Source organism: Mytilus galloprovincialis, chromosome 14, assembly GCF_965363235.1.
Source record: "Mytilus galloprovincialis chromosome 14, xbMytGall1.hap1.1, whole genome shotgun sequence".
Taxonomy (NCBI): Eukaryota; Metazoa; Mollusca; class Bivalvia; order Mytilida; family Mytilidae; genus Mytilus; species Mytilus galloprovincialis.
This window is the reverse complement of record NC_134851.1, coordinates 33,725,380-33,869,558: the sequence shown is the minus strand read 5'-3', so window position 1 is coordinate 33,869,558 and position 144,179 is coordinate 33,725,380. Positions and strand designations below refer to the sequence as shown.

At 31.1% G+C, this 144,179-nt stretch overlaps 2 protein-coding genes and 1 long non-coding RNA gene across 4 annotated transcripts; 2 read left to right on the top strand and 1 right to left on the bottom strand.

Moving 5' to 3' along the window:
• Nucleotides 1-60,048: 60,048 nt before the first annotated feature.
• Nucleotides 60,049-64,905, top strand: LOC143058903 (uncharacterized). 2 transcript variants are annotated; one of them, XM_076232377.1, is made up of 6 exons: nt 60,049-60,094; nt 60,768-60,806; nt 61,321-61,653; nt 61,820-61,858; nt 62,740-63,039; nt 63,874-64,905. In XM_076232377.1, exons 1-6 carry the CDS (start codon nt 60,070-60,072, stop codon nt 64,482-64,484), a joined length of 1,347 nt encoding a protein of 448 aa, XP_076088492.1. In that variant the 5' UTR covers nt 60,049-60,069; the 3' UTR covers nt 64,485-64,905. The 2 variants fall into 2 exon arrangements, with proteins under 2 accessions (XP_076088492.1, XP_076088493.1); XM_076232378.1 differs by lacking the exon at nt 61,820-61,858.
• Nucleotides 64,906-71,908: 7,003 nt separating this feature from the next.
• LOC143058272 (uncharacterized) lies at nt 71,909-73,211 on the bottom strand. The gene is made up of 3 exons (XR_012972977.1): nt 73,028-73,211; nt 72,592-72,670; nt 71,909-72,027 (listed from the first exon to the last, which is right to left on the bottom strand). It is a non-coding gene; the product is annotated as an uncharacterized LOC143058272 (long non-coding RNA).
• Nucleotides 73,212-86,700: 13,489 nt separating this feature from the next.
• LOC143059445 (uncharacterized) lies at nt 86,701-126,179 on the top strand. Its single transcript, XM_076232943.1, has 12 exons — nt 86,701-86,801; nt 87,641-87,753; nt 88,385-88,435; nt 89,617-89,652; nt 92,656-92,997; nt 114,925-115,254; nt 118,339-118,449; nt 119,444-119,465; nt 120,508-120,539; nt 121,640-121,780; nt 123,435-123,502; nt 125,099-126,179. The coding sequence occupies exons 3-12, from the start codon at nt 88,387-88,389 to the stop codon at nt 125,264-125,266; spliced, it is 1,299 nt and encodes a 432-aa protein (XP_076089058.1). The 5' UTR covers nt 86,701-86,801; nt 87,641-87,753; nt 88,385-88,386; the 3' UTR covers nt 125,267-126,179.
• Nucleotides 126,180-144,179: the final 18,000 nt, after the last annotated feature.

The following is a 144,179-nucleotide window of genomic DNA, read 5'->3' as shown; positions in this document are numbered from 1 at the left end:
CATCAAAGCGAACAAAAAAGTTATCTAGTAAAAATTCAAGGGCATATATAATATCAAAGCATGTCCAATTGACAGTGTTTTAGTTTATTGCTACTAAAAAATGACTTAAATGAGTTTGAACATATATATTCACATTCTGACTTTTTAAATGCCATTTAATTAGGTTTGTGAATTTTTTCTTAATGAGAATGTGAGGCAATGTGGTATACAGAGTAGAAAAATCAAAACTTTGAACAGATTCAAAATCACCATTATAAGCATGCATAAGTTTTTGACACTCCTAAAGTAATTAATTCCACTATTTTCGAAGGCCTTATTTGAACAATTTATTATCAGGTTTTTGATTGTACCAAGTGTGCTGGTAAGAAAAATAGACAATTTAGTAGTTGACCAATGGCTTGAAGAAGAAATAAATCTATATTTGTAAAGTGTTTTGTGTAGCTTCGGAAGCTAATACATAGTTGGGGCTTTCATTGTATTTGGCTCTGCTTGTAAAACGGTAGCTAAAAGTTTATGTTTGTTACAGATGTCGTTTTCTGAAAATTGAGTAAGTTGGAATGTTAGTGAGTTGGTGATTTCTTTTTTCAGAACCTCAATGTAAAATTTACGTCAAACAATAATAATATTATTAGCAGCTTTATCGGCCCGGACAAACACACATTCCTTGGCTAGTTCTTTTAGTTTAAGTTTGATACGATAAATAGGTTTATTGTGGTTATTGTTAATAGTAAAATGTTCCTTGAAATGTTGAATACGTGTATCAACTATCTTCATTACTGAATTAAAAAGGAGTCCAAAGATTTTTTGTCAGCTTTTTCTCGTTTTATCCATTGCATACGGTAAGTATGGAGTGAGTCGTGAATGATATTACGACACTCATTCCAATTAATAATTGACGGGGTACGACATTTCGGTCTTTTACTGAGGAATGATTTTAACTCTCGGTCTTGAACGATGTTAAGATCTCCTGTTATAAAACGGGAAATGAATCCATAAATATATTCGGATTTACCACAATTACATGAAGTAGGTGTATTTTCACTGATATTAACATCTTTACACAATTGACTATAATTAAACACAAATTGCCGGGTAGATTTCTTGTAAATATAACAAATAAGAGGTAGCTCAGTATTGTCAAAATATCCAGGAATTTGTTCTTTAACAGAATGGTCGTTAAATATACCGGCAATTTTTACAAAATCAAAACCTTTATTTACATACTTTATTTTAATAAAATGTTTTTTATGATCTTCAGGGCGATCAATTTTGGGAAATGGTTTGGAATAACAATATGCCATAATAATTTGAACAATTTCATACTTAAGACTGCTATATGAAATTGTGTTGCAATCTTCCAAAATTGTATTTTACTTATTAACCGGTAATGAACAGAGTTTTATTAACAGATAATGTCTGCCGGTGTTTTTGGAAATAGAAATTAGGTCCGAAATATTAGTATGATTGGTCCGAAATTTTCTTTGATTGCGATTTGTTCTACGACCGTGAGAAAGGTTTTTACGAACAGTTTTAGAAACTATATTCAAAATGTTAACGAAATCGGTTCTAGATATATTACCAATTCCCATGATATTATCATTTAGACCGAGAGGGTAGCTATAGACTGTCTGTAATTTTTTAATCCAATTTAATTCAATTATTTTCCGTGATCGTACAAACTTTGAATGAGATTCACCAGGCTGCTTATTTACTACTTCCAAAGGTTGAACTGCTAAATATTTAAAAGGATGGTTGTGCTTCTTAATGTGTTGGTAAATGATACTTTTGAATTTATTGGGTCTTTTAAAACGATACAGATGTTCTTGAGTGCGTTTAGACAATTATCGTCTAGTTGCTCCTACGTACTGAATACCACACCCCGGTTTATTTCATGTGAGTAAATAAATAATAATGATTGTTTTTCAAGTTATATCAGTTTCAAAATTTAAAGAAAATGTGCGACAGTTAAACGTGGACCTTATCATATTGTTGGTAGAAAGACGGGGACATGTTAGTCATTTTTTGGCATGACACTTATCGATAGAAGGGTTACCACGATTTTTATTGTTAAAAATGTTAGCAATGGTAGTATTTTTAGATAACCGATTTTGAAGATTGAGACGTGTAGATACCCTTTGATCAAGTTTATTATTTAATATTTTTCCGTTACTAAGCTTCATAAATGTTTCTGTAAGTGAATTATATAATAAAGGAGCAAAGATGCATATATGTATGTTTGCAAAATGTGCACCGTATCGACCACAGTAGAAGAAGAAGACAGTATTCTCTGTTTTATGTTTTGATTTTTATGTAAGTGTTAGAGCAAACTGTTTATTTATAAATGTATTCGTTACATGTAAGTTATACTACAAAATAGATCATTTCCCCATCCGCTTGAATACAAACTGCAAAGTTCGTGTCATACTAATTCAATTCTAATTGACCAAAATATACAAGGAAATATGTAGTTATATACATAATACAATATTATTGTTTCAAAATTTTATTTCCGATTTCCTGTATTGAATTGACGGGACAGAATTTGTAGCTTTTTTTTTAAATAGAAAAAAAGTATAACTATCACGCGGAGAGCTAAAATTGATTTGAAATGTTTTCTCACAATTAACATATGTGTTGCAGCAAGCCTTAGATAGGTTATTGTGTCATTCTCAACGATAGGAAATTACTAAAAATACACTTGCCATTTAAAACGTTTTAAATATTGGTGTTCATTACTAAAACGCCATCCATTTACATTCGTATCATTTGGCCTGTAAAAAAACGCATTAGTCATTATAAATTTTGGATGAAATAAATTTATGAAAAAAACAAATAGTTTTGTTGAACAGTTCGTACTGTTTGGGACCACACTCATTTAATTTTCTGCTAAAAAAGTTACAAAGTCTATAACACATCGTTTTGACTTAGGTCCTATTTTAGATCAACATATTTCGTAATTTCTATATAGGTCATAGAACAATTAATGGATTGAAACGTGATTTCCTATTTCCTCAACAATATTGATAGAAATGCAGTCGTTTGGTTATAATTTAAATTGGTAAGGGGAAAACAAGTTAAAGAAAGACTAGTATTGACAAGTGTCAAAAAGATTTCTTTGTAGGTTTGCAATAGAACATTTTCCATGAAAGAATACTTTCAACCATCAAAAGCAAGTATCTTTTTAATTTCGGTTCGTACTTTAAACAATGTTGACAAGGGTAATTTTTTTTATTTTTTGTTGTTGTTTTTTTCAATTTTAGTATGAAAAAAAAAATGAAAATGAACTTGTTCTTATTGTACATGATATGTGTAAAAGTTGGGAGAAGGGATGGCATGTGAGTGTGTGTCAATATGTGTATGTTGTAGATTTGAAAAAAGAGACAGGAGGACATCTATCAAAGAAGCAGTATATCATGAACTAAATTGCTATTCAAACTCGAATGTGAGTGCTGTATCTATTCGATAGGAGCAGCCAATTGGTCACTTAAGATGCAACTGCGCTGAACTGTGTTAGAAATTAGATATTTGATTCATAAAAACATTATTATTTAGAATTTTAAATTGGGATGACATAGAATAAAAAATATCAATATAAATATTATTATATAGATATCGATAGTCAGTACTTGCTAGTTCTTCTTCTTACGGACACACTCATAGGTAAGATTGTCTTATAATATTTCATTTTTCAATTCGTGTATTAATGTTAAAATGAGATTGAAGCACTATTATCTTTTAACTTATTTCAACTATTTTACATTGAGTTTCATTTTTATCGTTGTCTTATCAATACAAGACCATTTTCCATTCCCTTCGACGTTTTTTACGATACATTAAACATACAAATAATACATAGTAATTTGATGCGATGTGGCTTTCGTTTGATGTTGCACTGGGAGTGGGGTTTTTTATTGACTTTCAGCAAAGATATTTTCAAGTTGTCAAATCACAATAGTACGCATGGGAATTAAATATATTCAAATTAAATCGATTTAATTTTTTTTTTACTAGAAACATACATGTATGATCTTAATGTCTGTGAATAGAGTTTTGTGGTATGCTCGATCGTATATCACAGTACACTAAAAGACTATTTTATTTTTCTCGTCTATACAACTGTTCATATCATGGCACAACACTTCAGTAAGGTTACACAAAACAATGGATCATGTAAGGAAACGATAAACATTGTGTTAACTACATTTAATCGTATTATACCAAAAATATAGGTTTATAAACTTCAGGCAGTTTCTGGTGTCATTTACTCCTTCGGAAAGATTTGAGGATGATTAGTTTCCATAGTTTGGTGTAAAACTACTTATTATAATAAATAGTCGTTAGTATGTTACTATAATACTGGTTTATGTATATCGTGTTATCTAACGAAACCCATACTCAATCAGTAGTTTGATTTGGAAATTATGTAACTGTATTAACCAATTGACGTATCTAATTCACAGTTCTAAAGTTCTTATCGAACAATTAAATCGTTGGTTCTGGTAATCTTAAGCTTTTTTTATTCTTATTATTTTTTTAACTTTTCATTTAATTTTTTTATAGGCTCTACTGCAGATACATCTCAAAGTTACGGCTGTTTAAACATGCCAAAACAAAAGATTATTAATATTTAAGAACATTAAAATATTACATTTGGACGAAGGACAACATTAGCACTTCTTAAATGTTTGTTATTGAACTTAAAACAAATGATGCAATACACTGCTAAAATGCATCTTGATACAACGCATTAAGAAAAGACACGAACATGAAGTTGGGAGTTCTTGATATACTTAGATGATTATAATGTACTTAAACATATAAAACAGCAACAACAAATGTCATTTTCGTATAGATTATGCAAACATATGGTCAACAGAAAAATACAAAAAGAACCTAACAAAAATACATATAAATATGATTATATTGTTAATAGATTTTTATGCAGAATTATACAAGTATCAACATTGAGATTTTGTATCTGTTTATTGATAAAGTCGGTCCCTTGTCGTATTTGGAGTTTTAGTGGTTGTGTAAACATATTGTTATTCTTTGGTTATGTTTTGCATATTTTAAAATATTGTTATAAACCTCAATAAAATTCATAAAAATCGCACAGTTTATGTCTAAATATGCATGCGATTTGATTGTTATTAGAATTCTATTTGTTTTGATGTCACCTTTTGGTAATGGTTCCGTATTATATAAAACCTTATTTTATTCACCATCTAACAGATACACCAGCTTCATACAAATATATGTATTCGATACATTGTTTACCGAGTATTGATAGTAATGAAACGTAACAACATAAGTCAATGTGCGCTTGGAGCTAAATAACAGATTTAAGAGTTGAATACAATATTTTGAATGCGAAGTTTTATGTTAGTTTAATTTAGATTGTATGCGTTGATCAATATTGAGTGCATAACCTTATATTCGAAATACCTGATATATTAGTAGATGAATATGTATATGATCAAAGTTTCATAACGAACACATATGACATGAAGTCATTTTTGCTTTATTAAGAAATACACAAAATACAATCTAAGTCTAGAAAAAGACAAGCATCATTTACAACGATGTACAATGTATTTTGGCATTTTGTTTTAAAATAGATAATATGCCATTGAAAGAAACAACACAGTCAGTGTTGGTAAACCGTGGAGAAAATTTGATTTTGAATTGCACTTGCTATAATGAGTGTTATGGCCAATGGAAAGGCCCAAATACGATAGCATTACTGAATGCTGGTGATTTTATACCATATTCACTGGGACTGGATTTGAATCGTAGACTACATAAATCAAAATATAGCATTGATGGTGGATTCGATATTCACAAATGCAATTTACAGATTAGGAACTTCTTGTCAAATGACGATGGTTTATACATGTGTCAATTTGTGCACTCATCAACCGTTTATATAAATGTTTACAACGTTAGTGCGACAAGTAAGTACAATGCATTACCAAGTTTTACTTTAAAGACGAGTTTTGAAAAGTGATGAGCATCATTTAATTTTTCCAGTTGTAAAAAAATGGGCAAAAGATACCAGAGAAACAGTCATACTTATCAAAAATAAACTGACGACATCATGGCTAAAAAAGAAAAGACAAACAGACAAATAATAGTACACAAGGTACAACATGAAAAACTAAAGACTAAGTAACACGAACCTCATCAAAAACCAGGGGTGATCTCTAGTGCCGTTTCTTATTTGCATTCGCTCGTTTTTGTACATAGTAAAAAATATTCATTATTAATATTCAGGTGAAGCCGTGCAACGATTGTATGAGAACAATACCTGTTCAAACGTTTGCTTAGCACCTTTTAGATAGTTTAAACTACGTAGATCAGTGAACGAATAGATAAAGTGAGCTGATTTAGTGAACACCATAACACATTGCACAACACTACCAATGATTTTGTTTTTGGGCAAGGCATTGTTGTCGGTTTCTGATTCATAGGCATGATTGATTATAACTTGGTTTTCAGGCAGACATATATGTAAAGCTATTCTACTTGAAGTATACAAAATATTATATCAAATGTTTAGTATCAAGAATATTTTTATAACACATTATGGAAAAAAGTAAAATACCAAAAATACCAGACTTTGAGAAAGATGAAAACTGAAAGTCCATAATCAAATGGCTAAAAAAAAAAGTTCCCCGTATGGCCGTGTTTGATACTGCTGAGATTCATCTTAAGATATAAAATTTAAAGTTTAAAAGTACGCAGGAGAAGATCAAATAACTTGTTTAAAGAACCGTAAAATGTTCAATAAATTTATTTTTAGATCAGGGGCATTACTTAAACAAGTAACAATAAAAATTACCTATACAAGTTATGTTGAAAAACGAGGCTATTTTAAATATTACTTATATAAGTAACTTTTGTGAATATTAATTTTATAGGTGTCCAATAATACAGATTTTACTATCTTTAACAAATTTTCACAGTCATCTGGTTATATTTTCAATGAAATATAAAATGGAATCCTTCTGAAACACTAATTAAGTTTCTGACGCACTTAGTTGTAATACCGACGCTTTTGGGTCAAAGATTGGTCTCTTGGGACTATTAAATTATCATGTTCCTCCAAAATCTTAAAGGTAGACTGATATAAATAGATGGATACTTGTGAATTAATTAAGACTTGAAGTTATTTATCATTTGTAACCCAAATCAACTACATATAATCCTAAAAGAAGTATAATTACTGTTTATTTTCAAAAATGTATAAAATAACTTATTCAAGTAATATTGTTTTCATTATTTTAAGATTAACCTTTTATCTCTATACTACTCTCAAATCAAATAAATTCTTTATTTTATGATATAAAATGAGGTAAAAATTCATGAAAACTACATTTAGTCTATGTTTCTATTGAATATTAAAATAACTCTTGACTAATAAGTTATTTTATCATTTTTTAAAACAAAAATTACTTTTATAAGTAACTTAAAATATAACTTTTTTAAGTAACGCCACTGTCTGATTTATATTAAAAATGTAAATAGACTATCTTTTTTAACGTTTTGTAAAATATGATATACGTGTGTGGTCGTAAAAGAGGGACGAAACATACCAGAGGTACGGTCAAACTCAAAAATCGCAATGGCTAAAAATGATAAAGAGAAACAGACAAACAATAGTACACATGACACAACATAGAAAACTAAAGAATAAGCAACACAAACCCAACCAAACACTAGGGATGATCTCATGTGCTCCGGAATGGTAGGAAGATCCTGCTCCACATGTGACACTTGTCGTGCTGCTCATGTTTAACTAATCCGGTAAATAGTCTAATTCGGTAGGTCACATTTATGAAAGGGAAGGGGATTGTAGTTACGACGCAAGGAACATATCCAATATCATCTGTAAAAAGGTTATCCCATAATGGTTAACCAACTCGTGATGGCGTCCGTAAATTTACGAAGGGATGATTTCAACTTCACAATTTAGAACTCTTGATTTAATAGCTTCCTTGTGAGCATCAACCCTCTATCATGATAGGAAAACAAAAGACAAAAAAAGGTAGCTTCAGCTAGCATTGTTTCCCATAGTAACAATCTAATACCTTGTAACGGACTTTCAATAATTTATTCCAATAAACCCTTTGTGCCCCCATTGCCATCGTGTTATATAAAATTTGTCTGCATATCCGAATTAAATAATGTTTACGGGTCAAACAAAAGGGGCTTGTAACGGTACAGTCTGTCCGTCCTTCTGTCCGTCTTTCCGACCGTAACACACTAGAAAAAACTTAAGACTCAATATCGTGTCAGAATTTTGACAAAACTTTGTACATACTTAGTCCTTATGAACATCTGGAATCCTGTTAATTTTCAAGTTCAAAGGTTAAGGTCATAGTTTGACATGCAATTTATTTGATATCCTTGTTAACACTCTCGACTTGTTATAGTTCGACATACATTGACTTAACGTGGCATATACTTAACCCGTACACATATCTGAAACTCAATTAATTTTCAAACTCATAGAATAAAGGTCAATTGACAAACATTGGTTACACCGTATAAGAAATATCTTTTAGACAGAAAACGCTGAGAAAAACAATCAATGTAAAAAAAGCAATAAAGATATGCCTTTTGCATTTTTTAATCAAGTTATCGAAATTACATGTATGTTTATGTAGGGTTGAGATCTCAAAAACATGTTTAACCCCTCCACATGTTTGCGACTGTCCCAAGTCAGGAGCCTCTGACCTTTGTTTGTCTTGTATGATTTTTAGTTTTAGTTTCTTGTGTATAATTCGGAATTTAATATGACGTCCATCATCAGTGAACCTGTATACATATTTGTTTAAGGGCCAACTGAAGGACGCCTCCGGTTGTGGGAGTTTCTCTCTGCATTGAAGACTCATTGGTGGCCTTCGGCTGTTGTCTGCTATATGGTCGGGTTGTTGTCTCTTTGACACATTCCAAATTTCCATTCTCAATTGTATTATTATTAACTTCATTATACCACGTATTTGATTTTTAAGTTCACGTTTAGAAATGAATTTTTGGTCTTTAAAAAATCATTGATTGCTTATGTTTTAAAAACTATAAATACAGTATTCAAATGACCATACATGTATTGACAAATGATACAGTACTTATAAATTTGGAGATGACCCCAACATCATCTTGTATTCATTTTCCATCCAACACGACCGTCAACCAAAGTATCGAATTTTCTAACACGTGTATTGGTAATTTGTTAAAGACAATTAAAATGCGTATTGTTTTGGTTTTTGGTTTTTGATTTTGATTAACAAATTAAACATATTAAATTTAAAAAAACATTATCGAAAAACATTCTTGGGATGAAACTTTCGATTGATATTTTGCAGTATATATAGGGACAGGGTATTTTGCAGAAATGTCTACAGAAAAGCGTGATGAAAAAAGTACACCAAAAATAATAAACAATACTTAATGTTAGTAGATTTTGATCAAAATCCATTACAAAGAGTACGGCAAATTTACAGGGTAATTATTGAAATGTTGGTATAACATTCGTTATGTCACAGCCCGATGATATGGCTTATTTCTAAACAGACCACTAAACTTATTGACCACTTAAGTATGCCCAAACCACTATTTTGTATTGATAAAAATGGATACAGATTCTGCTACTAAAACCAACAGTCCTTTAGAAGTAAACATATTTAGTTTCTTTTCGATAGAAAAAAATAACTTCACAAAAAACGGAATGCTTCTAATCAAATTGAAAAAAAACAAAAGCTCCAACACATCAAACGAATAAATAACGACTGCCATATTGCTGACTTGGTAGGGCATTTCCTTATGTTGAAAATGGTGGATGAACTTGGTTTAATGAAAAGCTCACCCTCTCACTTATATGACAGTTGCATTAAATTCCATTATATCAACAACGTTGTGTGAACAAAACAAACATGGTAAACAAGTAAAAGATGTAACAAAATCGGGGTACAGCAGTCAACATTGTGTTACAATCTTAATCCAAATAATTACATACAAAGAAGTACAAATAAATCATAAAGACAATGCACATCAGCACACAAATAAAGTCATATGTATAAAAAAAAAATCATAAAAAAGCACATCTTCTTATATATATAAAGACAAAGCCTATTGGAAAAATAAAATAAAAGACAAGCATATAAAATCATCATAGAACATAAACACAATGCAGATGTATAAGTACATAGTCAAATCACATGGATATCACCAAAGGAACTAAACAGTAAAAATGGTATTCATAAAGATAGATAAAAGAATACTATGATATATTTATGATACAGATTACTTATTGTTGGTGATAGAATGTTATATACGTTTGAAGAAAAAAAAACAAGATACAACTCTAGCTGTATCTTAGGATTACGATATTTATCTACTCAAACGCGAGAATTGCCGACCGTTTGAAATATTTTAAATTAAACTACCGAGAATGAATATACATCGCCTTATACGAAATTAGGTAGAGGAATTTGTTTCTCTAATGATTATTTAAACAATATGTAGTCAAACGTATTCCTTCTTTTCAAATGATGTGCAAAACATGTGTTCTTACTATGTGATGTCACCGGGCATGGTCGTTATCTCTTATGCCGTCACAATAGGAAATTTGAAGATAAGCACGAATAATTGACGCCAAAACAAATTTAGACAAATAAAGACCTGAAATCAAACGAACCACACGTTGATTAAATAAAATATAATCAACGTGTCGGGAAAGGTATGAGTCGGGTAAGAATTAGACAAAAAATCTTAAGCAGATTGCCTTACAAATCAAATAAGGAAAGGCATTTGACTTTATTGTAACATTTTCGTTCATGAAACAAAATAATTTTCGATTTTTACTCTCTGAGTGAAAGAAATAGTGAAGAAATTAACCCTTAATATTTAATTATTTCAATATTTGTTCTTTAATTCTGATTAATGAAAAGGAATTTTGCAAGGCTCCTACATTTGTAAAAACTGACAATTCAAAATTTCATTTACTCAGTTTAGTTCTTGCTTTGGTTTAAATGATTATATTAAAATAAAGTAGTCAATAACAGACGGCTGTGTTTGTTGTTTTCTATATTTGAATTGTTCATGTTATAATTGAACAGGGAAACTCTATACTCAAAATTTTAAGTAATAGAGACGATATGTCGTTTATTATTTGTAATTTTCTCTTTTTGGAAAGAGATGTTTCTTTGGTCCCTTCTGATGATATGCATATTTCACGACTAGCTTGCAATGTTCAACTCTGTAGTTTTAATGCAGTGCACGTACATGTACTACTGGTAATTCATGATGTCTGGAATTTCATTAATCATTTAGTTTTTCTAATACTTTCACTGTTGGTAAGGAAATGTTAAATTTTTATTATATTTTTTCTAGTTTGAAGTTGTTAATAGAACTTTGGAATTTAGATACAAAGTAAGCTAAGGATTCCTTTAAACTTGTTTAATGATTTTGTTTGTTAGAAATAAAAGCATTAGTAGCTCAATATTTCTCTATATGTACAGTCATTTGATTTCATGATCCTTCATTCTGTCGATACTTTTTTGTTTTACATTTTGGTATTGCGTACGGTAAAGCGTTTCTGACTATGTTTCACACTATATCCGTTAGATGTACGGTCGTTGTTACTTTAGTCAGGATCATACGATGAACTGTAATAGCTCACGTGAAGTTCTTTTGAACATGTGATGATCGCTGTCTCATTAGCTTTATACCACATTTCCATTTTTAAATATTTTATGGCACCTTCATTATTTACAGTCGATATTTCGTCGACTGACAAAACGTTGTATTTTTGTTGATACATTTTATTGTATTAAAATTCTTATACAGTGGTTTCGAAAACTATTTTTGAAACAAGTTTTTTGAAACATTGATCATCAACTCACAAAGATCACACACTCAATTATCGACCAATACTTTAACGATCAACAATGTGAAAGTTATAGCTTTCATGCTCTTGTATAAAAAAAAATGTTGAAAATATTGGTTTATCTGTTCGACATCCGAAACAATACACGCGTAGTCAAGAGAGCATTCAGCTTACGTTAGAATTTTGATTAAATGTAAATGCTTAACCAAGTAAAATGCAAATGGTTGAATCTGGTTCGAGTGAAAACTATCACTTAAGATAACGTTTTGCCACTTACTCGGTTATAATACAAACGTGCGTTTGCCTAACATAGCTCCCACTACTGGACGTCGTGTACGCAAACCAGCCTCTCTAAGCCTATTACAAACAGTTTGGGAGGTTACATTTGGATTATGCCTCCCAGGTGTTTGTCTTGAGGTAATGTTAGCTAGCAAACTCCGGTCCATGAGACGAGTGAATTTTATTTTTGAAATAACGTCGTTTCTCTTTGACGTCTACTATATTTTTAGTCATTAGAAGACCCAGTCTGTGTTTAAAGATTTATCAGTCTTGTTATTGTCAATTTGGAATAACCAAAGTTGTCATACCCACAACTCAATCACACTCATTTTGGCGCACGATACCGGCATCTTTGGATGCTACCGTCAATCATACTTTATTTTCCTGTGTTGACCGGATATGTAACCACCCTCATTAAATTAAAACCCATGGTAGAACGACAAAAAAATGGTTCGCTCAAAATTCAAAAATGCGCAAAAATGACGTTATTTCCCGGTAAAACAAAAATATAAGTGCTGTAAAATACAGAATTATGCCTGTTTACGAACATACAGCTGGTCGCAATACATAATTTGTTTTTGTAATAAAAATTAGTATATTAAATGTTGGGTATCGTTGGTTTTTTTGGGGGGGCTAGTATATATTTATGATTTTATTGTAGTTGAAGAAATAAAGTTTGACTGACTTTTTGTTGTTGTAACTACTTGTATTTATATATTTGCATCCATATACATTCTTAAACTGGTACAAGTGGATTGTCGGATTTATCAAATCGAGATAGTTAAATAACATATTTAATTTGAAATTCCAAACCTTGACGAGTACTTTAAAATTGATGAGTTTACTATAGAGACTGAATACATCCGATAATACACATTCAAGTAATTACTAGTATGTAAAAATCAGTATTTCTAATGATTATCAAATACATTTTCATTTTTGATAAAGGAAAAGACCTTTGAGCACTACAGCATTTCACAAAATTTTAAAATTATATCAACACCTGTTGGCACATTTTGATTCATTCAGCGAGCTGATGAAGGTTATGACCAATAAATCAACCCAATCTTCTTTTGAGATCATCGGCTACCATAAATTGATTAACTTGATCATAAAATTGGTCCGGAAGAGTAAAATTGTCACACGATAACAACAGTTCATATAAATGTAATTCGATCACTTTAAAATTTGAATTAAGAATCTCTTATAAAAGGCAAATGTGCAATAATATAACACAAAAAAATACATTAAATAACATGTTTTTATACTGAAGTATGATATGACGATATGATGTAGATGATGCATAACTACGTAAATGCCAGGTATCAAATCTTTTGCAGGATCGTCTACAGAAAATCAAATTGTTGAAAATACGGTACCAGTAACATTTAAAATTAACGGCAAGTTGTATTAGCATTACTGATTATTTCGACTCTTAGTTTTGTCTTCGTTGATACTTGGGATGATGTCATTGATAATTGAAAACCAAAGTTAAATATTACACACAAATGTCAATCAATTTTGCATGATACTTAACACATCAAGCATTAACAATATATGTTTAGGGCCAAATATGTTCTGATTTAATTTTCTTTTAAAATATGGCTAAACTTGCTTGTGACATGTCTTTTTACTAGTACAATCCATAGTGAATCTTATCAGAGGTTCATACGAACTGCTAAAACATATTATTTTCTCACAATGACTTTGGTAACATTTGGTGAATATATGAATATAAACTTATTGCTTAAAGTAGCTGATTGTCAGACACCAACGACCGTCTTTGACAAGAACGGTCATTGTCAATACAAAAGAAAACATAAACAGTTCACAAATATATCAACATTAAAAGCTCTTTGAACAAGAGATACCGTAAAAGAATAACCCCATTCAGCTAAGTTAAACTAATCCTAGGAGTTGTAACGATTAAAAAGAAATAACAAACACAGTGTGTACTGTTAAACTCATTTGAAACATTTCTAGTTTTATTTGTTTAACACACAATCAATTCTTATACTGATAAAAACAGCTCTTTGTTTTTTTACAAGAGTATTATTTGGATAACCTAAAAGAAAAGGTGTATTCAAATGATAGATACATTTACAAATACGGGCCTAGGAATCTATACATCAGTGACATTTTCTTGCGTCTATGTTATTTGGTCTCAGGCACTTTGCCTCAGGTGGAGTGTTGTGTCATGGGGATGGCAATCATATCAAATCTCCTTATAGCAATATGTACATACAAAACATTGTTAACACATTGATCTGATATCCCGTTTGTAATGTGGTATTTTTGTTGATAGTCATTATAGGAAGCTAACTGGATGTACATGAACAAAACTAAATTAACCAAGCATTTCAGTATTACATAAAGGAAGTGTTGGATGATTGCAAATGAGAACACCATCCAAAAAGTTCAATGGAGTTGGATATTAGTATTTACGACCTTCAACTTTTAGAAAAGACCATACAGAATGCCGGCTATAAAAGGAACCGAGATGAAATATGTGAAGCAACGCAATTTTAAACCAAAATTGTTTTACGAAAAACAAATATTTACATGTCGAACCAACAACAACTATTGAACTACAGACTCCTGAATTGGAAATTTTCTTTATTTTTTTTTTAAATTAATAAGAGACCAAAATTACAACCACCTTTCAAAAAGTTTTTTTTTACCATAATCTACTAACGTTTTATTTCATCTCTTTAAGTTCTTCTTAGTGGAAGTATATTTTTCAGTCAACAAATACGCTTTAAAAACACCATAGTTATAAAGTTTGCAATGTTAACAAGTAAGTATTCTCTAAAACTGATTTGTGAATACTGGCAATTTTTGGACAAACTCATACTGCCAAACATAGTGATTACAAATTAATACCAACCTCAACATAATTCAATAAAAAGGAATTAGCAGAAAACCACTCTCAACAACACCTCTTACAAATAGTTCCTGACGTGGTACCGACATTTTCAGATACTCAGTCTTTACAATTAGTGTTTAAGATAAAAATTCTATTCGTTATTAAACTAATTGAACAAACATGAAATGTTATAAAAATGGACAGGACATTGATTCATTTTCTTTTTATTATAGATAACAGCTGCAACTCTGAAAAATATAATTTTTCTGTCACTAAACTAATCAGTGGTTTGATTGGAGGAGGTCTTATACTAAGCGTATGTTTCAATATTTATTTATTACTGAAACGCAAACGAACTTTGAAAATGGTTCCTGAAATTCAACTTGAGGGTCAATATGATGAAATTGGAATTACTATTGATAACAGTGCGAATATCCAAGTTCCAACAGTTAATGTTCGAGAATCAGTACCCATCATAGTCAGATCAGCTTCAATAAGAACCACCAGTGACAAATCGTCTTTTGAAAAAGGGAGCTCTACCGATAGTTCTGTACAAAGTCTATCGAATTCGCAGCTGAATGAAGACATATATGAACATCCGTATCAGATGATTGACCCTGAACGTTTGGAAGCACATTTGTACAATACAATAAGGTCAAATGCGTACCAAAACACAATCATTTTTCAAATTGAGATACGAGCGGACAATGATGAGCATGCCATTCAAAACGACAATAAAAGAGATCCATGGCTCATAATTTATAAAAGAAACTTTGCTATTGCATAGAACTATAAAATTCAACGCAAATGCTTTGATACAGATCATAATAATTTTTGAAATACCACTTAAAGCATTGATGATAACAAAAAAAGAAAAGGAATTTGCTCGTCAAAATTAGTTTCTCTTCGTATTTGTTACAAACATTAACAAAATTAAAGTATTTTGTTAAATCCCAAAGAATTTATTTAAGGCAATTTGTAAAATGCCTGTACGATCGAGGCATTTTGTGTATTTACCTATGTGTTTAGATATTCAATATACATGTTATAATGCATAGAAAAGTGAAGAGAAATTGAATCAAAATGCTTGAAAGGATTTTAAAGTATGAATTATTAACAAAAAATGAGCAATTGAAAGAATCGATCAGCAGTTTTATCTCTGATTATTGATGAGTTTAAAAGCTAGCATTTATTTTTTCAATGAAAAATAAATTCTACTGAGTAATGAATAAAATCACCAGAATCACCAAACTCGACAATCATTAATTATTGTATATAATGTTAAGATTACGGGATGTTGCACATTTGACCTGGGTTTTTATAATAAATCAGAGGTTTTTTTTCTAAAATGTTGTCCCAACACTAAAACCACATCTAATTAAAACCGGACCATCACACATTCAGCTTTGTCAATGCTTTTTTTTCCTTCATTTGACATTTTGAGAACTATATTTTCTATTACAGTAACAAGTATGTTACGATATTTCTTAACTCGAGCTACATTTTATATATGTAAGGGGGCTTGCGGGTCAAAATCTAATACTTTTGTTTAATATAGGATTTCTCTTTATTTTTATATAAAGGAACTTTATCTTATACTTATTAGAAAATTAAATAAAAAAATGGGGTCACCGTTCATATACGCTCACAATCTGCTTCCGAAAGAAACATACATTTTTGTTAATGTACTTTTTTTCTGTTGAACTAATTGGAGAAATAGCGGTAATATCGAAATAAAAAAAGAATTTAATTACAGTAATCGCTTAAATTTTACAATTATTTAGTTTATGTACAGCTTATTTGAAAACAACAATAAAACATATACAGTCTCCCATGAGTTAAAAAAGATATTTCAATTTTAATACTGAAAAATGGCATTTTTCCACCAAAGGGAGATAATTTGGAGCTTTTTTCAATGATATCTACATTTTAAAAGTCACTTGCGGCCAACACGAATTCATTTTTTGGAATGATTTTTGTACCATATGATAAAGTAACAACTACTAAAGGTCATAAATAAAATGTGTATTGAAAAATTAAAGTTTTTTTTTTCTTCTGAAAATCTTATACCCGCGAGCCTCTTTAAAGCGCGAGGCGTGTGACCTTCTTTTATAAATATAATCTAAAAGTTAAAAAATATCGTAAGACACGAGTTATAATGATGGAATCTGTTTCTCGGGAGATTTTTATCCTTGTTTATACGTTTACGGACAAGGGAAACAGCTTGCAATAACAACTGTGTATGCAAACATCAGAAATCCGCATATACCAATATTTGTTCATGTGAAGGGTCTGATAGTTGTAGAAATGGTTTCACTCAGCGAGCAATATTGGAAGAAGACGACGATGCAAACGATGACTGATATCAGTTTTTCGAAATTTGTCACGCCCTTTTTTTGTTAAAAAAAACCCATACAACCACTCTTTTTAAGGGGTCCATGTGTGCTTTTGTAAGGTAAAGGCACATAAAACCTTTAAAGTTCATATAGCTAGAATATACGCCGAAACTTTAGTCTAACATTGAACTCAATTGATTTAATTGCCTTGTGAAATATTTTTCACTGGCAATACATATACATCAAAGCAAAACCCAAATTGACCACGATTCTTTTTATACATGCCGTAAAATTCAAAAATATATCTCTAGAAGTACATGCGATGTAATATAAAAATGAATTGAAATTATGTTGTTCCGTCTTCTATTTCGTTGCTAGTCTGAATTCCCTTTGAAATGTGCATTTGGCGGTTTCATTATTTTTAAATTAAGTTGAAAATGAAGTGTCACAGTTTATTCCGTTATGAATTTCTTGTTTAGTAACAATTTGTATATTTTTGGGAGAATTTTTATAACCTCTTGTGAAATAAATTGACAATAGTGAAAAACTCAATCACTTACCTTTGACCTAATTTTCTACGACCAGGCAAAAATCAAAAAATAAACATTTCTCTTTTCAAAATGTCATAATTAAGCCTGTTGGTAGGGTGGTTCATTAAATGATACAATTATAAGTTCTTATGAAGTGTATGTATATATTTTCAGAAAACTGATTATATAACGTCTATTTCACTTTAAGGCGAAGTGTACGTAATTGCACGCCCCTAGCGGAATACGGGATTAATAACGTTCGACGTTAGTTACGCAAGTTATCTCCCTTACTCCAAGAAAGGGCACACGAAAGACAAACTTATCCTGCAAAAATTTCAATATGCTCTAAATATCCGCGATTTCGCGGATGTGATCTCGTTATATTTTAAGCAACAGTCATTGTTCATTTTATTTTGTACTGTTTCGTTCAATTTATTCCCATTTTCTTCCGTTTCGTACTTCACAGGTATCACTCTTTTCACCGCTTTGAGTTTTTATTTTTTGGTGAAAATTTAACAATTAAAAAACATTTAAAAAATTTAGATTTTTTGTTTTTCAAATATTTGATAAAAATTCCCAAAAAAACTAAAATTTGAAAACTTTTTAAAGTGTTAGACGGACCAAAATAGCTTTATTGTACGTTGTTTCCTAAAAAAAAAACACACACAAATAATCATAATATTAATCATAATATATTCATAAAGACACGTTTGAAACTTTTGACTTGTCTTGTTCTGACCTATTCAATATTGAGCTACGACAATCAAGATTAACGTTACAACGATCCTCAAAATTTTTATCATTTTAGGTGCGACCATCATGCTCCAATTTTTGGATGACAATTTTATGAGTATTGGAATGATAGTATGTATCAATTTTTATTGCAATAGCAACCCACTGATGATTATTATGTTTGAGACACGCGGTTTTATTCAAATTAACCTTTTACTGCACATAAATCGGAAAGGAAAAGACTTAGGATCAGAGTTGTCTTCCATTTTTGGATAACCGTAACTTAACGTTAAAACCATCCGCTTACCGCTTACCACCAGTGAAGAAAGACAAGTTATTCAGATAGATGACACTGGATTAGGAAGAAACTACAATAATAAATGGCTACAATCCTTTTCAGCACTCTTCCGGTCTTATGATTGTAAAACATTTAAAAATGTTGAGACCTACTGCATCATTTCACACGTTTTTGATAGCTGATCATTTAAAAAAAAAATCCTCTATTAAACAATTAGGTACTATGCAGTTGTATTAACATGATAGTAGCATTTTCTTTTCATGAAGGTAGTTTGTCCCAGCTCCCTAAGTTATTGTGTATGAAACTTGATTTAATCTACAATGTTTTGGATTTTGTTGTTTTTCTTGTAGTCTTTCTTTTTTGTAGGCAGGGAAATGTTAACTCCTAAGTTTCAATGTATCTTAGGTTCCTCTAATCTCATGTATAGTAACGGTGTGTGTTAAACGTGATTTGAAAAGTCAACAGTATTTGGTACACAATTTTATAAGCATATTAGGTCCTATTATTTCGAAATTCAGACATGATTCATTCAACGACCTGTTTACATAGTTTGCATATTTATGTGTTTAAAATTTGACATTTTTATGTAACCATTTGTAATATACTATCATAGTTACAAAACAAAAGCAAGATATATCTCCATGACAACATTAATATATTGATGTAAACTCCGGATATTATATTTGAAATGTTTCCTTCAATCAAACATAACATGGACAAATGTGGTCAAACAGGATATATGTTAAACATTGTTTAATAGATTATTTCCGACTTTTATAATATCAAAAATAAATTCCCCATGGCAACACAATAGCACTTTAAAAATGTTTCATACCGTGTCTGGTTCGGGAAAATATTATTTAATAAACCGGAAATACAACGTACGTAGCACAAAATTTCAAACTACGTACTGAAAGTGTCAAATACCTCGAGATCCAAAAAATAAAAAAAAGTAGTAAATAAAATAAATTCGAATCCAACAGGGTAATTTTCGAATTGCAATTGTTGTTAATTATAAATCAAATTAAAGACATTTCATGACACGGAAAATGAAATTAAACTTTATAGCCCTATTGATTTGTTACCAAAGAAGGATGATTTTCATTGTATCTGTTGAAATATAATCCTGGTACAGTCCTTGGATGGTGTAAACTTCCCACTAACACCATACACCATTACACCATACACCATAACACCATAACACCATACCACCATACACTTTGTACCCTTACACCATACACGTTACACCTTTGCACCACACACCTTACACATTACACCATACACCATTCCCATTCTATCTACACAATCCGAATTTACCCATAATGCAATCAAATTTCAAATATTAAGATTATTATTATTGTTTATGTTTAATCCGAACAATTGAAATAAAAAGAACTTCGTTTTCGACCAATGAAATGTCGTACACCGTTCATTCACACCATTCCCGATCGCACGTTGCACAATCACACCATTCCTCATACACCATTACACCATTCCCCTTACACCATACACCATAGCACCATACACCTTATACCATTACACCATACACGTTATTTTGGAAGTTTACACCATCCAAGGGCTGTACATTTGCATGATTTGATAACTATTGAAATATTCGAATGAGCGAAAGAATGGACAAAAGATGAACAGCATTTAACAATATGAACAAATACCAAACGCAGATTGATAACGTTACCAGGATAACAATTATGCTTCCATATAAACGGTGATGTGGTTAAAGGAGCATGGCAATTATCTTTTTTTTTCATCTTTTGAAATGTTCTAATAAAATGCTGTTATTGGAAAATTGTGTTTTGTATGTGGGTCGATGCCACTGCTGTGAAGTTCCCCGACGGTAGCACCGGCCAAGTAGTCAGAACTTCTATGTTGACTTGACTTATCATTGATTTGAGCATAATTATAAATAAAATGTTTACAAAACTTTGATTTTTTGAAATACGAAGGCTTTTCTACAAGAGTAATAGATACCCTTCGCTGTATTTGGCAAAACTTTCAGAATGTTTGGATCTCGATACTCTAAAACTTCGTAGTTTATTTGGCCTTTTTAATTTTTTCATTGGAGAGTCACTGATGGTGCAAATACAAAATGTATCCCTGCTATCTGTGATGAGTTTATTTGCATTACTAGCTATAGATGATTTGAACACTATATATCCGGTTGGTCCGTTTCTGTTTTTATTGTGATTTTTTTTACATTAAACTCCTTGAATGACAGTTTTTTTTAAATTTTCAATCTGCAAAATCATGGTTGAATTTGCTGTTGTGTTCAATAAGCACTTTGTATTTGTGTTTCTGTTTTTTTTTTATATTGCCAATCTGAAGAATTAGGTCGTTTTACATTTTAACTTGCTATAGTATTACTTTTTGTTACTTCTCTTGTTTTTATTGAAACCATTCAATAACCTGTGGTTGTGTTACCTTTCTCGTCTTTTTATCTTCGATAGCTTATTGTGTCATTTTCAACGATAGGAAATTACTAAAATTACACTTGCTATTTAAAACGTTCTAAATATTGGTGTTCATTACTAAAACACAATCCATTTACATTTGTATCATTTGGCCTGTAAAAAACGCATTAGTCATTATAAATTTTGGATGAAACAAATTTATGAGAAAACAAATAGTTTTGTTGAACAATTCGTACTGTTTGGTACCACACTCATTTAACTTTCTGCTAATAAAAGTTACAAAGTCTGTAACACATCGTTTTGACTTAGTTCCGATTTTTGATCAACATTTTTTGTAATTTCGATATAGGTCATTGAACAATTAATTGTTTGAAACGTGATTTCCTATTTCCTCAACAATTCTGATAGGAATATAGTCGTTTGATTAAAATTTAAATTGGTAACGGGGAAAAAGGTAAAACAAACACTGGTATTGACAAGTGTCAAAAAGGTTTTTCTGTAGGTTCGCAATAGAACATTTTCCATGGAAGAATACTTTCAACCATCAAAAGCAGGTATCTTTTTTTAATTTCTGTTCGTACTTTAAACAATGTTGACAAGGGTATATATATTTTTTTTTTCAATTTTAGTTTGAACAAAAAAATGAAAATGAACTTGTTCTTATTATACACGATATGTGTAATAGTTTGAAAAAGGAATGGCATGTGTGTGTGTGTGTGTGTCAATATGTGTATGTTGTAGATTTGAAAATAGAGACAGGAGGACATCTATCAAAGCAGCAGTAAATCATGAACTAAATGGCTATTCAAACTCGAATATGAGTGCTGTATATATTCGATAGGAACAGCGAATTGGTCAGTTAAGATGCAAATCCATCTGAACTGTGTTAGAAATTAGAAATTTGTTTCCTCTGAGTTCAACTCGAAAATGAATTACAAAAGAAAATGAAAATAAAAAAAATGATAATAAAAACGTAAAATATACAAACAAGTATTAAAGTAAATAAGTAAGTCATATTTGATTGATAAAAACATTATTATTTAGAATTTTAAATTGGAATGACATAGAATAAAAAATATCAATACAAATATTATTATATAGATATGGAAAGTCAGTACTTGCTGGTTCTTCTTCTTACGGACACACTCATAGGTAAGATTGTCTTACAATATTTCATTATTCTATTCAATTATTAATGTTAAAATAAGATTGAAGCACTATTATCTTTTAACTTATTTCAACTATTTCACATTGAGTTTCAATTTTATCGTTGTCTTATCAATACAAGACCATTTTTCATTCCCTTCGACGTTTTTCATGATATATTAAACATACACATAATACATAGTAATTTGATGCGATATGGTTTTCGTTTTATGTTGCACTGGAAGTGTTTTTTATTGACTTTAAGTAAAGTGTTGATATTTTCATGTTGTCAAATCACAATAGTACGCATGGGAATTAAACATATTTCAAATTAAATCGATTTTAAATTTTGTTTACTAGAAACATACACGTATGCTCTAAAGGTCTGTGAACAGAGTTATGTGGTTTACTCGTATATCACAGTACACTGAGAGACTCTTATTTTTCTCTTCGATTCAACTAATCATATCATGGCACAACACTTCAGTAAGAAAACACAAATCAATTGATCATGTAACATTGTTTAAGGATACGATAAACATTGTGTTAACTACATTTAATCATATTATACCAAAAACATAAGTTTATAATTCTTATATGATTTGCATATCTATAAATACTTGAATTGGATTGGTCAATTAGAATTTTTCTCTAAGTTTACACTTCGATAAACCATGTTTCCGAAACTACTTTTGTAATCTATTCATGCGCGATACACAAGCTTGCAGTGATCCCGGGATTTCCAGCAAATTGAGATTAAAAAACAATTGCATAACAGTTGTGACTATTCTAGTGCATATATAACAAAAAAAGGAAAGAAATTTATTGCACTAAAGCTTCGAAAATGTACAAAAATGAAATTTAATAAAATTCCGCGAAATTTCATGAAGGATTTGGCGAATTTACGTCATGGCAAAACACGACGTCATACGAATGGAAATTTTCAAGGGAAAGATTATTTCGTTACGTGTACGCTTCAAATTCGGATAAAATTTAATTAAAATGAAGTTTTTGAGGTAGGTGCTATTTCGTTTAAGATTCCGTTGTATTTATCGGACATTTATCAATGTTTATGGTTTTTAGAAAGTCAAGATGGCGGCGTACTCCTTAGTTACGACTTGCCATTGTGCTTTTGATGGTAAATATATATAGTAGCTATCAACAAAAAAGATGTTTGGCTGAGAATTATAAGGATTAAACACATTTTTTCTAGAGGTTATTGATGTGTAAACCGGGGCTCTTACTCACAAACTCAACATAAAAGTCCTTTTATTCAGTTTGTGAGTTAATCGCCTCGGTTTACACATCAATAACCTCTAGAAAAAATGTGTTTAATCCTATAATAAACTTCGGGCAGTTTCAGATGTTATTTACTTCTTCGAACAGATTTAAGGATGATAAGTTTCTATAGTTCGGTGTAAAACTACTTATTATAAGAATAGTCGTTAGTATGTTACTTTAATACCGGTCTATATATATTGTGATATCTAACAAAACCTATGCTCAATCAGTAGTATGATTTGGAAATTATGTAGTTTTATTAATTAACTGACGTTTCTAATTCACAGTTCGAACAGTTCTTATCGAACCATTTAAATCGTTGATTCTGGTAATCTTATGCTTTTATTTATTCTTAATATGAGGCAGGCATAACCTGTGAATGGGGACGAAGTCTGTATGTATTATTTTCTTAATTCAATCATGTTGATAAAAGAAACCGAAATACCGTACGTAACGTTCCCGATTTTGGTTCTGTTGTTAGGGAATTAGCTGTGACGTTCTTTAAGTTATGACGTCATATTCGATGTAAACAAAAGAAACGCTTTCATCAGGGAACGTAACGGGTTTTTTTCATATCAAACAATTATTAAAATTGAATTTGTATTGAGATCCAATCTTATGTTTTACTAGACTGATAAATATAAAAAAAAAATCAAAGTCTCATGCAAACAAGACAGATTTCTGCGCAACTTTTCGTGTCACTTTTTATAGGCTCTACTACAGATACATCTCAAAGTTACGACTGTTTAAACATGTCAAAAAAATGGATTGGTAATTTATTTAAGAACATTAACAAACTATGTTTGGACGAAGGACACATGATCACTTCTTATATGTTTGGAATTGAACTTAAAACAAATGATGCACTACACTGCTAAAATGCATCTTGATACAACGCATCAAGAAAAGACAGAAAACGAAGTTGGGAGTTCTTGATATACTTAGATGATTATAATGTACTTCAACATATAAAAGAACAACAAAAAATGTCATTTTCGTGTAGATGATGCAAACATAAGGTGAACAGAACAATAGAAAAAAACCTTACAAAAATACATTAAAATATGATTATATTGTTAACAGATTTTTAAGCAGAATCATACAAGTATCAACATTGAGATTTTTTATCTGTTTATGAACACAGTCTGTCCCTTGTCGTATTTGGAGTTTTAGTGGTTGTGTTAACATATTGTTATTCCTTGGTTATGTTTTGTATATTTTAAAATATTGTAATATACCTCAATAAAATTCATAAAAATTGCACAGTTCATGTCTAAATATGCATGCAATTTGATTGTTATTAGAATTCTATTGGTTTTGATGTCACCTTTTGGTAATGGTTTCGTATTTAATAGATATAAAACCTTATTGTATTCACCATCTAACAGATACATCAGCTTCATAAAAATATATGTTTTCGATAAATTGTTTACCGAGTATTGATAGTAGTGAAACGTAACAACATAAGTCATTGTGTGCTTGGAGCTTAATTACACATTTAAGAGTTGAATACAATATTTTGAATGAGAAGTTTTATCTTAGTTTAATTTAAATTGTATGCGTTGATCAATATTGAATGCATAACCTGATATTCGAAATAATTGATATGTTAATAGATGAATATTTATATGATCAAATTTTTATAGCGAACACATATGATATGGAGTCATTTTAGCTTTATTAAAAAATACACAAAATACAACTTAAGTCTAGAAAAAGACAAGCATCTTTTACAACATGTACAATGTATTTTGGCATTTTGTTTTAAAATAGATAATATGCCATTGAAAGAAACATCACAGTCAGTGTTGGTAAACCGTGGAGAAAATTTGATTTTGAATTGCACTTGCTATAATGAGTGTAATGGCCAATGGAGCGGCCCAAATACGATAGCATTACTGAATGCTGGTGATTTCATACCATATACACAGGGACTGGATTTGAATCGTAGACTACATAAATCAAAATATAGCATTGATGGTGGATTCGATATTCACAAATGCAATTTACAGATTAGGAACTTCTTGTCAGATGACGATGGTTTATACATGTGTCGATTTGTGCACTCATCAACCGTTTATATAAATGTTTACAACGTAAGTGCGACAAGTAAGTACAATGCATTACCAAGTTTTATTTTTAAAGACGATTTTTGTAAAGTGATGAGCATCATTTAATTTTTCCAGTTATAAAAAAATGGGCAAAAGATACAAGAGATACAGTCATACTTATCAAAATAAACTGACGACATCATGGCTAAAAAAGAAGAGACAATCAGATAAATAATACTACACAAGGTAAAACATAAAAAAAACTAAACACTAAGCAACACGAACCTCATCAAAAACCAAGGGTGATCTCTAGTGCCGTTTCTCATTTGCATTCGCTCGTTTTTGTACATAGTAAGAAATATTCATTATTAATATTCAGGTGAAGCCGTGCAACGACTGTATGAGAACAACACCTGTTTAAACGTTTGCTTAGCACCTTTTAGATAGTTTAAACTCCGTAGATCAGTGAACGAATAGATAAAGTGAGCTGATTTAGTGAACACTATAAACATTGCACAACACTACCAATGATTTTGTTTTTGTATATCCAAAAGGCAGTGTTGTCGGTTTCTGATTCATAGGCATGATTGATTATAACTTGTTTTTCAGGCAGACATATATGTAAAGCTATTCTGCTTGATATACACAAAATATTATATCAAATACTAGGTAGCAAGAATATTTTTATAACACATTATGGAAAAAAGTAAAATACCAAAAATACCAGACTTTGAGAAAGATGCAAACTGAAAGTCTATAATCAAATGGCTAAAAGAGTCCCCCGTATGGCCGTGTTTGATACTGCTGAGATTCATCTTAAGATATAAAATTTAAAGTTGAAAAGTACGCAGGAGAAGATCAAATAACTTTTTTCAAGAACCGTAAAATATTCAATAAATTTTTAGATCAGGGGCATTACTTAAACAAGTAACAATAAAAATTACCTATACAAGTTATGTTGAAAAACGAGGCTATATTAAATATTACTTATATAAGTAACTTTTGTGAATATTAATTTTATAAGTGTCCAATAATACAGATTTTACTTTCTTTAACAAATTTTCACAGTCATCTGGTTATATTTCCCATGAAATATGAAATCTAATCCTTCTGAAACACTAATTAACTTTCTGACGCACTTGGTTGTCATACCGACGCTTTTGGGTCAAATATTGGTCTCTTGGGACTATTAAATTATCATTTTCCTCCAAAATCTTAAAGGTAGACTGATATAAATAGATGGATACTTGTGAATTAATTAAGACTTGAAGTTATTTATCATTTGTAACCCAAATCAACTACAAATAATCCTTAAAGAAGTATAATTACTGTTTATTTTCAAAAATGTATAAAATAACTTATTCAAGTAATATTGTTTTTATCATTTTAAGATTAACCTGTTATCTATATACTACTCTCAAATCATATAAATTCTTTATTTTATGATATAAAATGATGTAAAAATTCATGAAAACTACATTTAGTCTATGTTGCTATTGAATATTAAAATAACTCTAATAAGTTATTTTATCATTTTTAAAAACAAAAATTACTTTTATAAGTAACTTAAAAATATAACTTTTTTAAGTAACGCCACTGTCTGATTTATATTAAAAATGTAAATAGACTATTTTTTTTTAACGTTTTGTAAAATATGATATACGTGTGTGGTTGTAAAAGAGGGACGAAACATACCAGAGGTACAGTCAAACTAAAAAATCGCAATGGCTAAAAATGAAAAAGAGAAACAGACAAACAATAGTACACATGACACAACATAGAAAACTAAAGAATAAGCAACACAAACCCAACCAAAAACTAGGGGTGATCTCATGTGCTCTGGAAGGGTAAGAAGACCCTGCTCCACATGTGGCACATGTCGTGCTGATCATGTTTAACTAACCCGGTAAATAGTCTAATTCGGTAAGTCACATTTATGAAAGGGAAGGGGATTGTAATTACGACGCAAGGAACTTATCCAATATCATCTGTGAAACGGTAATCCCATAATGGTCAACCAACTCGTGATGGCGTCCATAAAATTTACGAAGGGATGATTTCAACTTCACAATTTAGAACTTTTGATTTAATAGCTTCCTTGTGAGCATCAACCCTCTATCATAAAAATCATGATAGGAAATCAAAAGACAAAAAAGGTAGCTTCAGCTGGCATTGTTTCCCGTAGTAACACTTTAATACCTTGTAACAGACTTTCAATAATTTATTCCAATAAACCCTTTGTGCCCCCATTGCCATCGTGTTAAATAATATTTGTCTGCATATCCGAATTAAATAATGTTTTCGGGTCAAACAAAAGGGGCTTGTAACGGTACAATCTGTCCGTCCTTCTGTCCGTCTTTCCGACCGTAACACACTAGAAAAAACTTAAGACTCAATATCGTGTCAGAATTTTGACAAAACTTTATACATACTTAGTCCTTATGAACATCTGGAATCATGTTAATTTTCAAGTTCAAAGGTCAAGGTCATATTTTGACATGCAATTTATTTGATATCCTTGTTAACACTCTCGACTCGTTATAGTTCGACATATATTAACTCAACTTGGCATATACTTAAACCCGTCAACATATCTGAAACTCAATTAATGTTCAAACTCATAGAATAAAGGTCAATTGACACACATTGGTTACACCGTATAAGAAATATCTTTTAGACAGAAAACGCTGAGAAAAAAATAAGCAATGTAAAAAAGCAATAAAGAAATGCCTTTTGCATTCTGTAATCAAGTGATCGAAATTACATGTATGGTTATGTAGGGTTTAGATCTCAAAAACATGTTTAACCCCTCCATATGTTTGCGCCTGTCCCAAGTCAGGAGCCTCTGACCTTTGTTAGTCTTGTATGATTTTTTAGTTTTAGTTTCTTGTGTATAATTCGGAGTTTAATATGACGTCCATCATCACTGAACCTGTATACATATTTGTTTAAAGGCCAACTGAAGGACGCCTCCGGTTGTGGGAGTTTTTCTCTGCATTGAAGACTCATTGCTGGCCTTCGGCTGTTGTCTGCTCTTTGGTCGGATTGTTGTCTCTTTGACACATTTCAAATTTCCATTCTCAATTTTATTATTATTAACTTCATTATACCACGTATTTGATTTTTAAATTCACATTTAGAAATGAATTTTTGGTCTTTAAAAACTGCTTGATTGATTATGTTTTAAAAACAATAAATAAAGTATTTAAATGACCATACATGTATTGACAAATGATACAGTATTTATAAATTTGGAGATGACCCCAACATCATCTTGTATTTATTTTCCATCCAACACTACCGTCAACCAAAATTTTCTAACACGTCTATTGGTAATTTTTAAAGACAATTAAAATGCGTATTGTTTTGGTTTTTGATTTTGATTAACAAATTAAACATATCAAATTTAAAAAAAATATTATCGAAAAACATTCTTGGGATGAAACTTTTGATTAGTATTTCGCAATATATATAGGGACAGGGTATAATGCAGAAATGTCTACAGAAAAGCGTGTTGAAAAAAGTACACCAAAAATAATAAACAATACTTAATGTTAGTAGATTTTGGTCAAAATCCATTACAAAGAGTACGGCAAATTTACAGGGTAATTATTGAAATGTTGGTATAACATTCGTTATGTCACAGCCCGATGATATGGCTTATTACTAAACAGACCACTAAACTTATTGACCACTTAAGTATGCCCAAAACCACTATTTTTTACTGATAAAAATGGATACAGATTCTGCTACTAAAACCAACAGTCCTTTAGAAGTAAACATATTTAGTTTCTTTTCGAAAAAAAAAATAACTTCACAAAAAACGGAATGCTTCTAATCAAATTGAAAAAACAAACACTCCAACCCATCAAACGAATAAATAACGACTGTCATATTGCTGACTTGGTAAGGCATTTCCTTATGTTGAAAATGGTGGATGAACCTGGTTTGATGAATAGCTCAACCATTCACTTGTATGACAGTCGCATCAAATTCCATTATATTAACAACGTTGTGTGAACAAAACAAACATGGTAAAATAGTAAAAGATGTAAAAAATAGGGGTACAGCAGTCAACATTGTGTTATAATAATCTTAATCCAAATAAATACAAACAAAGAAGTACAAATAAATCATAAAGACAATGCACATCATCACAAATATAACGTCATATGTATAAAAAAAATCATAGAAAGGCACATCTTCTTATATATATATAGACAAAGCTTATTGGAAAAATAAAATAAAAGACAAGCATATAAAATCATCATGGAACATAAACACAGTGACGAGATGTATAAGTACATAGTCAAGTCACATGGATATCACCAAAGAAACTAAACAGTAAAAATGATATTCATAAAGATAGATAAAAGAATACTATAATACTATGATATATTTATGATACAAATTACTCTATGTTGATGATAGAATGTTATATACGTTTGAAGTAAAAGAAAACAAGATACAATTCTAGATATAGATTATACCACTGTATCTTAGGATTATGATATTTATCTATTTAAACGCAAGAATTGCAGCCCGTTTGAAATATTTTAAATTAAACTACCGATAATGGATATACATCGCCTTATACGAAATTAGGTAGAGGAATTTGTTTCTCTAATGATAATTTAAACAATATGCAGTCAAACATATTCCTTCTTTTCAAATGATCTGCAAAACATGTGTTCTTACTATGTGAGGTCACCGGACATGGTCGTTATCTCTTATGCCGTCACAATCGGAAATTTGAAGGAAAGCACGAATAATTGACGCCAAAACAAATTTGGACAAATAAAGACCTGAGATCTAACGAACCACACGTTGATTAAATAAAAAATAACCAACGTGTCGGGAAAGGTATGAGCCGGGTTAGAATTAGACAAAAAATCTTAAGCAAATTGCCTTACAAATTAAATAAGGAAAAGCATTTTGATTTGATTGCAACATTTTCGTTTATGAAACGAAATATTTTTCGATTTTTACTCTCTGAGTGAAAGAAATAGTGAAGAAATTAACCCTTAATATTTAATTATTTAAAATTTTTTTGGAATCTTTCAACTCACTGTTTTTTTTTATTCTGATTAATGAAAAGGAATTTTGCAAGGCTCCTAAAAACTGACAATTCGAAATTTCATTTACTCAGTTCAGTTCTTGCTTTGGTTTAAATGATTATATTAAAATAAAGTAGTCAATTACAGACGGTTGTCGTTTTCTATATTTTAATTGTTCATGTTAACATTGAACCGGGAAACTCTATACGCAAAATTTTCAGTAATAGAGACGATATGTCGTTTCTGATTTGTAATTTACTCTTTTTGGAAAGAGATGTTTCTTTGGTCCCTTCTTATGATATGCATATTTCACGACTAGTTCGCAATGTTCAACTCTGTAGTTTTAATACAATGCACGTACATGTACTACTGGTAAATCGTGATGTCTGGAATTTCGTTATCACACATTAATCATTTTGTTTTTCTAATACCGTTGGTAAGGAAATGTCAAATTCTTATTATTTTTTTTCTAGTTTGTAGTTTTTAATAGAACTTAGGAATTTAGATACGATCAAAGTAGGCTAAGGGATCCTTTAAACTTGTTTTAAAAGGTTTATCGATTTTGTTGTTAGAAATAAAACCATCACTAGCTCAATATTTCTCTATATGTACAGTCATTTGATTTCATGATCCTTCCTTCTGTCGATACATTTTTTTTTACATTTTGGTATTGCGTACGGTCAAGCGTTTCTGACTATGTTTCACACTATATCCGTTAGATGTATGGTGGTTGTTACTTCAGTCATTATCATACGATGAACTGTAATAGCTTACATGCAGTTCTTTTGAACATGTGATGATCGCTGTCTCATAAGCTTTATACCACATTTCCATTTTTAAAAATTTTATGGCACCTTCATTATTTAGTCGATTTTTCGTCGACTGACAAAACGTAATATTTTTGTAGATACATTTTATTGTATTAAAATTCCTAAAACAATAGTTTCGAAAATTATTTTTGAATCAAATTTTTTGAAACATTATTCATCAACTCACAAAGATCACACAATCAAATTATCCACCAATACTTAAACGATCAACAATGTGAAAGTTACAGCTTTCATGCTCTTGTATAAATAAGAAGTACTTCATTATGTTGAAAATATTGGTTAGTCCGTTCGACATCCGAAACAATACATGCGTAGTCAAGAGAGCATTCCGGTTACGTTAGAATTTTGATTAAATGTAAATGCTTAACCAGAGTAAAATGCAAATGGTTAAATCTGGTTCGAGTGAAAACTATCACTAAAGATAACGTTTTGCCACTTACTCGGTTCCAATACAAAGGTGCGTTTACCTAACGTAGGCGTGCAGCCCGATGACGGTGTTTTAGAATGGCTCCCACTTATGGACGTCGTGTATGCAAACCAGCCTCTCTTAGTCATTACAAATAGTTTGGGAGGTTACATTTCGATTATGCCTCCCAGGTGTTTGTCTTGCGGTAATGTTGGCTGGCAAAATCCGATCCATGAGATGAGTGAATTTTATTCGAGGATCTTAAAATAACGTCGTTTCTCTTTGACGGCTACTAGATTTTCAGTCAGTAGAATGCCCAATCTGTCTTTAAAGATCTATCAGTCTTGTTATTGTCAATCAGGAATCACCAAAGTTGTTTGCGATGTCAATATGACACCTACCTGCTTGTATCATACCCACAACTCAATCACACTCATTTTGGCGTATGATACCGACATCTTTGGATTTAACCGTCAATCACACTTTATTTTCCTGTGTTGACCGGATATGCAACCACCCTCATTAAGTTAAATTCCGTGGTAGAACGACATAAATGTGGTTCGCTCAAAATAAAAAAAAACGCAAAAAATGACGTTATTTCCCGGTGAAATAAAAATATAAGTGCTGTAAAATACAGACTCATGACTGTTCACGAACACACAGCTAGTCGCAATTCATAATTTGTTTTTTGTAATAATTTTTTTTATACTAAAATGTTGGGTATCGTTGTGTTTTTTGGCTAGTATATATCTATAATTTTATTGCAGTTGAAGAAATAAAGTTTGACTGACTTTTTTTTATTGTAACTGTTTGTATTTATATATTTGTATCCATATAGATTCTTAAATTGGTACAAGTGGATTGTCGGATTTATCAAATCGAGATAGTTAAATAACATATTTAATTTGAAATTCCTAACCTTGGCGAGTACTTTAAAATTGATGAGTTTACTCAAGAAACTGAATAAATCCGATAATACACAAGTAATTACTAGTATGTAAAAATCAGTATTTCTAATGATTATCAAATATATTTTCATTTTTGATGAACGGAAAGACCTTTGAGCACTACCGCATTTCACACAATTTTAAAATTATATCACATTTTGATTCATTCAGAGAGCTGATGAAGTTTATGACCAGTAAACCAACCCAATCACCTTTTGAGATCATTGGCAACCACAAATTGATTAATTTGATCATAAGATTGGTCCGGAAGGGTTAAATTGTCACAAGATAACAACACTTCATATAAATGTAATTCGATCAGTCTAAAATTTGAATAAAGAATCTCTTATAAAAGGCAAATGTGCAATGATATTACACAAAACATACATTAAATAACATGTTTTTATACTAAAGGATGATATGACGATACGATGTGTATGATGCATAACTACGTACATGCCAGTTATCAAATCTTTTGCAGGATCGTCTACAGAAAATCAAGTTGTTGAAAATACGGTACCAGTAACATTTAAAACTAATGGTAAGTTGTATTAGCATTACTGATTATTTCGACTCTTAGTTTTGTCTTCGTTGATACTTGAGATAATGCCATTGATACTTGAAAACCTAAGTTAAATATTACAGACAAACGCGGATAGGGAATATTAGACATAGGATCGAGAAATAAATTCCATAATTTATAGGGATGCAAGAGTTAAAAATGAAATTCAGATAAAACAAAAACCTTTATTTGCATGCAAGCATCGCGCTTCTGGGTATTTCTTCACTTATTTGTTTTTAAACCAGGTCCAATCCACAATTTTCTACACAGGCAAATGCCTGTACGAAGTCAGAAGTGTGACAGTTGTTATCCATTGGTTTGATATGTTTTAGCTTTTGATTTTGTCATTTGGTTATGGCCTTTCCGTTAAGAATTTTTAGTATTTTTGTGATTTTTTTTATACCTTCGGAAAGTAACATCAAATGCACTGAACCACAGAAATTTATACATAACGGTCTCATTTAAACTGCATCATATGGTGTTTTATTGATGACCTGAAAGAAAAGGTGTATTCAAGTGATAGATATATTCAAAGAACGGGCTTATGAGTCTAAACATCAGTGAAATTTTCTGGCGTCTATGTTATTTGGTCTCAGGTGGAGTTTTGTCTCATGGGGATGGCAATCATACCACATCTCCTTATATTAATATGTACATACAAAACATTGTTAACACATTGATCTGATATCCCGTTTGTAATGTGGTATTGTTGTCGATAGTCAATACATAACTAAATTAATCAAGCAGTTTAGTATTAAATAAAGGATGTGTTATATGATTGAAAATAAGAACACCATCCAACAAGTCACTGGAGTTGGATATTAGTACGTACAGTCCTCAACATTGTGAAAAAAACATACAGAATGCCGGCTGTAAAAGGAACCGAGACGAAATATGTGAAACAACGCAATTTTAAACCAAATTGTTTTACGAAAAACAAATTATTACATCTCGAACCAACAACAACCATTGAACTACAGACTCCTGAATGGGGAATTTTCTTTATTATTTTTTTGAATTAATAAGACACCAAAATTCCAACCACCTTTTAAGAACGTTTTTTTTTACCATAATCTACTAACGTTTTATTTCATCTCCTTAAGTTCGTTTTAGTGGAGGTATTTTTTTAAGTCAATAAATACGCTTAAAATACACTATAGTTATAAAGATTGCAATGCTAACAAGTACGTATTCTCTTAAACTGATTTGTGAATACTGGCAGTTTTCGGTCATACACACAAATCAATGAATGTGTTTGTAGAAAGTAGATGTTTTTTTTGTGTTCTGTTAAATTATTCTATTTAAAATGTTATACGATGATGACTGATGTACCCATATTTTGACTATTTTATTTATTGTGTCTGTTTAGTTCACGCATCATTGTAAATATAACGAAATTTGATGAGACTGTCATTAAAGTGAGAAGGTTAGCGCTATAAAACCAGGTTTAATCCACAATTTTTTTTACATTTTTAAATGCCTGTACCAAGTCAGGAATATGACAGTTCTTGTCACAGTATTTTTGTGATTTTACTCATACTGCCAAACATAGTGATTACAAAACAATACCAACCTCCACATAATTCAATAAGAAGGAATAAACAGAAACCCACTCTCAACAACACTTCTTACAAATAATTGTCTGATTCCTGACGTGGTACCGGCATTTCAGATACTCATTCTGTACAAATTGTGTTTCAGATACACATTCTATTCGTTATTAAACTAATTGAACAAACATGAAATGTTCTAAAAATGGACAGGACATTGATTCGTTTTCTTTCTATTATAGATAACAGCTGCAACTCTGCAAAATATAATTTTTCTGTCACTAAACTAATCAGTGGTTTGATTGGAGGAGGTCTTATACTAAGCGTATGTTTCAATATTTATTTATTACTGAAACGCAAACGAACTTTGAAAATGGTTCCTGAAATTCAACTTGAAGATCAATATGATGAAATTGGAATTACTATTGATAACAGTGCGAATATCCAAGTTCCGACAGTTAATGCACAAGAATCAGTACAACTCGTTATCAGATCAGATTCTATAAGAACCACCAGTGACAAATCGTCTTTTGAACAAGGGAGCTCTCCCGATAGTTCTGAACAAAGTCTATCGAATGTGCAACTGAATGAAGACATTTATGAACATCCGTATCAGATGATTGATCCTGCACGTTTTGAAGCACATCTGTACAAAACGATATGGTCAAATGCGTACCAAAACACAATTATTTTTCAAACTGAGATACGAGCGAACAATGCCACATCTTCTTTTTTATATAATACTGAGCATGCCATTCAAAACGACAATAAAAGAGATCCATGGCTCATAATTTATAAAAAGAAACTTCGCCATTGCATAGACATATGAAATTCTACGCAATGGTTTTGACACAGATCATAATGAATTTTTATACACCCCTTGAAGCATTTATGATAAAAAAAAAAAAAAAGGAATAGGAATTTGCCCGTGAAAACTATCAACTCTGTGTATGTACGACAAACGTTAACAAAATATTTGCTTTTTGTTAAATCCCAAAGAATTGAATTAAGGCAATTTGTAAAATGCATGTAAGATCGAGGCATTTTGTGTATTTACTTATTTCTTTGGACATAGTGCATGAAAAAATTAAGAGACATTGAACTCACATGCTTAAAATGATTTATTAACTCAAATCGCGCAATTGAAAGTATCGATCAGCAGTTTTATCTCCGATAATTGATGAATTTAAAAGTTTCCTTTTTTTCATTGAAAAATAAATTCTAATGATTAATGAATAAAATTAACAGAAGCACCAAACTCGACAATCATTAATTATTACATATAATGTTAAGATTGCGGGATGTTACACATTTGTTCTGTTTTTTTTTTAATAAATCACAGTTTTTTTCTCAAATGTTTTCCTAACACTCAAACCACATCTGATTAAAACTGGACCATCACACATTCAGCTTGGTCAATACTTTTTTTCCTACATTTGAGAGCTATATATTCTATAACTGCAACCAGTGTGTTACGATATTTCTGAACTCGATACAGTTACATTTTAATATTAAAAGCGCGAAGCTTGATTACTTTTTTTATATAAATATAATCTAACAGTTAAGAAATATCGTAAGACACGATTAATAATGATGGAATCAGTTTTTCGAATGATTTTTTATCCGTTCATTTCAAAAATTGCAGACAGTTGTGTTCTGTATATGAGACGTCATTCAACAGGGTCGCCTTTTCGTATATTTGCGCTATAGGGAAAGTCAGAAAAACGAAAGAAAAATGACGTCATAATTCTGTTTTAAACAACCATTTGCCAAGAAAAGTTATTTCAAAATTTAGCAGAAACTTTTTTTTCACACTGATCAGGAAATATGAAAATAGTACAAAATTAGATAATGATTCATTAAGGATTCAGTTATTCATCGGAGATAAATATACAAATTTGTCGTTGCATCACAACTAGACACGAATTTGTAATACGAAACACATGATATATAAATGGAAACTATTTCCCTGTGCAAAATATTTTAATTCGAAGTAATGCTTCTGTCTGTATCTAAAATTCCTTTATTACAAACAACAGTCAAAAATCTTTTTTGTTAAAATGCAAGTAATTGATAATTATCCTTTTACTAATTAATTACCTAAAACTGGTTCGATTTTTCTTGAATTTCGTTTATATATTCCAGTCTTTTTACAAAATAAATAGTAGATCTTTTCAGTCGGTATATATATATATATATTCCTGCCAAGGTTAAACATTTTATCTGGACATTTAGTCATTAAGGTAGCACAATACAAATATTTTTTTACTTCTAATCACTAACCTTTGAAACGCTGTAACTTTCTTATGAAAGCATAGAAACTAACAAAAGAGGTATATATAGATAGATAAAAGATTAGTCTTTTAAATGAATGCAATATTTTTATAATGCAATCATTATGTAATCAATTATTATGTAATTAGTGGCAAAATCTGGGTAAGTTCACTTGAATTAATTTAGCTCTATCATCTCTTTAACTATACAGAAATCTTAATCAACACATCATGGGCTTCAAAAGGGTGTCTCAGATTGTCTCTATGTTATTCCATTCTCTCATAAATCTCTTATTAGTGTAAACATCCTAACCACATGAAAGAAGATAATTTTTAATTAGGTGTAACATTTGTTCTATACATTCTATCTGAAATCTGAGACAACCTTTTGTAGATAATGGCCATATGAACAACATATAATAAAATCAACCCTTTAGGGATACCTATGAAGAAGCAAATTTCATTTGAAAGTGGAAATTTTGTGAAAAATATTTGGACACAGTTAACATTATAATTGGTTACATAATTGTTGCATAATACTAACATCGCATTAATTTCAAAAAGTAATCTGATAGCTATCCAAAACTACCACTTTTATAAATTTTCAAGCATTATTTAGAAAGTTACAGCATTTTAAAACTTGGGAGTTTGAGCTATAAAATCTTTGTATTGTGCTACCTTAACAAAATGCCTTAAACTTAGACAACACCTGCAATATACGTATATACATTCATATATATTATTGTACTGAAACATGCGGATTAGAGAACATGTTATTCTAAATATAAAAAAGAAGATGTGGTATGATTGCCAATGAGACAACTATCCACAAAAGACCAAAATGACACAAACATTAACAACTATAGGTCACCGTACGGCCTTCAACAATGAGCAAAGCCCATACCGCACAGTCAGCTATAAAAGACCCCGATAAGACAATGTAAAACAATTCAAACGAGAAAACTAACGGTCTTATTTATGTAAAAAAATGAACGAAAAACAAATATGTAACACATAAACAAACGACAACCACTGAATGACAGGCTCCTGACTTGGGACAGGCACATACAAAAATAATGTGGCGGGGTTAAACATGTTAGCGGGATCCCAACCCTCCCCCTTACCTGGGACACTGGTATAACAGTACAACATAAGAACGAACTATAAAAATCAGTTGAAAAAGGCTTTATTCATTTGTTTTTGTTTCATTCATATGTTTTGTCTAATTAATGATTTCATATTTACAGGATGTGTCACGGTTTTGTTATACACAGTTTCAATATACATTTGAAAAAAAGTATTGCAAGACCTGAATTTTTTTAACCTTGAAAATCAGCTTCATATTTTGGATAGAATATGATAAAATATTAATAACATTCTTATAAGATAACATTTTCACTAAAACGAATAAAAAATGTTTTTAAAAAGGTGTTTTAATTAACCACAATTTTGATACCAAAATTAAGTAATTTTTGTACAAAAAATTGCATTTCACAACTTTTACTGTAATGAACAAAAGAATGTCAGACATTTCAAAATAAAACTTAAGATGATTATTCACCTCATGGTTGATCGTTACAGGCCAAATAATCAATACTTCGTGTAGCCTCTAATCACACGGATAGTATTCTCTTAACCTCTTTAGGTCATGCCTGCCGCTTATCGACGAATGTGTTACTGATGTAATTGCAACCATTCCTGTTGACAGGCATTGTTGTTTCATGAAGCGTGTGAACTGTGGTGGCCTTTAGCACACTTTGCGCCAAATAATGACCCATGAATGCTTAATATGATTCAAATCCGGACCACGATTAGGACAGGAAAGATAAACCGACATTCATTGAACCAATGATTCTTCCTCCAAGATGCTAATTTCCAACGTTGGTGAGTTCTGCAACATTGGATACGGGTCACTGTATGTCTGTTCGTTAACAAAGGTCTCCAAAATGGTCTTCTCGCACAATAACCAGTAGCTATGGATCGATTTCGAACAGTTCTTGTTGAACGTCTCTTGTATGGCAATAACTTCTTTTTTAAGATTGTGCTGTTTGCAAATGGTTTCTTTTTGGCATACCTTTACTCTTAGGCTTGGTTTTCTCTAGCTGATGTTTTAGAGGGTCTTCCTGATCGCGGTAGGTCTTTAACATCATTTGCTGCCTGATTTTTATTCACAAAACGACTTATTGTGGAATGGTGATGACCAACAATATGTGTAATTTGTAGCAGGACGTCCCTGCTTCTCTCATGCTGATAACCTGTCATCTTGCTCCATTTGAGAGTTGCGGAAACCAATTACATGGTCTCAATCACTAAACTTTACAAACTTAGTTATTTAAAGTGTTGGAAACAATGAGGATACAAAAACACCTGTTTTATGGTTTTCGGGTACAGTTGCTGCATGTGGAGATTAGAACTTATCGAGTCGTTATTTCTTGATTAAACTCAGGTGAGATTTAAATAATGATTAACTAGCTCTATATCAATAAATTATATCACAAAAAATAGATTTCGTTTTTTTATTTGAATTTGAATTTGGTGTTGCAATTCTTTTTTTCATGTGTATATATGTCAAATACATTAACCATTTGCTTCGTAAAATCATGTACAAAGGCAGAAATCGTTTGTCTTTCCCGTTGGTTAAACTACTTTATCGTATAATTTTGACGGTTTTTATGGACTACATGTACAACATGCATTGTAGAATTTACCTTGGAGTTCGTTTTGTTTTTGTTCAATGATAGTTAATAGTAACGCAAACAATTCAGTTGTTAGTGTATAGAATTATGGTCCCTAGAAAATTATCTATATGAAACTGCTGTGGGAATGTGCTTTGTTAATTGCTTAGGGAAAAAAGCAGCTATTTTCAGTTGGAATAAACAATTGAAAGATAATGTTTTTGTCTAGAAATAACGTCATTCACGTACCGTAGTCATAATTTATTTAGGCTTTAAAGTCACATGTTGTAGGCTTCTGTACTTTAATTCAGACTTTTGTTTTGCAGACTGAATATGTTGCTCAGTGTCAATTAGAATTTAGGAAAAAAATCTAACTGTCAATAAAACGAGGAAACATCAAACTCATTGATAATTACGTCACAAGTGACCTTACAGCATCAACATCATTACAACAACTGCTTGCCTGTGAACTATATTGGACACCCGCACTTCTTTTCCGGCAACCAACCTTAAACAAAAAAGAGTTCTACTGATGGTTGACAAATTTTGAATGTTGACATTGAAAAATGTAAAATGAAAATCTAAAAATGGTTTCAGAGGATTTTCACTTCTACAACAATCAATACGCGATATCAGATTAGAACAATTGTTCCCGTAAGCTAGCATATGTATAGTAAAACATACCATATCTTTTTAAATTTGGGCAATTGATTGTAGTTATTGCGGTTATTTCAATTTCATGAATAATGAGGCATTATATTAAAAAAAACAATACGTTTAACAATCATTACTTCGCGCCAGTTTTGTCAATGTCAACTTGTCGAAGACTTATGTGAAACACCTTTTAATAGATATTAGTTATAGTTTTTGGATAGTGTATTTGCATGTCTTGCAACGGTAGTATTCTAGCAAAATTTGTGTTGTAAAGTTGGTTTTAAAGTTTTGGCAGCTAAAGACGCTGCATTCCATGTATATAATGACGACAGTAGTCCAAAGATTGCAAATACTTTAAACAAACGTATAGTGCACGACTTTTAGGACTTTTCATCTGAAATGATTAGTTATTTTGATTTTGATTTGCTTTCCAACTGTTTAATGCCAGCCCCACTGAGTACATTTATGGAGAGGAGTCTGGAGTATCAATTAGGGAACCTGTTTTTTCGATAAAAAAAAAAGTTACTCGAAGCACAAAACTGCAAAACTATTTAACATTACTTACTGTACTAAAATCTTATAATCTGAGCTTTCAACTCAAAATTGTAATCACACCATCTATATTATCGTGTTAATATAAAGAATCTCATCAGCAGAAAAAAAAACAGAATTTTCTCGTTCGGTACAAAGTTTTACAAATGAATAGCATTTTGTCTCATACAAATTCTGTATATGCTCTACCCGACGTAATTATAGATCCTTTGTTATAATGTTGAATAAATAAACCCTAAGATAAACAATCTGAAGGAACATGAACATGAACATTTGATTTTTTTTTACAGAGATGTTTATTTTTATGGATATATTTATTTCCGTATTTTATTACAAAATAAACAAAAGCGAAAGTTACCAAGGAAAAACAAAGGAACAAATACATCACACAAACAAATTGATAAATACACAGTAAAATCAAAGCAAATAAACTGGTTCAATGCTTAGATATTATATTTTGTAATACAATTATTAACTCTGATGGAATTGAGAGATTGGTATAATCCCTTCCAAATGCTGAGTGAGATATGAAATACCTAATTAGAAAAGCTCTGTATAATATTTAAAAAAAGATAAATACAAGAAACAACTTATAAGAAAATAACATTTTTTTCCATAGTATCTTAAAACTCTTGTATATCTTGAGTTTAATGTCAAACATGTACAATATCAATTATTGTATATGCTTCTTGGTATATGTCGTTGCTGTGAAATTATATACATATTGTAATAAGTTGTGATAAGAGATTGTTTTTAATATACTAAGTTTCTTCCGAAATAGGAAAAAAAGTTCTGTTGATGTTAGAACTATAAACATAAGCATAAAGATTGGTGCCATCACATCATCGTGACCTATATTGTCTATATTCTCTTTTCAATTTGTATCATTGACAAAATTATAAGCTTTGTTTAATAATTTATTTGTAGTGTTATCATTGTTTAAAATAATTGATTTCTATTAAAATATCAAATTGAAATATTCTTCCGAAAACAATAATTTGAAATGTAATTGAAATTTCTGACTATTAGAAGTGTTGCAATTATCGTTACCATGACAACGAATCGAAATTTTAAAGAGCAATTTTTGTTTAAGTATTTACGTGTCTGGTTTGTTTGATTATTTGTTCTATCGGGAAGCTCATGAACGGTAATTCTTAACTTTTATTTTATTTTAAACAAGTAATTTAAATTTAGAAAAAAAAATACTAAACGTTAAATAATACTTTCGGAAAACATAGGAACAGTGAGTCCTCCAAAATGACACTGTTAAACATATTAGATGGAAAAATAAAACAACCAACATTGACCAAACGACATTTCTATACGGATGCTTTCCAGTTTGTCGGGAATTATATGATTTGCTTGAATACAAATCTACATTAGTTTAAACATATTTATTTATAGTGGAAGGAGAAACACGTTTTGTAGCTTATATTATTCCGTTTACACTTTGCGGGTGTGAGTTCTACCTTGTAACGGCATTATAATTAGCTTGCTCTTTTTCGAAATCTACAAGAGTGTCTTTTACGTGCAAGAGATATGGCTCTCTCTTGACACGGGTCAGCCATTTATCGTCCCCTTTCGACGGACAATCATCATTTCCTAAAGACCATACTCGTAAATGTTGTCCAGGCCTAGGGAGAGCATAAAATTTTCATCCCAAAAACGGGAATCGAACCAGGAACATTTGTGTTAGTAGTCCGTACAACACCACGGCTCTCTATATGTATAGAAATGAATGACATTTAAATGACGAATATTGATTGATATTGGAATTTCTTTTATTTATTTTTCTAGTCTGTGTTTGCCATAAAGCTGTAATTGTACTTCCCTAAACAAAACGATAGAGAAGTATTACGAAAAAGATTTTTTTTTTATCAAAAACCAAGGCAAATAAAGACAAAACAAATCAAATTAAAATAAAAAGCAACACCAACAGCTTAGCACACTTTTACGTTTAGAATATATTCTAACTTTACTTTCCTTTAATCTGACACTGTTTTAAACTGTCTGAAATGTTTAATATCATTTTGGCGACACACTTATTTGAATTTATTCATGAAAATGAAAGAGACTTTTATTTTATTCAACCACCTCATGATATTTTTATTTATTCTTTCAGATATGAAGCTTTATCTAAGAAGTCACTTTATATTTGGCGCATTCTTATTATATAGTTACGGTAATCTTTCATAATTTATTATTGTACAATACATTGTTCGGACCATTTATAAAAAAAAACAACACTACTTTGATTCAGTATTATTTCTGATTCTAATATGACGTCCTTATTACGCTTTGTAAACAAAGCCGTGTTCTAATGAGCACAAAATATGTTTGACACATGCGCACGAACTTACTGTTTATATTAACGTTATTTCCATCGTTATCCTTTAAAATATATACATTTAAGCAGCTAACATAAACTTTTATTATATTTTTTTATGAAACAACATATATTTACCCTGCTCGTAGTTTTTAAACTTATCAAATTTGAAATGCAATGCACAGTCTCCTCGAGGAGGAAACGGGAACAGACAAACATTTTTACGGCAATATCGTACGCTTCGACCTATTAAAATACTGTATTTGTCCGATTAGGATCGAAATAATTCCTTCATGTCATGCTTTATGCTCATTTTAACATGGGTAGGCATTATATTTGACCACATTATGAGCATAGAGTATGACATGAAGGAATTATTTCTTAAATAATCAACGCGTGATAAACACGAGGAGAAGGGAAGTTCAATATTAATAGACTATGTACTGGAAATGAATACGTCAATACAACAGTTGTGATTTAGGTTGCCGACGGAAAGAGGATCGCTATGTCTGGCTTTATCGACTAAAGTCAAAGCTCGACAAAACCTTCACAGACGACATGGGAAGCATTCTACCGAACAACCTTAATTTAGATGTTTTTGATATTGTGTACATGAACATAATGTTTTGTATCATTTAAATGTGCAGCTCATACTAATTGTAAGGAAATGGTTAAACCGTATATTCGCTAAGCAGTTTCAAATATTTCCATTGTGACATGTTTGTTTTCGTTAAAGTTTTATGACAGGGATAATTGCAAACTTCCTTGGGGTTAATGTGCATACGTATTTTCATTTGTGTTTTCTGTCATATCAAACATGCACACACATTTTTTGCTACTCGTCTTAGTTAGCTTTTATTGGGTTTTGTCCTTTTTAATTTCGAGTTTCAATTCGGTATTGTTTGACGTTCAGCTATGAAGTACGTTTCCAATTTCGTCATTTTTGTATGTTACAGAGTGCAAACGATACATCAATATTGAGACCCCAGTGTATGTTGACCCTGGATCGGATGTAACTTTTATTTGTTATTGTGACGATTCATTCTCAGGCCTGGATATTTCATCATTAGTGGTCACTACAGAGTCTAACCTTATGACATACTCAAATGGATTAAATATGAACCCAAATTTAGACAGGGCAAAATTCATGATCGTTGGTAATTTCGAAAACGATGAATGCCATTTAAAGATTAAACATTTTACGAGACAAGACAGTGGCATAGATCAATGTGAATATCTGTTCATGGATAAAATCTGCTCACATTTATATATTGTTGCCATAACGAGTAATTATGTTTTGGTTAAATTATACTTGCACATAATAGGTAATAGTACAGGCTAAGAATATTTTTTTTCTGATGTGTACAGATATAACATCTTTATTGTTTTTTTAAATATCTTTCCATAGAAAATCTTTAACATCACTTAAAGAGTCGTGTATAATGTTTCTTAGGGTGTCATTTGAAAATACCCAGATGCAATCGAAGATGAAAATAGATAATGAATGAAAAAGAACTGAAATATCAGGTAATGGTACAATACTACAGAAACTATTGAAAGGTTAATATGTATCTCATTTTTCATGTTAAATATATCTGTAGTTATTTCGGAACATACATATCTTTAAATAGTTGTATTCCTAAGTTCATCTTTGATCCTAGCATGAATACAGACGGAAATATGATTAATGTTAACATTGTCTAGTAGAACTCGTTTTATCATTTTGAATTAAAAGTGTTTACCTCTGCAATTCACTACATTGTACGAAGACTTCTAATGCTATAACGCAAAACAAAGAGTAAATTCTTGTTTTTTGAAGGAACTGTATAATTTATTTTCACTTGAAAATATGTCAATCCAAAATATATGGTATAAGACATATGCAATCGTATACAATGTTTGTCTTCTATATGAAATAGTCAAGAGGTACAAAAAAACGATAATGACTGTATGACGGATTAGTTCTATCAGGAGAATAAGTATATATTAAAACTTATGTTCATTCATATTAACAGCAAAGAACCAATAATTTAGTACAAGTGTTGTCTACATGTGACATGTTGAAAGTGAAGGGTATGAATCTGATAAATATATTTCTACATTGTAATGGTCATCCGAAGGGACACGTTTACTACTCAAATCGTAATTTATTGTCTCACGTATGACGCCGTTTGAACATTTTATATTGCAATCAAATTACTCATTTCTAAAACGACGTGTTTTAGTGCATACAAATAACCAAACTAACGGAAACTCTACCGACCAACAGAGAATCCCGCTAAAGCAGGTTAAGTATGGATACAATATCATGTGACAATAAATAATGACTTTCAAATACTAGTAGGGTATAAAGTTAATAAGGAACACTTGGTTGTGTTTAGTTTGCGTTTAAATTTTGCAATGTTGTTTTTCGTTTTCCAGCATGTAACAGTATTCACTGCAAACCAAGTAAAATACAGTAAAATTGTTGATTTTATCAGTGCAAGTGTGCCGTATTTACAATTTAATATATAACAAACATTCGCGATATATTTGTAGATAAGACAGTCATACATATAGTAGTAAAACCAACAAAGTCTAATATGATCGAAGGGAGAAATGGAACTATTGGCTGTGAAGTGAACAGTTATTCACCTGTTTCCTCAACTATGTTGATGAAAAATAACAGAACATTTCAAAGAAAAACAGGCAACACAAATTGTTTTGAATTTCCATCACTCCATCGAAACGATTCCGGCCGTTTTACATGTTTAGTAAAACATAATTTTTGCAATTCAAGCTTGTCAACTGAATTGAAAATATTGTATTAGTTTAAACTTTAAATAGAACAGCTTCCATAGCGAAAAAAATATATAATAAATAAACAGACTACACCGAACTTGTTTTAAAAGTACAACTTGTGCCAGCTCATCTTATTTTGTAAGGCTACGTTTACATTATGTTATAATCAAACAGGTGTGAAAGAAATATAAATAAGTAGGACACATAAAACTTTAAAAACAACTGTAAGGTCCCAATGCTGTCCTTTCTGCAAAAATATTGATTTCAATGTTTTATCAGGCTTTTCAATACTGCCTTTTCAATAATAATCGATATTTTGAATCAGTCAACTGAAACAAAATGATGATCATCTCCTATGTGAAGAGTCATGATTGTTTTTTAAGAGTAAAGATTCGACTGACAAAAAAAATAAGACTTCAAAAGAAACACTAATCAATATCGATATAAACAGTTTCTCATAAGAAACATCTTTTGTTGTCCATTCGTTTGATGTGTTTTATCATTTGAATTTTGCCATTTGAATAAGGACTCTCCGTTTTGAATTTTCCTCGTAGTTCAGTATTTTTGTGATTTTAATTTTTTTTTATTTAATAAAACAATAGAGTATTATGTTTAAGCGTAAACACAGACGATTTTAATAATTTTCAGATCCTCCAAAAGTCAATGTGAACTATACACTTAGACCTGACTATATCGATTTTATCTGTAATGCAGCTGGGGAACCAAGTAATTATACATTTTTGCAATGGGTACATGAATCAGAGCTTCACAAACAGATACGTCTTGTAAATGGAACACGATCTGGGAAACTGTATGTTGAAAGAACGAACCCGCCTGAAAACACTGGATATTACATTTGTCGTGTATCAAACGGCATCCCCGATTTAAAAGGAAAGACGATCCAAGAAGCGAAGATATTTTTCGTTTCTGAAAGTACGTATCATATTATGAAATATGATTGGTTTATATAAAATTGAGAATTGAAATGGAGAATGTGTCAAAGCGACAACAACCCGACTATAGTCTGCATTGATCTGAAAATATAATTTTAAACTTGGGTTACTAGTATTTGTTTTTAATGTGTCCTTATATATATACCATTAATCGAGAAGACCTCATTTTGTGTGTCGCTTCTCTTCCTCCCACAATAAATTGAACCTCATGCCTCTGTGTCCCATATGTACCACGCATAATCGCATTTGTCACCATTCATGACTATTCAGTTTGGGTTATTTTGAGAAAAAAAACGGATATAAATGCGTCCGGTTATTCATTCCGACTTTTATATCAGCCATGACTACCGGTTTTAACATTGGGAACCAATAGTATGATAGATAACAAAAATGAAAAATAAATAAGCCAATCAGAGGGGTTTCCATATCGTGGTTTTTAGATCGTAAGAACCACTACTATTATACCTCGGTTTTAACTTGCACATAATTTTCATAAGTACCCGGACGGGAACAGGACAATTATGTTGGCGTTTATCTACATGTATACTATGATTAAAATACTACTATAATATATATAGAGTCTTTTTATAATATATAGCAGTGATCGCCATGGAGAAGAAATTTAAAATTAATAGTTAATAGAAAATTTGATACACTTTAATATTTATAATATAAATACGTATGTATGTTCATTCCAGAGACATATGTAATATATGTTGTCTGTTCATAGTGTATAGAAACGCAAAAACAATTGAATATAACAGAAAAGAATATGATAACGGACTTTGCAAAAAAGAGAAAGGGCTTAAAAATATTACCCTGTCTCCATGTACCTATATGACTTTTGATATCATTTCTTAAATTCTCCAGACATAAAATCTTTTACAAAAATTCATCATAAAATAGATAACAGACTTTCAACCAAGCTTGGAATATCCGCGATTCGCTTTTACGTCAATCATGACTTCCAGTTTTGAACTTGCACATACATTTCATAAGATTACTCGGGGACAAGACAACAATAATCGCGTTGATAGAGACTCTCTATATATTATAGCAGTGATCGCCTAGAAGAGGAAACCTGAAATTAATAGTTTATAGCAAATACACTCTATTGATAGAATACGTATGTTCATAGTAAACAGTAATGGGAAAATAATGGAATTTAAAAGAAACAAAAAAATAACGGATTATTGAAACAAGGGAGAGGGCTGAAGCTGTTTCCAAGTACCTTTGAATTTTGATACCTTTTCTGAAATTCTCAAGACATGATTCTTTTACTGGAATTCTCAAGACACAAAATATAATACAAAAATTCTCCCTACAACAGTTTACATACATTCAACCTAGCTCTAAACGCGATTTCGCTGTTTTGTTCTAGTTTGGTTAAAATTTCCACTCCAATGTAATGTTTCTAACAAATTTTGAAACATATATCACAGGTATACATAATACATGTAATAATGTTGATTGTTTAGGAGAAGATAGTAATATATCCCGGTCAGTTCTCAGATTCATAATATCAAAAACTGTTGAACATAAGTTGACTGTAACAGAATACCTGTGCTTCACAGATGACGACAGATATCTTTTAATTGTCGTATCCTAACTCCCGTGTTTGTTCCCTCGCATGTGTCCTTTTGAATCAGACCTATAACTATAAGTTATTTTATTATTCCAGAACCCCTTAGATTCCCTTAAATCACCAACGGATTTTGAAATGGTGTTATTTGCTCGGATTTAGTTTTCCGTATCTACAGAAATACTTTGAAATTATCAGTATCTATTTGTTTGTTTGTTTGTTTGTCCTTTTCATTTTTAGCCATGGCGTTGTCAGTTTATTTTCGATTAATGATTTTGACTGTCCCTCTTGTATCTTTCGACCCTCTTTTACAACGGAACACCGAAGAGACAACCAACGATAGGTGATAACTCAAAACGAGAGAGACAATGTGTTATTTCAGGTTAAAACTCCTGTTATGTTTCTATCATCTGACATTTGACACTTGAACCCACATTCATTCCAAATGTCAAAATCAGCAGAATGTATATATCAACATATAAGACTGTGCATTCATATTGATAACCAGTTGAGAAACTTTATACATGTTGTAAGTATCAACAAATTGGTGATGGTGACCGGAAACGTATGCCCTGTGAATTCCTGGGAAGTAGGAAGATGACAATTAGAAAGGTGGTATTTTCATTCACGTTTTGCATATATTTTGGTTTGAAGTCTTCCATCTGTGCTATAAAATAAAGTTCACTTGAATGCATTCAAGGTATATGAGATGTAATAAGCACTCGATGAAATTTAGGTTACTGAATAACAGGACTTTAGCAATATATCTTGAAGTGAAATAAAGGATTTTACAAGATGCTGGTTTATTTTGTCTTTGAAAAGCATGATGTGAAATCTACTCATTTGCAAAAAAAAAAAAATTAAAAAAAAAATAGTTTGCACCTACTCGAATACGTTCTGTCTAGTGTGGCATTTTGGGGGAAACTATCTTCGGATAATTTTCAATATCTACGTATTCTGTCATCAGGTTCTATAAAGGTTAAATTGGTTTTATGTTTCTTCAACTAACATGAACGATAATCATATTAAGATTGAAAACATAACATCATATATCGGATTCACAACAGAAAGTTGAAATATATTACTCTTTTGTTGATACATTCACTAGATAGTAGATAAGACATGTAAGATATGCGTAAACTTTTTAAACAAAATTAACTTAGTTTCGAAATAATTTATAAAAATATCTTTATATGTCTTTTGCAACTATTTTTTTTTTTTTGGCTGTGAATTTAATTTTAGAAACAGTTTATGGTAATGTAGAGTATATATTTGAAATCACAGTTTCCAATCCACTCAAAGTCATATCTAAACCATTAACTTTTTCAAGTTGTATTCAAGTTTTCAAAAAATAAAGGCAAAAATAAACATTACACTTAAAATGATTAATTACAGGACCGCCCGAATTTTTGTTAGACAACATGAAAGTAAAATATGGTGCAATTGGTAATTTCGTAAGCTTTTGGATTCAGATATACAGTAATAATGAGCTGCTTTATAGTACCATTCAAAGATATGATGGACAAAACAATGTTGCATCATACATGGAACAGACAAAAGTTTTAGGATATATTATAGCTCTCGGTGTGAGAGTTATGGTATAAGAACAAAGCTACATTTTTGACATACATATACAAAACACTGATGATTTTACCAATTATACTATCATAGTTTGTAACACAAGAGGTTGCAGTAACATGACATTAGAAGTAAGAACATTTAGTAAGTACCGTTATGTTTTAGAATTTGATTTTGCAATTTGCGATAAGGAATTTTGAATGTGTTGTATATTATATTTGCCATATGATTTTTTTTAATCTTCGTCTGCGCATCTACAGACTATAACATGTATTACTTATGGAAGCTTATCGGCCATTTTTACATACCACCCTAGTTGTTTATTGATCATTTTGTTTTAAGTCAGTAAAAATAAAACAGGATAGGAAGTTATGATTCCAATGGACCATGCCCTAACAGTGACAACTATGAAACTTTAATCACAGAGGAATGCTGGACATCATATCAGACTGAGTAAAATTTAAAGAGATAACATAAAAACAAAATAATACAAAAAATCTAATACTAGTAGACATGGTAAAAAAGACATACACTGAAAAGGCCATTTTTTTATTTGAATAAAAAAATACCAATGTTGCTTGTTATTGCATCGATGTGTTATTTGTTATACTTCAGGCTATTTGCACCTTTGAACTTTAAGCATGGCTCAATAAAGATTATTTCATTTCAGGTAACAGCACCAAGTCACTGAGCTTTACTTTTTCGTACTTTCATATTATTGGTAGTGTACTCGGAGGAAGTCTTTTAATAAGTATAATTTTGCATATTTATTTTTTTCTTAAACGAAGGAAAAATTTGGGAATTGTTGAAGATATACCACTTGATTTCCGATACGATGAAATTGGAAACTTTGAAATACCCAGCACCAATATTCAAGATTTACGAGAAAATGTGCAAGAACCAGCCAATATCATCGACCTGTCAGGCCTTGAGGGGAGGGCCTATCAGATATCATCATTCGAAAAAAATAGTTCGTCAGTCAGTTCATCAGACAGCCTCGTACAAAGTTTATCAATGATAAATGAAGACGGATATGAAAACCCTTATCAAACGATTGACCAAGAAAATATTGAAATACATCCATATAGTATCGTTTGTTCACAACTATATGAAAATACAATAGTTTTCCCAAAGAAAATATTGATTAAACATTCAAACGAACGAGATCCATGGCTTATCATTTACAAGCAATCGTGTAGAAGTATACAAAAACAATTATGATTTCAATGCTTATAGCTCTTGACAAGACCTTCGTGAAATGGTTAGCCACTGTACTTTGAAGGAAAGGCAAAAGTAAACGTAAACAGCTAGTTGAATAAACATCGATGATCATGAAAATGACATCTCATACATGTACAAACCAATATTAGAATGCTTATCTGGGTAATATTGTTTTATTAAAAGTAAAGTTATCAAGTGAAACAACATTCGATATAACTATCATGTACACTGATGTTTAGAACTCATTAGACGTCCATATAATTGAAGACATTTGCGTTTTCAATAACATGACTTCTTTCACCCCAAAGATTTTTCGTTACCTACATCTGAAACACCACCGGTCGGGCACTAGCATCTTAATTATACGTCAATTTTACTACAGCTAAGATTGAAATTTCCTAAGGCAAACTTACATGCATTCATCTTATCGTTGTATTAGTTTTTGGTTATTCCGTTTTAGTAGCAATTTGATGCATATTAAGAAACTTACATTTATAATTAATGTACGTGTAGAGAGTATATCTTGTTAGAATAAATAGTAACGGTACTCATTTTTTATTTTTTTTTTTTTTATTTTAGTTAACGTGTGTTTTGTCGATGTTTGATTTTTGATTTTTGAAATTAGTTTTCGAACATATGTACCATCGTTGTTCAAATTCATTTTAACTTAAAATCACCTATTTCTATTGGCTCTCTAAATCTCCATCAGAAATGATTTCAAAGTTTATTTAATCAAAAGTTGTGCTCAAATGTGAATGTTATATTGGCATTTGGTTAGTATCAAAGAAAACATGTTGAAATGACTGAAATATTTAGGAGTAATTGAAAAGGTAAATACTGATGACTGAAAGCCTAATGTCTTATTTAAGTAATATACATCCGAGTCTCATCAATTCGGGCGACATTATAAAAAAACGGACCATATACAATAAGTCTCACAACATAATGATTTGAAGTTACGAACATTTTAAGCAGATGGCAGAAGAACGTCATTATTGTTACCAACGTTTACTCAGGAATGCATATGTAAAAACAACTAGATGTTAAAATTAAGAATGAAAATGGGGAATGTGCCAAAGAGACAACAACCCGACCATTGAGCAGACAACAGCAGACGGTCACCAACAGGTCTTCAATGCAACGAGAAATACCCGCACCCGATGGCGTCCTTCAGCTGGCCCCTAAACAAATATATACTAGTTCAGTGATAATGAACGCCATACTGAACTCCGAATTGTGCACAAAAAACTAAAAGTTAAAATAATACAAGACTAACAAAGGCCAGAGGCTCCTGACTTTGGACAGGCGCAAATGATTGCCAATGATACAACTATGCTTTAAAGTACATATGAACATGATAAAGTAAATGTACGCAGTAAATATATATATTTAAAAAAAAATCAATTATGAAACGTCTCTTACCCTTTAAAAATAAACTTTTGTTTTTTAATACTTTGTCCTCGAGTGCATCATTAAAGAACTACAATGTATCATTTTGAAATGCACATTCAGTTGAAAAGTTGATACCTCAATGTCATTACTGCAACTTGGTCTTGCATGAAGAATAATAATATTCTGTTATCAATATTTACTTTTCAAGGTTTTTGATATAATAAAACATCTTTATTGCAAAGAAGGTTTTGATTTTTAGAAATTTGTCCTCGATAATCGACGATTTGTTTGTCAAATTACGCCGCAGCTACAATAAAAGTACTGTTAATGTTAATAGTTCCAATATCAACCAATTATTCACTGACCAGTTCATCTTTAATTTATGATGTAAATTTAGTATTTGCATTATAAATGTCTGAATGTGGCTGCTTTTTATGACAACATTGAGTCCTCATTGATGACAATAATAAATATTTTTTTTTGGGCTATTAGCTTTATATAATTCGATTTAAACAGCTTCTGTAGTGAAACAGAGGATTTGAGATATGAAAATCATGTGTAACCTAGTCATACTCTATGTGTGTCTGTCTGTCACATGTATGGTGACTTTTCATGTTTAAGTCAGTGGTTCATTTTGGTTACTGATGATCAAATTGGATTTTTTTCCCAGTTTATTATAAACCTTGCTGTTCGTTTCCCTTTTAAATTGTGTTACATTTCGTCATGTCGTTGCTTCTAATATCTCAAAATAGTTGTGTTGTTCCTAATAGGTTGTCTCTGTAGTGACCGACGTGTGCTTACTCTTCACATCCACAGTATTTGTATAGAAGTGTGCATTGGCATTCAAACATGTACAACATTAGATCTATATTATGCCGGAAATAGAGTAATTGTTTAGAGTACAATATAATGGAATCCTATGTTAATGACATACAGGTTGGAGATTAAAACACCAAGTCATACACAATAATTGCCTGTACGAAGTCTGACAAAACAATAGTTCATTCATTTCATGTGTTTTATTTTGCCATTTGTTCCCGGTATTGAAGAACTTTCCGTTTAAATAAATATTCTTGATATTTGTGGTAACTCAAAATATGATTTGCTAACCATTGACTTTTAAAAAGAGGCGAAAGATACCAGAGAGACATTCAAATTCATAGATAGAAAATAAAATGACAACGCCAGGGCTAAAAGAAAAAAGACAAACGAACAAATAATTGTATACAAAACACTACATAGAAAACTAAAGACTATGCAACACAAACCGTAACCAAAAAATGGGGGGGGGGGGGGTTATCTCATGTGTCCGGAAAGATAAGCAAATCCTGCACCACATGTGGCACCCGTCGTGTTGCACATGTTATTACAAACCCTGTAAATAGTTTAATTTGGTAGGTCACTTTCGTGAAAAGGGAAAGGAATTGTTCTTACGACATAAGGATCATATCCGAAATAATCTGTGAAACGGATATTCAATAACGGTCAATCAACTCGTGATGGCATCCGAAATTTGTTTACGAAGGGGTGATTTTAACTTGCTCCTTTGGAAATCTTGTGTTAATAGCTGCCTTGTGAGCAGCAACCCTTTATCAATGAAATCATGATAAGAAATACAAGCCCGAGAATATCGTATAAGTTCGGATATATGTACTCCGTATGAAGGCGCTACTGTAATATTGCTACATAGAAATGAACAGTTCATGATGTGGAAGCTGAAATTGGCTATTTCGTCCAAAGTTTTATTTGCAATCGATCCTTATTGTCAATTTCTAGATGAAAGTCAAGATATGAGGCAGACTTACCTATATTTGTTGTATGCGTTATCTCTAGTTCGAGGGATTAAATGGTTAAATACATTATAGTCACCATTGTTTTAATTATTTAGTTAAAGAACATCATCTATATAGCGGGAAGTAAAGATAAAGTTATTGCTCGCTTCTTATCTTTCTTGCTTAGAAGTTCCTGTATGACGAACGCCTTATAAAAAACAAAGGAAAAAGTCGGCAAGGAGAGGGGCACAATTGCTTCGAATAGAAATGCCGATAGTTTGATGAAAAACACGTCCTAAAAACGTAACAAATGTGTTGTTAATCAAGAAACCAAGCATCTGGATAATGTCAGTGTCAGAAAATATTTTGTTTGAACGGAGTGATTTTTACCAAAGTGGGATTTATCCCTCCATAAAACAAGATAGTTGTATCTACGTTTGCCATTCTTTTTTATGAAACCAGGTAATACCAACTCTCTCGGGGTTTTTTCAAATTTGATATAATTGTGTAAAGTGTCGAAAAGTCCAATGTTTTTATTCTATTGCAAGATGAAAGAGTCTTAGATTGTATGTTTTCTAAAAGATCTTTTGATGTTTTAGAATCCACATTTGATTAACGCAACCTCTAGCATATGCAGTTTCACAATTACTTTGATGCCCGGCTTTCATTGCTAATAAAATTCGTGATAAAATTGATGTTTCTTAATTAAGAAAGAAGTTTAGTTAATCACTGCTAGACCCAGAAATATAACATTGTTTGACATGACACTTATCACGCTTATATAGTTTAGTATTCAATACAGTGGTGGAAAATCCAGTTCCTAATTTTGTGGTTGATATTTCAAAGGAATATAAAACTTACCTAAGATTCAGGGTTTCCTTTTTATTAGGCGTCTTTCTATTATAAATTATCTGTTTACCATGCTCTGCTGTTTACTTTTATTTGATTTAGAAATGGATAGTGTTTGTGTCAAAAATTTAATTCCTTTCACAGCGCCTTATTAATGTTATACATATTTTCTACGCATCGTCATTTAATTATATAATGTTTTAATAATTTACATTGTTGTCAGTTTATTTCTAAATTTTGATTCGATAATTGTATTTCTTTATATAATTAAAAACAGTATAATTTAAATCTTTGTGTTCTACTTTATCATTTGATCTGAATTCATAAGTAGGCAGTCTATTTTGTGAACATCTTGTGTAACGTTAAGCAGTCTCTTTATCAGGTATAAAACATATCATTTTTGCATTGTTTCTGTATTCTATGACTTTTAATCAAATAATGAACATTTGTTCACTATTTAAATGGCTTGTTACAGATATATCCATATATGTATTTTGATTGTATTTTGCAATAAAATTGAAAAAGACTCATCATGCTTATGACTCTTCTATCTTCCAATGACGTTGTATTATTTTAAAAGGACGACAGTCACTTTTAGTTGAAAGATATTCGTGACGCTGAGTTGCATTCATTTCTGGATTTCTGGAAAATTATTCTTTCTTTTGGTTTCCATGTCCATGTTATTTCTTTAATTTATATCAATTTGGTGTCTACCTAAGCATTTGTAAAGGCACACACAGGCTATTAATTCTAGAGATCAGAGATCATGACAATGATGCAACATGTACAACTACAAAATTTAATTTGAAACAGCAGAACATACATACATGTACTAATAGAGGATACATGTGAAACATTATGCAACATCACTTGTCATGATGGTGAAATATCATTATAATGTTTATGAAGGTAAACAAACAAACACACTTCTTATAAGACGTTCAAGCTCTACAATGTCAACTTAATGTGTAACCATGGGTAGAAAATGAAAAAGCATAACATGTTTTTAATAATTCATATTAACCCATTTCTATTGTAAGCATATACAAAGCCCTTGTTTTGCTGTTCATTTTTAATACTTTCATACTGAATACACATCAACTATAAAGTGCTAACATCTGGTTTAAAACATATAAAACACGGAAGTATTTGATAAGGCCAATGAGTCATGAAACATTATAATTATCGTTTGTTTATGTGTTTTATTTTTAAATAATAAGGATGTGAGCTTTCTCGTTTGAATTGTTTTACAATGCCATTGCTGGGCCTTTAATTAGTAGCTGACTATGCGGCATGGGCTTTGCTCATTGTTGACGGCAGTACGGTGACCTATAGTTATTAATTTCTGTGTCATTTCGGTCTCTTGTGGACAGCTGTCTCATTGGCAATCATACCACATCTTCTTTTTTATATATAGAACATACCTATGATTATCAAGGTGTTTCTCTTCGGTAGGTGTCCTGGGGATATTAGTGGAAGATATTAGCAAGCAAAATCGAGGGAATTGTGCAAATGATGATACAAGCATGAAAATTACCACAAAGCATCATTATTATATACTTTGTAAGAAATAACTGCTGGCCATTAAAAAAAAATTTCAAGATAGCCACGGCCATTTTCTAAAATAGGTGTTTTCTTTAGTTTGAAAATACTGATTTTTCTGGAAAACTTTTCCAATTACCAGGTTTAGTGGCTACCTTCCCTACATCACATATTTATCATTTATTAAATATGTAAATGTCGAGGTTCAAAGTGAACTATCAATATGTAATTGTTTAATCAAACAGTTTAGGTAATGAGATTTACACACACAAAGATGTTGTTTTGGGCTTTATTTGCTGGGACAACATCATATTTGTCATGGAAGTCAACGTTAGATAAGTGTTTTTCAACATTTCGGTCTTCAAAGATTGACGTAGCATGAGTATTGATAGACCCTTTAAGTTTCTTAGCTCTGATTTGTATCAAAAAACTAACAGCCTTAATCCATTCAGACAGAGTATCTACGTCTTCTTTTTCACGTTTAACCCATTGTCTGGCATAATCCTCGACTGAATCCATCGGTATTTTGAAGTTGTGTTTCCAATTGAGAGACTCCTTAGAATTTATCAATATAAGTTATTACATGGTATTGTCGTCGTTTATGGACGCACTTGTTGTGTAGCTTATTGCAGGATATTTTCCTCCTCTTTATCTATAGTTCTATTATAAATGATATGTTTTTTGCACACTCTGTTCATGTGGTTTACTTTTATTTGATTTAAAAATTGTTTTTGAGGCAAAAGTTTCCCTCCTTTCACAGCGACATACTAATGTTATACATATTTGTCATTTAATATATTGTTTTTATAATTTACATTGTTGTCAATTTATTACTAAAATTGGAAAACAGTATAATTTCAATATGTGTGTTCTTATGTATCACTACATATTAATTCATAAGTAGACAGCCAATTTTGATAACATCGGTAAGCATTCTCTTTATCGGGTATTAACTCAGAACCATTTTTGGTATTTTTTCAGTGTTTGAATCAAATAAGGAACATTTGTCCACTATTTGAATGGTTTGTTACAGATATTTCCCGATATGTACATGTATTTTGATTAAAAAATATATATTATCCGATAAAATTGACAAAGATTTATCATGCTGATGATTCGTCTATCTGCCAATAACATTGTATTACAAAATGTCTTATGTTAAACGGTTAATAATATACGACAGTCACTTTTAGTTGAATGACTTTCGTGACGGTGAGTTGCATTCATTTCTGGATTTCAGGAATTAATCGTTATTTTTTTAAGAAAGAGATCAGGAGATGATAATGCAACTTATACAACTGCATAATTCAATTTGAAACAGCAGAACATACATGTATCCTACGAATAGAGGATACGTGAGAAACGTTATGCAACAGCACTTGACATGATGGTAAACGATTAAAATTATGTTTACGAAGGTAAACACAGAATCACGCTTCAGATTCATGTTTAATAAAGAGATATTTTCATTTTTGTAAGAGCATTAAAGCCCTACAATTTCAACATAATGTACAAATACGGCTAAGGCAGTATATGAACATTAGTAGAACATTAAAAAGCAGAAAGTTTTTAATAGATTCATATTAACCCAATTATATTATAAATTTTATAAGCATATACAAAACCCTAATTTTGCTGTCATTTTTTATACTTTCATACTGAATACAAATAATCAAATATAGCATGTAAAGAGTGGTTAAATCTGGCGTAAAACATATGAACACGGAAATAGTTGATAGGGGCAATGTGTCATTAAACAATATAATTGTTTCAATAGCTGATTTCCGATTTCCTTTGCAATAATGATAGAAATAGATTTGTAGCATTTTATTAACATATTTTTTTAAAAAAAAGACTATTTACAAACTTTTAAAGTAAGTAACTGTTATAAATCTTTAAACATATCATTTATTGTACTACTATTTCGTACAAATGTTGCATTTGATATTTCAAATGCGCATCGTTTAAATTTCAGTACACAATATGTGTGGTACACTAACCTTATACATTATCTTTATACATGTTATATAAACAAATATATGTAGTGTTGATAATTTTGACAAATCCTTAAAATAACATGACAAGTTCTAAATAATCTAGGTGAGCAAACAATTCCTGCTAAAGTAAAAAAAAAGATTTAGTGTTACCCTCATATGATTTAAGTACTAATTCTTAATGTTTGTTTCTATAACTTTGAACGACATGTGTACAGCATTTCCATTGGAAGCCTATAAGCCTCACACCCAATTAGGGATTAAAAGACGAATCCACAACTTTGTGGACATACAGGACGATGGAACTAAACTGATTGATAACAATTGAAGTTTATTCGAAAGTATTAAAGAATGGTAAATATTGTGAATTTTAGGCGATTATATAACATACACAATCATTTTCTTAAACAATGTAAGATAGAACCACATATGTTACCTGCCATGATATTTTCTATGTTCATTTTCATTGTCTAATCATACTGAGTTGAAATTCTTGATGATAGTTTAGCTTTGATGTATTGTACATTATATTCTGTTTCTAATGAAAGTTATCATCTATCAATTAAGAATGCTATACAGGAACTACCTTCTTTCTTTTTACAAAACCACACCAATTATGCTATTCTTGCCATAGAATCGTAGACTAGCTACCTTCATTACCATGGAGATCGTATTGGTAGTCACACATTCATGTATAATATATATTTAGGTATGGAAAGCCAGTATATAAAAGTCATGCTTCTTAAAGTGGCAGTTATAGGTGAGATTTTGTAAATACAAATTATTAAGTAAAGCGTTTGTTTGTCATATTAGGTAATACGCTGTATTAATATTTCCTATTAAGTTCATGAAGCGCACAACTATTTCATCATAATCATCATCATTATTTTCATCGTCATCATCATCTACCATATACATACTTTATTAATCCAGACTTTTCATGATATCTGTAATACTAATTTTATGTACAGGTGTGACGGGAGAAAAAAAACGCATCAATTTCTTTTGATTATGTCATGTTTCAAAATGTCATATGGTCCAGGGGCATAGTGAATCATTTAACAGAGATTTCAACACACTGAAAACATATTGTAAACAAACAAAAAAAGAACATCTTGTCTAATGGTTCTTTATGCAATAGATTCATAATACTGAAAAATTGATTCTTCTGTGTTTCATTTAAATATAAGTATTGAAAATATGGTATACAGAAACTTTTTGGAAATCTGAATAGTTGGTTCCAGGTTGCTCATTCTTTATTTTCTATATTGCGTTTTTTGGGACTGTTTTATTTTTCTATTACGTATGCGTTGTAATATATACTTTTTGTATATTTCTCCTCGATTTTGGAAACTAACAATTATGAATTTTAAAAGTGTGTTATGAACATAATTCAAATTCTTTAAATGACATTTTTGCATCTTTTTTCTCAGGATTCACTATGGATACAGATTGTCCAAAATATAATCTGGGTAATGTATTTGGCAGAACACATGTTAAATAATTAAAATCAAAGTCATTTATATGATTGTACCATTAGAAGATAAAAAAGAGAACACAACTTTGTTTAGAAATAGATATGATTAATTGTAATGGTAAAGCAACGTCAAACGTGTTTGATGTCACATCCAATAGTATTACGCCAATGTTCATAACAAATAATTAGCCTTTGTAATAGTCCAGTTGAAGTCCATTGTACCCTGATACTGAACTAACAAATGTCTATGTTATTGTTATTCCATGTTATTCAAGCTACCACTTACACATATGGAAACCGTTTTCATAAAAGCTTTAAAACAATATTATTAGTTGAGGTTGCTAATTACCAGATATAACAATTATACATAGCATACATAAATGATGAAATAATTGGCACGCAAACAAACACACATAATGTGAGTTTTATATAATGATATGAATATATTCCTTGAGTTATAATAGAAAGTGTATTTTATTTGAAATTACAATTTCAATTTGTTAATATAGACAAGCCCTGTATCAAGACTCTACATCCAGTGATTGTTCAGTCTAGTGATAGTTTGATATTAAACTGTACCTGCTTCGACAAAACCAATAGCCAATGGATTGGTCCAAATAAGCACCTACCTACTTTTCTTAGCCCTTACATACCATATTCACATGGAACAGAATTGAACCCACGTTTAAACAAGTCAAAATACATGGTGTTAGGTGGATATGATGTTCACAAGTGCAATCTAAAGATTACCAACGTTTTGCCAGATGACGGTGGTTCATACATGTGTCAGTATATCATCTCGGACACAATTAACATAGATGAATATAACGTAGTTGTAACGGGTAAGGTAAATTAACATAGCATACATTTTCTGACAAATTATCTGCAACGAATTAAACCATTTTTAGGTTTTAACTATCTATAGAAAATGTTAACGATATTGAACAATTATTCTAAAAAATGTGACCTATCGAAATAAATAACTTCAATTACTTAAACTTTTTACAGAATTTACTACAGATACTGATTGTCCGCAATACATTTCAGGTAAAGTACCCTAAATAATAATAAAAATAATTGGTAGGTCAAACAAAATCAATAACGAAGATGTACAGCTTTGATTATAAAAAAAAATGAAAATGTGTGCCAAAAAAGCTTCGGATATCTATGTAGAATATACATAGACAATAGATGTAGACAAATCTTAATTTTTCGTAAAACTCCGCACTTTAAATGACAAAAAATGATTAGGGATTAACGTATGGGATGTATAAATATCTTGCCACTCCGGTTTGTGTTTTGAAAGATGTTTTGCAGTTTTATATCAATTTAATGAGTTGAGGCCTATTCAATGAGGGAAATTTGAGATGATCCTTGAGGGTAGGCAGATTTATGAAAACAAATATGACAGACATGGCCCATATATAACCACTGAACTACGGATATCAGAAATGGGAGTGGCATTTTTGTTTTGAGGGGGTGAGGTGTTCGTGTTGCTCAGTCAGTAGTCTTTTTGTTGTTGTGATGTGTGCACTGTTAATAATATGTTTGTTTTTTTCTTTTTTCGCCATGGCGTAGTCAGTTGATTTCAACTTTTCAGTTTGAACGTGCCTTTTATAATATTTGCTCCTGTCAACTGATAGGTTACATTTAAATGCAGTGATTAGCGATACTCTCATTTATACATACTTTTCAACAAATGTGGATGGCGATCATGCAATATACGTCATCATTGTATCGGAACAGTACCAAATGAAACGATATCTAGCGTATGTACATTCTTTACACTGTCTTAATTCGATAATTTTCTCGTTTTTTTTTTGGTCGGTTGCATTTTGTGATTGACAAAAATTTGTTTCCGATGTATATTTTTGAATTTTTGAATCACTTTTTTTGTTAAGATCCTGTTATTATTTGTCTTTATTCAGATCTTCCGGAGTCTCCTAAGAACTTCTCAGCAGTTTTCAATTCTACCACTATCGTTGTTTATTGGCAGCCGGGATTTGACGGAGGACATCCACAACGGTTTTATATTGAATATAGACCGGAAACAAGATCTGAATGGGAAGTTGTAGGTCCATTATCGCAATCAAACTTCACTATTGACCAAGAATTGAAATACACACTTAACCACGTTCTATTCGCGAAAAAGTATTATATACGGATGTATGCTGACAATGTCGTTGGGCAAAGTAATTACACACATTTATTTTGTGTAGAAATGGAAGGTAGGCATAATAACTTTCTTTGGTGACATGTTTTTCATAAAAAAAAATAAAGTCAATAGTTGATTATTTCATTTAAGAATATTATCAGGAATTCTAATTGTTTCAAGATTTTTCTTTCTTCTTTTTTTTCATGTTGCGATAACCAGTTCTCTATATGTATTCGGTGGTATTATGTTTGTAATGTTTATGTACATAATTCTAGAATTGAAAGTTATTTGAACTTTTAACGCATGTATAACATACGTTGATTTTGTGTTTTGTAATAACAAAGTTGACAACAGGCAATTTATAAAAAGAGAGAAGAGAACATCATATCTTGGACATACATTATTCATTATTTTAGACAAAAATCGTTCAAGGATGTTAAAAACATGTTATCGATGACAATAAGTTATATTGGTCATGAGATTTTTATGCATTCATAAACTTTAAGTTAATAAAGCCACGTGTTGAAAGCTAAGTTATTGCAGATGTCTATTAGCGTAACACAAATACTCGCAATAATTCACAGCGTCGTGCATTGTAATTATCATCTATACAAGGTTTTTTTCTCTGTAATATGTGGTTAATATTTGATCGTTAATCAAGATCATTGTCGACCATATAAAATAATTAAAATGTTCTTCTATTATTTGAGGTCGCTTTACCTAATGGAGCAGATTTACCATTTTCAAATATCTTACAATGTATCACGAGTTTACTATTACAACACTCTTTCTTGCAGAAACGGAATAGGTTATTGTATATATAAATGATTAAGATTTGTACAAATCATGAGCAAAATGTTTATTGTGTTGAGAGGAAATATTTTGAATTCCAATTTTTTCTTTATAGCTATAAACTGCAGCTACAACTCCGAAAAATATCATTATATTGTCTGGCAGATAATCAGTATTTTGTTGGGAGGAATTCTTATACTCAGCATGTGCTTGAATATGCATTGCTTACTGACTCGAAAGACAAATTCAGAAAATCCGCAAGAAAGTCAATACTATGATATTCAACCTATTAATGATATCAACATAAACAGTGCGAGTATCCAAGGCGTGCAAAACTATTTACAAGAAACAGAATCAAGCGTCTACATATTATCTGAGCAAGGTACCGACAGCATTACATCTTCTTTTCAGAAAGCTACCTCTTCTAAAAGCTCGGTACGGAGTCTATCAAATTTACTGTTAAATGAAAACGATTATGAAAATCCTTATCAAACGATTGACCATGAAAATAGTGAAATAAATCCATATCGAATCATAACGTCAGATAGGTATCAAAACACAACAGTTTTTCAAAAAGATATACAAACTAACAACATTGAACATGCCACTCAAAATGACAAAGAAAGAGATCCTTGGGTTATTATTTACAAAAATATTAAAGACATTGACATGAACCATGAGTCGATATATGAAGTCCTCGATACAGAAAATAATGAATTTCCATAGATTCGTAGGCGTGGAGCATAAGAAAAGACAAATAGGAATTGTTTCGTTGATCGTGTGGAACTTAATTGTATTTACAGGAATGATTACACACTATGTTATATATTAATATATGTATATATTACTCTACAGGAGCAAGTTAAACTACAAATATTTAATATTAGTTTTTTGTGTGTCGTACATATAATTTGAAGTTGAAATGATTAATTACCGATCATTTACTTGGAAAAATGAATGAACCAAGACAGGAATAGGACATCTGTTTTTATTTTACATGTTGGTAAATAAAGTTAACCGTTTAATTTTGTCAATTTTACGGACTTCACTGCTTTTTTAATTCACCTTTAAGTTTACATTGTACCATGTTTTCTCGTTGGTATGGTTTATAATAATAAAAACATGTATGTTGAAACACGACATGCAATATCTACTTCTTAAAAGTTGAATTGGCATAAACATATTATGGACTCCTAAAATTCCTTAATCAGAACCTACTGAAGGATGGAATCCATATGAGTGTACTGGGAAAAAGGTTTCTATTATTTAGTTGAAATTGATGATTTTATTCAATGTAAAATATAGGTAGCGTGCCATTTGAATACCTTGTAACACATTTTATCGGGCTCCTAATTTACGTGCAAAAAGGTAAAATTTCAGCATTTTCTCAGGCTCTGAAGGAAAAATTTCAGCATTTTATCAGGCTCTTCAGGAAAAAGTTCTGCATTTTATCAGGCTCTTTAGGAAAAATTTCTGCATTTTATCAGGCTCTTCAGGAAAAATTTCTGCATTTTATCAGGCTCTTCAGGAAAATTTCTGTATTTTATCAGGCTCTTCAGGAAAATTTCTGTATTTTATCAGACACCTTATTGACGTGTTTAAAAATAAAATTTCTGCAAATGTACACTATTTCCTCTTATTGCCTTTTTTCGTTGGTGATTGTTAAAGTGATCTTAGAAAATAAATCTTATCGGTGGACACGAGGAAACTATTTGAATATGAACAATCTAGTCTTGTTCTTAATGCAAGCATGCTGAGTAATCAGTGAATCAGCACCAAACGTGTGTATTCAATTGCTGATTGCAGAGCCATATATTCAATGATCCAGGCAAGTAAGATATAGCTAGATAAAAGCTATGTTTGTCATAATATTTCTTGAAACTTTTTTTCTAGACAGGAAAACTAAATTTGCTCAAAATTTGTATTTTACCGATTCTAAGAAATCAGTTTATGTTTAATAATTTTTTTTTTCGTGTATTTTTTTCTTTTCTTAATTTAGGTTTTGCATTGGGTTGATTAATGAAATGCAGGTTTCCTTAGAATAACGAACGCATTAATCTTCTTTCTTGAGGATAGGATTCTTCTACTGCAAATTTCTTTGTATGAAAACCGATTTTATTTTCAAGTACGCAAGACAACATTGATTGCTTTTTCAGTGACCATTCAATTTCTTATATGCTTAAACTAGTATTCCCGTCAATTTTTTGTAGTTATGTTGTACGCAGATCATGTGAGTTTGAGCTTCGCACGTGTCAGGTACGCTGAACTCAAATCATAATTGACATAAGATGTTCAGTTAACCGACCGAAGATCTGTGGTTTTCTCCAAGCACTACATCTTCATACACTAATAAAAGCTGCAAAAACGAAATAACTAATATTTTGGATATAGCTAGTGCTAGGTTTTGGCGATTATACGAACCAATCAATCCATCAACCACTCCTTTGAATTACAAATGGTTGAATACATAGTACCATAGTCATCAATAAAATTAGGTTTGAAAAAAAACGTTGTACACGGAAATATTAAAAATGTTCAAGAGGATATTAAACAATTATATTGTTTCAATAGTTGATTTCCGATTTCCTTTAACAAATTGATAGAAATAGATTTCAAAATTTTGAAAAAAAAAAGAAGATTTTGAAAAAGGTTGTTTAAATTGAAAGTATTGATACATTTTTTGATTGCTCTTGTATCCAACAAATCGTCTATCATAAAAATAAATACATTCTTACAAGCTTATCAGGTAATCGTTCTAATTTTAATTCATCAAATCAATCACTACATCGTACTCATCCGAATTAGGCCGTGATCAAACCAAACGCTATGTACAGTAAACATGTTTACAATTAGTTTAATGAAATGTACACTGGTTTCACATTAAATTTGTTCACATTTATTCACCTTGTTTAATTACCTGTACATGAGATTTGTTCACACTATATGTCATTTAAATGTTCATCACGTTGAACCGAATGCTAGTTTTTCAGATAACTTTTTCGAGCAGTTGGGGAGGGGGAGGGGTTTTTCCTTGAAAAATATTCTGATCCCCAATTTGATCGACTGCATGTAGACAACACATGATTTAAATACATGTAAACATTGAGTTTAATCAATGGGAACGTAATTGTGTTTAGTTTACGTTTGAGTTACACTAACACAACACCGAGTTTAGGACAATGTGAACACGGCCTGATACATAAGTACGGTATTTGATTGATTTGCATTATGGTTCGAACTACAATATAAGTTAAGGTCTTTTGGACTTGATTAATTGTTTGATTGATTTGATACTTTCAGCACTATTAGGCTATTTCAAGGCAGTTAACTTTTATTTGTGAGGGAAGTTGGAGTGCCCAGAGAGATAAATCGACATTCGGTGAGATTTATGACACCCTAAGAAAATTTTCACTTTACATAGACTACCCATACATGCCGTTTTTCATTTCGATTTCAGTAACCAAATAAAAATAGCATTGTATTTTAGTTCTAATTGGCTTACTGTCGTATGCTACGTTATTAACCTGATATTACCGCTCAACAAATAAGGTTTGGTCTCCTAAAAAGTTAAATATAAAGACCATGCTTGATGAGAAAGACAACCGGATGAGGTTTAAGATGATTTCGAAAAATAATAAATGTAGACATTTTCATCTGGGACTGTTTGGTTTTTAGAAATTACTGAATTACAACATAAACGAAAAAAGAAAAATACTGGTGTTTACTTTTGTTACGGTATGACATGACTGTATATACAGGGCCTGCTTCTGGTAGTAGTAGTTGCAGGTAAGCATGGAAAGGTGATATAACAATGTATGCAATACGTCGAAATATCATTATCATCATCAACAATACTTGTATTTGTCTATTTGGTGTCATTTGATTGTCATTGTTGGTGATAATACATAGTAATTTCCAGTATAAATTGACGAAACAAAAATACTATAAAACATGGCTAATCAATAGTTGCACACATACATATAAGCAGAAAAGCTAGATTAAAAAAGTGTATCCACTGGCTTGTGTACATCGTTAATTAGTTAATACGCAAGTTATTGTACATGTTGGTAGTGTTATTTTGTTCATACAAAACCGAAAAAGGCAAGCTATAAGTTAGAATACCGTTTGTAAAAATATGTACAAACGTTTTTTTTACATGCATCATTTCATTGACTATTAAAAGAGGGACGAAAGATACCAAAGGGACAGTCAAACTCATAAATCTAAAACAAACTGACAACGCCATGGCTAAAAATGAAAGAAGACAAACAGAAAAACAACAGTACACATGACACAACATAGAAACCTAAAGAATAAACAACACGAACCCCACCAAAAACTAGGGGTGATCTCAGGTGCTCCGGAAGGGTAAGCAGATCCTGCTCCACATGTGGCACCCGTCGTGTTGCTTATGTGATTACAAATCCGGTAAATAGTCTAATTCGGTAGGTCACATTCATGAAAGGGAAGGGGATTGTAGTTACGACGTAAGGAACATATCCGATATCATTTGTGAAACGGTTATTCCATAACGGTCAACCAACTCGTGATGGCGTCCGTAAAATTTACGAAGGGATGATTTTAACTTCACCATTTGGAACTCTTGGTTTAATAGCTTCCTTGTGAGCAGTAACCCTCTTTCAAGAAAATCATGATAGGAAATGCAAGCACGGGAATATCGTATCAATTGGGAGATATATACCCCGTATGCAGGTGCTGCTGGAATGTTGCTACTTAGAAATGGAAAGTTCACAATTGGAAAGCTGAAATCATCTCTTTTGTCGTAAATTTTTGTTTTCAACCAACCCTCATTGTCAATTTCTAGATGTAAGTCAAGATATGAAGCCGACTTAACTGTATCTGTAGTATCCTTTATCTCCAATTCGATGGGATAGATGCGTTCCACATATTATATTAAGTGATATGACATTGGCTAAACTAAATAATATGGTTGAGTAAGTCATCAAAACATTTGGATAAATAGAAATTTGGTTCAGACTTCAAAATCGAATAGCATTTGAAACAAGCAAGACTTGTTTGAAATGTAAAGAACATGTGTGTGATCATGAGACAGGGAAATGTCTGAAGGGATGCTATGCTGGCTGGATATGTGACATTTGTTACACAAGCAGGTGAAGTAACGTGTACAAATGTATCTAAAAGAAAACATTTTCTTCGGCCGAAACACATTTTGGAATCACTGAAAATAATATTGAAAGAATTATTTTTATTTGTACTAGCTACATAAATTATTATTGTCCTTAAATACTTATTGTATTGAATAACTTAGAGAGAAAAACAAATGTAGCAAAAATATTAATGACCCAATAAAAAAATATATTTACCCGAGACCAGCTAATGTGATTCAAGCGATTATGATACGGTGGTTTGATACATATACCCATATAATTTTTTAAATATTTTTTTTTATATAAGAAACTATATCTGATGTTTACCCTAGTGAAGAAAGTGGTGTTTAATATATTATTCCCGATCAAATCTGTCAATGATCAGTAACTTTAAAATGTATCAGTGATACATTTGCAACGGACAGGATCACTTGAAGTTGTGATATGATTATCAACTAGACAACTGAGACAAATATCCACGAGAGATCAACATGCATTAATGAGAGAAAGTATGGTATGGCAAAACAACTTTGTTGAAGACAAGTCTCGCTGAAAGTAGTTTAAAATTCAAAATTCCAGTAGTGCCGATCAGCTTATAGTTGAAAATTTCAATATTCGAACTGTCGTGAACAGTCTCCTGGTCAAAACTATAAAACTGGAAAAGTCTTAAAAATAAGAACAAATTTACAAGAAACTCAAGCAACTTTTATAATTCTTTTGTCAAGATTGCAACGCTTGTCAAATCTTCATTGAATGAAACAAAATTTGGACAATGTCTTCAAAATCTTTTATATATAGAACACTGTCACTTTTTTAACATTTGTTTATCTAAAAAAAGATACATTTTGGCAGTCAACTTCGTCTACATGTACAGCACTTGTTGCAATAACACATATGTATCTTCTAAGTCTTGATAGAAATTGTCATCTTCATGATTTTAGAATGTCCTGACGGTAGATTTGACCTTGATTATCTGTATGAACGCCACTATCAGAATCTGGAGCCCTGTGACAAACCAACAGGCAAATGTACTCATTAATATGATGGTTGGATTGGAAAGGCATGTCAACAAAGTAAGTAATAAATATAACTTCTATATGAGGTAAAACATGCATAAAACATTATTTATTTATTTTGTTGGAGATAATAGTTTGATGTTACCGTTTGCGATTCTTATACAAATGTTGACTTGAGAATATTAATGCATACACATTTATATTTCATTGGTGAAAAGGACTAGTATATAAGAAGTTGAAAAAAGTGTTGTTTTTTATAATATGGCTTGTTTGTTTATGGTAGCGTCATTTAGTTATGTATTTATAAATAGGAATTGTAAAACAAAACGTATACAAGGTCTATAGATAAATCTATATTTAGACACTCGTTAGTTATAATTAGTTATTATAACAGTTTTAAAATACTTCATCTGTAAATAAATCCACCAGAAACATTAATTTTACTCTATTATTTATATATAATGACAGAATGTGAAGTTGGTAAATATGGAACTAATTGTAATGAGACTTGTTTGAAATGTAAAGAAAATTTGTGTCATCATGAGACAGGACAATGTCTGCATGGATGTAGTACAGGCTGGGAAGGATACCTTTGTAATACACTTAGGGTCTTAAAAGGTTAATGTTTCACTGTTTTTGCTATATCAAGCAAGAAAATTTTGCACGAAAATCAACAAGGTAGCTGAAACATATATCCATCAGAGAAAAAATTACGGCGGTGTAAGCAAGTATGAATACAGAATAACAACCTCATTAGAAACGAAATTCTCAGAAATAAGTTATCTTTCCAAAATTCAGTTTTGTACATTTTTGTGGTACAGATTTTAAAGCTAAATATCTTATCAATCTTTAAAGTTTATAAACTGTTCAATTAAAGTCAGCAAGTATGATTATTTCTTTAACGGAATACAAAAATTAATTTACATTTGAAATGGAAAGATTCTGCTCACCTGGTTTTAAAATGGTAGTAACTTGTGTTTCCATTTACGATGGAGAGTTGTAATGAAACCACTTTGGGTTTTATAATACTTTTCAAATATACAATTTCTAATAAAACCTAAAAAGGTAGACAATGTTCATCAGAGGTACGTTACCAATATTGAATCTATATAAATTTTTATCAGCAACACATGACACAATTACAAAATTCGAATACATGGTGTTCCTACGGACATTATCAAAATGAAACAACCAGAAACAATCAAGTTAAGTTGTGTCTCACAGAATCATGTACATTCCAATTTTGTCTGAAGGATGTACTTGGGTGATCTAACTAAAGATAAAATTAAATCAAGAATTCAAAATTGAAACTTCCGCTAAAGAGTATCAGTTAAGGTGTAATACCACCATTGATTTTTCCCTATTAGTCTTTGTTAAATTGGCACTTTTAAAAAAATCGTACAGTATTTACCTTTATTTCAACCAAAGAAATACTTTGCATGTGTAAAGTTCAATCCTTTCCAGTGATACAGTGAAAATTTCACACTACATTTCATTGCATATAAGAAAGTAACCACCGCCGAGGGTAGACAACCCAATTTTTACACTGTTATTTACTGGTTACCTGCTTTGGTAACTATGTAACCTTAACGTTCCAAAATATTTTATAAGACCATCAAATAAAAAAAGAATGATGCTTTCTACAACTGTAAAATTCAAGGGAACATTTTTTTAGGCCTACTTTCGTATGCAACCGGATGTGACGTACCATGATTTGGTGGTATTACACCTAAAGAACATCTAAATGTCAAATAAACTTAATGCAATTTTTTCCCCTCCAATTGCAAGTTATTTCAAGCATAACTGTCAAGTTTTGTCTCAGTCAGAACTACAGTTTCAGAGAAAATCACTATAATGTAAGGCCATATCCTACGGCAATTTCAGTCCAATTTCTTCGAAAAATCCTAATTTCAGTGTATCATTATAAAATGCAGTGTTGACTAATATCTGATCATAAACTCATGATATATGCATTCAAACAATTAAATAGAATACAAAAGACAACTTTAAGATGATAAACAATTTTATTGCACCTTTTAGAGTTCATTTGAAGGTCTGTTTTGGTCTGTTTTGGTCCATTTTTCCTCCTTCCTTCCTTTTTCATCAAAACTTGATATCTTTTGTCTAAAAAATAAAACAAATGTGATTATTTTCCCACAAAAATGAAATAAATGTAATGTTAAATCAATAATTAAAGTGTTTTAGCTGAAAGAACTGTCTCTATAAATGTTAACAGTCTACACGGAAGTTTCTATAAGCCCTTATGTGTAACTTGAGTTTTTGGTCTGTTCCCCTAGTGTGAGAAATAACGGTTCACTTTCAGTCAATCATTTATTGCTATTTGTATCAAAGTCTTTTTATTTACTCATAACAGTATATTTTTAATAGATTTACACAAAAAGTCCACTTTCTTGTATTTTACATTAGAAAATGGAGAGAAAGAGTAATAAAAAAATACCTCAAAATGTTTTTAAAAAGGGTTATGTCCCTTGGAATGCTGGTACAAAAAATAATTGGTAAGAATTATAAAGTTTAAGTATGTGAGACTGGATTCTGATGTGTATAAATCCAGGAAAAATAAGTGTTCAGATGAGTTATTGTCTGTGCAAAATGTAGACGGCACAATGGCAAATTGTAAACTTTTGCGGCCAAAACAAAAAAAAAAACATGATGATAGTTGATACATACTTTAATGCTGAAGTGTCATCTGCAGACCAATTCACATATAAGATTTTTCAACAGAATGCTCTTCAGAACATGGTTAACACTGAAATAAAAAAATTCACATGTTGTATAAACAAAACAAAAACTGTAAGGGTAATTTAAAATTTAACACGGTAATCTAAATACAGCTTCGTCTGTCCACCCATTTGACTAAGAAAACACCCGTAAACCCCCATTTCAATGCAATTTTACCTCAAACGTACTTTCTGTGTCTAAATCCATTCCGAATAGTCCATGTTTACAATGTATGAACTGGTTTATTAATAACTTTTAAAAATGAAAGTACAATAGGGTCACGAGTGCACATTTAGTTTCCCTAAATAGGTGTAATACCACCATTGATTTTTCCCTATTAGTCTTTGTTAAATTGGCACTTTTAAAAAAATCGTACAGTATTTACCTTTATTTCAACCAAAGAAATACTTTGCATGTGTAAAGTTCAATCCTTTCCAGTGATACAGTGAAAATTTCACACTACATTTCATTGCATATAAGAAAGTAACCACCGCCGAGGGTAGACAACCCAATTTTTACACTGTTATTTACTGGTTACCTGCTTTGGTAACTATGTAACCTTAACGTTCCAAAACATTTTATAAGACCATCAAATAAAAAAAGAATGATACTTTTAGACACCCAACATACATATTTACGACTCAGAAAAATTTAAGTGCATTGAAATGCAGGGTTAATTTTCTACAACTGTCAATTTCAAGGGAATATTTTTTTAAGCCTACTTTCGTATGCAACTTGATGTGACGTACCATGATTTGGTGGTATTACACCTAAAAGATCAAAATAAGCTAAACATATTGATAGGTAATGGAGCTCTTTTTTGAGATATTTGATTTATGGCAATGTTAAATATAACATTCAAATGACAACGTTACATGACAGGACTACAATACAAATAACTGGGACAGAAAAACACACAAATAATAGCTAACAAAAGGTACTAGGTTTAAAATTTAATATATCAGACGTGCGGTTTGTCCACACAAGACTAACCAGTGACGATCAGAAGAAAACTGTTCGAATGCATAAACAAGTATGTTACAGTGAATTTGTATAATCAGTGATTATGTAGAATCCCTAAAATCACTTGCTTGTTCAGGGATTATATATATTCACTAAAATTTTCAGGGATTATGTATACTCACTAGAAAAGATATCAGGGATTATACAAAAAAAATGAAAAAAAGAAATGGTTTTATTCATAAAGAAAATGAATAAAAGTCAAATAAACTATTCTATAAACATGATAAAACCTTATTAAAACATCATTACAAACGTTTACCACAATTTATTAAAATGATAACCCCGATATTTTAAAATGTAAGGCATAATTTATATAATAAAAAAGTGGACACAATATATTAAAATTATTTGCTTTACATCTGTCTTTATCAACATTTAAAGAAAAAAAATCGAACCAGATGTTTCACCCGCCTAAGAGAAATAAAGTTTTCATTAAAAACATCTGAAGGTACCTTCAAAAAAGGGGAATTAGCAACATCGAACTTGTTTGAGTAAGATACCATGTTTTGTGGACAGGCGATATCCTTTTCATACTTTTTTGTGAACAATTGCCATTATGTTTTTTTTGGGTTTCCTTTTCCTTTTTTATCCTGTGGAATTACTATGAGAATATTACACCAAATGCAAGCTTTCTCTAAAATTGATTCTATATATCAATGTTTAGTTCTGCTGTTTTTCTATACATTTAGATGCATAAGTTCTCTCAGTTTGAATTTCTTGTTCATTTAAACAAAAACTAAAAAATCAAAACCCACAAAACAGATGTTCCATTATCTTCTTCACCATTTGATTTATATGTACCACAAATAACATGCTCCGTGGATTTGAATGTCAATTTGACGCTGGCTTTTAATAAACAAACAATATTATTATCGCTATAAAGGGAATTATAATATTAATTATTTTGAAGTCTTCAACTTATCTCGAAACCTGTACTAGTTTCCTCTTTGCGTTAAAAGCAAAATTGTTTTATCTGGCAAGGAATATGAAAGAAAACAATGCTAATTTGTCTATATAATTCTTTTTATCAGACAAAGGATCCTTAAATAATCCCTGAAATCATATTATGGAATTTGTAAAATAATTTTTGAAATGGTCAGTGATTATGTAAAATCAGGTGCTTTGGAAATGCAAGCAGATCATGCATCACATTTGGTCCTGTGATGGTTTTTTTTTATATACGGTAAATAGTCTAATACGGTAGGTCAAAAATTAGAATGTTTACCGGATTTATGATAGCACGAGTAATACTAGGGGCGCCACTTGTGGACCAGGATCTGCTTATCTTTTCCGAAACCTGAGATCACCATCAGTTGTCTTTTTTTTCTTTTTAGCCATGGCATTGACATTTTATTTTCGATTAATGAGCACGACATGCATTGTACTTTTTAGAAAAAAAAGTAAAGATGTGGTATAAGTGTCAATTAGACAACTCTCTATCCAAGACACAAATTGAGAAAAATAAATATTTATAGGTCAACAATTTAAACAGGAAAATCAATTATACATCTCCTAGTTTATACGATATTCCACAGCTGGTTTTTTTCATTATTTTACATACGCAATCCCGAGTTGACTGACCCTTATCATGCTTATGGAATATCCTTTTCATAGATAATTACGTATATGCTAAAATTGTCGTTATAACAATTCCGTCACATTTTCCCCAGAATATGACCTTTCGTCTTCGGCTTATCAGGGACCTGCAATCACACAAAAATTTTGATAGAGAAAGTATCGCTCAGTCTTTATTTCGCGAAGGTCTGTTTTGTGTACTGTTGTTTTTAGGTGTTTTTTTTTAAGGTGTTGTCAGATTATTGTAAATTTATGAGTTTTAATGTTCTTTTGCCTCTCTTGAACATTAATACTCTACGTGCGTTTTTAACAAAGTCATCTTCTTATTAGCACAAAATGCGTTTAACGTTTGTAAACAAAATGTTTATTCCAATAAAATGTATTTATCTCAACTGCTTATGAACATTTTATTATACATTGTTATTACAATATCATATAAATTATCTTGCTAGCTATTAGTTTTTAAACTTATAAAACATGTAAATGTAATGATCATACATGTTCCACATTGGGTGGAAAGGAAACAGCCAAACATACATAAACGTGTTTCGTCCGCTTCGACATACGTAAATGTTGTATTTGTGATATTAAAATATAAGATGTCATTCTTTTCATGCTGTATCTCATTGCAGCGCATTATATTTGACCATATTGTACATTTTGCTTGGTTTTTTTTCTGAAGCACATCAGTCTTTTAATAAGGGGAACACATGGTGAGGTAGCAGTTATTCTGTTATAATGATTGAAATTTCAAAAGTGTGTGTACGCTGTATTTTAAAAAGGAAATTGACATCACGCTGTAAATTATGCATTTTCAACTGTGACTTTAAAGTAATGATGGTTTCTTTAGGTGTCCATAAATGTACATTTTACTTATGAACACAAAAGAATTAACTAGGTTTTTATACGTTTCTATTCAAAATAAAATTAGAAATTGTCAAAACTGGGTCAGTATCCCTTAAGTGCCTCAAAATGCAGAACACAGAAATAGTACGTTAACAAAAATCTGTATGCAGGGACATCATTACACTATATGATAAATAATGGAAAAGGAATCAACCGTAAAAAGATAACCACATCTGTGAAAATGTTTTAGCTTAGAAACGAGCTAGTATAGACATCCAGGTTTACTATATCCGCAGAAGAAGAAAGAAAAATGCCACCTTCGCCCGAAAATGCTACAATTTCCCTTCTTACTTGAAGTAAATTGGGCAATTTCACCCAAGTTATTTAAAATATATTAAACCAAATTTGGATTAAAAATTTCATGTGCGTCATTAAATATTTTCACTTGATGCAAAGAGTGTCAACAAAACAAAATATCTGCCGTTTATGTATAGTAAATTTCAACCATATAAATTATGTGAACAAATATGGCTTCAAGAGGAAAAGCTGTTACAATTGCTCCTCATTTGAAACGAATTGTGCATATTGAGCCCTTTAAATTTGATTTCTATCTAAATTGATTTAAGAATATCATGTGACTGTGTTATTAGATATCTTAACTGGATAAAAAGCGTATCAACTTTTAAGGAAAATTATGCTGATTGGCTATGTAGAACCTCAATATACTAAATGTATCCCCTTTTATTTCATATTTTACAATTCATACGTATACTCCGGATTTTAACCAATATTAGGGATCTACTCTGCGATTATGGTTAACAATTATTAAATGGGGAATGGAAATGGGGAATGTGTCATAGCGACAACAAACCGACCATAGAGCAGACATGTTGACAACAAATAGTATATGCAATAAAAAAAACATACCGAAAAGACAGATGACAAAAGTTTTATATTCAAAATAGTGTTTGGTAATTTTGTTATCTTCAAACAATAATAGATTCGCAAGAACTTCTTTAATAAGATTTTCCGAAGGAAAATCATAATTACTTGAACACACCCGCAAAATCGCGGGCATATAGAGCTTGATTGAAAGTATAACAGCTGTTGTAGGGAGAGATTTGTAAAAGATTTCATATCTGGAGAATTTCAGAAAAGGTATCAAAATGCATATGTACTTGGAAATATTTTAAGCCCTCTCTCTTGTTTTTAAAATCCGTCATTTTTTCTCTGTTAAATTCCATATACTATGGACATGCTTATACTATCAATAAAGTGTATTTGCTATTAACTATCAATATCCTCTCCTAGGCGATCACTGCTATATTATATGGAGAGTATTTATCAACGCAATAATTATTGTCCTGTCCCCGAGTACACTTATGAAAGAGGGACGAAAGATACCAAAGGGACAGTCAAACTCATAAACCTAAAACAAACTGACAACGCCATGGCTATAAATGAAAAAGACAAACAGAAAAACAATAGTACACATGACACAACATAGAAAACTAAAGAATAAACAACACGAACCCCACCAAAAACTAGGGGTGATCTCAGGTGCTCCGGAAGGGTAAGCAGATCCTGCTCCACATGCGGCACCCGTCGTGTTGCTTATGTGATAACAAATCCGGTAAATAGTCTAATTCGGTAGGTCACATTCAGGAAAGGGAAGGGGATTGTATGAAATGTATGTGCAAGTTTAAAGTCCTGTTTGACTTAAAGCGAAATCGCGGGCATTTTAAGTCATAAAGATACATGGAGACAGGACAATATTTTAAAGCCCTCTCTTTTTTCAAAGTCCGGTATTACTTTGTTTTATGTTATATTACATTATTTTTACGTTTCTGTATACTATGCGCATACGTGTCTATATTATAAATATTTAAGTGTATATAATTTTCTATTGTCTGTTTTGGTTTTTTCTCCATGGCGATCACTGCTATATCATATAAAGTCTTTATTAATTGTACCTATGCAAATTATGTGAAAGTTAAACCCGAGGTACAATAGTAGTGGTTCTTCCGATATAAAACCACGATATCATACGATTGGTTCTCAAAGTTAAAACCGGTAGTCATGTCTGGCATAAAAAGTCGGTTTGGTGACGGAATCAATATTCGAACCCCTTTATTTTCGTTTTTCTCCCTAAATAACCCAAACTGAATAGTCATACGAATGGGTGACAATAGCGACTATACCTGTTACCTATAGAACACAGAAGCATGCTGATTAATTTATTGTGGAATGAAGAGGAAGCGACACACAAAATGAGGTCTTCTCGTGTAATAGTATAAATTATACAGAACCGGAAATTTACTGATTAACTTGATCATGTAACGTTTTGCCTGTGATTTGAACAGATTGTGTGTCAATATTTATAAGACATTCATACTTATTTTGCCATTTCTCTTTCAATTTATATATCGCATAGAAAAGCAAATTATAAAATATGATTGACATGAGAATTTTATGAACATAAATTGGGTTGCACTAGTGAACTAAACTAACCTATATAAAATACCGCCTTAATTGACGTCGAACATGTTAACCTCCTGTAAAATGATCACCAACTATTGTTTAAAAAGCTCTTATCTTACAGCATAATCAAAATCCAGACCTAACGGCCTCTCGTTCTTCGGAGCAGTTCTGTGTCGGTAAATTTGCAAGTGCTTTATTTTACATACTCATGAAAAGCAAATTCAATTTAAAAAAAGCAATACGGCAAAAATAAAAGAAATGTTAAGAAATGTTAAAATTTCATGCGATTCATTTTGATATTAGTTTTGAGTCTTGCATAATATTGGAATCTAACAAACGGAGGTTTAATAGTTATCATAGAATTACATGAATATAAAGCATTCTATTAGAATATGTATCACTTTTTCCATCGTGGCGTCAGATACTTTCTATTGTTACGTTAAAATCTTACGGGAACTGTTGGGATGTCTAGTAACGGCGGACAAAAAGTGACAAGGTTTATTATGAACATCAACTTTATATATATATAGTCAACACTTTCCTGTTATATAGTGCACTACAGTTTTAATTTTTTTTTAAAACATATAAACACGCACATATTTGATAGGATGTTAGCTCATTCAAAAATTCAATTGTTTATATTGTTGATTTCCGATTTCCTTGACATGAGTGACATGAATAAATTTGAAGCTTTTTATTAAAACAGAGAAATAATGAAAAACATGTGAATTAGTATATAAGTGTCCATCCATTATTATTGCTATTGCTATTGGAAGAATGTGTAAAGATGTCTCAGGCAAATAAGTGTTTACAACATTGTAAAGCTCATGAATTGTATAATCGTTTTATTCTATTAAGAACGTTAGTATTTTCATATGTTGCTTATCCGTGTATCTTGCAATTACAAAATAGAGGTAGAAGATCCGAAGAGGACATATAAAAGAAACTAACAGAATAACAGGATTAGCACACAATACAACTCACAAAAAGCAGACAAATCCGTAAAAAAAAAAGAACAACACATCAAACAAATTTACATACAACCTACTTAGAACAGGCACAAAATATGCATATCGAGGCCATATATCTAATAGTAAAATAAATAATAAAAACTACACAGTTTATCTCGAGATGACCATGTGCCAGCTGGAGAGGAACAAGAAACCAGTGCATAATTGGAAAGTAGACCTACACTTTTATAATGCTGCTTTTCTTTACATGTACATCTGATTTGTCTATTAAAGTTTTTATGCATTTAAGAAGGTAGATGAAGGGTAAATTAAAAACGAAGATTAAGGTATTAACTTTGCCTACAAATGCAAGTGTCTGTACAGCACTATCATCTACGAAATGAATTGTGCTGCAGAAACTCCTTCAAAATAAATCTTTAAATGTATAAAAGAGAATTAAAACGAGAGTCATAGAGACAACAACCTAATAAAGAAGCAGTTAGCAGTCCAAAGCTACCAGTAGGTTTTTGATGGAGTGAAATAATCTCGCACCCGGCATCAGGCTTCTGTGTGCATCTAACACAACACCCAAGACTGAAAAAGAATAGAGGTTCATGACCTGGTACAGGCGCATTTCCGCGACAAGGTTATACATGTTTTGTGAGATATCCACCCTTCTACTAAACATATGTCCAATGTTGAATAAATAAACAGTAGAACTCACAGTAAAACAGAAGTCCGCGTCCGATGCTAGAGTAGGGGGTCAAAATACCATAGCTTAGTAAAATTTTAAAAACATCTTTTCAAGCATGTAAAATACATTCCAACTTTTTATTGGAGTTTTATTACCAACAGTTAGATTTGCTATAATTTTATTTTGATAAGAGGTCTATAGCAAGGGGTTCAATATACCACAGGGGCGTCAAAATGCCATGGCTAAGTAAAATTTTCAAACTTCAGACTCCAAACAAACTGATTGAAAGAGTTGTTTTCATCATATGAAAATCAAGCACTCTATTAGAATATGTATCCGTTAGGGGTTAAGTGTCATTTCATCATACATTTTACCTAAAGTACATAACCCGTATCGTGGCAACAATTAGTTTTAGAATACAAGTCAATGTGTTGTTTTCGGATAAAAAAAAACATGAGTGAATAAAGAATAATTACAAAATATTACGGTATCCCAACCCTCCCTTGTTTGATTAAAAATATTGAGGTGAATAACGACAGACATGTGCTTTGTATGGAATATTATACGACTCTACCACCAGCAGAGTTGTAGAAAAAGAGTATATTCACGGTTTTTTTCACAGACACTTTTCATATGATACACGGACACTTTATCATATATATGAGATCAAACGTGCAATCAAGGAGGAATGGAATACATTTCTTTTAACAAAGAAAGCTTCATTTTTATTTTGAATTAATTTTAACACCCTTTTCCATATCTCCCATAACGAAAATCAAAAGCTAGCCTACTTACCTTACTTACCTCTGAAATCTGTTTATTCATTGCTTACTTCCGAGGTTTTATTTTAAAAGTCTAAAATGTGTACGACATTCATATTTTACTTGACATGTTGTTGTTTTTTTTATAAAATGATAAAATTCTTTAATTTCTTTAGAAAAAAAAATCCCGACTGAAGAGAAGTGAATAAAAAGTGTTTTTAAACTATAAGTAAATAACTTTCATTAACTGGTATATGAGCATTTAAGTTTAATTTTGCTACCCCTTAACAATGCAAAATATACTACTTCTTCCTTGAAACATAATACAAGTTGAATACAAAACAAAGGTAACAAAGAAACAGGCCGGTAACAAACGGTGCCGGATAGATTTTCTGTACGATGAGTCAGGTGAAGGCTTATAAAGACAGCTAATACTTACCAAAACAAATTGGATGTGCAATACCGGAGCGTACTCGTCTGCATTTGTCGAATGATGCCCTTGCAGCGATGATAAAACTTAGTAAACGTTTGGAAAATTTGGGATATTGAAATTACTGATGTATAAACTTTTTTGTAATACAGTGATTAATTTTGTAAAAAACAAATTGTTTTTTAAAGACAAGAACCAATCGATCAATTTGAGATAGATAAACCCCAAACTATGATGCAAAGCCAACATCTAAATCTAACACATTCATTAAAAAAGGATATTCAAAATTATCTATTTGATCGTACATTTTTGTATAAAGTTTCCCGTTAGAAATATAGATATCAAGATCATGGAAAGGACGTTTGAATATTCATCGAGACAAGATCTACAATTTTGTCTCATAGCCGAAACCGCCCTTTGGGCAATATTGGGGTTATATCTCTTTAATGAAAATGAATGACTCAGATTTTGTAAATCAAAATAGATTCAAAAAGCAAAAAAGATTCACAAGACAAGGTATGCAAATAAGGGGAAATTGCCGAAATCATCAATCGACTCCTTATTAAATTTCCTAATTAATGGATTGGGTATGTAGCATTCAATGTGTTTGCCTATTATTTTCAATTGACAACTTTAAAAGATAGTAAAACACTTGTCGTGGTAAAAATTAAGGTGGTACCTAACACTACAGGGGGATAACTCTGTAAAGTCATCTAAAAGTTTTAATTACATTGTGTTGTAAAGGGAAAATTAAGCTTCCCAATGATCAAAATCAGTGTTTGTCAAAATGCTATATAACCAGTGTAATTTTTCTGATAAAATAGTTGGTTCAAATTTTTTGAAATTTTTATACTTTTGTCAAATGGTCAAAGTAAACTTTGTCGAGATTTTATGAAAATTAAAATAGCCAGATTTATTTTAGTGAAGGTGTTAGGTACCACCTTAAACAGCAAACCAAGATCCAGAAATCTTGCCGAAATCATTAGTAGACTCTTTGTTGGAGTGATTACCCTTATTTGACGATGTTTTTTTTTTATTTATTTTTTATTTTTAGCAAACTTTTTAAGAGATTGAAAGAAACTTTAAACGAAACAAATATCAGATTTTAAAGATTAACGAAAAAGAGATTGTTTTCATTGTCTTTGTATGTAAATCGTATTACTACGAATGTCTTGTAAAAAAATTGGGTATAAAGGAGCACTCAGGTAATCCCACATACAAAGAAATATCATTTGACAAGGATGAAATTTTAGCAAATAATAAGTCCTTCATGGCTTCAATAAACATTACATTGAACACCAAATCGGAGGACTTACCTTGTTTGTATTGGATACCAAAGCTTCATAAAATTCCGTACAAACAACGGTATATCGCTGGTTCATCTTCATGTTCCAATAAAGAATTTGCCATTATATTGACTAAAATTCTGTCCGCAGTGAAAGAGGGTCTTCAGAAATACTGTAAAACTGTTTACTCGCGTAGTGGTATTAACCATATGTAGATTCTTAAAAATTCTAAAAAACTTCTAGACAATTTTAAATCTCGGTCTTTTTCTGAAATTAGTTCTATCAAAACTTTTGATTTTTCAACCCTGTATACCACCATTCCCCATGTGAAATTGAAAAATAGCCTAAAAGAAATAATCCACAATGCCTTTCAACATACAGATGGTAGCATACACTATAAATTTATTTCTTTGGGATTTCATAAGGCATATTTCGTAAAGTAGTGACAAACAAAAAAGGTAAAACATACTACACAGAAGAACAAGTGGTCAGTATGCTGGAGTGTCTTATCGACAACATATTTGTTGAGTTTGGAGGTAGACTTTTCCAACAAATTGTCGGCATTCCTATGGAAACAAACTGTGCGCCTCTTCTTGTCGACCTCTTCTTATTTTCATATGTTCCTCCAGACACTTGTCAAAAACAAAAGGATCAAAGTTGCCAGATTATTTAATATCACTTTCAGATATATTGGTGAGGTTCTTTCCATAAACAATCCGAACTTTTCTGATTGGGTTCCACTAATATATCCCCCAAAACTAAAAAGAAACAACAGACATGGCTTCCTCCGCCTCATTTTTAGACTTATATCTCGAATTTGATTTACACAGTCATCTCAGTACCAGAACCTATGACAAACGAGACGATTTTAATTTTGAAATTATAAATTTCCCCCACCTAAGTAGCAATATACCAACTTCACCTGCAAATTGAATGTATATTTCCCAACTTATTTGATATTCAAGAGCTTGCAATTCCTACTCAGACTTTGTAAAACGTCATCAGTGTCTGAGTATAGAAAGTTCATGAACCAGGGGTATGTCAAAAAACGTCTCTTCCGTTTTCTAAAAAGGTTCATTGTTGATAAATATTCCGTATCAACTTCACAAATAATACATGATGGTCTTGATGTATATATTCTGCGTACTGATGTTGTTTATCATCTAAACAGCGTGTTCTATTGTTCTTTCATTTGTCTTTGTTCTATTAATAATCTCACTTTTACTGTTGGATTGTTTTATGTGATATCCGTTTAACGTGGCTCGGTACTTGTACATCCCGTCAATGTGTTTATATTGTCTTTTATTTTTTGGTGGTGTGTTTTGTATATGCGACTTTTTGTATTTTTCTTTGGTTCTTATAACGTGACTATGTACATTAGTATGATATTGTGCTATTTTATGTCATTATGAAATATTTCTATTATGAATTACAACATACGTTGAACCACAAACGTCAAAATCATTCAATTGCGTAGTGGAATAAACTATTGGTGGATTCTTATAAATTCTATATAACTTTTGGACTATTTTAAATCTCGGTCTATTTCAGAAATTTATTCTTACATACTTTTTTTTAACCCTGTATGCTAACATTGCCTATGTAAAATTTTAATATTGTTTGTATGTACATTAAACGACAAATATATGTGACTTATAAAACATTTTGACGTCAGACACGCAAATCAATGAATGTGTTTGTAGATAGATGTTTTTGTGTTCTGTTTAATTGTTTCTTTTAAAATTGTTAGACGATGATGACGGCTGTATCCATATGTTGACTATTTATTTGTGTCTGTTTAGTTAACGCATCGTTGTAAATATAACGGAATGTGATGAGACTGTCATCAAAGTGAGAGGGTTAGCTCTATAAAACCAGGTTTAATCCACCATTTCCTACATTTGAAAATGCATTCACCAAGTCAGGAATATGACAGTTCTTGTTTATTCGTTTTTGATGCGTTTTGTTATTTGATTTTACCATGTGATTATGGACTTTCCGAATTGATTTTCCTCTAAGTTGAGTACTTTTGTGATTTTTCTTTTTGCTTAAAGAAATATTTAGCAATACATGTTCAGCGGAACCTCTAGTTTGCATTTGCCTTGAAGCTTGATATTTTTGTTGATGCTTATTTATTGACTCTCCCCTTTTAGAATTAGCCTTTGTATTTGGTATTTTTATTTATAGTTTAATTCTATTCCTTCTTTGGTATTGGAGAAAAACATGAACACATTTTGTATATGACAACACCTGGCCATATTTATGTAACTTCCTGTATAATTCAAATGATGAATAACAATGTATCATATTTATTCATTCAGGATTTAAACAATAAACTTAATATTATATAGACCATTAAACAATTTGATTGTTTTGACGATTGATTTCCTATTTCCTGACATAATTTACAGGGACATATTTCATGTATTTATAATTTTTACATTCCATTAAAAATATTATAAAAACTAACAGGTAATAACATGTCATTTATGTTCTTGGACTTGTATTGAGGTAAGTCTGCATTATAATATATATCCAGGGTTTCCGCAATAATAATTGTGGCGATAAAAATTCGTCATTTGCGAAAGAGTTTGGCGAAAGAAATATATGTAACGATTTATTTTCCTCCATCTTGTTTATTTACTTTTTTCGATTTTCTCGGACTTTACCTGATCAGACAATACTCGGAATTCACCTTGACTTCGTTAAGATTTTGACAGAATATCATAATCAGCTGATTGCATTTCATAGCTATCGACAACAAAGGACTAATTAATAAAGGTGTTGATTGAATTGTTTGACAAAATGATATGGTTAAATGGCTTCCGGTAAATGTCACATAAAGGATTTATTCACTACTTTGCAACGCAGGTGTTGGAAGCAAACTTTTGACGTCTCCTCTCCTTTTAAAGATAGTTTAGAAAAGAAAGCTGTAGTTGTGACGAAAAATATTCAAAAGCAAGAAAGTCTCTGATTTAGGATTAGGGAGACTACTTTTAAAGTCGTTTGAGTGACACACGTGTTTCAAGCATAGTTTTACGTCTCAACTTTTTCATTTGCGATAGTCAAGAAAAGAAAACTGTCGTTATGAAGAAATATATCCAAAAGGTTTGGAACAACCCTTCGAACAACCCTTCGAACAACCCTTCGAATGAGAGTAACCCTTCAATGTAATGACTACACATGAAAAAGGGATCACTTTCATGTGATTTAAGCTTTTGTTTTGTTTTAAAACCGCTTCTTAGTACAAAGGGCACATCAGTATTTTTCTTTTAAAGTAACTTTCCCAACGAACTAGACTGGTATTAAATGATCAAAACATGTCCATGAATTTTGTTATATTCCAGGACTTATATCTTCTTTATTATTAAAGTGTAGTGGCCTCCTCATTTAGAAAAGTTTTTTTAAATACAATGATTTTGTTCCCCCTTTTAAGTTAAAATAAAATCTGTTGTTTTATAGAAAAAGTTTAGTGTTCATTCCTCACAATGTAGACTCTAAAATAAGTTTTAGAGAATAATCATGTCTACAAAATGGGACAAAATCATCTTATTTAAGGGAGAGGGGGGGGGGGTAGAAAAAAAGGTAAATTTAAAACAAAAAATATATTTATGTTAATTGGCGAAAAAAATAATAAAGTGGCGAAAAATATATGGATTTGGCGAAAGAGATGGCGAAAAAAATTATTGACCCAGAGGAAACTCTGTATATATCCTTAAAGTAATTACACGTATAGTTCATTTCTTTTCATACATATTTTTATTTACAGTAATCTCAACTGCAAAGAGTCATAAAGTTAGTTACCAATACATTTTTGTTTAGATAATACAATTTCACGAGTCAGTATAACTGAAACTAACATGCTTCCAAGCTGTGCAAAGTACCAATCAAATTTTGTAAAATGCCTAGAAAAATTAGTCATTTTGTATATAAAAAAAAGTAAAATCACAAAATCATTTTACTAAATGCCTAAATTTAGAAAATGCCTTTAACATATACAAATGCTTTCATTTCAGGTTTAAATGTAGACATCACATTCGAATCATCGTGTTAAGATATATGTAATACTAAGCTCTTTGCACGTTATACAATCCTGTTTACAAATCTTAAAATGTGAGTATATTGTCAGTTGTAAGAATAAATTTATGACTCTATTTATCTAATGTACCCTTATTTCCAGTGGCATTACTGACTGTCCGATCTCCATCTCCATCTCAGTAGCCTTACATATATCTTCTACTGTTTCTGCAGATTTAGAAAAACAGTCAATTAGATCATGTACACAACACAAGCGATCATGCACCTACACACACAAACAATTGTTGTTATCCAGTTATCACTTATTTGAAAATATAATTTGTATACTTAAAGTGAAATGTATGGTATTTCGTCTGGTTCATAAAATGATTTAACTTTGGTGGTCATGGTCATTTCTGTCGTTAAATATAATTGGACAGAGAGGTTTATAGGGATTCTTGGAAGATAAAAGTTCCGGAAGGTCTATAAAATGACGAAAAATGACTCCCAATAATTTTTGTTCGTTTCTCTATGTAATCTTACGGAATGACTTTAACTTGTTCCGTGGCACTTTCTTGAATCTGGCTTCTTTTTTGTTAATCAATAATCGAAGTATTCTGTTCATTGCTGTTTTTTTCTTTTGGTCGCGAAAGCTCAAACATATTGAATGCTTACATTATGTTACCGAAAGTTATACGCAAATTGCATATACTTGTGCAATTTCAAAATAATACGTTTTAGAAATGCATGAAGATCATTTTATGCATCCCTTAATTATAAATAGCATAACTTTTGATTAAAATTATAAAAAGCAAAAGTTATCTTCATCAAATTTTATTTTCCCCCAAACAAGGAAAGACTATATAAGGCATTAAACCAAAAAAAAATCTATTATTGAAACATGATCATTTCCTGTTACCTTCACATTTTTACAGGAAATATTTGTAACCTTTAACATCAAAATCATAAAAGAGAATATGGGAATCAATTTGATTAAAGTTGATCTTTGTATTGTAATAGAATTGTTACAACTCAACGTGTAAGGCAAGTACGTGTTTAAAACTTTATATTATAACATGTTTCTAAAATATTATCACTCCGACGAAATACAGCTACAGAAAACAAATAAACATTACATTTTACACAAAGATCTTAAAAGTGATTAAAATGAGCGTACTCCGATAAAACCAGGTTAAACTCGTGTGCTCTGAAAGGAAACGCAGTCATCGATGCACATGTTATGTCCCCAGTGCTGCTCTTAAATAAAAAATATACAAGTGAAAGACGACGATAAGTCTCATTCAATAAAGTAAAGGAGACAAGTTTTGTAATGTAGAGAACACTTTCTTATCATATATACGTACACGTGCACATTATCGTTGAATCGATGTTTTTAAGTTAAGAGTCTTTCCTGGCTAAGTACTAGTATACAACACTGGTTTTTATCTGTACTTTTACACTGCAATTATAAAATGAGCATATGTTAGTATGTATGAGCAGTTGATATTATGATATTGATATATAGATAGGATATATCAAACGCTTGAATGAAATAAGATTTCAAAAAATTCAGGTAAATGATGTACATTTACATTTGTTATTCCAGAGATTACTTCAAAGTATACATAACCTTAAGAATAAGAAACATAAATATTCATACAGTAAATAATTGTATTTAGGAATGACAAGTCAGATCTTTCAAGCATTGATATTAGCAGTCACACTGACAGGTACGTCTATGCATTTATAGAAGCATATTAAAGATAACATATCGCAATGTGTTGGTCCAGAAATTCTGGAGGAGCATTTGTTCTAGTGAAAGGGTATTGGTTTTCTATCCGTCTTTAATTATTTTGTTAACCAACAGATATTTTTAAAACAAGTTACTTTTTTAAGTTTAAGTAGCGTTCCATCTGATAACTGACCTCAAAGACTGACATGTCAACCACTTAATGTATTTTTTGGAATAGCACTATATTTGCATTACCTTAGCTGTATTTGGCAAAACTTTAGGAATTTTTGGTCTTCAATGCTCTTCAACTTTGTACTCTATTTGGCCTTTTAAACATGTTTTCATTCGAGCGTCACTGATGAGTCTTTTGTAGACGAAACGCGCTTTTGGCGTAAATAAAAAATTTAATCCTGGTATCTATGATGAGTTTATTTGTATGATATTTATGTAGATAAACTGATACGATTTCAATGTGAAATTATGCATATATTTCGATGTATAATCCCATATGCTATACTTCATCTCTAGGATTCTTCGATCATTTATTTCAAAACCAATTATTTTACATTGTATGATTTATTTTCTTTTAATGACACAAATATGAAAGTGTACATCAAACAGTATTTGTTCATTCAAAATATGGTGTGTATTACTGCATAAATTATATCTATATATATGTATAAAAAAGATACATTGTAAATCCAAGCATCGCATATCATTTCATTATGATGAAAAATAACACCAATTGATGTTTCCAATATCAAAGTGTCAAATCGGGTTTTTTAAATGTGAGAACATGAGTAAATACGACTTATAACTAAAATTGATTAACTTAGAAGAGAATTCATCCCCTTGGTCATGTCTGTAACATTTTATTTCATAACAAAAAAAAACATGATTTTGTTATGTGGAAAATGGTGGATAAGATATATACATTTTAACTTATACTGCTTGTCTCATTTTTCACATTCGTAAGTGGTTTATAATTTTACAATATAAATTGTCTATGATAAAAATTAAACTTTTTTCTGCCGGAATAAGCTACAAAAATAACGAGTACCTTTATTTTATATTTTGCTGAATAACTTGATTTTTTTAATATCAACTATAAGGGTGAGAAATATAAAACAAATGCTACTAATTAGTTGTAATTTATTTGATAATATTGTTTTATTACAGACATGCATCAAAATGAAATTTGCCAACAAATGAAAGGTATAGTATAAATATGGCATTAATCATTGAGTATTGAAAGAGGACAAAACGTAAATAAACACTTAACACTACATTCTTGATCACGATTGAAACGAAACACTTTAAGTGTATAAGCATCCGTTTATTTATACTATATATTTTCAAGGCGCTAAGTTTAGGTGGTAATGTAGTATTTTGTCCCTGTGAACTAGGTTACTCTATGTTTATCGACTTAAGTTAAAGTATCTGCATACTGTGATTAGACAAAAATACAGCTTCTTCTTACCATATTCTCCCAAGTTTAAGGATGAGTCAGGTGTAGAAAAATATGATAGTTTTTTGTACAGGTTAACCTGCGAACTTTAATAAATTTTGTATATACTGGATGATTGAAGGTCTAAACTTAAGTGGCTTAATGTTTATAAAGATTGTAGAAAAATTAAACGGTTATCATAGAAATTCAAATTACTTCAGACTATTCAAATGAAAGTACATCTGTTAACTGCTAGGTCTTTGGTCAGTGTTAGGAATAAGTGTGAATTCTATAAATGCTTTCAATATCCATCTGGACCAGATGGTGCCAACAGTTTTTAAATTACGTTATTGTTTATATCAACTAGTAACTTTCCGTCTTTAGTTTATCTCATTGTTTGCAATTATTTCATCTTTTTTACATATTCTTTTAATGTGTGCTTTGTGTTTTATAGAACTTTTTCCGTTCTAGTGCTTTGCAAAAGTAAGATAATATTCTAAATATTTAGGATGTTCGTATCCCAGGCAGAAAAAAATGGCCGTATTGGGCACAACGTTTTAGAACTTTTGGTCCGTAATGCTCTTCAACTTTGTACTTGTTTTGGCTTTCGAATCTTTTTGATTTGAGAGTCACTGATTAGTCATGTGTGGACGAGGCGGACGTCTGGCGTATTTAATTATAAACCTGGTGCCTTTTGATAGCTAGTATTTGTATGTTTCTTTGTCCTATATGTTCTCCTATTCATTGGTATTGTAGTCTTGTCATGTAAAGTTATATTTGACATTGCCATAAAAGCGGGAGGTTTAGCTAGCCACAACCCAGGTTGAACCCATATTTATTCTTCTGAAAATGTCCTGTATCAAGTCAGGGAAATGACCATTGTTATATTATAGTTTGTTTATGTGTGTGTTACATTTTAGTGTAGTGTTTCTGTTGTGTCGTAGTTCTCCTCGTATATTTGATGTGTTTCTGTCAGTTTTAGCTTGTATCACTGATTTGTTTTTCTTCATTTGATTTATGAATTGCGAACAGCGGTATAATACTGTTGCCTTTATTTATAAAACAAAATAACATATAACAGGCTATTATTTCAACTTAGTATCATTTTTATAATGAAATTTTCATGATTTCTTGTGATTGAAATTTATAAGAATTCCATGTTTATTCTGTATTATAATGTTTTGAGCGGTGCATAACACTTTCCATACAAACTATTTTGTAGAGATAGTGTTGTGCGCCGCACAGTACATTCTATTGAAATGTACTACCTTCTTTGAAAGTGTTGTGCGCTGCATAGAATACTAAAATACAGAAAACATGGAGTTTACTTGAAATTTTAAGCACAATAAAATTATGCATATTCTAAATTTAAAAATAATTCCAAGTTAAAATAATAGCCTGCTATATGTGCTTTGCTGACGAAAAATTGATCATGATAGACCTTCGATCAATCATGTTAGTTTCACATCTTTTTTTGTGATTTTATTTCCATTATGATATTCAATGAATATTTCAAAATGTGCAATTAGTTTAATGTTGAAACGTTGATCAAATATCATTCGACATAGGTCCGTTTGCGTTAGTTTCGGAAACAAACTAAATATATAGGAGACCTCCAAGTTCAGTCGTAACGTTGTATCAAGGTAACTGACATTTCAACATTAAAATATTTGCACTTTTTGAACTGTTCATTGAATATCATAAACATGATAAAGGAAATGAAAGACGAAAATTTGATATATAAAGTTAAAATACCGCGATAATAAGTCGATAGTAAATTGTGGATACAATGTATCGGTCAACCATTTTGTGATGAAAGCAGTAAACTTCTCGCTGTAATTTCACTTATTGAGTGAATAACAGCATCCGTATTTATCATGACATTAAATATCCAGTAGAGAAGCTTACGTTGTCTGTGCAAAAACAAGTCGGTATATTCTTTCAAAAAGATTATCAATTAAGGGGCGACCCAACACTATACCCTAAAAAGACTCTCGTTTATTTTTTCTTGTTTTATCTCATTGATACATGAAAAATGTGCTTAGATGCACATCATGTAACGAAAAAGATTTAAAGTGTTGTTAAAAAGACATTGCCACCCAGATGTGGCATGGGTATTAATACGTCAATTTCGGTCGATTTTTGAAGTTCCAGAAATATGTGTATAGGGGTATACATGTTGCTATCTACTGAGTTTTATAGGAATATATATCATGTACTAAAATTTTCAATTGCATAATGAAAGACTTTTTTTCAAACACACAAAAACACATGACATGTATTAACTATTTCTAACCAACAATTTTATACTATGAAGTTTATTATGTTCAAAACTGTAGTTTTTCATAAAAAGTTTCATTATAATTTTATTGTTTTTACATTTTATACTTTATCATATTATATGTAAGACCTGGTCATAAAACACAAACATTTATGGCCCTTCCTACATTTGCCTCTCTACATAAAATATGACCTCCTGGTTTTCTTTTGTAAATTTATTTTAATTTTGTCTCTTTGAAGATTCATTAAAGGAAAATGTGTAATTTTACTTGGATTAAAAGATTAAATGAAAAGCATTAGGTGTACATCTGCTCTTAGAAACAAAGTAAACATTCTGATCAGGATTTGTTAAGTTCTTGTAACGCTGCATTAAAACAGACCATGAGTTAGAGTTATATTTCTTAGATATTGTGTTCCCCCTTGATAAAAAGGACAACAAGTTGTTTAACAATCAATTCTTTGTCTGAGCTTTTATCATTTAATGTTTATAGAAGAAATGAAATGTGAAACTACAGAACAGTTCATTGGTGTAAATCATGGAGAAAACTTGATTTTGAATTGCACTTGCTTTAACGAGACGAATGGTCAATGGATAGGTCCAAATAAGTCACCAACCTTATATACGACTGCGGATAAATTAATACCATACACACAAGGAACGGAATTAAACCCATGTTTGAACAGATCAAAATTTAGAGTTTTTGGTGGATACAATATAAATAAATGCAATTTACAGATTATGAACTTTGCGTCTGATGATGAAGGTCTATATAAGTGTCAATACATAGATGCATTAACAGTTTATGTGCATGCATACAACGTTGTTGTCATTAGTAAGTAGACTCTACTGACTATTTATTTCCTAGAAGACTACAGATGGATTACGGGTTAAAACATCTTGTTATTTATGCGCGTTACCAAACGAAATATATAGAGTTTGATTTAAGCTTGATGACATTGTTTTCTGCTCTGCAAAATGGGATAGGTATATCAAAACATCTCATTCCGCGCATTATACAGATTCAATATTATTCATTTGGAAAAAAAACTTTCTTGACACAAACTCGAATCTAACACCGCAAATACCGGTAATTTTAATTAAAACTGGATGAATTCTTGAGAATAAACATTCAGCTAGAAATATTGAATTTTATACATATGCACATGTATAAATTTTTTAAAATTGACTAACACGAAAAATTTGAAATTGTTTTGATTATCATATTAGATGTAGGTCGATCGAATACTCTGGTGGTGGCGAGTTATTTGAAATTTTGACAGAAAAGAAAATGGATAGTTGTCTCTACATGACGTAGTTGCACTGATTCCCAGAAAATATTGTCTGATACTATAAATAAAGTCAATTTTATCTTATACTGCAACAATGACAAAAAATCAGAAACAATATTCGACGGTTAATTTGTATTTGTTTAAATGACTACCTACATGTATTTGTTCAAGACCAGTGAAAAGGTAATTACCAAAGTGGTTTTTTTTTCTGATAGTCGAAATATATTTAACTTGTAAGAGTTCAATTCTACAAATTATAGTCAAATTGATGGAAACTTTTTTGTACGGTCGTCTTAAAAGAGGTTGAACTCCTAAAAGTAACAATAGTATATTTATGGAACAGACGGAACACTTCAGAATAGTTTCAACCATAGCATATATAATTAACGGTAGAAGAAAACAAGTTTGAGGTTCAACATTTGGTAAAGATCAATTGTAATATAATATCAATTTAAGCAAATTTCTCACTCCTGTATACAAGTTTTACAGACAGACCTTTCTATACAATCATGATTTTTTATATTTCCTAGGATTCCCTGCATATACAAATTGCCCGAAACGCCTAACAGGTAAATAACTGTTTATAAAAAATGTAAAGTAATGACGTTTAATGGCAGTGATATACAGTTATATAAATGGACAAATTAAAATATCACAAAAGAAAAAAATATATGTTTAGATAATTATTACGAATGTATTTCGAGACAGATTTCATTTTTTTAAATACATCAAAATTAAAAGCGAAAGATGTTTAAAAATATGAGACAGCCGTAGATTTTCTTTATACAAATTCACGAATACTGTTTTCCCTTATAACTGCTTCTTTGAAATAACCCCTATCTTAGACAAAATATCATCGATAGCACAAAACACAGCTTTACAAGTCAAATTGTTTACTCATACGCTGTTTTTCGGCCAACCGATTTTCCTAACAGCTGTGAAATTTCAAGTTGTTATTATTCAATATCAGAAATAATAGGGTCGTGGTTCTTAAAAGAACAACCATATTAAAGAACTTACAATACCTTTATCCGATAAAGCGATGATTCATAAATATTTCTACAACTAACAGAACTAATTTCTGGATGCCTTTATACTATTCAGATTTACTTTTACGAGTATTATGCCTTTAGTCTTATTATTTCACAGTACTTTAAGTTAACTCAATGCTCATCACCTAGTCTAATCGGCGTTGAAACTCAATTCTGTTAGACTTTAATATTACAGATTATACTGTTTGGTAAGGTAGGATATTAAGCAAAACTGTTTTTCTTGTAAAACTAAAGAGAAAGAACTCCAAAAACCTATATTTCAGCATTCGATATAATTTGTGTTTTCTCCTTGACTTCATATTGTTTAATTCAATTTTTAGATTTATTTTGCTTTGCATCTTGTTGTTCATGTTATTGTACAATACTTTATCATGTTTATGTTAACTCAATAATCTTTTAACTTAGTTATATTTGTAACAAACAAGCAAGCCTTGTGTGATAAATTAAAAATAGCGATCCAATTAATTTTCCTATACACAGAAAATTATACGGTTTTTTTTCAGATCCTGAATTTGTATCTTCTTCTCCATACGGTTATTGTTGGATAATAATGGGTAGTTTGGTTGGATTATTGGTAATATGCTTTGTCACGTCACATATTTGCTGCTGTTTAAATCGTGCAACGAAATCAAGTCTTGTAATATCCCCAGAAGTACAGTATGACGAAATAGGAACAATAAATTATAATGATGTCGTTTTAGAACCAATATCTTACGTCAATCAACAAACCACATCTAGAGTCTCCGATAGCAACAACAGTCTCTTTCGAGCTAACGTGGAGAGCTCAGAAGAAAGTTCTTTTATACGACAGTCCAATTTAACACTAAATAATGACGATTATGAAAACCCGTATCATACAATCAATCCTGCAAATATTGAAATTCATCAATATAGTAACATTCTGCTAAACAATTATCAAAACACAACTATATTTCCTGTATGCACCGGGACAAAAACTACAAATAATTCTAAAGCAAAAGATTACAATAATTGGCTTGTTATTTATATAAAAGAGAAATGAACTCAGTGTAGAACTGTAGTACGATTTTCTTACAGGTTTTAATCAATTCAGTGTTTAAATAAGTGGTAAAGCTTGAAAATTTATTTTAAATCAAAACAACTTACAAGGGGAGTCTGATGAACACAAATTGGTCAGAAACTAATTGATTCAAGGGTAAACGAGTTCTTATATTCATGCATTGTCGATAAGTGGGCAGGATTATTTTTTTACTTATACATTTTAAATAGTGTATGATGTCAACAGTACATTCAAAGCTGTAAAAACGTTTATGATATCTAACTGTTCTTGTTTTAAATGACGTGTATATATTATTCAAAATGGCTGAACTAGGTGGAGACGTATTCAAACGTAAATTAAAAGAAAAAAAAGTGAAAGAAATGAACATTCAAACATACATAGATACGTTATATTATAGAAGACTGTATCTAACGAGACGATATATGTACATTGACTAGCTATATATGCAAATGCAATAAATAATTCAATTTCGAGAAATGAATGCGACCTGCACCTGGATCACAATTCCGAACGTTTTAGCATAGGAATAACCCGTAGCTCTATGGTCCGCAAATTGGCAATAAAATGTCACAAGGTGACAAAAACGGACAGACTAAAACAAAACAAGGAACAACACATAAAACACATGTACATACAACCTCCTTAGTACAGGCAAAAAATATGCATATCGAGACCATATATCTTATAGTAAAATCATCCATTAAAACTACACAGTTTATCTCTAAGCAAGATGACCATGTGCCAGCTGGAGAGGAACAAGAAACCAGTGCATAATTGGAAAGTAGAGTAGAGAAACCTACACTTTTATAATGCTACTTTTCTTTACATGTATATCTGATTTGCATATTAATGTTTTTTTTTATGCATATAAGAAGACAAATGAAGGGTAAATTAAAAACGAAGATTCAAGTATCAACTTTGAATACAAATACAAGTGTCTTTACAGCACTATCATGTTCAACATGAATAATGCTGCAGGAACTCTTCAAAATAAATCTTAAACTTTAACCGCCTATAAAAGAGAATTAAAACGAGAGTCATAGAGACAACAACCCAATAAAAGAGCAGTCCAAGGCTAGGAGTAGGTTTTTGATGGAGTGATATAGTCTTGCACCCGGTGGCAGGCTGCAGCTGGCACCTAAACAATAATGTATACTAGTTTGCGAAATATTTGCCACACTAAACTCCTAAACATACGTATAAACCAAAATAAAATAAAACACACAAGACTGAAAAAGGTTAGAGGTTAATGACCTGGTACAGGCGCAAATATGCGGTAGGGTTATTCATGTTTTTGTAAGATATCAACCCTTCCACTATTCATTTAGCCAATTAATAAATACACAACAGAACTCGCAGTAAAATTCCGTTTAACAGAAGTTCGCATTCGATGTAAGAGTAGGTAATTGACGAAAATCAGCAGTGATAATGATTAACATTAATTAACAAAGGACTACTAGCAGCTACTGACTTGATACAATGTAGCTCCAGACTACAAATAAACTTATTAAAAGATTTGTTTTTTGTCATAATAAAATCAACCACATACCCTACCGTAAGGGGTTAAGTGTCATCTCATCATACATTTTACATGAAGAACATAACCTGTATCGTGCCAACAACTAGTTTTAGAATACTTGTCAATGTGTATTTTCGAATACAAAACCCCATGAGTGAATCAATACTAATCCCCAAATTTTGCAGTATCTCAATCATCCCTTGTTTGATAAGTTAATTAGCTATTGCAGTGAATAACGACAGACGTGTGGTTTGTATTGCATATTAATTCTACATTCTACGACTTTGCCATCAGAAAAAGAATACATTTACGGGTGTTTCACATACAATTTTTAGATGATACACGGACATTGTTTAGTTGTTACATGGATTTTATGAATAAAATCACTCGTGCATGATCAGTGAGTTCAGAGGCACTTTAAATTTCAATTAAATTTTTAACTTTTTGTTTCACCGACATACTTCCTGTCTTTTTAATTCAAATATTCACATTTGCATAAATAACTATGTTTTTTTTTCCAAACAATTCCAGTATATTACTTTTATCAGTACACCAAGGGATTGAACATTCAACTTCAAAAGGGGGGGGGTTATGTTTTTTTTTTTTCTAAAAAAAATATTCTGATCCCCAGTTATATGAGAAAAAAATATATTTTGGTCAAGCAGATGACAAAATAATGTTCTGATTCCTGTTTTCCGAATACCGTAAAAGTGCTAATTTCGGGAAAAAATATTAGGGTTATAGCGTTGACAAAACTATATAATGTTCTCATTTAAAAAAAAACTCTTATTGAAGCTATTATAAATGATCGTTTCGTATATGTATTCTTTTTTCCAATAGTGAGAGGACTTTTAAAAGAACATTTTTGTTAAATGCTCAAAGTAAAACAATGCTTGTACCGACGTTTATATTTCAGTAAAAGGGACAAGAAATATACATGATATATATATAAAAAAATCAAATCTAATCAAAACATAAAATCCCTATCAATTCAACAATGCTTGAGTGATCGCTTAAATGAATAGTGTCCGTGTAAAACGTGTTCAAATATGCAACAAATTTGAAAAAAAAAATCACAAGCTTAGTAATCAACACTTCTGTGTTGACATGGATATCAATAATGTGGTCAGTTTTTATAAATTTCCTGTTTACAAAACTTTGAATTTGTCGAAAAACTAAGGATTTTCTTATCCCAGGCATAGGTTACCTTAGCTGTATTTGGCACAACTTTTTGGAATTTTGGATCCTCATTGCTCTTCAACTTTGTACTTGTTTGGCATTATAAATATTTTGACATGAGCGTCACTGATGAGTCTTGTATAGATGAAACGCGCGTCTGGCGTACTAAATTATAATCATGGTACCTTTGATAACTATTTACACCACTGGGTCGATACCTCTGCTGGTGGACGTTTCGTCACCGATGGTATCACCAGCCCAGTAGTCAACAATTCGGTGTTGACATGAATATCAATAATGTGGTCATTTTTATAAATTTCCTGCTTACAAAAGTTTGAATTTGTCGGAAAATTAAGGATTTTCTTATCTCAGGCATAGATTACCTTAGCCGTATTTGGCACAACTTTTTGGTATTTTGGATCCTCATTGCTCTTCAACTTTGTACTTGTTTGGCTTAATAAATGTTTTGACATGAGCGTCACTGATGAGTCTTGTGTAGACAAAACGCGCGTCTGACGTACTTAATAATAATCATGGTACTTTGATAACTATTTACACCACTGGGTCGATGTCACTGCTGGTTGACGTTTCGTCCCCGAGTGTATCACAAGCCCAGTAGTCAACATTTCGGTGTTGACATGAATATCAATAATGTGTTCATTTTTATAAAGTTCCTTTTCACAAAACTTTGAATTTGTCGAAAAACTAAGGATTTTCTTATCCCAGGCATAGACTACCTTAGCCGTATTTGGCACAACTTTTTTGGAATTTTGGATCCTCATTGCTCTTCAACTTTGTACTTGTTTGGCTTTATACATATTTTGATATGAGCGTCACTGATGAGTCTTTTGTAGACGAAACGCGCGTCTGGCGTACTAAATTATAATCCTGGTACCTTTGATACATGTAACTATTAACCTATGTCACCATTTTGGAAGGTAAGCTGCAATTGGATCATATTATGACACGTGTTTGTGACACATCCTGATCCAAAATATAAGAGGCTTATAAAACCTATCAGCATTACAATTTTAATTTACAAAAAAAAAATCAAAAATCTATACTTATATATATCTATTAACAAGACAAAATCTATTTGTTCATAACATTTGATTCTTTAAATTATAGAAAATTCGTTAATTTTATACATTTATATTGTTATTGAATTCATATATATTGAATTAAGATACATACATATGATTTTTCGTACATAAATGACAGGGCATCATAAGCCTCTAAAGGCTGGTTTGTATATATATACATGCCAATTGACTACTTATGTTTAAAATTGTAATATTATACATTGTATGTCATGTATATGTACCAAGTTGTACTCTAAAATAAAAAATATATATCTATCTATATTGAAATAATATATATTGAATTCATATAAATGAGATCAAACGTACAATTTTATTATTTTTAAGGTGGAATGGAATACATTTTCTTTCAATAAAAAAAGGTTAATTTTTATTTTGAATTAATTTCAACCCCCTTTTCCGTGTTTCCTAAAATGAAAATAAAAAGTTAGCTTGCTTACATCTTAAATCATTTTCAAACATTCTTACTTGCGAGGTTGCATTTTAAAAAGTCTAAAATATGTACGACATCCAACTTTTTTTATAAAATTATTAAATTCTTTATTTTTTTTTAGAAAAAACTCTCGATTGAAAGGAAGTGAAAAAAAAACTGTGTTTAAACTGTTATCATATAATTTCATTAACTTGTAAATGAGCATTTAAGTCTAATTTTACTACCTCTTATAAATGCAAAATATACTACTTCTTTCTTTAAACATAATAAAAGTTGGATACAAAACAAAGGTAACAAAGAAACAGGCCGGTGACGGGTAGATTTTCTGTACGATGAGTCAGGTGAAGGTTCAAGGCGTCAGGTAATACTTACCAAAACAAATTGGATGTGCAATACCTGAACGTACTCGTCTGCACGTAGATTTACATATTCACGAATGATGCCCTTGCAGCGATGATAAAACTTAGTAAACGTTTGGACAAATTTGGGATATTACAAACCTTGATGTGATATCTTTAGTAATACAGTGATTAATTTTGTAAAAAACAAATTCGTTCTTTAAGATAAGAGCAAATCGATCAAGTTGAGATAGATAAACTCTAAACGATGGTGCAAAGACCACATCAACATCTAACACATTCATTAAAAAAAAGGAATTTCAAAATCATCTATTTTATCGTACATTTTTGTATAAAGTTTCCCGTTAGAAATTTAGATATCAAGATCATGGAAAGGACGTTTAAATATTCATCGCGATAAGATCTACAATTAAGTCTAATAGCCGAAATCGCCCTTTGTATCCTTATTGAGCAGTATTGGGGTTATATCTCTTTAATGAAAATGAGTGACTCTGATTTTGAAAATTAAAATAGATTTAAAAAGCAAAAAAGATTCACAGGTATGCAAATAAGGGAAAATTGCCGAAATCATCAATCGACTTCTTATTAAAGTTCCTGATCTGTAATGGATTGGATATGTAGTATTCAACGTGTTTGCCTATTACTTGGCAATTTTAAAAGATAGCAAAACACTTGTCGTGGTGAAAATTAACCAGCAAAACAAGATCCAGAAATATTGGCGAAATCTTTAGTAGACTATTTGTAGGAGTGATTACCCTTATTTGACGATGTTTTTTTTGTTTTTTTTTAGCAAACACTTTAAAAGATTGAAAGAAACTGTAAACGAAACAAATATAAGATTTTAAAGATTAACAAAAAAAAATATTGTTTTCATGAATAATTTTTTAGAACACAATGTTATAGAGTTCCATTGTTGAGGTAAAGGAGGCACCAATACATTTTCTGCAATTTAAAGACTAGTCAGTATTATTTGTGATGTAGCTCTTTTCCGTCTTTCAAACCAGTAAGTTCGGAACCTTTACATGAGGAAAAGAGGATTTGATTTTGCCAATAAAGGAATTGATGCAATCAATATCTGCAACGGTCTACATCACAAGGAGGTAACATCTAACATTCCTATTTATTTCCAAATCAGTCTGCTCCTATTGTATCCTACATTTACACCAAAACCATTGCACCTAAAATATTTAACTACATGTATTAACAAGCATTGCAGGACCTTGACTTAAAACAACACCTAAAAAACCTCCGACATGTGACTGTTCCACTCGCCTTATAATTACAGCCCCTCTGGTCATGTTATAACTGGGGATCTAAACATAATTCAACATGAAAATCTCCGAAAGGTGATTGCTCATGGTGCTAAGTTTAGAGAACCCCAACACATCAATTGGAACCATAACTTCAAAATAATTATGGATTCCATTGAGAACTACGGTAGAGCATGGGCTAAGCGAGAAGAAGTTGAACTGGACACTTTGTCAGAATGGGTTAAAACTATCAGGTATTTGATAAAACGTCGCATTCATAAGTTGAAAAACTGTGTGAACGATTGACCAAAGTCCGTTTTTAGAGACAAAGAGGCCATAAAATTTCTATCATCTCTTCATGATAAGTATGTTGTTGTTCCTGCGGACAAAGCTTCAAATAATATTGTCTTTGTATGTAAATCGTATTACTACGAATGTCTTGTAAAATAATTGGGTATACAGGAGCACTCAGGTAATCCCACATACAAAGACATATCATTTGACAAGGATGAAATTTTAGCAAATCATAAGTCCTTCATGGCTTCAATAAACCTTACATTGAATACCAAATCGGAGGACTTACCTTGTTTGTATTGGATACCAAAGCTTCATAAAATTCCGTACAAACAACGGTATATCGCTGGCTCATCTTCATGTTCCACTAAAGAATTGTCCATTGGAATGACTAAAATTCTGTCCGCAGTGAAAGAGGGTCTTCAGAAATACTGTAAAAATGCGTAGTGGTATTAACCATATGTGGATCCTTAAAAATTCTAAAGAACTTCTAGACAATTTTAAATCTCGGTCTTTTTCTGAAATTAGTTCTATCAAAACTTTTGATTTTTCAACCCTGTATACCCCCATTCCCCATGTGAAATTGAAAAATAGCCTAAAAGAAATAATCCACAATGCCTTTCAACATATAAATGGTAGCATACGCTATAAATTTAATACTTTGGGATTTAATAAGGCATATTTCGTTAATAGTGACAAACAAAAAAGGAAAAACATGCTACACAGTAGAACAAGTGGTTTGTTGAGTTTGGAGGTAGACTTTTTCAACAAATTGTCGGCATTCCTATGGGAACAAACTGTGCGCCTCTTCTTGCCGACCTCTTTTTATTTTCATATGAATCGGAGTTCCTCCAGATACTTGAGACAAGAGGATCAAAGTAGCCAGATTGTTAAATTTCACTTTCAGGTATATTGGTCATGTTTTTTCCATAAACAATCCGAACTTTTCAGATTTGGTCCCATTAATATATCTCCCAAAACTAAAAAGAAACAACATACATGGCTTCCTCCGCCTCATTTTTAGACTTATATCTCAAATTTGATTTACACAGTCATCTCAGTACCAGAATCTATGACAAACGAGACGATTTTAATTTTGAAATTATAAATTCCCCCCACCTAAGTAGCAATATACCAACTTCACCTGCATATGGGATATATATTTCCCAACTTATTCGATATTCAAGAGCTTGCAGTTCCTACTCAAACTTTGTAAAACGTCATTAGTGTCTGAGTAGAAAGTTGATGAACCAGGGTTATGTCAAAGAACGTCTCGTCCTTTTTCTAAAAAAAAGATTATTGTTGATAAATATTCCGTATCAACTTAACATGTAATACATGATGGTCTTGATGTATAGATTCTGCGTACTGATATTGTTTATCATCTTAACAACGTGTTTTATTGTTCTTTCATTTGTCTTTGTCCTATTATTAATATTACTTTTACTGTTGGATTGTTTTATGTGATATCCGTTTAACGTGGCTCGGTACTTATACATCCCGTCAATGTGTTTGTATTGCCTTTCATTTTTTGGTGGTGTGTTTTGTATATGCGACGTTTTGTATTTTTTTTCTGTTCTTATAACGTGACTCTGTACATTAGTATGATATATTGTTCTTTTTTATGTCATTATAATATTTCTATTATGAATTACAAAATATTTTGAACCACAAACGTCAAAATCATTCAATCGCGTCGTAGAATTAACCATTGGTGGATTCTTATTAATTCTATATAACTTTTGGACTATTTTAAATCTCGGTCCATTTCTGAAATTTATTCTCACATACTTTTTTTTAACCCTGTATGCTAACATTGCCTCTGTGAAATTTTTAAATTGTGTGTATGTACATTGAACAACAAATATATGTGACGTATAAAATTTTCTGACGTCAGACACGCAAATCAATGAATGTGTTTGTAGATAGATGTTGTTGTTTTCTGTTTAATTGTTCCTTTTAAAATTGTTACATGATGATGACTGCTGTACCCATATTTTGACTATTTATTTGTTGTGTCTGTTTAGTTAACGCATCATTGTAAATATAACAGAATTTGATGAGACTGTCATCAAAGTGAGAGGGTTAGCGCTATAAAACCAGGTTAAATCCACCATTTCCTACATTTGAAAATGCATGTATCAAGTATACTATTTGACAGTTCTTGTTTATTCGTTTTTGATGCGTTTTGTTATTTGATTTTACCATGAGATTATGGACTTTCCGAATTGATTTCCTCTAAGTTGAGTACTTTTGTGATTTAACTTTTTGCTTAAAGACATATTTAGTAATACATGTTCCGCGGAACCTCTAGTTTACATTTGCCTTGAAGCTTGATATTTTTGTTGATGCTTATTTATTGACTCTCCTCCTTTTGGAATCAGCCTTTGTATTTGGTATTTTTATTTGTAGTTTAATTCTATTCCTTCTTGGTATTGGAGAAAAACATGAACACGTTTTGTATATGTCAACACCTCGCCATATTTATGTAACGTCCTGTATAATTCAAATAATGAATTACAATGTATCATATATATTCATTTAGGATTTAAACAATAAACTTAATAGTATATAGACCATTAAACAATATGATTGTTTTGACGATTGATTTCCTATTTCCTGACATAATTTACAGGGACACATTTCATGTATTTATAATTTTTACATTCAATTAAAAATATTATAAAAGCTAACATGTAATAAAATTTCATTTATGTTCTTGGACTTGTATTGAGGTAAGCCAGCTTTAGAATATATATCCTGAAAATAATTATGCTTAAACATGTAAGGCAAGCTACAGTTTAAACAAGTATAGTTCGTTTCTTTTCATACATTTTTTTATTTACACTAATCTCAACTGCAAAGAGTCATAAAGTTAGTTACCAATACATTTTTGTTTAGATAATACAATTTCACGAGTCAGTATAACTCAAAGTAACATGCTTCCCAGCTGTGCATAGTATCAATCAAAATTAAATAACATTATATAACAAACATCAAAACAACTAATACAAGAAGACAAAATGTCAACAATAATGACAACGCGAAATTGACTGCCAATCTTCTGTAGCTGATAGAATAAAAAAAAAAAAAATGAAGTGATATCATGAAATGATTTTATGCATGACGATGGCTATTCCTTTAGTTTGATGTACATCTACGAATATGAGGTACATTCCTTATTTGATATGTCAATTTTTAATGCTATGTTCTAAAAACCATACTGAAGATAAGATTGTAAGTCTTAAAAATCCCATCCAATTGTTTAAAGTGATCAGGATTGAGGAAATTCTGCTCGACAATGACACCAAGGTATTTTTGTTAGAGTTTGTGCTACTCAGTTTTGAATAATGTTGCTTTGTTTACTATTGTTTGTCTTTTTGTTTTTTTGTTTTGTTTCTTTCTTTTCATGGAGGTGTCAGCTTTCTTTTCTGATTAAACGTATTTTGGTATCAAGGCAACTTTGTACAAAGTTAATTTCCTTATTGAAATTCTAAATTTGCATTTTTTTTTAAATTTTTGCTGAAATATCCTATGACCTTGGCTATGCTGTGTATATGTTACAGGCATTTTCTAAATAAAGGCATTTTGTAGAATGACTGAATTTTCAGGCAATTTATAAATTGCCTACTCTTGACAGGCATTAAACAGAATGACTAAACATACCCAGTAGTCATTTTATAAGATGGTATTTTTTGCAGTGGATTATTCTGGATAAAGGCAAAGATTTAAGACTGCCGCTTGCCTATCTGTAGCATGGGTTTAGCGATACAACGCGGTTTATGAATGTGATGTCAGTATATGAGTATCTTTATATTTACTGCCTAAAAAAAGCAGTAATAGGTACATCAGCCATTATGGGCAGATGTGATTCACGGAGTTCAGTCCATTGAAGGGTATAAGCCAAAAGATACTAGTCAAACTAATCATAATCTGTAAATTGAATCTTCTGGGAACATATGAAAAAAAGATATGCATGTGTGATGTATGTGCACATTGCGAAACCCAATGTTGTTGAATGTTAAGTGATTTATCAAAAATAGTAATGGAAGTGCTTAATTAGAGATAATCCATGTTTATCTAAATATGGTGGAAGTGCAAAAAACAGATTTTTGAATCAATCAATGTATTTGCAAGAAATACATGGACAAATATTGTGATCAGTTCTATCATCCAAACATTTAGAGATTTTATAAATAATAGTCAAGTTATGTGCTTGTGTTAATTTGAATTAATTAAGTAAAATTTATTCTGGATTATTTCAACTCTTGTTTTTTATTTCAGTAATTATCATAAATAAAACTGCTCCGGTGTCCAACGCTTTTAATTTGTTAAATGCCTTTCAATTTTTGCAGGCATTTTGTAAAATGCCTAGAAAAATTAGTCATTATGTTTATAAAAAAAAAGTCAAATCACAAAATCATTTTACTAAATGCCTAAATTTAGAAAATGTCTTTAACATATATTTAAGGTTTAACTGTAGACATCAAATTCGAATCATCGTGTTAAGATATATGTAATACTACGCTCTTTGCACGTTATACAATCCTGTTAACAAATCTTAAAATGTGAGTATATTGTCAGTTGTAAGAATAAATTTATGACTCTATCTAATGTACCCTTATTTCCAGTGGCATTACTGACTGTCCGATTTCCATCTCCATCTCAGTAGGCTTACATATATCTTCAACTGTTTCTGCAGATTTAGAAAAACAGTCAATTAGATCATGTACACAACACAAGCGCTCATGCACCTACACACACAAACAATTGTTGTTATCCAGTTATCACTAATTTGAAAATATAATTTGTATACTTAAAGTGAAATGTATGGTATTTCGTCTGGCTCTTAAAATGATTTAACTTTGGTGGTCATGGTCATTTCTGTCGTTTAATATAATTGGACAGAGAGGTTTATAGGGATTCTTGGAAGATAAAAGTTCTGGAAGGTCTATAAAATGACGAAAAATGAATCCCAATAATTTTTGTTCGTTTCTCTATGTAATCTTACGGAATGTCTTTAACTTGTTCCGTGGCATCTTTTTGAATCTGGCGTCTTTTTGGTTAATCAATAATCGAAATATTCTGTTCATCGCTGTTTTTTCCTTTGGTCGCGAAAGCTCAAACATATTGAATGCTTACATTATGTCACCGAAAGTTGTACGCAAATTGCATATAGTTGTGCAATTTCAAAATAATACGTGTTAGAAATGCATGAAGATCATTTTATGCATCACTTAATTATAAATAGCATAACTTTTGATTCAAATTATGAAAAGCAAAAGTTATCTTCATCAAATTTTATTTTTCCCCAAACAAGGAAAGACTATATAAGGCATTAAACCAAAAAAATAATCTATCATTTCCGATTACCTTCACATTTTTACAGGAAATATTTGTAACCATTGACCTCAAAATCATAAAAGAGAATATTGGAATCGATTTGATTAAAGTTGATATTTGTATTGTAATAGAATTGTTACAACTCAACGTGTAAGGCAAGTACGTGTTTAAGACTTTATATTAGAACATGTTTCTTAAATATTATCACTCGGACGAAAAACAATGACAGGACAAAAAATAACAATACATTTTACACAGAGATTTTAACAGTGATTAAAATGAGAGTTCCCCGACAAATTCAGGTTAAACTCGTGTGCTCTGAAAGGATAAGAAGTCATCGGTGCACATAGTACGTACTCAGTGCTGCTCTTAAATCAAAATTATACAAGTAAAAGACGACGATAAGTCTCATTCAATAAAGGAAAGGAGACCAGTTTTGTAATGCAGAGAACAACTTATTATCATATATACGTGCACATTATCGTTGAGGTTGAGAGTCTTTCCTGGCTATGTACTAGTATATCACACGGGTTTTTATCTTTACTTTTACACTGCAATTAAAAAATGAGAATATGTTAATATGTATGAGCAGTTGATATTATGATAAATCAAATGCTTGAATGAAATAAGACATTTTTTTTATAGATGCAGGTAAATGATGTACATTTGCATTTGTTTTTCTAGAGATGACTTCAAGTATACATAACCTTAAGAATAAGAAACATAAATACTCAAACACAAAATAATTGTATTTAGGCATGACAAGTCAGATCTTTCAAGCATTGGTATTAGCAGTCACACTGACAGGTACGTCAATATATTTATGTAAGCCTCTTAAAAATAACATATCGCTGTTGGTACAGACATTCTGGAAAAGTATTTGTTGTAGAAAAATGATAATGCTTTTCCATCAATCCTCAACTATTTTGTTGACCAACGGATATTTAACTAATACCTCTTGTGTATGAGATTACAATCTTTCAATATAAATGTAGGTTGCAAATTTTACAGTGAGGTCAGAGAGCGTGCTAAAATCAGAAGTGTTAAGTGATAAATTAATGAATTGTGTTTGAAGTTCGTCATTGCACCAAAGTTCTAGTAGCAAGTCAGATTGTCAGTTTAAGGTCCTGATTTAAGTAATGGACATTATTAATTGGTATGCAAATGGATGTAACATCCTACATTGATAAGTCTTGATATACTTGCGAGTTTAATTATGTATGGTGGAATTTGGATAGTAGATATTGGTCATATTATACACTACTAGTATTTGCATATTTAAATTTAGGACATACAAGTACAAAAAACGCTTCTGTCTTGACAGCTTCTGGACATGTGAATAACAGAGGTATAGTTTGTCAAATGAAGAAAAGTGCTATATATTTCCTACGACTATTCTTTGTGTACTTGTATACTTGTGTGTCCATAACATAATTTGATATCCCTCTCTTTTATTTTGTATAAAACAAATAAGAAGCGTTCCTTTCTGAAGCCTGACCTCAAAGACTTGCACGTCAACATTACAACCATTTATTTCAAAACCAATTGTTTCACATTGTAGAACATGTTTGTTTTAACTTCATCAATATGAATGGGCTTATCAAACAGAAGTAATTCATTTAAAATAAAGTGTGCAGTACTGCGAAAATTAGAAATACATATGTATATAAAATAAATCACAACTTTAAATCTAAGTCTCTTATATTATTTCATTCAGATGATAAAGAACGTTAATGTTCGTTTCTAATGTTTAAATAAAATTGAAAATGAAAATGTGGAATATGTCAATGAGACAACAACCCCACCAAAGAGCAGACAACAACCGAAGGACATTAATGGGTCTTTGAAACTGCGATAACATCCAGCGCCCGGAGGTGGTTCTCAGCTGGCTCATTAATAAAATTATATAGTACTTCAGTGCAAATGAACGTCACACTAAACTCCAAAACATATGAATCAACCTAAATATAAAAAAACATACAAGACTTACAAAGGCCAGAGTCTGCTGCTTTTGGACAGGCGCAAAAATGCGGAGGGGTTTAACATGTTTTGTGAAATCTCAACCCTAACCCTATATCTTTAACCAATGTAGCATAAAGAAAGACATAGCAATACACACAGTAACAGGAATGTGTCCTCAATACACGGATGCCCCAGTCACACTATCATTTTCTATGTTCAGTGGAACGTAAAATTAGGGTAAAAACTCTAATTTGGCATTAGCATGAGAAAGATGATATTATAGGGAACATGTGTACTAAGTTTCAAGTTGATTGGACTTCAACCTCATCAATCACTACCAGTACCTTGACCGAATACTTGGAACAGGACAGACGGACGAACGGACGAACGGATGCACAGACCAGAAAACATAAGGCCCATCTACTATCGTAGGTGGGGCATTAAAATTAGTTAATAAAACCCGAGTCCGATGTCAGAATAGGTAACAAAAGAAACTTCGTTAAATGACAATGATACATGAATTAACAACGAACTACTAGCAGTTACTGACATGCCAGCTCTAGACAAAATTTTAACTGATTGCAAGATGAGTATAGTTAATATATAAGTATCATACCATCATAAAATATATGAGAAGAACATAACCCGTATTATTCAAACAACCGGTTATAGAATATATGTGTTCATATCTGATGCAAAGACCTCATGAGTGAATCAATATCAAAATATGCAATCCTTAATGACCTGACAACAGTATCGTAACTATATCCCTTACAAACAAGTCTGTTTAAATGTTTGGTTAGTTTTTGAGGTGAATGCCGACATTTTTGTGCTTTGTAAAGAATATTAACCAAAAAAATTGAATGCGAAATATCTAAACGTTTAATATGTCTGCATGTTGATTTATATTTACGAATGATGTCCTTGTACCGATGATGATATTTAGTAAATGTTTTGACTAGTTTGTTATATCGATAACTCTGGTGTAATAATTTTTCAGTCATATAGAGATTTCTTTCGTTGAAATCAAATACATTGTTACATACACGAGCGAATCGAACAAGTTGAGATATATAAACACCATAAGATGATGACAAGTGAACGTCATCATCTAATAATGGATTTTAACAATAGGAACTGAAAAATCGTCTCTTTTATCATTGACTGCCAGTATATTATCCTAATATCTCAAAGTGTTATTCAATTTATGAATCAGGTGTTGTTTTGATGGGTCTTTACTGATTTTAATCATAAATTGTAACTCATAACTTTGCAGAAACAGGTCCGCAATAAGTGTTGCACAGTTAGTCACCAAGGGAATTCCGATAACCTGACGATATACGGATTCTCTATAGCGAACAAAATATTTTTTTTTAATCAAGGGCAGTTATACATGTTGTTATATCAAATGAGGTCCAATTGACAAAGTTCTTTTGTTTGTTGTTACTAAAAAATGACCAAAATCTAAAATGTCTTTTTATCAGAAATGTGAGTACAAGAGCATGAGATAATTCAACATTAAACATGACAGATGAATAACTTAGAAGTGAATTCCTCCCCTTTGTCTTGTCTCTTTAAAAAAAATACCGGATGATAAACAAATCGTCTTTTGTTCTACAATCAGGAATATGACAGTTGTTTTCTATTCAGTATATTTGTTTGAAATTTCGATTTTTTAATTTGATCAGAGACTGTCCGATTTGAATTTTCCTTGCAGTTCGTATTTTATCTTTTATTTTATTTATCTTATGAATGAAAACTGTTATATTCCTGTCTTGGTACAGGGATTATTTTATGTAGAAAATGGTGGATTACCATCCTTTTTCACATGTGTAAGGGGGTTTATATTTTTCCAAATAAAATTGTCTTTGACAAAAATCAAATCTATTCTGCCGGAATATGCTACAAAAGCAATGATGATTTTTTTGGCTAAGTTACCCCAATGTAATACATATTGACTATAAGGGTGAGAGATTTATAAAAAAAAATTAGTACTTATTAGTATATAACATATTTGATAATATCAATTTCATATTTTCAAGGTTTCATTATAGACATGAATCAAAATGAAATGTGCCCAGAAACGAAAGGTATAGTATAAATATGGCATTTCTCAGTTTGTACTGTAAGGGAACAAAACAGTAATTTAACAGTTTACACTACATTCTTGATCATCGTCAATACATAACAGCTCACGTGTATACGCAATATTGTTTTAAAACTAAATATTCGCCAGGCATTTTGTATAGATGACACGTTATTCTTTACTCTCTTGTGTTTATCTTACTTACAAGGTAGTTCAAGGGTATACCGTCATCTTGAATTGTACAAACACAGTAAATAATCGGTCTAGTTCTTTGCCCAAATCTGCAAAATTGGAGACAGATTTGCAATATATTGATAACACTGTGTATTTATATAAAGAGTTATTCATTGCATTATCGAAAATGTTTTAATAAATACCAAATCGTGCTTTTAAAATTATTTTTCAAATAAGATGGCTTATTTGAAAAATTAATTCTTTTAGTAGAAAAAATGTATACTGGACACATATAGAATTTTCCATTTTTTACTTGTAGCAAAGTTTGCTGACACCAGATTTTTTTGTTTTTCTGAAAATATATTATTAATTCTATCTTCTTATCATGCTCATATCTCTTTCAAAATTCTGTATAAAAGATTTCTTTTTATGCACAAAAATGTGTTTTTTCATGAACAATCAAGGCAATTTTTTGCAATTTTGAACGACTCGTATCTTGAAAAATAGTTTTTATCATTTCTTGAAAAAAGCATAGTTAAATCTTCATTTTGGCAAAGTATAAGCAAATTCTGTCATTTATTTTGTATAGCACTGAACTACCTTAAAAGTCAATGTATTTGAATACTGTGATTACACTAAAATAAAGCGTCTTTTTAACATATTTTCCAAAGTTAAAGAATGAGACAGGTGTAGAAAAATACATACAGATTAACATGAGCATTATATACATTTTGTATGCACTGCATAATTGAAGGCCTTAAATACTAGTTGCCTGAAGTTTATAAAGATTGCAGAAAAAATAAACGTTCATTATAGCTATTAAAATTACTTCCGAATATTTTAATGAAAGTACTTGTGTTAACTGCTAATGATCGTCCGTAGACAGGTTATTAAATTGGTGAGAAATTCTACAAAGGCTATAGATATCCATATGGACCAAGAAATACTACAGTGCCAACTATATAAACATAAAGTGACGTTATTGTAAAGGCCAAATAGCAACTTTCCGTCTTTAGTTTATTGCATTGTTTCCATGTTGTATCTTTATCTATACAGGGTGGGTTTTTGATATTTACATTTATGCTATGTAATTATGTTTGTGGAATTTGTCTGCTCTAGAGCTTATAATACAAATGTGACTTGCTGACGGAAATAAAGCTTCCAATAGACCATTGAACCATTATGTTGGTTTGACAGACCTATTACAGTCCTAAGTATGAAATCGTTCAAATGATAATGGCATATTGTTCTTCTAAACTGTTTCCAAAAATTGATCGCCCTGAAGATCATAAAAAACATTTTATTAAAATAAAGTATGTCAATAAAGGTTTTGATTTTGTAAATATTGCCGGTATTTTTAACGACCATTCTGTTAAAGACGAAATTCCAGGCCATTTTCATAATACTGAACTCCCTCTTATTTGTTATATTTACAAGAAATCTACCCGGAAATATGTGTTTAATTATAGCCAATTGTGTAAAGATGTAAATATCATTGAAAATACACCCATGTCATGTAATTGCAGTAATTCCTAATACAATTATGGCCCCATTTCCGATGTCATAACAGGAGATCTTAACATCGTTCACGACCGAGAGTTAAAATCATTCGTCAGTAAAGGACCTAAATATCGTCCCCCGTCAACTATTAATTGGAATGCGTGTCGTAATATCATCCACAACTCACTCCGTACCTACTGTTTGAAATGGGTAAAACGGGAAAAAGCTGACAAAAGATCTTTGGACTCTTTTTTTAATTCAGTAATGAAAAAACATTTATTAAATTTTATCCTCGGCATAAGGAAATAATTCATAAATATAACTCAACATGCAGACATCTTATACGTTCAGGTATTTCACATCAAATCTTTTATTGTAATATTCTTTACAAAGCACAAAAATGTCTTCACCTCAAAAGCTTACAAAACTTTTAAACAGACTTATTAAAAAGGGATATAGTTACGATACTGTTGTCAGGTCAGTTAAGATTGCATATTTTGGCTTTAATATTGATTCACTTATAGGGTCTTTGCATCGGAACTAAACACATTTATTTTAAAAAAAAAACAGTTGTTGGCATGACACGGGTTTTGGTTCTTGTCATATATTTTATGATAGTATAATACTAAACCCCTAACGGGAGGGACTGTGCCTGATATTCATATGATGAAGACATAATCTTTCAATCAGTTTAATTGAGGTCTGAAGCTGGCATGTCAGTTAACTGCTAGTAGTCTGTTGTTATTTATGCATTATTGTCATTTTATTTATTTTCTTTTGTTACATCAGTGTAAGATAAAACTGAAATGTCATGATAAAACGTATATATTTGGATATACAAAATGGCATAATCTACATTACTAATGATTACAAAGAAAGAAATCTCTTTATTACTGAAAAACTATTTTCGATTTCCTCAAAGTAGTCAAAACATTACTATATTTTATCATCGATACAAGAACATCATTCGTAAACATTTATTAACATGCAGACATATTATTCGATGAGGTATTTCACATCCAATCTAGATCTTGTATGGTAATATTATATACAAAGCACACAAATGTCGACAATCAACCCAAAAACTAAACAAACCTTTATACATACTTACTCATAATGGATATATTTACAATACTGTTTTCAAATCAATAAAGATGGCATATTTTGGTATTAATATTGATTGACTTAATATATGATTTTTGTAATGGAAACAATTTTTTTCTAAAACCAGTTGTAAGCAAGCTGATAGTCTTTTGTTGATTTATGTAGCATTGTCATTTTACTTAGTTTTTTTTTTTACCTATTCTGACAACGGACTCAGACTTCATTTGAACTGCGTTTTACTGTGCGTATTGTTATATGTTTGTTTATTCTAAATTGGCTAGATGGAGGGTTGAGATCTCACAAAACATGGTCAATCCTGTCGCTTTTGTTTTTTTCTTTTAATCTACTTTCATATGTAGGTTTTTGAGTTAGGTTTTACGTTCATTTTCATAGCCGATTTGATAAGTCAAGTTATTTCCTACTTTCTTTTGTTGTTTTTAAACATGTTGAGCTAATACATGCATCAACCAACATGAGAACCAAAACTAAGTTAAAATACCACATCACAACAGTGAACTATTTTATCTGACGATAATTCTGATATCTAATGTTTTGGTCAATCGAATTGTGAGGATATATGGTAACTGATTAAGTGTTAACTTCTTCCTCATGAGATGCAGTTTTCACATCATTTTATTTATTCAGTGACGTTACAGAATCTAAATGTATCATGAAATTAAAGAATCGGGAGAGATGTCCAGGAAAATGGCAGTTGTAATCTTCTAGTTCGTTTCTGTGATTGTTCATTTTCATTTTTGTTTTTGATTCACTTCAGGATTTCTGTTGTTTCGTTGTTTTCCTTTTAAACAATGTTAAAGTTGATGCGTTTCCCTCAGCTTTAGATTGTAATCCGGATTTGTTTTCTCTCAATCGATTTATGACTTTCGAACTTTCGGTATATATACTACTGTTGCCTTTATTTTGCATTGTCTACGAGCTGTATTTGTATCAATTCTACGTCAAAAGAAATTAAAATCAAGTCGGTATAGAATTGCACAAAGATAAGCCATCAAAATGACATACATTAGTGTAAATATTAATTTCTTATCTTAGATATCATCATTTATTCCATATAGGCCAAATGAAATGTGAAACTACTGTACAGGTCATGAATGTTAACCATGGAGAAAACTTGATTTTGAACTGCACCTGCTTTAACAAGACCAATGGTCAGTGGATAGGCCCAAATAAGTCACCAACTGCTGATAAATTTATACCATACACACAAGGAACAGAATTGAACCCAAATTTGAACAAATCAAAATATAGAGTTGATGGTGGATACGATATAAATGAATGCAATTTACAGATAATGAACTTTTTGTCCGATGACGAAGGTCTATACAAGTGTCATTACATAGATTCATTAACAGTTCATGTCCATTCATACAACATAGTTACAATAAGTAAGTATACTCTACTGACCATCTATTTTCTAAAAGACTACAGATTGATAAAAAAAAATTCACTGAAAGCTATAGATCTTACAACATATTCTTTATGTGAGTTAGCTAACGTATCTAGAGTTTGACTTCACGTTTGTGACATCATTGGTAGATTATAACGTTAGTGCAGAGAATAATACAGAATCAATAGTATTGACTCGTCAAAATACGCTTTGTCAACACAAAGTCGAACACACATTCGGATTAAGCGTCTGTACTATTGAAAAGTGAATTTTAAGTGACTGACACTTTTTTGTGATGATCACATGCGCAATTGAGCTTTAAAATGTATGCCGATAAAAAATTCTAGTGGTTACGCAAATGAGGTTTTTTTTTCTAATAATCTGGTTGAAGTAGATGAACTGATTCAGGAAAAAAATGTTCAGTATTACTGTTGTTATTGTTTAATTTTGGTTTTGGTAGGCGGCTTTCTTATGTAGTAATTGCGCCTTAAATTCATATAACATACATTTTAAGGATATTTACGTTCAGTCCTTAATTTATTTTTAGTATAACATTTTGGCGAGTAATTAATGAAACATAAAGACGAACATGGTTGAATGTCTTACAATAAAGTATTTATATGTTGAGGGAAAAAAATAATAAATGGTAATAGGAAAATGAAAAAAAAAATATTAACTGAAAGGTATCATAAAACTGTTTTGTAATTTCATCTGCTTGTTCACCTGTGTGTTGTCTGTGATATTATACTTATATAAAAAAAAGTATATTAAGAAACATAGAACAAGACATGTGCTAGCTTAATGCTATCAATGTAAGCTAGTAGCTAGTTTTTATTATAAAACTTAAGTCTTTAGAAGAAATTTACTTTTTTATTGTTTGCTTCCAATAAAAAATTCGCCCATATGTTTTCCGTATGCAGTGAACTCAGCGTGACCTTTCTCGTAAAAATACAGTATCGTAATACGCATGAATCCATGCTTTTTGTTGAGTATTTAATAAGGTGAAAATCGATCGGCCTCAAAACATTAGCTGCCATACTTTAACGTTAAAACAAACCGAGCGAAATATTTTTTTTAACAATAACACGATATGAATGCGTAAAAATGATAGAATCGTGCACTCAGAAGACTGAGTTTATGAAATATACATGCATTGGTTCAAGAATTGGACACACATTATTTTCAAAAGGCAATCGTTTCATATGACTTTAACTTCTTTTTTTTTCTGCAAAAATGACAGGAGGTTCGAAAACAAAAAAACAAAAAAATCAGTGACAGCGATTGTATAAGTGTCCTTTTTCTCGGATTTCCAACAAGAAGTTTTCAGATTTAGTAGATACTTACATTTTACTTTATACTAGGTTGATGTGAAAGAAATACACTATAGTTTTAAATTATAAAAAAAATAGGATTCACAGTTCAAATCAAAATTTTCTAATTCTTGAGTTGTCCTCTTTTCAGACAGAAAGAAATAATGATAACCGTAATACGTCTTTCATAATGATGTCATTTAAAACTGAATATTGAACTGTCTGTGCTTTTCTAGATGATGGGATTATTTCGAGTTTTCAATTGTGAACTTATATTTCTGTGTAGCTATAATTAGAGTAGGACCAGAGAATTAAGTTCAATTCCGGCTAGAACAGTTTTCAAAGACTTACATTTCATATAATGATCTCTATGACAGCGGGTGCTAATGAACCAAGCGACAGGTGCAATTACAGTGATGCAGAAATTCTTTATCTTTCATGAAACCTACTTTATACACTTAGTTTCAGTGTTTGCCAGTTTTCTTTTCGCGCATTACAATGATGGTATATGTCTTTTTTAATAATTACTGGATCGTTCTAAAAAAATTCTATAGTGCAGTTTATCTTTACCAGCATTTAATACTGTTAATATTTGCTGATTAAGGGAAATCGCAATTTTTCTTTTTCCTAGGTACAAGAACTTCTGTAGATATATCTACAAGAAACATGTTTGGCACTAAAAGTAAGTACGCTTTGGCTTTTTTTGTTGTGTGTGGTTTTTAATCACAGCTCTCTTTCGTGTTGTCATACCAGTATAGAATGAAGATACAAGCGGTGTTTTGTATGGTACAAAAGTTTTCGAGTTGGTATCTTTAATTTAAGCTGCTTGTACTATTTCATTTTCTAAATCATGCATGGAAATGACCTCTACAGTCTGAATGAAATGAACATACAAATTTGCAATTCATGGGTTCTTTGTAAATGTATGAATATATATTTAATTGATAATGTGTCTTCTTAACATTCAAAGTATAATGAGATACTATTGATTTATGTGTTCCTGGTAAGCAAATCTACTAGAGTATGCATTTCTTATCAAGTTCCCTATATTGGAATTTTATACAAACCTTTCAAGTAGCCATATAAAATTATGATACGCATCCTTCAGAAATTAAACATTTTGCAACTGTGTTTATACTAGGCCAATAAATCAAAGTTACCTTTATATCTTTTTACCTTTTCGACAATATTGGTGGTTTTAAAATAATTATGATGGATTATCAATGATTTCATTCTTTTTTGTAACATCCTTCAATTTATAAAGCAAGGATCTTATTATTTATCCAATTTTAAATTGATTTTACATTTAATGGACGTGAGCGATTCAGAATGATGTCATCAAAAATCGTAAAATTCGGAAAACGGTGTATCTAAATATGGAATAATGCTTTTTGAATGAATGTTGACACTTTTTTTGTCAAGTAACACCGAAAAGTTTGTTTCTGATGTTTCACTTTTAAATGAAACCTACGGATACCATGTACATGTCGAAGGTTCATCTGTAGTGTTATTTCATTTACCTTTTAAGCCTTACACCCTGTTAAATACTGCATTCTGTAAAACATGTTATAATTATTTTTGCAACTGATATTTGCTCTAGTTTATTAACCAATAGCATTAAGCGTCTTCTGACAAAATTAAATGAATTGCATGAAATTGTTACTGAATATTATTGTATATCAAGTGCTTTTGTCATACTCTTGTTTATACTTAGGATTCACGATTGTTTCATGAAATAATATGACAATGACTGTGTTTTACATTTCATTTAGATTTGGACTACCATGATGCTAAAATCTTCAATGTAGAATGGGTGATACCTCTGGCTGTTATCATACTTGTGTTTCTTGTAGTAGCAGTTGTTACAATGCGGATTAGAAAAGGTACTGTATCAAAATTATTCTATTAGTGTTAACAGTTTGAATTAAAGCATTGAAAGATAGATCAACTAAAATATAGCGTAGAATTGTGTTAGTGAAATAATTTTCTAAAAGTGTTTTGGCATTATTATCGTAAAGGCCCTGTCTCAATTACGTCAATGAAAGTCTTCATATTATTGAAAATCACTTTTGATAACACAAAGACAATGAAATGAGGGAATGGAAATTATACATATATTTAATCACAAATTATCTCAAAAGATATGCATATACAGACTCTAGTAGTTTACCGATGTTCAAATCTCAAAATCATACAAACAAAAGGACAAATCAAGGTATAAACAACCAAAAACTTATGGAGTCGGTTGAAATCCAAATGATTGAGGACAAGATCAACCTGAATGTAAATTCACACACAGTAAAAATATCAAAATAGAGACAATGATATATTCGGTCAAATTACAGATTATACGACCTGATCAAAAACCACGTAAACATAACGCTTGTTATTGAGTATCATAGATGAACTGTTAATGAAACATCACACATTAGCTCATATATCATCAGGATCACACAATTGATAGTTATGTATTCTGCTTCATTGCGGTAATCGCAATACTTCTTTTTGTTATATTTGCATGTTGGAATATTTGGCTTTGAGATTTTGAGATTGATCCTTTTCAGAATATTTATGGTGTCGTATTGCCTTATAAAACAATAATGATATTGAAATGGATATACTGTTGATTTATAAACATTCGTTGGTTTCAAATTTTCGTGGATTTCATGGATACAGTAGTACGATTCTAGATGACATTTTAATGTTCAAAGAATTACAAACTTTCGACAGGAATGTATGCAGAATTTTCCAAAAAGATCGAAATTAAATATCCACTGATGCTACTTTTCCTCAATCCGTGAAAATGATTAGCAACGAAAATAAATTAATCCATATGTAATTTATGTCTGTCTGTTAAGATGAAATATTTTTTTTTAGGCAACAGAGAACGCAACGCAAGGTATAAGTTTTATATTAAGTGACATTTAATCAAAACTAACATTTATGGTGGCTTAAATCAAATGCAACATCAGCTTGGCCTCTCTATTTAATAATGGATAATCACTCGTAGTTAATCGCTGTTATGAGAAAACAAAATAACCAAACGCTAAAAGACTAAATTGAGTTGTAAAGAACAATTTAAAATAGGAGATAGTGGTTTGGTTGCCAATTAGACAAGATTCAACTAAAGTTCAAATGAAGTGGATATAAGCAAAAATAGTCAACCCTCCGGTCTCAACAGTGAGAAAACCCAATACCGTATGGTCGACTATAAAAGGCCGATTTAAAAACATGAAACAATGCAATTGAGAAAACTTTTTTTTAACATTAAGTTCATTATTTTCAACATCGGAAAGAGACAAAAATGTTTTAAATCTTCAAAATGTTAAACAATTCCAACGGTAAACATAAGCCATTTCTATAATTGCATTTGTCAAAGCTTCTAGGCAAAAAAGTACTTGATTATGCCTTAAAGAAGCATTTCCAAATACACTGATTTATAATAATGTTTCCGTTTTGTAAGACAAAATGAACAAAAAAAAAGAAAACTGATTCACAATCTTATCAAATTGCCGTTAGATTTCACGCGCATCATAAAAACAACTTCATTAAAATGAGGAGCATCTGCATGGATCTGAATTCAATTGTATGCAACTGGCATACGTGTGAGATGTTTTAGCTATCAAACCAGATCTAATCCACTATTTTTTACATAAAAAAATGCCTGTACCAAGTCAGGAATATAAACAGTGTTTTTTCATTCATTTGATGTGTTTAAACTTTTGATTTTGCCGTTAAATTACAGAGTTTCCGTTTAGAATTTTCCTCAGAGTTCGGTATTTTTGTTAATTTACTTTTTCTCTAAGGAACATCGGTAAGTTAATCCCTGTTTTCTGTAATGTGATGCTGTTTCTAGGTTTTATAATCTTACCCAATATACCGTTTGATTTTACATTTTTGAGAGTAATGTAATTTTTTATTCACCTTTTTCATCTATCCAGCCAGAATGAAGTTATTGAAGAAGAGGATCAAGGTAAAATATTTAGTGGCATTCTTTAAGTATGTCTTCCATAGCACACTTATTCAGTTATATTATTAAACTTACAAATTTGGTTTCGTATGCCCCTGCCGTCGGCTGTGGGGGCATTCATTGTTATCGTCAACCGGCTGTCGTTCCTTCTGTCCCAATTTTGTTTCCGCTATTTAACTTAAGTTTTTCCTCATCCTAATGTTTTAAAATAATACACAACGCTAAGAAAGACAACACACAAACAGAACTCGAATTCAAGCTATGAGTCAATTACCTTCATAGAGTTATGCACTTTTAAATTCTGATAATTGTTTTCACTTTTGTCACCATTAGACAGTCGAATTCTTTCATTGACTTGTAAATATGGTATACGTCGTGCTGAAAATGGACATATGATTTGTACTCAGATACATATACCTGCATTTAGTTAAATTTGGCTCATTTTCAAACACTGCTACGTTCCACTTTTCAAAGCAAGAAACTCGTTCCTCTTTTCGCGTGTTTTCATCAGAGGCTGTTCGTTAGAGGTTTATTTTTATTCGAAACAGTCAGGTTACTATGATTGTCAAGTGTTAAGGTCGATCTGGTGTAAATCTTATCAGGAACACCTGATTTATCCCTATTTTTATTAGGACTAGTTTATTCTTTGTACTGTTTTTTTTTTTCATTGTTTTTCACATCATGTATCACACAAAGCAATTCAGTGAAAGAAACACTTATATGTAATGATTCTACTACAGAAAAAACAGATCCACTATCAATATGCTTGTTTAGTTTCTTTTTCCTCTATTTGTTTTCTTTTAATTTAAAAAAAACCAGAGGTTATTAATGTAATATGGAAAGCTATTCTTCCTTCATATTAAAGACAGCGACTGCAAAAAAAAAACTTATGCATTGGAAAAGAAAACCTTTGAAGACACCAAATTAACTATATTTATATTATAATGATATATATTTACTGAAGGGTTTATAAAAATTATATATCCATTACAAAATAATGAGATACATGTATGTTGTGATTGACAATGAGACACATCTTTTCACCAGGTATATATTTTCTTGTATACACAATCATCATTAATTATTCTTTTCTTTGTAATTAGCTGATTCAGTTGAAAATCGATTGTACCAGTCGCCTGCATTTCTAGAAATGAACAATTTCCGTCGACAGAATAGAGTTACCCGAAATGAATTTGTTTCGACTTCCCAAATTCATGCCGATGAAAGATATGGAGGTTTGAATGGTATAATACATACTATAAATATTTTATAATGACTAAGATTATAATACAATGTTGACTGCTGTATCCCTATTTTTGACATTTTTACCTATTATGTATGTTTGTTTTGTTCACTCATCGTAGCCAATATAATAGAATTTGATGCGACTGTTTTACAAGTGAGAAGTTTAGTTAGCTATATACCAGGTTCAGTCCGCTATTTTTTTACATAAGAAAATGCCTGTACCAAGTCAGGAATATGACAGTTGTAATCCATTCGATATATGTGTTAGAGCTTTTGATTTTGCAATTTGATTAATGACTTTTCATTTTTAATTTTCCTCGGAGATCAGTACTTCGGTGGTTTTACTTTCTAATAATGGTAAAGAAGGCTATAAACGTTTTAACTTTATTATATTTCCTTGGGTTTTAACTTTAAACAAATCCATGTGTAATGCATTCTTTCTACAATTTACAGTATACCCTCTTTGGATTCGTATAAACTATAAACCATATAACTTATACTATAATTATCTTGCTTTGTTTTATCTCAACTTTAAACATACGTCCTCAATAAAAATATGATCAACTGAAGACATATATAACTTAACAACTGTATTTGAAATAGAAATCAGTTGCATACATTTTAACAACTTTGCGAAAGTAAAAATATTTTTCACGGAAATCTCAATATGTTTCGTTTAATTTGTAATTTAAAAAAAAATATGCAATATGAGTTTTAAATTAATCTCTTCATAGCAATCATTTTTATATTTCTTTTTTGTTTGTTATAACGTATATAAATGTATAGCAAATGAATAATACGTGTATGTACATGTATATGAACTCTTAAAAGTTCGTATCCTTGATGGAAGAGATGTCTAAGTCGTGCATCTTTAAGTATCACTAGCATGCAAACACTGAGGTGGTGAGTTCAAACCCCGTTAGTAATACTCAATTCCAATATCAATCGTCTAGAACTGCTTGTGTTTTTGGTTGTCAAATGTCGGTGGGTCAGTTAGGTATGATTGATCTGGCTTTTTTTGTCAATTGTATATGGCCTCTATGGAATGGCTTAGGGTTTAAAAACAGATTTCAAAACCAACATGCAAGTATGAAGTACATAATGAATAACGCTGTACTATTGGGAATGGCTATGCTAAGTGGGAAACGGCAGATGCACCAGTTGGGAATTGTGATAAGCGCATTTGAAATTGCACGTACGTTGATGAATAATTATGAATAGGATTTACACAATCTTTGTTATTCGATTTCGGTTCTTGGTTTTATGTTGAATATGTGACAGTTACACTTTGAAAATTTCGTACGGCATACGCACTTTTCTATGTTAATCCTCATCATAATTGCTGAACCATAATATTGAAGCTAAGAATGTCAATATACAGACAGTTTAAAGCTATATGAAAACAAAGAAAAGCTTGATACATGTCTACAGTCATAATTGTAGGCCTCTTTCTGTAAAAAAGTTAACTACTTTTTTTTGCGAATTGGATATTTTGACTGAGGCAATTTTGAAAAAAAGGAAATATGTTAAGTGTAATAAGAAAAGGTAAGTGGTGAAATGTATTTATTGGAAGTTTGTACATATACCGTATGTATCCTTATATACGAGTTATCAACATGTCACAAGAAAATGAATATTATATCTTTTCTTAAGCAACAGAGAGAACAAGAGAATCTGGACCTAATCGTAGGGATATATTATATCCAGATACCCATGCACAAGTAAGAATTATCGATAATGAATGATATTCCGCCAATTTACAACAAATATACAAAAAACGCACCTAATATAATTTTGTATTATAAAAATTCAAAATCAGTGTACATATAAAAAAGAGAATGTGGTATGATTGCCAATGAGACAACTATTCACAGACCAATTTACACAGCTATTAACAGCTTTATTTCATCGTAAAGCCTTCAACAAGGAAAAAAGCCAATACCGCATAATCAGCAACAATAAGCCCCGAAATCACATATGTTAAACAATTCAATCGAGAAAACTAACGTCCTAATTAATGTTAACAAAATGAACAAAAACAAAGATTTAACCCTGCAACAAACGACAACCACTGATTTACAGGCTCAGATAACTCTTCAGATACAGACAACTAGAAAAACATCTAACAAAAAGTAAAAACACAAAAATACTGAACTCCCAGGAAAATTCAAAAAGGAAAATCAAAAATCAAAAGGCAAAATCAAAAGTCCAAACACATCAAACGAATGGATAACAACTGTCATATTCCTGACTTGGTACAGGCATTTTCTAATGTAGAAAATGGTGGATTGAACCTGGTTTTATAGCTAGCTAAACCTCTCACTTGTATGACAGTCGCATCAAATTCCATTACATTGTCAACGATGCATGAACAAAACAAACATACTCAAAGAGTAAAAATGTCAAAAAAAGGGGTACAACAGAGGGTTTATTGTACATGTCAACAACAAAAAGACACTTTATAGTACAGATCTAGGAGTAACTGAGAGCTAGTTCAAAGCCAATAACAACTAATAAAGTAATCATGCATTTTGACTGTCCCTTTGGTATCTTTCATCCCTCTTTTAAACAAAATTACAAATACAGTCGGCTTGCAACACATGATTAGACATATATGCAGTCAATATTATTTTCATTTAAAGAGGGGCGAAAGATGACAGAGGGACATTAAAACTCATACATCGAAAATAAACTATCAACGCCATGTCTTAAAAAAACGACAAACAGACAAACAATAGTACACAAGACACAAAATATAAAAGTAAAGACTAAGCGAAATGAGCCCCATCAAAAATTGGGTGTGATCTCAGCTGCTCCAGAAGGGTAGCAGATCCTGCTTCATATGTGGCACCCGTCGTGTTGCTAATGTTATCACAAACCGAGTAATAGTCTTATTCGGTAAGTCCCATTCGTCGTAGCATCTGTGAAACGGATATTCCGTAACGGTTAACCAACTCGTGATGGCGTCCATAAAAAATACGAAGGGATCATTTCAACTTAAAAGTAACGACCAAGATAATGCTATAATTGCAAAACTTTACATCTATGAATTATCGCTATTTCCAATTACCTTTTCTATAATGCACCTACATTTCCAACTATTTTTTCTGCATTCGGTTCCGAGATCCAAACCTGATCAGGGCAAGAGGTGTTCGACTCCGATTTGTATTGACTAGGAATTACAGTGTTCCTTTTTAAAATCTATGGCTCTTTTTGTGTTTTGCGGGTCCCCCCCCCCCTCAGTAATAATGGCCACTATGATAAAGTTTTCTGAAAATACCTGAATTTGTCGTTAATAATTAATCTTGTTTTTACAGATAAACGAAATAAACTTGAACTACGCTGAAGTAATGTTTGATGTCGAGCGTTCACCACGTCATTGCATCATACATGGAAATGATGAGAGAACAATTTATTCCGATATTGATCATTTATCAAGAGCAGAGCCTTTACCATCGTCCAGCAGTGAAAGTGACGATGACTGAGTGAATTTAACATGCATTGAGGCCTTTTTCCCCAGTTTACATACTTGTGTAAACATGTGTAAAGACCTATTAATCGTTAAACAGAAAAGGAAACATTTTTTTTTATTTATTTTTTTTATAATTTACTTATTATCATGCTGTACATTTTGAGTTATTTAAAGTCTGTGGAAAGTCAAATACATATATGTAAAAATGTTACATTGCCAACTGGGTTTAACCAGTCGAACTTTTGTATTTGAAACATATTGAAGCTGGGAATCACCATGGCTAACCAGTAGATTTCTGTTTTTACTTTAAAAAAAAATTATTGAAATACTGCTGTTTGTGTGTCTGTTACAAATCGTCTGATAGGAAGGTAACAATGAAAAAATATATATTTTCAATAAACGAAATTTCATTACAAATGTAAATTTGATAGCTTGATTAGAATGTTACAAAAATTATGATTAACTCTAGTACGAGTGTGCTTGTCAGAGAAGCAAGTGTGTGAAGAGTTGGCAGGATTTTTTGTAGACGTCATTGTTTATATGTTTATTTGACGTTTTGGGTCATTTGTGTTGTATGCTTGTGATGTTAGTCTACAAAGTTTCATGATCATTTCCAATAATGGTCACATTTACCTATTATATGAAATAAGAAGATGTACCAGTATGATTGAGAATGAGAGAACTATCAAACAATGTTCAAATAATGTAGAAGTTAGTAAATATACATAAATTTGAATTTGCCTAGGAGTTATCATTTTTGTTGGTTTTTTTTCATCATAGTTTATTTGCAGCTTCTGTTGCATAATGAATATAAGAACGACTTGTAGGGATTTCTATTTCAATATGTTTCATGCCCATTTTATTATTTCTTATACTTTCGACCTTACAATTTCTCGATTCCAGGTTGACAGTTACAACCTGTACGTGAGAAACATGAGAATTGTAGACTTGGAATTATAAATCTCACATGACTTAATAAATATATAATAACAAATCTTAGTATGAATACTTTTATTATGCAAATATAGAGCATTATTTTTCAAAGAGATATCAAATTTAGCAAACAATCAATGTGTGTTTTGCGGATTCTTTAGTATTACTTCCAATTGTGAATAATGACGTTTTACTCTAATTCTGTACCCAGTTTCCTCGGCAAACAATTGAGAGTCGACCGGCCATAGATTTATAAAAGGTAGACATTGTTTTTAGTATCTAACCTTCATCTTGACAGTCACACAATAGAAAAACTATTAATAACCGTGTTATAAGTACCCGGCCACGTCCACGTGTATTTTTGTCCATCTGATGAGTTAAGCCTTTTTCAACTGATTTTTATAGTTCGTTCTTATGTTGTACTGTTATACCACTGTCCCAGGTATGGGGAGAGTTGGGATCCCGCTAACATGTTTAACCCCACCACATGTTTTATGTATGTGCCTGTCCCAAGTCAGGAGCCTGTAATTCAGTGGTTGTCGTTTGTTTATGTGTTACATATTTGTTTTTCGTTTTGTTTTTTTTTATAAATAAGGCCGTTAGTTTTCTCATTTGAATTGTTTTACATTGTCTTATCGGGGCTTTTTATAGCTGACTGTGTGGTATGGGCTTTGTTCATTGTTGCAGGCCGTACGGTGACCTATAGTTGTTAATGTCTGTGTCATTTTGGTCTCTTGTGGACAATCATACTGCATCTTTTTTTTTATATTACAAAAGTTTTTATTTTATCAAAATACAACCTTACTACATGTATGCAAACATATTTAAACTCATGAGTAAAAACTTGAATAAACTGACGTACATAATGGCAAAAAAAACTAATAAATATCAAAAGACAAACACAAGTATACAAAACACAACATAGAAAACTACAGACTAAGCATCACGACCCCCACTAAAATCGATTCCGGCAAGAGGGATAATCATATTTTGCTCCACGAAATCCACCATGTGCTGTTGCTTATGTAAGTACACTTGGATAATTATGAATAGCGATTATCTTAAATATTTCTTGTTAGATACAAATTATATATAACTAGAAACACCCGTGATATCACGGGTCCGAGACTGAATTAAAGTATATGACTATGCGCAAGCCTTATTTTTGTATTAGTATTGTCATCTGATAAAGTCATGCCGATTATAAGATACACAGTTTTTCTCTGCTTTCAAGTCTTTCTGTTTGAACCCGTCGAACTGAAACAATAATATTAATTATTTGCATGGAAAACAAAAGGTCCTGGGATGGAGTATTTTTTAATCAACAGCATTGTCCTATATAAGTTATAAATAAAGTTGAATTCTTTGCGTCGCTGTTTTACGTCATGCCCACTAACAAATTGAAAACTGTACCTATACGCCTTATTTTTAGTCCAGATTTTTAGTATTCGTATTGTTATCTTAGAAAGTCTTACTGATTAAAATACTACAATAGGTAACAATTTGACAATTTAGTAGTGTCAACCCTGTGGTTATGACCCGTGTATATAGCATATTAATCCTGAATACAACGTTTGGTGGTGCGCCTGTCAGGTGCGGAACGTACAGATAAGGTAATAGGTAACAGGTGAATATACTATTGGTATCGGTAGCGGACTCGACCCGGAACTTCTTAATTATTGGCAATATTAATTACGTAGAAAATAAAAGGGCCTGAAGTGGTGTAATTTTTAATCTACACCTTTGTACTATATTAGTTATATATAAAGTTGAATTATTTGATTCGTCGTTTTAACGTGATGACGGCTGACAAATTGGACCTCGTAATTTTAGTATTATAGATAAACATTTGCGCAATGAACGCATGATACACCCGTCGCGTTTTCAAAAAATAAAGTTCAATCACTTCTCAAAGTCAAGGAGGAGAATTTTGAAAACAAATAACTCAGCCGTGATCACGAAAATGAATGGTTTGTTCTGTGGTAATTTGGAAATAAATAATTAACCTGGCTTACAATTGAAAATAGATATCTTGGCAGGTCTTTTAATCAAGTAAATAAATGCCATTCAAAAGTATGAGATGGCACCAGATTCTTCATATTTATTTATTTTTTAAATCGGGAACCACTTCCCAAATCTTTTAATGATAAAAGTATAAATATGATTTAGATATAGTACTTCAATGTCTGAAAAATGGGTTTCATTAATTAACTTGAGGTATATACATTTAGTCTCAGGAACACTTACATCACCTTTATTATTATATAGGGCTATTGCCTAATACAAAAATGTATAGGAAATATCAAAACCCGAAGCTTGTTTTCATATTAAATTGTTTTCATGGCGAGTGTCTTGCAAGAAACGAGTTTTGTTCTCCTTCCTCAGTTTTTTAGGGATCCATGTTTCTATTTTTTTTGTAGTTCTCAGTGTTATTTGTCTATTGTTTGTCGTTTTGTGTGATATCTGTTCCCAGGTTTTTCTTTTGTTCCTTGAATGCCCTTCTGTATTCTATCAGTGTTACATTCCTTTGGTAATTTTATGATTTTATTTTAAACTTTATCACAAGTTTTATCTTAATTTTTATTAATTCTAATAAGAACTTTTTAGCTAATTTTACAACTTAGCTACTTTGAGTTGTATCCCAGTTTATAGGAGCTATATACATGAAGTTGTAATTGAAGTATGTGTCATAAAAACTTACTTGATATAGTTATATATATCACTGATAATCAACACCCTCTTAACTTAATTTGAAAAAAAAATACCTACAGGTATAAAAGATTAAAATTTTGCAAGCCGAAACACACATACACACAAACAAAATAAAAACCTATATATGTGAATTACATTTTTATTTTATCCCACATATTGGTCTTTTGATGTTACCCCTAAAAACTTAAGTCGTACACTGAATCTATACATTTTGCTTTGAGACCAAAATATTGCCAAAAAATGATTAAAACAGAACTTGCATCTCAAAGGGTATAGGAAACGACCAGAAAGCATGATTTTGCATCATTTGTTCTATATCTTCTTGGGACTTCCATCGGCTCCTAAACCATCCGTATTTTTTTTTCGCCTCGCTCCGCTACGGCGAAAAATGTTTGGCAATACCTTTAATACTGTATATGAAAGCAAAACATGTAAACTATATGCAGTTGCCATTCAGAAGATTCATTTCCGCAGAGGAGGAGGATTTATTCTGATTAAATATTGCATAATGACTTTCATACATGTATTATGTTTCTTTATCTGAGCATTAAATTGTAAGTTTACAGATATTATACATAGGCGTTTTTCAATACAAACGTTCTTTCTTGTCCCAGCCACTTTTAAAATAACGTGTTTGATCTTTGCAAGTAATTTTTTGTGCAGTCAGTACATTGAATTAGATTTAACATTTTTAAGCAAAGAAACAGTTTATTTTTTAGAAGGATTGATAAGATATTGATTCCTGAATGGTCCAAAACAACCAAAATGGCATGTCCCTAGACCGCCTGTTCAACATTCATACTCTAAAATATCGTAAAATAATGTAGAAATAAATGTTATTTCTACTTAATTAAAGTTCTTTAATAATTCAAAAGTATGTTTAGAGCCAACATATTTTAATAAACAGCTTTTAACATAGGATTTTTAATTTCAGAAAGTGTGTCCCTGACCAAATGTCCACTACGAAACGAAGTCACTAAAATTTGCTAATAAACAGTTTTATAAAATCAATGTAATTTTTGTTTGCAAGAGATATAAACATTAGGGTCTTACAAGAAGTGTTGCTTTTACATGTTTTATAACGGCAATCAAATTGTTGGTAAGAAAAATTGAGCACGTCAAATGGACCAGAGTGATACCGTATTTTTATTAATGTCCACTACGAAACGGGTCAAATCTCCTTCAGTATCTGGTTTTAAAATTATGAAAAAAATATCAGTGTACAGCTTAACACATGCTTTGATGAATACAATTAGTCTTGTAACTAATGCAATATAGGGATTGTGGGGGGGGGGGGGGAATAAAACATGTGAATATGTCCCCTACGAAACGGTCCCCTACGAAACAAGTATGAGAGAAAAACGTTTCGTAGTGGACACTTAACCACTACCATGTAGTCTTTTGTTTCTCTTTTTTCAATTTTATTCGTGCAAAACAAATAACAATTAAGGGTTAGTTTCATGTAATTTTTATTATTAGCTCACCTGGCCTAAAAGGCCATGTGAGCTTTTCTCATCACTTGGCGTCCGTCGTCGTCGTCGTTAACAATTTTTCAAACATCTTCTCCTCTGAAACTACTGAATGGATTTGAATGAAACTTAGCATGATTGTTCCTAAGATTATCCTGCACAAAGTGTGTGCTTCGATTTTTGATCCGTCAAAAAACATGGCCGCCGTTACCTAAAATAGAACATAGGGGTCAAATGCAGTTTTTGGCTTATATCTCAAAAATGAAAGCATTTAGAGCAAATCTGACATGGAGTAAAAATGTTCATTAGGTCAAGATCTATCAGCCCTGAAATTTTCAGATGAATCAAACAAACCATTGTTGGGTTGCTGCCACTTAATTGGTAATTTTAAGGAAATTTTGCAGTTTTTGGTCATTATCTTGAATATTATTATAGATAAAGATAAACTGTAAACAGCAAAAATGATCAGCAAAGTAAGATCTACAAATAAGTTAAATATGACCAAAATTGTCAATTGACCCCTTAAGGGGTTATTGTCCTTTAATGACAATGTTTCACAATTTGTTCATCACATTTGTTAACTTTAAAAAATCTTCTCCTCTGAAACTACTGAATGGATTTGGATGAAACTTAGCATGATTGTTCCTTAGATTATCCTGCACAAAGTGTGTGCTTCGATTTTTGATCCGTCAAAAAAACATGGCCGCCGTTACTTAAAATAGAACATAGGGGTCAAATGCAGTTTTTGGCTTATATCTCAAAAACGAAAGCATTTAGAGCAAATCTGACATGGGGTAAAAATGTTCATTAGGTCAAGATCTATCAGCCCTGAAATTTTCAGATGAATCAAACAAACCATTGTTGGGTTGCTGCCACTTAATTGGTAATTTTAAGGAAATTTTGCAGTTTTTGGTCATTATCTTGAATATTATTATAGATAAAGATAAACTGTAAACAGCAAAAATGATCAGCAAAGTAAGATCTACAAATAAATTAATATGACCAAAATTGTCAATTGACCCCTTAAGGGGTTATTGTCCTTTAATGACAATTTTTCACAATTTGTTCATCATATTTGCTAACTTTAAAAAATCTTCTCCTCTAAAACTACTAAACCAAATTCAACCAAACTTCAACTGAATGATCAGTAGGGTGTATAAAATAAAGTTTGTGCTTTATTTTTTATTTCGTCAAAAAACATGGCCGCCATGGCTAAAAATAGAACACAGGGTAAAATGCAGTTTTTGGCTTATATCTCAAAAACTCCAGCATTTAGAGCAAATAAGACAAGAAGTTAAAGTATTTATTAGGTCAAGGTCTACCTGTCCTGAAATTTCAGCCGAATTGGGTAACTGGTTTTTCAGGTATAATGCCCCTGAATTGATCATTTTAAAGAAATTTTGCAGTTTTTGGTTATTATCTTGAATATTATTATAGATACAGATAAACTGTTAATAACAAAAATGTTAAGCAAAGTAAGATCTACAAATAAGTCAATTTGACCAAAATTGTCAATTGACCCCTTAAGGAGTTATTGCCCTTTAAAGACTTTTTTCACAATTTGTTCATCATGTTGACTTACTTTAAAAAATCTTCTCCTTTGAAACTGCTGTATCAATTTCAGCCAAACTTAGGCTAAATGAGTTTCAGAGTATCTAGTATAAATTTTATATTTCATTTCCTTGTATGTCAGAAACATAGCTCCTATGGCTAAAATAGAACATAGGAGAAAATGATTTTTTTTTTGCTTTTGAAATAAATAGGACGATTCAAAGAACATTTAAATAAATTGAAAAGCCAAAATAATCATTGATGAGAGATTTAACCAAAAAAATTAAGGTGAGCGATTCAGGCTCTTGAGAGCCTCTTGTGTTTTTATTAACATAGAATAGGGTTGATGTCAACTACGAAATTTTTTGTCCACTTCGAAACGGTTTTGTCAACTACGAAACGCATCAAAATGTCCACTACACGGTAACATGAGTTGTCACGGGGGGGGTAACTTCGATAATTTTTTGGTAGGGGTGTGCCATTTTTGCCTCAAAAACATACCCATTTTAATATAACATTCACTGAAATTCAGTACCTATAGTTATATAAATATTTAAGAAAGAATGACCTATACTTATATACAATATTTAAAAAATGACCCATGCTTATATATAAGCACTAACTCATCATCACTCATAATTCATAAATATACCAGCTACCCTTAAGGTGGCTCGGGCGTATTCGAAGTTTCTATCAGAAGTGCCGTATTTTTTGTTATTTTATTCTTTAAAGAAAATGAATCAAATTGGTCGAAAAAAAATAGGGGGTCACGGACCATTTAAGCTCAAAATTTTACCTCTAAACAGGTATGTAAAAGGGACCATTTTTCAATGAAATGATAGGGGAAATAGAGGTGTTGACATATTTTTTTCGGAATATCAAAAAAACGTTCTATGACAATTGTTCCAAATCTGTAATATGAAAAGCTGGAATACAGCTTCAAAGAATGAGCCAATAAAAAACATAGGTCACCGATAAGGAAAAAAAAATATTTTGCCTTACAACCCAAATTTTGGCGGGAAAATGGTAAAAATGGGTGAACTGTCATTTTGCCCCTTTAAAAAATACCGATAATAACGAAAATATTCTATTAGTCACATAACTACAATGATTTAATATTTCTAATCAATCAAAATATTAAAAAATATTACGACAAATCCTTTTTTAATTCATGCGTGAAATTATGCGCAGTCGAATAGTCCCGAGCCACCTTAAGTTTTTATATATGAATTGACATCGTTTGGTGCACATATATTTTAACGTTATATATACGCATTGATTGTTGGATTAACTGCATGTTTAAGTGGGTGTGAGATTTTAGTGGGTGTGCGCATTTATATGATATGTAGATCATACCCTAAATCAATATACTGTTATCAAACGTAAATGCATTTTAATATAGAATGTCATTAAAAAGGAGGGTCATTTTTATATAAAATCTCGCAAAATTATGACCCATATTTTTGGCACATCCCCGTATACCCAATAATAGGAAGTACTGTCTAATCTTTATCGATAAAAAATGGTTCTCCAATGCAGAAAAAAATGAGATTTCTCTAGTATATAAAGAAAACAAACTGGAATGTCTATAGGAAACATTTAAAATTGCAAGAATATATGTATGTTTAGAAGCAGTTTCGTAGGGAACAAAAGTCCCCAACGAAACAGTACAGAGGGGGGATAGGACCTTTATCGAGACTCCGGGATCGAGTGTTTTTAAGCTCGGGATTTCGGGATTGACCCTTTCGGGATCCGGGAATCCTTTTTTTCGGATTTCGGGATGTCAAGATTTGCTTTATTTAAATTCGGGACCTCGGGATTTCGTTTTTTCAAGTCCGGGATTTCGGGATCAAGACCCCTCCTATCCCCCCTCAGTACACAAATTATAAAAATAATATCATTTTAAAGAGTATTTAAGATTGCACTTTTTGTTTACAAACAGGCAGTGGCGTAGCTAGGTCATTTTTACGTGTAAGCCCGAACCTTGGCGAGGGGTCCGAGGACCCCAAACGGGTCCATGTCAAACACTTGCTGGTAGTGAGTTAGAGCTAAAGAGCGAAGCCCCCGGATGTTAACGATTAATTGAGAATGGATACCATTCCTGTCATTAAAAAATCACAAGTTGCAACATACTTTAGAATCTAAATGGTGTATCTGTTATGTAAATTATTCATTTTGTTAATTTGAAAAATAATGGTTATTGAATTTAGAGAAAATGTCAAAACCAGTAATTTTAAAATATGTTTAAAGAGAGCCGTAGGGACACTCAAAACTCCTCGTCTCAGATTTTCCCCGCACAAAGTAAATTCATTTATCAGTCCATTCACAGGATTTTTCTTTAAATATTTTACCTAATCTGAAATATTAGTTTCGGCCCAAGTTTTATGACAAGCTGTGAAGGTTTATTAATTTATTTAAAAAAAAACATACAGTCTCTCAGATTAATACTTAAAAATGAATAAACATTGAACGTCCATTATCACTCGTATACTAGTATGTTTTTGTTTAGGGGCTAGCCGAAGCACGCCTCCGGGTGTGGGAGTTTCTCGCTGAATTGAAGACCCGTAGGTGGCCTTCGTCTACTCTTTTGTCTGTTTTTTTTTGTCTCATTAACAAATTCCATATTTGCATTCTCAATTTTACTTTCAAAACTTTGCTTTAGACAAAAAATGTAAAAAATGCTTTGATTCTGATAAAGTTTCATTTAATTCGATGAAATTTTGACAAAGAAATTGTGTAAAAAAATGTAAACCCCATGCAGACTATTATCTTTTAGTACCTGTTAATTTTGTTTGTAAAACACTGGAAAATTAACTCCATATCCATATAGTTTCAATATTATGATCTCAGTCAGCTTACTCTTTTGACCATAAGCAGTTTCTGTTCAACTTCCGTAAAATTTCACAAAGGTTTGGCAAAGTAATTGTCATTTAAAAAAAAAGTTGAACAACATACTGAACCTAAATATTGACGCCGCCGACGCCATCTAGGATCGCCATGTTTCGCTTTTGCGTCATAAATATGTCACCGTCCAGGTCGACAAAACTGTAAACCACAAAACGAATCTCAGCAGATTATAAATTGCTATAAACAAATCCGGAGTGAGTACATATAGAACTCACAGTATAGATTCAGACTAGACAGAAAATGAACAAAAGATAATATTTATGATACCATTTGGCTGAAAAGTAAATTTCATCCATTTGATCCGCAATTACAAGCCAATGAAGAAAAAATTATAAAACTGATGTGCGTCTAACAAGTTCTTTTTTATTTTCTTTAGATTTTTTTTTATCAAAATTCAAGTGTACGCCCGGTAAACGTAGCTACGCGCCTGACAGGTCTATAATAGAGGCATTCAAAATAACTCTTGAACTTCAATTTAAGACAAGTTGATTTTCCATTTTTTTTTTAGGTCTGAAAGTTACGCTTTTATTGGAAAACGCCCAATTTATATAATTGTGAAAATAAATAATCAGTCCCTTGTTTTAATGAAAATGAAAAATCATGCTTCAACAGTGCAGAAAATAAATAATCTGTCCTCTTAGTCTACACAAATAAATCACCGATCAAAAACCAATTTTTAATCCTCCTACATAATAGCATTTTTCATTTGGTCCTGTCATTCGGTCCAGTCATTAGTGTAACCCACTTTCATGTCTTTAGTGTAACCCCATTCGAGATACCGCTGCATTTCGGCGCCAAATATACAAAAGGTAGTTAACTGTAAGAGATGTTCTAACATTGTTTTAACAGTAAAAGTATGAGTATTTTATGCCACTATCTTATGAATACTTTGATATTTTATTTGGTTTTAGGCAGCACATGAATTATTAAATGAATTAGTTGCAAAAAATATATATCATCATGTGTCTTCAGTTTTGGTTACACTAAAGACCTGAAAATATACGACTAAAAGTATTCAAATTGCAATAACTTTTTTTTATTATTTGATGGAATTTCTTCAAGTTGGAATTTTATTAATTGTAAATATCTATATTTCATTAAAATTTGAATTGTTAAATTAAAAACAAATTGTTGATGCCAACAGTTGGACCTAAAAAGGGGGGGGGGGCTCCTTTCTTTTATATGCATGTGCTGTACATATTTTTAATGTGTTTACAAATTTTAATACGACATTAAGGGTATATACTCCATTCGGAGGTGCTCCTACTTAAAGGAGGCTAATACACAGAAGAAGAAGGAAAGACCTGAAGGGACCTGGAAATCTCTGGTCGGACTAATTCTAACTTCAATAACGTTTTTAATATTCATTGGATATCTTTCAACTTTTGATTTTGTGAAACAAAGAGTTCAATGTATGATAATATAAAAAAATGTATATGAAAAATATCTTTGGGGTGTGAAAACTCGGACTTGAATGAGCCTTAAATTTCGCTAATATTTTTTTGAAACAAAAATAATAAACATAGACGAAAAATATAATTGATAACTTTTCATGTTCGATTTCATTTGGTCTCTTGTGGAGATCTGTCTCATTGGGATCACACCACATCTTCTTTCTAATACTTATTGACGGAAGATACTAATATGATGCGCAAAACAGCTGATACAAGTAAAAAAGACGGGAGATACCAAAGAAAAATCAAAACTCGCATGTCAAGACTTATAAGTCAAAAAGACATGATATAGGGTCTACCATAGAGCTAAATAATTCAGAAAAGGTTTGGTGGCTTTAAACTGTGAAAACCTGTCACAATATTTAAGTGTGTGTCCCAACTCTAGAACCTGCACTTTGTGACAAACGTTGGTTCTGCTGAATGAAAAATATATATATACTGAGCCAAAAAAGTTTAGCAACACATTTTTTTTAATTTATTTTTTTTGTTGTTTCTAGAAAAAAATTATTTAAACATCATTGATATAATCCTTAGTTTTACCTGTAATTTAAAACAGTCAAATTATTTTTCTGGTGATTGATTTCGCGCCATTGCAGCTGTGCACGTGTAAATGATGTTTTACCTTCTGTAGCTGTACTTTTAAAACGATATTAAAAATTTCTTTTTCACTAACGTTCAGAAACACCATATCATTGGTAAGAAAAACACATACACCTTTGAAAAGATTGCATGGGGCGTCAACCAGGCATCCCCGAAAATGACCGTCAGAAAACTCTTGGAATGGTTGATGCCAGAATGAGTGTTGCTGACATCCTGGCTCGATTTAATGTGCATAAGGCAACAGTGTAGAGACTAACAAACAGATATCGACAAATTGCAACTGCACAGGATAGGTCGATATCTCGGAGACCAAAAAAAACTATCGTCGGGGAGGTGCGCTACCTTCGCTTAACGCCAACATGTGACAAGTTTTTTCCGGCCACACGAGTAGTGCATTGACTAAGGGCAGCTGCTGGTGTACCTGCCAGTCCTTAATTGATGCACTTAGGGCATGGCTGAGAAATTGATTTTTAATTACACCAAACACTATACTGAGATTTCGCATTTTGACCCTCGGGCGCTCCATACAAAGAAAATCTTAATGAATGTGAGTAATAAACATTCATTTTGATTCTGACATTTTGATTCTGATATGTCATAATTTCATTTTACTATTATCAAAATTATATGTTGTTATGATTTTGTAATAAAATAAAATCTCACATTTTTGTTCCTATAAAAAATAAATATTTAATTTTAACACGATATAGCGATAATCCCACATAATCCAATTAAAAGATTAAAGTGAAATGTTTATTAAGACTCATGTTCCAATTATCACCTAATAGCTGACAATACAAGGTGTGAATTACAACCGGCACACGTTCATGTAATTAAAACATTCCAGTCGACAAAGACGCGTCTTTAAATTACATTTACTATAGTTTATTGGGAAGCAATACTATTATTTTCATTTTATAAATGAAACAGTTTAAGACCTGCTTTGATATACATGATATATATTAAAATCAACTTAAGCAAGTTGAATTAGTTTGAATAATTTCAGCGGGCTATCTTCTTTTTTTGGGGGGGAGTCCAGGATTCATCATCAACAAGGTATTTTGTATTCAAATATGTTCCTGTATAAATATAAAGTCATTTATTCTCTTCAATAGACTTTTGTCTAAAATAAAAACAAATAGAAAAAACAATGTTGTGCCAGTTTAAATACATCTACCCTATGATCCATTCATGTCTTTTATTTAAAGATCTTGAATAAATCTGACCGCAGTCTTTTCAAGCAAATTTATGTTATTTAATTTTCCGTTCAGGTCCGAGTTTTCACAGCCCAATGATATTTTTCATATTATTTTTTTTATTAATTTTATCTTTATACTGAAATTTTAGTTTCACAAAATCTAAAGTTGATAGATAACCATTGAATATTAAAAAAGTTATTGAGGTTAGAATTTAAACTCAAAAACCAAAGCATTAAGAGCAAATCTGACATGGAGTTAAATTGTTTATCAGGTCAAGATCTATCTGCCCGGAAATTTTCAGATGAATCAGACAACCCGTTGTTGGGTTGCTGCCCCTGAATTGGTAATTTTAAGGAAATTTTGCCGTTTTTGGTTATTATCTTGAATATTATTATAGATAGAGATAAACTGTAAACAGCAATGATGTTCAGCAAAGAAAGATCTACAAATAATTCAATATGACCAAAATGGTCAGTTGAACCCGGCTGCCATGGCTAAAAATAAAACATAGGGGTACAATTTTGGCTTATAACTCTGAAACCAAAGCATTTAGAGCAAATCTGACATACATGTAGGGTTTAATTGTTTATCAAGTCAATATCTAACTGCCATGAAATTTTCAGATGAAATGGACAACTGGTTGTTGGGTTCCGTTGCTGTCCCCCCCCTCCCCCCCCCCCAATTGGTAACTTTTAAAGATTTTTTTTTTTTTTTTTTATCTTGAATACTATATAATAGATAGAGATAAACTGTAAAGAGCAATAATAAAATTGAGAATGGAAATGGGGAATCTACCAAAGAGACAACAACCCGACCATAGAAAAAAACAACAGCAGAAGGTCACCAACAGGTCTTCAATGTAGCGAGAAATTCCCGCACCCGGAGGCGTCCTTCAGCTGGCCCCTAAACAAATATATACTAGTTCAGTGATAATGAACGCCATACTTATTTCCAAATTGTACACAAGAAACTAAAATTAAAATAATAGAAGACTAACAAAGGCCAGAGGCTCCGGACTTGGGACAGGCGCAAAAATGCGGCGGGGTTAAACATGTTTGTGAGATCTCAACCCTTCCCCTATACCTCTAGCCAATGTAGAAAAGTAAATGTAACAATACGCACATTAAAATTCAGTTCAAGAGAAGTCCGAGTCTGATGTCAGAAGATGTAACCAAAGAAAATAAACAAAATGACAATAACATGAATAATACATAAATTACAACAGACTACTAGCAGTTAACTGACATGCCAGCTCCAGACTTCAATTAAACAGACTGAAAGATTATGATTTCATATGTTCAGCAAAGTATTAAGAATCTAAAAATAAGTCAACATGACCTAAATGGTCAGTTGACCCCTTAAGGAGTAATGGCCCTTTAGAGTCAATTTTTAACAATTTTCTTTAATTTGGTAAATTTTTGTAAATTTTTACAAAATGTTTCCTTCAGTATCTAAAGAGCCAAGTTTATTATAGATAGTGAAAATTGTAAGTAGCAAATATGTTCAGTACAGTAAGATCTACAAACACATCAACATCACCAAAACACAATTTTGTCATGAATCCATCTATGTCCTTTGTTTAATATGCACATAGACCAAGGTGAGCGACACAGGCTCTTTAGAGCCTCTAGTTTTTTAAGATCTTGTTAATCAATTAATCATTTATCTTTCAGATATAATTTACAGAATCACTTTATGTACATTTTTAATGTAGATCAAAAGTAATTGGCAATAAATAAATCTATCAAAGTATCATCCTTAGGCCAACCTTAAAAATATGTTTGTTTGCTGTTTTCCGACTGTACCTTCAGACTGAAGGGTCGGTAGGTAGGAAAAATATTTTATTTTATCAGCCAAAATACATTTTAAACAAGCAGTTACACTAAACCAAGTTTCTTGTGAAGAAAAAAAAACATTTTAAAACAACAAACACTGGACATGCTGAAAACCAACATCAAATGAACAGGCATTTTCAGATAAAAAACTTTTTAACCAAAACTGAAACTTAAACATAGTGTCTATAAATATCAAACATCTAATATACAGTCAGAGATATAACTCTATAGGGTTATTCCAGGAAATAACTTGTGTGTGTTATTACAGATACTTTCACCTTAAATTTTCTAAATCTGTAATAACATATGCTTGTTATTTGTAAAATTAATACATTTTTAGTGGGCTCTAGCTATATAGGGAACTCTTGAGACTTTGCACAGAAACTAAATGCATAGTCAATAGTCTTGATAACTAATTATTTATTTAAATTAATACATTTTTGATGGACCATGGTAAATAAATGAGTCAAGGCTATTAAGGGATAAACTTAGCTGTGATAACAAGGCTCAGTTATTAAAGGAATGTAACTTATTATATAAGACACTTGGGAATTACTGAGAAACTTGCCCAGAACCTTATTACATGCTCTGGTCATTATTTCTTACAATAAATTAAACTACATTGTAATTAAGCATGATGTATGTCTGAGCAAATGCTTTGAAGTGATATAGACATGATAGAGAAGCTGTGATAACACCCTTTAGTTATTACAGGCATATTTTTTCTGTAATAACATTTAGGTGTACAATGCAAAATTGGCAAACTATGAACTGTTATATCTTTAAATAGTTAAGTATACTTATAGAAAAAAGTAATATCAATAGAACTTTTATACATTTTAACTAAACTAATGATGTATATTGTCCCTTTAAAACATGTAACATACATATGTTATCACAGTTCTTTGATTTTTAAGTCCACAATAACAAATTTCAGTGATATTGTTTGCTTTTTTCAAAACTACCTCTACCCTTTTTTATTGGGAAAATATGCGTCATTTTCATCATGTTCATCAAATTGGGAAATTTAAAATAAACCACAAATTTGACTTTTTTCAATTTACAAACCACTCTTGAACAAGAGTCAACCCCTACTTTGAAATAAGACCCCTTTTTGTCAGTGATTATACATAAATAGACCCTCAAATCTGCACATATAGTCATTTTAGGTATGAAAATGTTTAAATGAACGTTTTTCAGTTTGTATTCTTGCACAATTACTACTGAGACTGCACTGTTTGGGAAAAAAAATGTCTTTTTGGGAATAATTTTAAGCCATTTTTTTTCAAATTGGGATTCTTCTCCAGGGGAAAACGCCTTTATTCTCCACTAATCATGCTAATGTAAGGCAAACAATATCACTGCAAATGTATGTTATTTTCCTGTAATAACCCTATAGAGTTATATCCCTGACTTATATACACATTTGTATATATATTTAATAATGAGGTCAAATATTTGTGTATTAAGAATTAGATGTATATTTAGTGGTCTGTATAATCATATGCATGTAAGATTGAGGTTGATAGGTAATGTGGTCAATTTGATAGGCAGTTTAGGAGGTGGGGCATTGTAATTAAAGGTCCACCTTGTCTCTGATTGTTTAGTGATAATGACAGTTGTCAATCATACTAGTTGAATCAATACCCTTTTACCTAATCAAAATGTTTTTAAAAAAGCCTGCACATCAATAGACCTTAATGCCATATATTCTTGAATGAACTGCTCCAATAATATACCCAGTTATTTTCAGTTTATATGTGTATTATGTGCATATACATGAGAACCATAGGGAACTATATTTCAGTGTGAATACATTTAGTAACAGTAGCTAACCTGTCCTGTTGTTAATAGGGAGGCCGGTGCCTAAGTAAAGATTTAGAACAAGTTCTAATCTTTCCAAAAAATAAATGTGCTATCTTCTTTGTACATGTAATAGAAAGTGTAAAACAGTTTATTATTGAATAGATTGTTTGTACAATGTATGTATTCATATATATTGCAGCTGTTACGTTGATCAAAAGACGATGCAAAAATGTTCTGCTCGGTATGGTGCTTTTGGATTATCTTCCAGGTGTTTTTTAGTTCACTGCAAACAGTTACAGGATACAGTAAGTATATTTTCTTTTTGATAAAAGATGGTCATTTAAACTTTATTAGATGAGATTGAATGTTTTCTACACAGACTGAAGAGTATATATACATGATATATATTTTACCTTTACAAAATATTTTTTTTTACATACACTGTACAACCACCTTGACCTTAAGCACCAAAATGAATCCTAAAGACCCTAACAGGAACTTTAATACATTGTTACAATATTAGACAACAAACAGTTGGTGGTACTACTTTTACAAGTAATTTTTATTTACTTGAAGTTGAAGAAATCAAAAAAAATATTCTTGTATAAGTAAATTTGTAGGATACTAAATATACAAGTGAATTTTATTTACTTTAATTAATTGTCTTTCATATCTTATTTTTGTGCAATTTTCACATTTCTTGATCCGTGTGAGAAAAATATTTCTCCTCACTAGCATGACCAGTGAAAAATCTGTTCTCAGCAAATGATTGGTCAAAGTTTAATTGTGGCGTTAAATTTTCTTGGTTTCTTTTGGATTTTCCTATTGTGACGTCATGGAAAAGGCAACCTTGCCTGATGACATCACATAATGATAAAAAGTACCCAGCTTTCTTCAAATCTTTGAAAAAAAAAGAATAAAATTCATTAGAGAAACAGATTCCACCACTATATATATAACTCATGTATCAATATTTTCCCACTCTCAACAGTTAAATTTTAATTATTTAAAAGCTCTGCAAGCCTTGCACTTTGAATATACAAATTTAACGGTCTCGAGTGGAGAAATATTGTTACACACTTGTTGCAGTTGTGGAATCTATATGTATAGGTAAAAAAATAATTGATGAAGTTATGTCCCTTAGACATTCAGATTTTTTTACTTATATAAGTAAAAAAGTCACTTTATCTTTATTTCTTCAATTCTTAGGATTTCTTTGCTCTATTAGAATATTAATTTGTCTGCCCATTGCAGATGTCTTAACTTATCATTTAAGTGTAATTTCATGGACAATGAAAATCTTATTTGTCTGTTATCTTCAGAATACTGGTCATTTACAAGCCCCAAACATAAATAAGTCTGAATCTGCTTTTGACTCATAGAGGTCTAAATTTGTAAGTTTTAGGATTAGTCTCCCTTTGATGCAAGACAAAATACGACTTCAATAAGTCAAATACTGTTAAGCAAGAAATAATTGACCAGAATCAAAAAGTTGCAAATATTGACTCCTACAAGTCGATAAGTGATCAATATTGGTTAACTTCAAGACCCACGCATACTTATAAGGAGGTCATGCATCTAAATCAAATAATGACAGCATTGAAAGACAATGCTTTGTCTTCTAAAGAAAAATATGAATGAGTCTATAAAATCAGAGATAATGTTAATTAACCTTACAATGCAACCACCTGGAACTACAATTAATGAGGAAAAACATCTGTGTTTAGTAAGGATGTTCAATAAGACAATTTCATATAGATAGCTCAAGTCTTTGTGAACTCTCAGACAGGTTTTTGCTGTCATAGGTTGTGTAGTTTGGCCACCAAGTGAAATTAAGTTTTTTCATCAACATAAATAGACCTAAACAAGTCTGTCATTTTATGACTTAGATAAGTCTAAAATTGAAAACACATTTTTGTCGAGCCTTCGACTTTAGTCGAAAAAGCGAGACTAAGCGATCCTATATTCCGTCGTCGTTGGCGCCGTCCACAAATATTCACTCTGTGGTTAAAGTTTTTGAAATTTTAATAACTTTCTTAAACTATACTGAATTTCTACCAAACTTGGACAGAAGCTTGTTTATAATCATAAGAAAGTATCCAGAAGTAAATTTTGTAAAAATAAAATTCCATTTTTTCCGTATTTTACTTATAAATGGACTTAGTTTTTCTGCGAGGAAACATTACATTCACTCTGTGGTTAAAGTTTTTAAAATTCTAATAACTTTCATAAACTATCCTTGATTTGTACCAAACTTGGACAGAAGCTTGTTTATGATCATAAGATAGTATCAAGAAGAAAATTTTGTGAAAATAAATTTCCACTTTTCCGTATTTTACTTATAAATGGACTTAGTTTTTCTGCGTGGAAACATTACATTCACTCTGTGGTTAAAGTTTTTAAATTTTAATAACTTTCATAAACTATCCTTGATTTGTACCAAACTTGGACAGAAGCTTG

What these genes read in the sequence shown, in the direction of transcription:
- LOC143059445 (XM_076232943.1), top strand. Translation starts at nt 88,387, where the DNA reads ATGACAAGTCAGATCTTTCAAGCATTGATATTAGCAGTCACACTGACA. An exon ending in ATACAACATAGTTACAATAA is followed by an intron (nt 115,255 to 118,338) that starts GTAAGTATACTC and finishes CATTTCATTTAG; the next exon opens with ATTTGGACTACCATGATGCT. An exon ending in AAGATATGGAGGTTTGAATG is followed by an intron (nt 121,781 to 123,434) that starts GTATAATACATA and finishes TCTTTTCTTAAG; the next exon opens with CAACAGAGAGAACAAGAGAA.
- LOC143058903 (XM_076232377.1), top strand. Translation starts at nt 60,070, where the DNA reads ATGCTTCTTAAAGTGGCAGTTATAG. An exon ending in ATATAACGTAGTTGTAACGG is followed by an intron (nt 61,654 to 61,819) that starts GTAAGGTAAATT and finishes AACTTTTTACAG; the next exon opens with AATTTACTACAGATACTGAT. An exon ending in ATTTTGTGTAGAAATGGAAG is followed by an intron (nt 63,040 to 63,873) that starts GTAGGCATAATA and finishes TTTTCTTTATAG; the next exon opens with CTATAAACTGCAGCTACAAC.